The following is a 144179-nucleotide window of genomic DNA, read 5'->3' as shown; positions in this document are numbered from 1 at the left end:
GGCAGGATATTGTTCATAGCTATTAAGTAAATTAAGTCAGAAAAATAAATAAGCCTTTTAAACAGGAGCTCTGCCTGAGGAAAGGCTACATAAACAGAATCTAAGTAAGCTTGAAAGATGATCTCAGCTGATATAACCTAGCATGGATTTACTGATTGAGCAGTGCCACTCCAATTAACTGTTGTTGAAGTTCTGGCACAGGGTGTTTAGTTTACAGAATATGGTCTCATCTTTGCAATTTAGAAACAAAACATGCCTTATTTGAAACAAGACTTGAATGGGGATCCTTCTAGGGTTTATTCTGTTAGTATCAAGAATGCTGAATGACCCCAGTTCTAGGATAAGTCATTACCTGTGATTTCCTAAACTCATAGTTTAGGTGGAATATAAAGGGCCATTATGAATTGTGCTGTTTGGCCTCATGTTTAGCATATGTCAGAGAATTATGGCAGCTGAAATACAGTGATGAGCAATTACTGTTGCTCTCTATTTAAATGTTTGTGATGCTTGAGCAGCTGAAGACTACAGATACCAAGGCATAAGAGAAGACACACTGAGGGTGCAGAGTATAATTTCTAGGATCTTCGTTTTCTACTGCAGTACAACAGAATTACAATGGATTTGCTGTAAGACTGCATCTCCTGGGCAAAAGAAAAGGAATAATTTCTTCTGTTTATCTCCCCAGAGTCTTTATTAAAACACATATTTGGAAGACATTATGTTATTAGCTGATTAGTAATGCAGAAATAGTTTCCAACGTGAACTTGATTTTCACATATGCCAGTGATGAGCATTCATTATTCACTCCTTATGGTTTTGTTTTGTCTTTTTAGACAGTCACTTGACAGCAGTAATGTTTTCCTTTTGAGAAATTCTGACAATTTCTTTTGAAGAACTTTTCTGTAAGAAGCTGCTGTGCAGGGAGTCAAAGCAATGATGCGTTACAGAAAGAGAAATCATCCTACTGACTCTGGGGGCTGCACACACCTCATGCACAAAAAGTCACCTTCTTGCCAACAGCGCTACTGGGCATGTCTGAGTTCTCTGATGATGAAGCTAATCTCCATATTAACACTTACTGCTGTCAGGCCAAAGAGGGTGACCAGTGTAAAGGGAATACAGACAGCATTGCCCAACATGAAGCTGGTTGCCAGCTGCTGTTTCAGCCCTGAAGGACACATGTAACTTGAGTAATTTGGAGCAACTTTTTTAGACAGACCTGAACAACACAGGTACAGCTTTGAGAGAGGAACACTGGCAAAACAAACCTCTTGTGCTGCTAGAGCACTAACTTGTGTCAGGTTGGTTCGTCTTCCTTTGCTTTAGAGAAATATTTCCTAACTGATACCTATAGGGAAAGCATTGCTTCTATAGTAGATTTTCACCAACGGTTCTTTATACTCATTCCTAGAGCAACATTCAATTATTCAGATTAATTTTGGATCATTGTACTGATGTGGTTTAGCCCGACTGGCAGCCAAACACCACACAGCCGTTCGCTCACCCTCCCCCCTCCCTCTCCGGGATGAGGGAGAGAAACGGGAAAGTGAAGTCTTTGAGTTGAGATAAAGACAGTTTATTAAGACAGGGAAAAGAATAACAATAATAATAATAACAATAACAATAATAATAATAATAATAGTAATAATGTGTACGAAATAAGTGATGCACAATGCAATTGCTCACCACCCGTTGACCGATGCCCAGCCTATCCCCGAGCAGCCGGCCCCCCCCTCCACCCCGGCTAGCCACCCCTATATATTGTTCAGCATGACGTCAGATGGTATGGAATACCCCTGTGGCCAGTTTGGGTCAGCTGTCCTGGGTCTGTCCCCTCCCAGCTCCTGCTGCATCCCTAGCCTGCTCGCTAGCAGGACAGAGCGAGAAGCTGAAAAGTCCTTGGCTTGGTGTAAGCACTGCTCTACAACAATTAAAACATCAGCATGTTATCAGCGCTCTTCTCATCCTAATCCAAAACATAGCACCCTGCCAGCTACTAGGAGGAAAATTAACTCTGTCCTACCTCAAACCAGGACAGTACTTATTGTATGTAATCATTCTATGAATTCTTAACTCCAAATTTTTCAATTATTTGTAAAGATTTCTCTCAGTGTGTTCATCCAATTTCACTCTGCTATTTCTCTGTAAAAATAATGAGGTATATAACTGTCTTTGAATCATATAGGAATATATAAAAAGCCTTTTGGGAGAATTGCAAGCAAATGCTATGTACATGATTTTTCCCATTGAATGATGGGCAGATCTACTGAAATTACAGTAGTAGTTTTTCTGTCTCTTGTTGCCATGTAAGAGCTGCAACAGGACCCACTTCAATGGGTACTGAGTTTGAAGCCAGACCAGTACTGGCAAGCTAACAGATAGTGGTAGCTAAGCCTATGCTTCTTCTTCAGGTATGTGGATATACATACATAGAGGCAGTTGTATCACCTTCTGATATATACATAATCATCTGCATTCATTGTAAATGATGACTAAATATTTCAGGTATTTTTTATTCTTGAATAAATGAAGTGTGTTTTTTGTTTGTTTGTTTTTAATTATTTTTTCTTTACAGATATTTAAGCATAAAAAGTATTCTAAAAAGAACTACTCCTGGAAAGACATCACACATAATATAAAATAAGTACAAAAAATGCTAAGGAAAATTATTGGAACAAATGATGTAAGCTGAAGTCATGCCAGGTTTCATATCACAGAGTTGATCTCCTTCACATGTCACGCAGCATGGATAGTTCCATTAATGCTAAGAAATTAATCTGACATAAAGAAACTGTGAAACCTATGTCTTGCCCAAGTGAAAATATGATCTCTAATTTCATTCATGCTTTAGGTTTACTATTTGCAGTGCCTTCACTTCAGTGTAATAAAATAAATTGGAAAGATGGTTTAAAACCTACCACTTTAGAAATTAGATTTTCTTTTATATTTCACAATTATGAAGTAATTATACATTGAATATTTAGAAATTTTCTCGTGGGACACAAAACTGCATTTATGAATAATGCTTCAGGATGTGTTTCTTAGACATGTAACATAAATGTGCAAACTGTTCCTCCTTTCTGTTTCTTTCTGTTTAAAACTTGCCTTGAAGTGCTCTATTCATCACTTAACACATGAATATTTGATCACAGATTAGTGATGTTTCTAGGAAACAGCTCATTGATTCATAATTTTGAAAAGTGAATAGTGATAGAATATCAAATTCTAGATTAAGATGATAAAGATTTGATTTTCACAGAATTTATTCTTAAGTTTGGTGAAAGCTAGGCTGTTTATTACTAGCAGTTCTACATCTGCTTATTATATTTATAGTAAATTAAAGCTGTGATTTGTAGAATTAATTTTCATGAGAAAGATTATCAAAAGCATTGGAAAAAAATTAAAACAACTTTCTGCATTTCCTTCATTTTACAAATCAAACTATCTATAGCTATTTACTAGCTATTTACTCCTTCAATAGTTATATGGAATGTAAATTGCAGATTACCATTCCACTTTTCTAATTGGTTCACATCATGAAAAGATTGTAGCTCAGAAGTTTCAAATGGCATATTACATATGACAGAGAAAACATTGTCTGGATGTCTTAAGTATAATTGTTTAAAATAATAATAATAAAAATAATGATAAAATGCTCCCTAACCTGTACTTCTGCTCTGAATTATCACCTAAATGTAGATCCTTGCACCTGTCTTTAGTAAGTGTAGCTTGTCATCCATGAGATTATCTGTAAATTTACTCCCACTTATTTATAAGTAATAAAAGTAGTTCTCATTAAATAAAATATCAGCAAGTATATCTCCAGGACTGAAACCTGTTGAAGGTTGATCCAATTCATAGATTATTGTGTCATGAACCACTGGTAATATTTCTTGTTGTGATCATCAAGCTAACTATGAACTCACCTCTAAGCAGCTTGTTCAGACTATCCTCATCATTATAAGTCTTGTCATGTGGATTTTTATTTATTTATTTATTTTTTTAATGTCAGGAAATGCAGTGCAAATAAATTTATAAGAATTTAAATACTGATTTTGCTCCTATTTTTCCACTATCCACTGAAGATGTTGCCCTGTCACAGAACAGTTGCTCAGCAACAAGTTGTCCCAAAACAGTGCTGGCTCTTAATTATCTCATACTTGTCTACGAGCTTGCAAACGTTTGATCATTTTCCACTATTTTTCCATGACTGGTTTACAGTTTTCCGATCTTCCTTTCCCCCTTTTTAAAATAAATTAAATATATTTCTCTTTCCCAGCCTTCAAAATGTTACTCATCTCTTTGTTCTGCAAAAGTAATCAGTATTATCTCTGAGATTATTTCAGACAGTTTTCTGCAATTTTGAGATTAATTTTATCTGAGTTCTGATCTCTAGACCATTTGTTGCCTGTTCTAGATGGAAATTTTATCCTTTTGATTTATTTTTATTTGAATAGCCTCTTCATTATAATCAATCTAACTTTACTGAAGACTGATTCAAGAAAAGCACAAAGGTCTTTGACCTCATTATCTACACTCCATTATGTCCATTTTGAATTTTCCTTCTGTTTGTATTATTCTTTTATGCTTCTCCTTACTGTTTGAGATTGCAGTCAATGAAAAATTTGTGACTCAACTTCTCATTAATAAATTGATCTCTCTATTAAACTCTTATATTTTCCTTGTATTGAAATATTGGTTGCCAGGTAAATAATTTTAAAAAGATTTTCATGAAGCTTTATGAGACTTATTTCAGTTCTGTTTTGAAAATCAGATATTCTGAATTGGACACTAAAAACCATTAGAAATTTTGCACTCAGCTGAAAACCGGAGATAACGGATTTCTGACTGAAACTCAGATGCAGATTCATCCCAAATAAGTCTGTTTTGGTGAGATTTTTTTTTTAATTCCATCTCTTTTTAAAAACAAAATGTGCTTAGCAAACTAAGACAGTGCAAATCAAAATTCACCGTATTACTTAATTTTGATAAAGTTCATTACTGTTTATTTTATCTTTTCAGATGTTTCACAAAGCTCTGTGATATGTTCTAATTAAAATTTTACAGAGCAAACAGAAAAAAAAAACTATATGTTTAACATGTTTTCTGAAAATCAAAAATATCTTGGTAATCCTCAAAAACAAACATTACAGTTTAAGTGGGCAATTTTTAAGGTATTTTATAATTGAAGAAGTCAAAGAAAGACACATTACTACATTTAACATACTATGTACCTCCACTTTTCAGTTTCGGCTCATGAGTTTTCGTGACTATTTCATTTTCTCTTCTCATCCTGTATCAGTCATTTCAAGCATTGAAGTCAATTAATTGTATGATAAAACTGATATTACCTTTTAGTTTCTAATCTTAACAGGAATAAAGTCATCAAGAAAGGTATTGAAGACTGCATTAGCAGGGGATTAGCTGTATAAAACAAACACTGCTATCACAGTTCAAAAAGCTTGATAATGTCCATCAGGATCAGCGTGCACAGCACTGATAACCATCCCATAGGAAGGAAGTTACCTCAGAGAAGGTGAGGTATACGGAAACAAAATACAATATCCCAGAAACCTGCTTTGACCTTCCCAGCGTTGGTGTTGGGTTTTCAGAATGCAGAAGTATTCTTCAGAGTGATACAAAAGAAAATAAATATTTGAGTGACTTGTACATATTTGCTTATTCATCCATTCCAGTAAGAATAAAAGCACATGCTGTATTAGTAAAGTGCAAGATAGGAGTGGGGTCCCTGATGATCCCATTAAAAAAATTCAGAATTTTTCATATGAGCCAGGAAGCAAAACAGAAGTTGTTTGAAAAGATGACTAACAAACTTTTTTAGAGCATGCTGCAGCTTAGTAGGAATAATTACCTTAAACTATATACACTAATTTATAAATATATATTTTTTTGTTCATGATAAGGTCTAGTGCATTGTGTGGGTAAACTCTCCTTGTGAGGTTTTAAGTCAGTATTGCCAGCCACAGGCACTCAAAAGTTATTTTAGCACCACACCTGGTGCCCACCCCACCCAAACAATGAGATTTGGAAAAGAGCACCAGGAGGAGTTACTGAGTTTGTTTATTTTTGTACCTCATTGTGAATATTTATCCTCCAACTAATCTTAAGTCTGGAAGGCTAGAAACTTTTTTGTTTTTAAAAGAAAGCTGAGGTTTCTTAGGTAATAGTATGTTTTCAGTAGTTCAAGTTTCAAACAAGAAAACAGAGAAGACAAAACCAGAAAAGAAAAACCCCATCTATCATACAACTGATGAGAAAATACTCTTATATCGCAACATTTGCTGACAATACTGATGTTTCCCATACATGAAATGAATAGTGAAAACACATGGAAATATGTGGCCAAATAGTTTTCAGTATTTGTATTATCCCTCTGTGCTAAGAAAACGATGATCTATGTAACAAGTGTAATACTGTCACATAATACAGAATCTTGGCAACTTATTTATTACATTTTGAAAATAAAAGGTCACCACCATTAGAATGATGATAATTGGAAGCAGCACCATTTTTCACAGATCTTTCAGTTTTCCCACATTAGCTAGACAGTGAAATGGATAACCCATTAGAACCTTTTCCAACTCTAGCACATGGGATTTCAAATTATGTATGAAGTGCATGGCTAGGTCTATAAAATAATCACCATTGTAGGTAACTTAATATCAAGTTATGACTTGTGGGTGGGTAGGCACCTTATGTGTAATTTGTACCAGAGTTAAGAGCTTCAGAAAGGGATTCTCAAAAGTCAAGAGGCAGAACAAGGTTGTCTTAAATACCATTCATCCCTCTTTTCTTTGCTGCTCAGTATATAGCAGAGTCCTCCTGGGTTGTCAGAAGTCAATATGAAGCACAACATTCATTTCAAGTAGATAAAACTGGTACAAAGCCCTAACGCTCATACTTGTTTTCTCTCTGGATTTTCAAAGAACTGTGTGGCTTGTTTACTGAGTTCTAACACAAGGGTAATTCATATGTGGCAAAGTCCTATAAGCAGAAGACTACACAGAGTTTATTTATTTATTTATTTATTTACTCTATATCATAACACTGAGACAGTAATGTTGATAGGCTTAAGGTTTATAATGTCTGGAGAAAACAGGTCTAGTTGGGGTTGGACGATCTGACAACCAGAGGTCCCTTCCAACCTTAACAATATTGTGATGATAATACTATGGTGTCATTCAGAATAACACTAACTTCTGTTGTCCTACTGTTAAGCTTATATTCAGCATAAAAGGAAAATAGGAGTGAAGTCAACTATTCTAGCCACTGAAACTCAAACATAAGTATTTGCTTGAGTGCAAGCAGGTTCAGGTCCATATTTTTTATGTTTTTATTGATCTCTTAAACTGTTTTTTTTCTCCCTTGCTGATGTAACTTGACATATTAATTTGATTCAGGGCACTATTTTAACCTGCTACCCTGATCTCTGGCTACATATTTGTAATTGAGCTCTTGACACCTCTGCAGCAGAAGCGGCATAACATAGAAACCCTTGTCTTGTGTAAAGAAGGAACACAGGCAGCCAAGGTTGCAGTATCCACCCTCTGTATTAGCAGTGCTACCAAAAGCTTGTGGGGCTAGGTATAAGCTCCGTTAAGAGGCAGTTGTCCTCTGTCTCTGTTGGCCTGAAGACACCTGCACTTCCCTAAACACAGAGCAATGCAAACAGCTGTGGAGCAGGAATTGAATCAGCCTGCTTTTGCTTCAGCCCTCACCTACTGTTTAGTGCAAAGGTGTAAATGAAAAGAGCCCTTTGAGTGAGTTGTGGTATGCAATAGTTTTAATGTGCTTTACCTGTAGGGGCATATATGTTAACATCTAATAGATAGCTTGATGATGCACCTTTGCTGCTGAGGGCAAAATAATCTTTCATTCAACAGAAGTGCAATTGGTTTGTTCTATAAATCTATAAATCTATAAATCCTTTTCTGCCCTAAAAGAGCTGTGTTTTTACAGAAATTCAAAGATTGTAAACCATGCTCATTCCTGGGTTAAAAAAAAAAAAAAAGGAAAAAAAAAAAGAAGAGACAGAGAGACAGAGAGCCTCAGAAATGTACGGCTGATACTTTAGAGATGGGCAAGGGCAAAACAATATCTGTAAACCTGAAAATTCTGTTCTGATAAATAGTCAGACTGGCCCATTCTCATGTACAGACTCTTCATAGTTAGCCTGGAAAATATATCAAGATAGAAACAGTCTGATAGACTGAATGCGTCAGAATGATACCTGATCCAAAATACTTTTCTAATGAAGATGTTCTTTAATTTTTCTCTATATTAATAGTGAAACTCTGAAGATTGCACAATATGAGCAGTCAACGTTTAATGTCCCAAAATTACAAGCATAAAAAGAAGAAACTGGAGACGGCTGCTGCTTGTTTTGTTTGTTTTGCTTTGTTTTACTTGTCTTCAAAATGCTTGCTGCTCTCTTAAATTTCCTCCAGCAATATTCAAGGAGAGAAGCTTTCAATGTTCAGATATTACCATGTGTGTATCCATATTCTAATCCATTTTTTCTTCTCTTTTTCATATGTATCCAAGATTATGTACATTGCTGCATAAGCTTGAAGTAGTTTGGAAGGTATTTTGGAAAAAAAGAAAGTTTATGTCCGGTGGAAGAAGGGGCAGGCAACTTGGGGAGAGTACAAGGAAGTTACCAGCATATGCAGAGAAAAAATAAAGAAGGCCAAAGTCCAGTGCGAGCTCAACCTGGCCACTATGGTTAAGGATAACAAAAATGTTTTTAGAAATATATTAATGGTAAGAGGAGGGCCAAGGAGAATCTCCATTCTTTACTGGATGCAGAGGGAAACATGACTACTGAGGATAAGGAAAAGGCTGAGGTTCTTAATGCCTTCTTTGCATCTGTCTTCAATAGTCAGACCACTTATCCTTGGGGTATTCAGCCTCCTGACCTGAAAGTCTGGGGCGAGGAGCAGAAAAAATACCCCACAGTTCAGGTGGAAACAGTTAGAGGCCAGCTGCTCCACCTGGACTGTCACAAGTCCATGGGGCCAGATGGGATCCACCCGAGGGTGCTGAGGGAGTTGGCAGATGTGATTGCTGAGCCACTTTACATCATCTATCAGCGGTCATGGTCACCCATAGAGGTCCCGGATGACTGGAGACTTGCTAATGTGACACCCATCTATAAGAAGGGTCGTAAGGGAAGACCTACAGACCTGTCAGCTTGACCTCGGTGCCAGGAAAGGTGATGGAACAGGTCATTTTGAATGCAATCACGCAGCATATGCAGGACAAACGGAGGATCAGGCCCAGCCAGCATGGGTTCATGAAAGGCAAGTCGTGCCTGACCAACCTCATCTCCTTCTATGTCTGGGTGACCCACCTGGTGGATGAGGGAAAGGCTGTTGACGTAGTCTACCTAGACTTCAGCGTGGTCTTTGACAGAGTCTCCCACAGTGGAGAAACTGGCATGGAGAAGCTGGCAGCCCACGCTTTGCTGGGTTAAAAACTGGCTGGATGGCTGAGCCCAGAGAGTAGTGGTGAACATAGTGAAATCCAGGTGATGACCAGTCACAAGTGGTGTTCCCCAGGGGTCAGTGTTGGGGCCCATCCTCTTCAATATCTTTGTTGATGATTTTGATGAGGGAATGGAGTGCACCCTCAGTAAGTTTGCAGAAGACACCAAGCTGGGGGGAGGTGTCGATCTGCTGGAAGGTAGGAAGGCCCTGCAGAGGGATCTGGACAGGATGGGTGGATGGGCAGAGGCCAATAGGATGAGGTTCAACATGGCTAAGTGGAGGGTCCTGCACTTCAGCCACGAGAACCCCATGCAGTGCTTCAGGCTTGGGGGAGAGTGGCTCAAAAGCTGTGCAGAGGAAAAAGATCTGGGAGTGCTGATTTATGCTCCCCTGAATATGAATGAGCAGTATGCCCAGGTGGCCAAGAAGGCCAACCGCATCCTGGCTTGTATCAGGAATAGCATAGCCAGCAGGACCAGGGAGGTGATTGTCCGCTTGTATTCTGCTCTGGTGAGGCCACACCTCAAGTACTGTGTTCAGTTTTGGGCCCCTCATTATAAGAAGGACATTGAGGCCCTGGATTGTGTCCAGAGAAGGGCTACGAAACTGGTGAAGGGCCTGGAACACAAGTGCTATGACGAGTGGCTGAGGGAACTGGGGTTGTTTAGTCTGGAGGAGACTCAGGGGAGACCTTATTGCTCTCTCCAACTACCTGAAAGGAAGTTGTGGGGAGCTGGGGGTCGGCCTCTTCTCACAGATAAGTAGTGATAGGATGAGAGGGAATGGCCTCAAGTTGTGCCAGGGGAGGTTTAGGTTGGAAATTAGGAGAGATTTCTTCTTAGAAAGAGTAGTCAGGCATTGGAATGGGGTGCCCAGGGAAGTGGCGGAGTCACTGTCCCGGGGAGTGTTTAAGGAAAGGTGGACGTGGTGCTTAGGAACATGGTTCAGTGGGTGACATTGGTAGTAGAGTGATGGTTGGACCAGATGATCTTTGAGATCTTTTCCAACCTCAATGATTCTATGATTCTATGAACTTCATCCAGCAGTTCCCTTAGGACCTGCAAATGCATCTCATCACGTCCCACAGACTTGTCCACATTCAGGTTCTCTAGACACAGGGGAAGACAGAGCTTCTTGACCACAGGAACGCTGAAAACAAAGACACCAAGCATTCAAGTTGTTAAATATTAGCCACCTTTAAGTTGTTTTCAACATTTGGAAACATTTTCAACATTTGGACACATTTTCAACATTTGGACGTTTCTTCTCAGAAAGAGTAGTCAGGCATTGGAACGGGTTTCCCAAGGAGGTGGTGGAGATGCTGTCCCTGGCGGTGTTTAAGGAGAGGTTGGACCTGGTGCTTGGGGTTTAGTGTGTAACATTAGTAGTAGGGTGATGGTTGGACCAGATGATCTTGGAGGTCTTTTCCAATTTTCATGTTTTCTATGACTCTATGATCAAAACAGAGAGTATAGTGGGGACTAATATCACCCTTCCAAACACAGGGAAGAGTGAAAGAATTTAAGACTAAGCAAAACTAGAAATTTATGCTGAAATTTTTATTTGAGCATAACACTATATGTCATATTGACTTCATGTTCCTTATTTTTATTATTATTATTATTTTAATAAGGATTTGATATTTTTTCTCTTAAGTAGTACATTATTTTTGTAATTTATTCCAATTGCAAATTTTTTTTTTCATTGTAAATAAGAAATCTCTTTTATTATTTCTTTTCTATTAACTTCAACACAGCTTTGAAAGTCCTTCAAGATTGCCCCAAAAGAGAGTTTTGAAAAATATTTTATACAACAACATCTCTGTTTCTGAAAAATATCTCTGTATATATCACTCAGAAAGTTCATCTAACCTTCCTGGATTCAAAATATATTCTTCCAACTTCCACTTGAGTAGCAAATTTCTCTGTTCATGTAAGTATATACTCCCATTACCCAACGCCTATTTCAGTTATACCAGGATAGAGTTATTATGTCAACAACGTGAAACAATCTAATTGATTAAATGGGTTTTCATGCAACAGGGGTTTGTCTTTTTGTAAATTAATATAAAATTTATATTAGATATATAAGATTTGGGTTTCTATCAAAGAATTCTATGTAATTCAAATCATATGTGCAATTGTAAAGAGTTCAAGAGAAATAGATCACTCTGCATAATGTAAATGTCAGGGTAATGTAAATGTCTATGGTAAAGAGATATTTAAAAGAAAGAATAAAACACACTAGGACCAATAAAGTGCAAGTCACATTCCATGTTTTCTCAAGATCAGGAAGCAAATGGCAGTGGTGAGCTGGTTTTATTTCTATTTCTAACATCACAACAAAACAGATCCAAATATATTCTGAATTGAGGAAATTTTCATTAAGTTTCCATAGGTTTCTATACCAACACATTATTTCTGGCACATTGTTTATTATGACTACATCACTTACAATGGATAAAAGACAAAGTAAATGTATGTATAGCACACATACATTAAATTCACACCAGCTTAAATAACACTTCACCTTCTCACCCTCTGAGATCCTAAGAGACCATTTTCTTACCTCTGTAAATTGGTTAAGCACCACAAAGAGACAGCAACAAACATTTAAATCCATCTTCTTCAGATGTGCTTACATGTACATGGACAAGGGAGGACTGGAATTTCATATTTCTTGTTCCATTATGAAGAAAAGCATAGATATTTTGTTTAATTCTATTTAGTGAATATCGTATTTGCACCTTATTACCAGAAAAAAAAAATAATAATTATAAATAGAATAAAAGTAGGCATTTTCATAAGTTCTTTGAAGAAACTTATGTTTACCTTAAAATTACCACTTAGAAAATGTACTTACATTTCTGAAAATATACAAGTAGGGGTGTGTGTGCAGCTGAAGACAGGTAACTTGCTTTCAAGTCATTTTATGTATTTAAGAAGAAAACTTCAGAGTTCTACTCTAGGGCAATACTGTGAAGTTCTGAAGATTCACATTTTTTGCTTGAGCATATAAAAAGTTTATTCTTCCATTCTTCATTTTAAACAAATCTTGGAAGTGTTTCCTACAGTTCTTTTTTTTTTTTTTTTTTTTAACTGCTGTCAGAATAACTGAGAATAATGGTATGAAACTAAGAAAAAGTAAATATAGGCTGAGCATCAGAACAAACGAATGGTGAGGAAATAACCAGAACTCCCAGCTGGAGAGGGTAAAGCACTTTCATCTGAGTAATTTAGAACTTGGAAAATCACTTCAGAGAAAAATCTTGCACTGGGCAAAGAATGATGCAGATGAATATTGGCTGCTTAAATTCTTGACTGAAGCTGACTGTATGATTCTTATGATAGATTATCATTCTATTGGTTTACTTCTTATTGCCACTTTATGATAATGTAGTTGGTATCATATAACACCAGATTCATCTCTGCAACATTTTTACAGAGCTGCTCAGGCAGAGAGTTTCTAATAGAGCCACAGTCTCACCTGAAAAAAAAAAAAAAAAAAAAAAGTGACCATTGCTCAAACTGTAAAAGGAATCTATGAATTATTTATATGGGTTTGGGTAAACTCTTAATATATACATCTATAAGAATGGACAATTATCTTGTACAATAAATAACATATATTGATTATATGTATTATATATATGCTACATATATATGGTGGTATATATATTTAATATCACTATAATAATTAAGAATATGGCTAAAGTTAAAATTGTATTATACATCTTTCTCCTTTTCATTTTTGTATAGTGATATTACATCTATTTGTTTTCTACTGAAATAATCTGTAATGAAAATGAGCATTCCACACATGTAGACGCACATCAAGCAAGCGTTCAGAAAATTTGTGTGTTATTCAGACATTCTCAAGTCATACTGAACATCAAATTCTTTGAAATTGTTCAGAGCATCTAAGATTCTGCTTTGGCTACATATTTTTGAGGATAACACACACACACTCATAAATGCACACCACACAGACACACATACTTTGTCTAAACATTTTGTAATATTCTTTTATCCATCAAAAGATGGTATAAAGACCAAAACTTAAAGTTCATAAAGAGATGAAATATTTTCCAGAGCAGTTGGGATGTGACTACAGAAATCTGGTGTTCAGCAGTAAGAGTTCTGGCCATTTGCTGCAGTGCAGGATTATTGGTTATCTCAGGAATTCCACTTCCTCCAGTGCTCACTAACATCATTTCAGATTCCTTAATAAGAGCTCCATCTTTCCCTCTCTACCAATAGGCAACTCTCTAGCCAGCTGAAACTATCAAGGAAATCCATGAAACTGAGAAATAAGCCACAGTATAATACAGTTGCCTTTCCAAAACGAAAACTAAACAAAACAAACAAACAACAAAACAAAACTAAACAACAACAACAAAAAAACACTTTCAAACAGAAGAATGTTTGATTGTTTGTGGTTTTGTTTTAATATTAAAGTATTATTTCTTTCTGCCAAGAAGCTATATCAGATTAATAACCACAGCTGTAATGCCTCATGCTAATTCATGCTAATCTTTCCCAGAATTTTTCCCTTGGATAAGTCAGTCAGGACTCCACAGCATTCAATAAAATATTATCCAACTGCACAGCAGCAGCAGAAAATTTCCAGAACCTTGACAATATAAGTTTAGTCATCTGATGATCTTTCCAAATTTATAATTTTGGCTTGGCATATCTAGAACATTGAAGAAAGAAAATATGACGTAAACAAAGAGTAATTTGCAAATGTCATTCTCCTTCACACCCAATGAACAAAGATGGAAAAAAACATGATTGTGACTGAATCCTTTTGGACCCAGTGACAATCAGGATTACCAAATATTCTCTCAGTTAAAATAGATCAATAAGTCATTTCTTCAGGCATCAGTAACAGATGGGAACGGAATAAACTGCGTTCTTATTTACACACTTCTGTGAAATTTAAAATTTTGAATCAATAGATTTTTCTCATGATTCCTGTATTCTCTTGAATATGTTTTTCCACACCATTTCATGCTATGACTTCGTAACAGTACTTAACACTGATGAAGAAATAGATGCTTTAAAGAATAATCTTGTTCACCTTAATTTCAAAGCCCTTGACTCATTTTTCTCAGAACACCTCCAGAATTAGAGGATTATTAATGCAAACCTGTGGCTTAGACACAGATTTTCATCTCATGCTGATCTCTTTCACACTACTTTAATTTCACATGTATTATTCTCCAATTATTTTAGTATGACTGATTAATCTTTATAATATGGACATTGATATACATACACCAATTTTCCAGTATCATATTACAATTGGATATAGTAAAGTATGACTGTGGCAAAAAATATCTATATTCATCTTTACTTTAAATTCAGCCGAATAATAACAATAATAAATGTTCTTTGGTCTGACAGATTACTAGCTTTTTCACTAAACTGTTCCTGAACATAGTGCTTTCATAAAATATTAATGGGTAATGTGTACAAATGGAAATGGATTAGCAATGACATGTTAGTAGAACTTCAATTCTTTTTATAAATTTTATTTCAATAACATAATATTTCTGTAAACATTAATGTTAAAAAACTAACAGTGTTTCTAATCTCATTCATCTTTTGACTCTGTTTGGAAACCAAAAAGGATGCTTTTCTGTCCCTTTGAACTATTCACTGGATAAATAATGCAATATTGAAGAGGGAGCAAACAATTGGAATCGGTGAGTTGTAACCATAGATATAGCTATTCAGTAATGTGGTTCTTGAGTACTCTTTTTTACCGGAAAATCTGTATTAGATACACTTTCAATGTTTTAGAGCACCATCAGGCTTTCTATACCTTGATGAAATCCTTCAGAACAGTAATATATTTTGCATGGTGGCAACCTATTTCCCTGCTGAGTCTTTTGCACTAAAGGTTAGGAACGTCAAGACAAGAATAAAGGATGTATTTCAGACTAGCCACAATCTCTAAGGCTTTTTTTCAGACTCATTGCAGGAGAAAAATGTCTGACTGCCCTGTGGATGTTTTCACAATAAAATTATCTTAAAAACTCTCAAACAGGCAAAGAATAATGACATTTCTCTCAGAACACTTATGCCTCGTTTCAAGGTGGATGATGCATTGACAATGCCAGAAAGAGCAGTGAGAAAGAAATTAAAAACAAACAGAAAACAACAACAAAACAAACAAACAAAACCCCACCACCACTGCCAACAACAAAATAAAAAGAGAAAGACCAGTGAGAAGCAAAGAAAAAGGCAGTAGGGATCGCTTCAAGTAGATTTCCATAAGTTTTCATATTTGTCCTTGAGATTGTGTGGGTTGCTCTGCACTTTCCAGAACTTTATATCTTATTTCTGAAAGCTGCAGATTATGAGAAGCTGCTCTGATGTCCTTCTTCTTAGGCCATTAACTTAGATTCCGAGGCTTGTTTGACCTGTTGCTGTTGGATTTTGGAGATGAGTACAATATGACGGTCATCATTGTACAGCATGCTGCCTATGGCAGGCACCAGCATGCCATCAAAATGTGTTAAGCTCCAAAGCCATTGTTTCAACATGAAATTCAATTTTCTTGAAGTAACCAGCCAAACAAAATCAAAAGTTAACCTACCTCTCTGGCTATTTTTCTATGAAAGATACACACACTAATTTAACTACATTTAATAAATAGGAAAAAATCAGATCTGCTGAATGGAGCAACATTGAAGACTTGAAACAATTCACACACACACACACCTTCCCTCTCTCTCCTTCCATCTGCAGCTACTATGTCTTTGTCCTTTTTACAGTTAAACTTCTTTTAGTCATGTCTAATGTTTGCTGCAACACCTTTTTGAAGAGGCCTTTCATACTAGAGGATCCTTCCTTGCTATGTCTCTCTATTTTCGCCTGCATTGCAGAATTTTTTCCTGTCAGAGTATACTTGTTTCTCAGAGACAGAGTAGTTTATCCCTATCTCCGTGAGTCTCTGCATTGCCCACCCACATCCAGAACGCATAATCTGGCATCTGCCTGGCAGCACCATCTTAAAAAAGACATTTGGGAAATGGTACATATACCCTGGACTAAGAAGAAATAGATTTAACATTTCTTCTTTCACTTAGTTCACACACTCCTTTTACCTTACTTGCCGGATCTGGTCTTATGCTGATGACTAACAGTCCTAGGTTCTGGGATAGATTTTCAATATGAAATAATATTGGAAGATTCCTTGTTTACTTGTTTTCTATCCACTTTACTGATTTAAATAACAGATTTTAAAAGTCTGGGAGATGATAGTGTGTCTGAGTGGATTTCCAGAGTAAAATAAATAGTTTGAGAGATGAAGACACTGGGCACTGTGCATCATTGTTGAACGAAATGAGATCAACATTTAGCTGTTTAAAAAAAAAAAAAAGTCTAAATGATTTATTTTTTTTTTCTATTGTATTTTATCACTTCACTGCAACTGAAACATAAATAAAATTACCCTCAGGAATGTTTGACTTCACTTCAGAATTTTTGGAGGTTGTTAATGAAGGTGGTTGACTATTTCTAACTTCACTTTGGAAAATTTTAAGATATTTTTTAAAAAATTCAGAATATTTAAATAATATATGGGCACTTTCCCAAATATCATAGATACCTGCTTGCCTCTGATTAGGACTGATTTTTGCCAACTGCTAATACACTTACTATGATATCATATTACCACACAGAAGAAAAAAAGAAAAAAAAAAAAAAAGAGAGGAAAAAAGGACTGTCTACAGGAAGTAAAATGTAATACCTAATTAAAAGCATATGGAACATATTGTGGAAACAAATTTGGTAAAATATAGGATTTTATCAAAGCAGAAATATTTTGCAGGCATGCATCTATTCCAACAAAGTTTTAATGAGAAAACTCTAGGTTTGCAACACATCCAGAAATTGAAGAAGTGATGTTTGCTTTCCCAGTATCTCTGCATGTAAGCTAACTTCTACCCACGAACACATAGAATGTGACTGACACATGTATTTTAATATTTTCGTATGGATGGGCTAATTGTCTTATGCTGCACATCATAGGAAAAGCAATTATTTTAGAGGAATGCAATTAGTTTTAGAAATATTTTCATTGCATCAGTATTTAGATTTCAATTACACCTAAGCATGTTGTTATGTTTTAAGCAGAAAAATATTTTTCCCAATTTAGTTTCAATGTGTCCCAAATAGCCTGGCACCTTCCATAATTATTCAGTTAATGACTGCAATTAAATGGATATATTTGTATGATCTGAAGTTGTAAGGTTTTTTTTGTTTTGTTTTGTTTTTTAATCTTCTTTTAAATTCAATCCTCGTTTTCAGTTTCATTTAAGCCACATTAGAGGGTATTTTAAATTATGCTGGAGGAAGCAGCTTATTCCAAAACTGGTGCCCTCCTGGAAAGATATGTTTTTATACCTCAAGCAGCTGAACAGTTTGGAATAATTTTACTACTTTAACTTTACTGGAAGTATTGGAGATTCTGGAGATTAAGTTCAGTTTCTGTTACATTCCATTCCTTTCACTGTGGACAAGTAATTAAATTTCTCCTTCCAGTTTACCCCATCTAAAACATTTAAAAGTATATTTAACTTTCGCTTCTTGTCTAGTTGTCTTGGAAACTATCACAGGACAGAACTGGCTCTAATTTTCAACATATATTTTGCTATTCAGAATTCTCTAGTTTCGATATCAAGTGATTATTGAACACATAAAAGAATAAAGTACTTACTGACAGGCCAAAAAAAGAGTTTAGCTAAGGGTCTTTTGTAAGTTTGCTAATGAAAAGAACCTCCAGTCCAAAGGAAGAAATAAAGAATCAAAAGAAAATTTGGTTATGTTAAGTTAAAAAGTGAGTACAATAGTTATATAAATGGGTATGAATTGGAATGTCTGATTTTGATATTTTAGGGCAGATTTAATTAGTAATGCTAATTAGTTAAATTAAATGAGATTCTCAAGATCAAAATGGGGAAGCTTCATAATCAAATTTTCATTAAAGTGTAAGCTTCTGAAAAGTTACAGTCTGGTATTTTTGTTTAGCATATGTTTGTTCCAATTTAAAAAGCACAAATGTTTGCTTTTGTAAACAAAAATTAAAATATGGTCAAAATTCAAATCAGCTACTAAACTGTTCATTCCCATGTTCTTTGATTACCTAGTGAGGTAGCACAAATTGTAAAATGATGCACAATTTAACATTTTGCTATCTATTCTAGTGTCTCCATCTCACGCCTGTCAGCAAATTTGGCAAGTTTACTAGCACGAAGGATAAATAATTAGCTACAATTGGTTTATTTCATTTAATTATGCTTGATGCTACAGTTAAAAGTAATTGGTGACTAATATCACTAAAATTAATCTTTTTTTTTCAGAAAAGATTGCAAGGAAAAAAATCATTGTTGATCATCTTTCTAAAGGTTGGGTTAGTGAGATGATAAAAGAAAATGAAAGTTGGAGATGAAACTGAATGACACCAGTAAATATGCCTGCAGTCTCTGCCCAGCCTGAATATTTTAAATATTCTACAGAGTGAAGTAGATAAATATAGGAAAGAGTGACAGATGTATATTATGATTACTCTATGAAAAGACAGGAATAGATCTTGAATGCCATTATTTTTCCTGACAGTACAGATTTTCAAATTTTATCACAGTGACTTAGCTCTTTTTTTATGTAATCACAGCTTCTGCTCCTTTTCTAAACTCCAGAATTTCACACCTCTTAAAATCCATTGTAAATTTGGGCAATGCACAGATATTCTTTTGGAAAGCATACAAACAAATCTACAAACACCTGCAGAATCACCTTCCTGATGACTGAGGCATGGGTAATCCAGCTCATGACATAAAAGAGTAGAGCATGGAAGTGATAGCTATGAAAGTGCTTCAGACAACTTAAGGTAGAACAACGAACAAATGAGATCAAAAGCAGCAGTCTCATATTCCAAAAGAAACCAACTAGATGCACAGAAAGTACATGCTAGTACCAAACTAGTACAGTAGAATGTAACATTTGAAGTCTGTTATTTAACAAAATACATTAGGATATTCAGGATTTAAAAAAATAATAATAATAATAATAATAAAATCAGTTTTAACTTATGTTAAATACTTGAATTTTCTTATAAAAGTAATAGACACATAATGTCAACAACCATTTCCCTTTGTAGTTTTTAATCAGGACAATCTAATGTCAAAATTTTGTTACATATATTGTCCTACATATTTACACTGTGCTAACATGAGCAGATACATACAAAAGTGACAGTTATTGGAAGAGAGTAGAAATCAAACACATTCCAAGTCTGGAGCATAAGTGAGGTGTGACCTGACAGTATGGAAAATTAGCTTTAGGAGAACTTTAATTTTCTTTTTTTTTTTTTTTTTTTTTTATATATAAGAGCAAGAAATAGAAAAAAAACGGAAAGACTGTAACCCCTCTGGTGAACAACAAACAGTTTTTTTAAGTTTACTACATATTTTCTGTAGTTTATCTGGAAATTCACTGACCATGAAAGAAAGACACTCAGTAGCCTTACTCAGTGCCATATGATACATCAACAGGCATTTTGCAGTATTCCCATCTCAGTTTTAAAACATTTTGAATCTTAAAATGTTTATTATTTCCATTTGTGTCATTTTTCTTGTAAGGAAAATAATTAAATGTTTGGCCATTTCTGGGGCACAAAGAACCATGGAATAATATAGGCAATCATATTCTACCTACTTAAATTTTCACACTGGCTTTCAGCCATTAGCTTTTTGTAACCAGGTTACTTGCACTAACTAGTAATAACATTACTTAGACATTAGCCTGGACAGTTCACAGACAGTCCTAGCTTGAAATGTTAAATATATAAAAGGGGTGGGAAAAGAAGCATAGATAGTACAGCTGTGTCCTTGAGAGTGTTACAGTAGGCTAGCTGAAGAACTAACAGTAAAAGGTGGTACACCTGAACCCTAATTCAAAACCTGGTATCTATCAGACCAGAATCACAGAAGTGTTGACGTTGGAAGGGACCTCTGGAGGTCATCTTGTCCAAGCCCCCTGCTCAAGAAGGGATGCCTAGGGTCAGTTGCTCAGGACCACATTTGGACAGCTTTTGAGTATCTCCAAGGACGGAGACTTCACAACCTCTCTGGACTACCAGTTCCACTTCTCGGTCATCCTCGCAGCATAAAAGTGTTTCCTAAGCCCAGACGCTCTCGATCTGTGTGCACTATGCATGCTGTGTGCACTGGCTAGCAGGCTACCAGTGTGGCAAGAGAGCCCAGTGCGAAATGGGAGGAGGCAGCTGAGCGCATGGCCAGTTCAAATGTCAGGAAGCTGTGTGTAGCCTGTCCCCAGGGAGTGCTGTGACCAGGGCAGATGCAGACAGGGATAGGGACAGAGACAAGACTGTTTGTGTAGCAGTTGTCATTGAAGGGCATGCAAAAAGGATGGCACACTCTTGTCAATGGGCGGCCTAGTTTGCTTGCCTGCTCTGCCCACCGTCAGGGCTGCAGCCCTGATGGCCTCCCCAGCCAACTGCGATGCATTACACAATACTCTGTCAGGTGTGTGGCAGTGAGGAGGCACAGACATGGTAACCACTCGACAGGAAGCCATGCCCTCCGCTTCTGTTCCCCCAGCACCCAGGAGAACAGTCAGCCAGACAAAGCTCCAGTCAGTTCATTTGACCACCCAGCTCTCAGGCTGTGGGGTGTGCCTGCTGCTACCTGAGATTGAGGGCAAGAGCAAGCACACCTGTGTGAGGTGTGCCCAAATAGATGAGCTGCTCAGTCTGGTGGCCAAGCTTCAGGAAGAGGTGGGGAGCCTGAGAAGCATCTGGGAGTCTAAAAAGATGATAGATCAGTGGAGCCATACTCTGCCTTTTCAGGTATTCACTTGCCAGCCTGTCATGGCCACTAGTGAAGCAGGCCTGGCATCTGGTCTGCATCAGAATAAAGGCAGCAACTTGAAGGACTCTGAGGAATGGAAGCATGGTGCTAAAAGAGGACCGCGTCTGCCTGCTCAGCTTCCACTACTTAATAGGTAAAAGGCCCAGGCTGTGGCTGGTGAGAAATATGAAAAGAGGGAAGAAGAACCATATATGCAAGTTCTCTGTCCAAGACCAGATCAACGAAGGCTTTGTAGCAAGTACAACGTCAAGACAAGCACTGTGAAGAAACAGCATTGAGTTGTATTCAGAGGTGATTCCTTCCTCAAGGGAACGGAGGCTCCCATCTGTAAACCAGACCATCTTCACAGGGAAGTTTGCTTGCCTTCCTGGGGCTCAGATCAGGGATGTTACCAGGAAGCTTTTGAGCATATTACAGCCTTCAGATTATTACTGTATTGGGTTTACATGGCAAGGTTTTGGTAGCGGGGAGCTGCACAGGTAGCTTCTGTGAGAAGAATCCAGAAGCTGTCCCATGTTAAATAAGGGATAGTTTCAGCCACCTTATAAGGGACCTGCCACTGACCAGAGCTGAGCCAATAAGCGATGTTATTTGCATCTCTGTGAAAGCATATTTAAGAAAAGTAAAACAAACAAACAAACAAAACCTGCTGTGCAACAGCAGCTGGGAGAGCGAGGATTAAGAAACAGCCCTGCAGACCCCAAGGTCAGTGTAGAATGAGGGTAGGAGGTGCTCCAGGTGCCGCAGCAGAAGTTCCCCTGTGGCCTGTGGAGAGGCCCATGGTGAAGCAGGCTGTCGCCCTGCAGCCCATGGTGTACCACGGTGGAGCAGGTTTCCATGCTGCAACCCATGGAGAAGCCCACAGTGGAGCAGGTGGATCTTACCTGAAGGAGGCTGCGGCCTACGGAGAACCCCTTCTGAAACAGACTTCAGGCCAGACCTGTTGCCTGTGGGGAGGAGCCCATTCAGTAGCAGGTGATGTGGCAGCAGCCACTGCCTGTGGTAAGGACCATATTTGGAGCAGTTCCTGAAGAGCTGCTGCATGTGGGAAATCCACTCAGGATCAGTTCTGGAAGGACTGTACCCCATGGGAGGGACCCCATGTTGGAGCAGGGGAAGAGAGTGATTGTGAAGGAGTGGTGAAGACAAAGTGCTACAGACTGGCTGCAACTCCCATTCCTCCATTCCCTTGCGCCACTCAGGGGGAAGAGGTGGATAAGAGTGGATAGGGGGAAGGTGTTTTTAGTTTTTAGTTTGTTTGTTGTTTGTTTCTCACTTCTCTAGCTTGTTAGTGATAGGTAACAAATTTCTCTAATCTCCCTACACTGAGTCTGTTTTGCCCATGACGATAATTATTGAGTGATCTCCCTGCCCTTATCTCAACCCTTGAGTCCTTTTCATCATGTTTTCTCCCCCTTTGTGGATGGAGACTGAGAGAGTGGTTGTGGTGGAGCGTGGCTGCCCAGCTGGGTAAAACTACTACAGTTACACACTCCTTTTTCAAGTAAGTGCCAACAACATAGCTACAAGAAACCTGGGGTCTATCAGAAGAGATTTCAGCATCCTGGAGAGACATCTAAAGGACTCTGAAACAGAGACAGTGTTTTCCTCAATCCTTCCAGTAATGGGGATAGACAGGGAAAGAAACAGGTGACACCAGGTCATCAGTGCCTGGCCCAAGACTGGTGCCTCTGCCAGAATTTGGGGGTTTATAGTCATAGAAACATCTTTGAGATGAGAGGCCTATTGGGGACTGATGGGACCAACCTTCTTGATGGAGGAAATATTTCTAGGCCCGTAACCTGTCAAGACTGAGAAGACTTTAAACTAGCATTGACGAGGGGTGGGGGGGTACCATTAGGAACACTGACATTATGCCAAAGCATGGTGTGGCACCATCTGAGAGTGGCAAGGCAAATGGAAGCATCTATCGTGGTCCAGGGAGTACTGCATGTTCAGGAGCACATCTGAAATATTTGTATACCAAAGCACACAGTATAAGGAAAAAACAGGACAAGCTGGAAGCTTTGGTCCTTTCCCAGAGCTATGGTATCATTGGTATTAGATTGGTGGGATTAGACTCATGATTGGATTCTGGGATGGAGGACTACAATCTGTTCAGGAGAGATAGGCAGGGCAGGTGAGGTGGAGGTATTACGCTGTACGTAAGGGAAAGATGATGCAGTAGAGAGTCTGTGGGTGAGGGTTAAGGGGACAGATAGCCAAACAGATGTTGTCATGGACATCAACTATTGACCACCCACCCAGGATGATGGCACGGATGAACTATTCTATAGGCAACTGGGGGAAATCTTGGGATCAGTTGCCCTCGTCTTTATTGGAGACTTCAATTTCCCAGATGTAAACTGGGGATACCATTCTGTCATAACAAGTAAGGCTGAGAAATTCCTAAAGCAGTTTGAAGTTAACTTCCTGTGACAAGTACTGCATGAGCCAACTAGGAAAGGAGCCCTCCTGTGTCTGTTGTTTGAGAATAGGGAAGGCCTTGTGGGAGAGGTAATAGCAGGTGGTTGTCTTGGTTGCAGTGATCATGAATTAGTTGAGTTCAAAATTATTGGTTTAAAGAGATAAAAGGTCAACACAGTTGACAGCATAGATTTTAAGAGAGAAGACTTTAAGCTTCTAGGGGAGCTAGTTAGCAGTGTCCCCCAGAAATCTGCTCTAGAGATTTTGGAGATCCATGAGAGCTGGTTGCTTTTCAAGAACCACCTTTTAAAAGCTCAGGAGCAGGCAATCCCACTGTGCTGCAAGTCAAGCAAGTGAGGTGGAAGACTGGCCTGCCTGAACAGGGAATTCCACCTGGAACGAAGGCAGAAAAAGAAAATATGTGACCTCTGGAAGCAAGGTCTGATTTCACAAGGGGAGTACAGAGCTGCAGTTTGCATCTGCAGGGAGAAAATGAGAAAAGCCAAAGTCCTAGTTGAATCGACACTGTAGTGTCAGACAACAAAAGAAATGCTTTTTTCATTTACCTCAGTGGAAAGAGGAGGTCAAAGGAAAACATCAGACTGGTACTTGGATTGCATGGTTACCTGAAAAGTATGAAGGAGGAACAAGTGGAAGCTTTTTTTTTTTTTTCCCCTCAGTGTTTAATAGTAATGACAGATCTTGGACTATCTGGACCTCAGAACTGGAGGACCATGACTGGGGGAACAGTGACTTTCCACCTGTGGTCAACAAAACTGTAAGCGAACAGTTGTATCAGCTCAAAATTAGTAAGTCCCTGGGTCCAGAACAGATACACCCCAGAATGCTGAAGGAATTAGTGGATGTTATAGCTAGATACCTCTCAGCAATTTACCAAAGCTCATGGGAGTCTGTGGAGGTCCCCGCTAACTGGAAACTAGCCAATGTTATACCCATCTATGAAAAGGGCATGAGAGAAGACCAGGAAACTATAGAACTACTAGTCTAACCTCCGTCTTTGGAAAAGTTATGGAGAAGATTGTCCTGAAGTTCTCCTTGTTGAGCTTGATAAGGTTACTGTCAGGCCATTAGGCCATTTCTCCAGCCTGTGCAGGTCCCCGTGGATGATATCATGACCTTCTGGCTTATCAGCTACTCCTTGCAGTTTTGTATCATACGCAAACTTGCTGAGGGTGCCCTCTGTCCCATGATCTAGATCATTAATGAAGATGTTTACTGTTTAACCCCAGTGTTGACTTCTGGGGTACACTGCTAATTACAGGCCTCTAATTAGACCACAGATCACCACTCTCTGGGCCTGGCCATTCAGCCAGTTTTCAATCCACTTCACTCTCTGCTTATCCAGCCCATACTTCATCAGCTTGTTTACAAGTATCTTATGTGAGACAGTGTTGAAAACCTTACCGAAGTCAAGGTAGACAATATCCACTGCTCTCCCCTTGTCTATCAAGCCAGTCATCTAATTATAGAGGGTCACCAAGTTGGTCAGACATTATATAAGAATATTTCTTAATAAATTCACCACAATTCTCTTGTAAGTTATAATGCTTATTTTAAGTCTCAGAAGCTAAAAAAAAGAATAACAAAGAGAACATAGTTTCTTAAGTTTCAAAGATAGCAAGTAAACACAACTGCAATATCGAAAACTGAAAAAAAATATCCTTTTTTATCATTAATTACTGAAAATGAGAGAAAAGGTTTTATTGATATCACTAAAGAAAATATCATGACTAGAGCCTGATTCTGATGTACTTAGAGTTTTCAGATTTGTGAGTTCTGTGAGTACATCACTAACCTCAAGCCTTTATACGTCAGGTATTCCAAGTATAGGATTTTCTTTTATTGTTTTCTTAATTCCCTCCCAATGATTCACCAATTGGTCTCCAATGTTCTACAACAAACATATTCTTAGGCTTGTATGATACTGCTTGATATAAAAGTAAAATATTTTTTGTGCACTTTCATGTCTACACTTAAAGCAATTGACTTTCTTTTCCCAGATACCATTTCAGGTTTGAACAATCCTTTGATCAATAGGATTCCCATCTACAGCACTATAAGTTCAAAGCACAAATTCAGTAATGGAGAAATGAAGTACAGTTGCCCTGGTAAGATTACAGACAATGGGATGGAAATGGAGAAAAGAGGGGTGCAAAACAAAAGAACTCACAGATGTACTTAATGTTTCTGTGCTACACTGTTCTATACTTCTAAAGTATGGCAGGGTATCCATCTGGTAATTAATTGTTGGATTTAACTTGTAGTGGAGCAATATACATGAATATCGGATTTCTATTATCAGGGAAGATTTGCATATGAAGCAGTGAAAGATAGTTGTGTTTTGTTTACGGTCTATGATTTATCTATTTGGCTTTATCACATATCATATATATATTTTTGGAAAATGAGTCAGTCCTTGCAATTGCCCCAAATTCACTCTTTCATTCATTCATTTCAATCTTGTGTACTCTATGTTATCGTAATAAATGTTTTTTCAGTGTATTTTATGTTCCCTTCATCATAATCAAATCAGTAAAGTGACAATCCAGATGACTCCTACTTAGGAGAGTGGTTTTAATTTCTCAGAACTTATGTAATTAGTAGATGTCAGGCTGTGAGGCTGCAGGCATTAGTACATATTCTGTATGTTTAATTATTTTTGATATTGTAAGTAGTGATACTACTTTTTTTCTATAATTTCCAAACATGTTCTCTACTTGTTTTCATTACTGTACTTAAGTTTGTAACTGTTTTATACATAGGGAAGAAGCATGGCTGAAAACAGAGTTTTACTGAGAACTTGTAAGAAAGCAGGAAATCAAGCCTGTCTCCAGGTCTTAGGCCAAGATCCCAGCAACTGGGCTACCTCCCCTCCATTCTTGTCACTTATATTTATTTAAAAATAAATAAATAATAATAAAAAAAACACTCAAGATTCTGTCTTTTCGATGAATTAATTATGTTACCTATTCCCAAATGGTGTTATAATAAATATATAGTTAGTGTTACTATATATTGGTGTTTCTTTATTTTAGATTATCAAAGCAATAATACTCAAGTAACCTTGAAAGAGATGAAGTGTGCATGGTACAGCCCCTCAGACATGGAGATACTGTCTCAGCCATTCTTTCTAGGAAAAACTAAATATTCTTTGCTTGAGACATCTTTCTAACTCTGGAAAGTTAGAACTAACTCTTTCTACTTTGGAAAGTAAAACCTTTCCAGAGTGGAATGTTTCATTCCCTGTGACAGCTATTTCCAACATACTTCAGCTCATCTTGTAATTTAGAGGGTTCATTTCATCTCTTCTAACCACCATTGAAACCTTTCATTACATGTCTGAAGTTTTGAGGTCAACACTATTTTTCTTTAATTTGCACAGCAGCATTGCTATTAGTGGTGATTAATAAAGTCAACAACAGTAAAAATGTTTTGGACTACTTTCTCAACTCTCTTCATTTAATATCGCTTTTCATTGGAGAAGTGTTTTAAAGAGCTTTTTAAAGAGTTTTTTAAACAGCGTATAGCAGACATCTGTTTCTGTTTATCTGCAAATAATGAAAACCTCCTTCAGCCACAACCAACAAAGTGTTCTAGGGATTTTGTATTTTGACCAATTAAGTCACCTCAAATGGCTTGCTTTACCTTCAGCAAGTACTTCGGGTATTCCCACCAGATATTTTGGGAGATAATTCCTGTAAAGAATGTCTGCAGGAAAATTCCAAACTAGATAGGTAGCAGCTGAAAGGAGGATAAAATCAACTCTAAACGCTACTGAAAAGTTCAGCGATAAGGGCTGGAGGCAACAAAATGGAAAATTCTCTACTAACAAGCTAAGTCCTTCATATGAAGAGGGGATATATAAAAGACACAAACCTGAGGCATAAGCAACTTTTTTCTTTTTTTTTTTCCTTTTTTTTTTTTGTCACTTCATCTCCTTCACATGGAACTCAGAAAATATATATATATATATACATATATATGTTTTCTTTTTCTGAAATAATAGTTTACTTTTCATACCTTTTAGAACTAATATACCAGATTTTCTCTTGGGTTGAAATTGGTCAGTGCTGCAGTTCACCAACTTGCATGGGCAGATCTGTAATTAAATTATGGCTGATTTCACTCTGTCTGCAAATGTGTTCTTAAGTCATAAAATAAGTTAGTCAAAATCCAGTCAAATTGTATTATCATGTGTTTTCCACAGGCTAAAAGGATACCCACAATCAGATATTTTGACTTGGTTTATGCGTGATAACATGTACATTATTCACACCGAGTTAATAAAAATAAAATATTAAAGCTCCATTTGATGGGTCTGGAAACTACTTTAGGTACTTCTACATATTAAGACTCTACAATATCAGCAGAGCCATTTGCTTCTGACACTCTTAACATATTGCTGAAAAGCTATGGAGAGGAAAAAGGGTCTGGGGGTGTTGTTTGACACTTGCCTGAACATGAGCCAGCAGTGTTCCTAAGTGGCCAAGAAGGCCAACAGCATCCTGTTTTGTATCAAGAATAGTGTAGCCACCGGGACCAGGGGTGTGATCTTCCCCCTGTACTCAGCTCGGGTGAGGCTGCACCTCGAGTACTGTATTCAGTTTTGAGCCCCTCACTACAAGAAAGACATCAAGGCCCTGGAGCATTTCCAGAGAAGGGCTATGAAGCTGGAACACAAGTCTTATGAGGAACAGCTGAGGGAACTGGGGTTGTTTATTCTGGAGAAGAGGAGGCTCAGGGGAGACCTTACTGCTCTCTCCAACTACCTGAAAGGAAGTTGTGGGGAGCTGGGAGTCAGCCGCTTCTTGCAGATAAATAGTGATAGGACAAAAGAGAATGGCCTCAAGTTGCACCAGGGAAGGTTTAGGTTGGAAATTAGGAGAAATTTCTTCTCAGAAAGAGTGGTCAGCCATCAGAATGTGTTGCCCAGGGAAGTGGTGGAGTCACTGTCCTTGGGTGTGTTTAAGGGCAGGTTGGATGTGGTACTTAGAGACATGGTTTAGTGTGTAATATTGCTGGTAGGGGGATAGCTGGACTGGATAATCTTGGAGGTCTTTTCCAACCGTAATGATTCTATGATTCTATGAAGATGCAAAATCTGAAAGAAAAGAATGAAATCCAGAGTCCTACATTGGAAATTTCACATTTACATACAGTAAGTGGAAAATCAAGTGCTTTAGAATGGAATATGAAATTCTCAGGCCATGAAGAGTGGGCAAAGAGGGAATATAAGTTAGCTTCTTTCAACTGGGATCACCAAAAACCCTTGCATTACTTAAATCTACATTTGTATGTAGGAGTGGTGGAGATGTTTTGAGATGTCTCTTTATTCTCAGGAACATCAGGCTGAAAGTTTGTCTTTCAAAAAGACAAGGCACCTCAAGGCACCTCAACACAGTGTCTCAAGGCACAGTGTGCTTAGATAGTGGGAGATGTAGAAGCTATTTTTGGGAATGTTTCTAGCACAAGAAAATATTGTTACTTAGAATAGCCACAGCCTTCCCAGATGAATGTTCCCAACACAAAAACATACAGCCTGGTCGTAAAGCTACTCCTGAAAAAGGGAGAGGTGTAGCCTTAAAATCCCTCAGGAGAAGGAAGTCATTGAACTTAACTCTGTATACCTTATGCAGGTCCTCCAGTCCTCTACAGATACTGTAATTTTAACAAATAAAACAATATTCTCTGGCTAATGTGGATTATCTAATCAGGCTGGGGCTTTTTACTAGTAATGTTTAAAATAATATGACGCCACGAAATCTGTGGGTAGGTAAGATACAGGCACCTCAACGTCAGTATTTGGACAGTGAGATGGTGGACCACAAAGCTTGCCATGCTTTACATAGTTCTCTGTTCTACTTTCCACCAAACAGTGACCTGCTAAGGAGCTTGGATGTGCGCAAGTCGATGGGGCCAGATGGGATGCACCCAAGGGTACTGAAAGAACTGGCGGAGGAGCTGGCCGAGCCGCTTTCCGTCATTTATTGGCAGTCCTGGCTATCGGGGGAGGTCCCAGTTGACTGGCGGCTAGCCAATGTGACGCCCATCTACAAGAACGGCCGGAGGGCAGACCCGGGGAACTATAGGCCTGTCAGTTTGACCTCAGTGCCAGGAAAGCTCATGGAGCAGATTATCTTGAGGGTCATCACGCGGCACTTGCAGGGCAAGCAGGCGATCAGGCCCAGTCAGCATGGGTTTATGAAAGGCAGGTCCTACTTGACGAACCTGATCTCCTTCTATGACAAAGTGACGCGCTTGGTGGATGAGGGAAGGGCTGTGGATGTGGTTTACCTTGACCTCAGTAAGGCTTTTGACACCGTTTCCCACAACATTCTCCTCAAGAAACTGGCTGCTCGGGGCTTGGACTGGCGTACGCTTCGCTGGGTTAGAAACTGGCTGGATGGCCGGGCCCAGAGAGTTGTGGTGAATGGAGTCAAATCTGGTTGGAGGCTGGTCACAAGTGGTGTCCCCCAGGGCTCGGTACTGGGGCCGGTCCTCTTTAATATCTTTATCGATGATCTGGATGAGGGCGTCCAGTGCACCCTCAGTAAGTTTGCAGATGACACCAAGCTAAGTGCGTGTGTCGATCTGCTTGAGGGCAGGAAGGCTCTGCAGGAGGATCTGGATAGGCTGGAGCGATGGGCTGAGGTCAACTGTATGAAGTTCAACAAGGCCAAGTGCCGGGTCCTGCACCTGGGGCGCAACAACCCCAAGCAGAGCTACAGGCTGGGAGATGAGTGGTTGGAAAGCTGCCTGGCCGAGAAGGACCTGGGAGTACTGGTTGATAGTCAGCTGAATATGAGCCAGCAGTGTGCTCAGGTGGCCAAGAAGGCCAACAGCATCCTGGCCTGTATAAGAAGCAGTGTGGCCAGCAGGTCTAGGGAAGTGATTGTGCCCCTGTACTCGGCTCTGGTGAGGCCGCACCTTGAGTACTGTGTTCAGTTTTGGGCCCCTCGCTACAGGAAGGACATGGACGTGCTCGAGCGAGTCCAGAGAAGGGCAACCAAGCTGGTGAGGGGTCTGGAGAACAAGTCTTACGAGGAGCGGCTGAGGGAGCTGGGCTTGTTCAGCCTGGAGAAGAGGAGGCTCAGGGGCGACCTTATCGCTCTCTACAGTTACCTTAAAGGAGGCTGTAGCGAGGTGGGGGTTGGTCTGTTCTCCCACGTGCCTGGTGACAGGACGAGGGGGAATGGGCGAAAGTTGCGACAGGGGAGTTTTAGGTTGGATGTTAGGAAGTACTTCTTTACCGAAAGGGTTATTAAGCATTGGAACGGGCTGCCCAGGGAGGTGGTGGAGTCACCATCCCTGGAGGTCTTTAAAAGACGTTTAGATGTAGAGCTTAGCGATATGGTTTAGTGGAGTACTTAGTGTTAGGTCGGAGGTTGGACTCGATGATCTTGAGGTCTCTTCCAACCTAGAAATCTGTGTCTGTGTCTATTTAAATAATGAGGAAAGAACATTAGTGTTATTCAGTATTTAAAGTGTTAATCATGAAAGATATCACAAAGACCTTTCATTAATATATGAGTCACCACACTGCACTGCCCACTTTATAACTGATTTGCAAGCATCTTGTTCAAGAAACACAAGCAACTCCTCCTGTTTTAAATGTCAATCAAGCAATGTTAACATATGGTCTTTCATAGATAAATCTTCCAACATTATCATGGACACTAGAAATTATTGTTTTGGAGATAACTCCCCTTCAGTTTTTATACTCAATTCAAATCTCTTCCACAGCATATTCATCTATCCCAGTTTCTGGCATTAGTTTGATTACATGAATAGCAATCATATAGAACTGTACCAGTTTTTCAGCATGACTAATTTTCTCAAGCAGGCAGAGAGAGACAGCCACACCAACAACACACCCACCATCATTTTGCATAATGTGTACTTTATACTTGCCAATCTGTTCACATATAGGGATTTTTTTTGAGCTGTTGTAACCAAGAACTTTAAAAAGAGAACCAACAGCTTTAAAAAGAGAACATTTAAAGAGATAACATGAAAAGTCTGGCAGTAAGAAAAAGCTGGACCAAATTTAATTCAGCAAACATGGTAAGCCCAACTTCCATCATTTCAGAGCTATTGAAACATTAATCAGAAAGGGTGTAGACACTTCACACATTTTTGCATTTCCTGACTATATCCATTTTAAGATATACTGAACCATGTACCATGAGTAAACTAGAGAGGATAAACTCCAAATAGGATAGCCTGGAATTTTCACAGGTAATTTTATAATATATCCCACTCCATAAATACATGAATATGTTAAGAATTTTTTGTTAGGCTGAATTAGCACCTGGACTTCATCAGGATCATCAGTACGCATTGTCTGTCCTGTTCTTACAATTCAGCACCAAGCAATAGAAATTATATTCACCAGTTATACACATCCTCCATTGGAGCAGAAGCTGTGCTGGAACCTGGAGAGATCCACAGAACGGAGGTGTTGCTTTGTACAACATGCCAAGGAAGAGGTCAGCATCTAATGATTCCAGGTACTTACGATCCCTAAAGGACAGTGATTCTGTGGGACTGCAAAGAGCAGGCAGAGAGTCACAAATGGTTTCTGAATATCACAGAACTTCTTTGAACTTTAGTCTTTAGTTCCAGCTACTTTTATTTCCTCATTAATGGACAGGATCAGAGGGAACCTGGTCAGTGATATAATTAAGTGTATATGAAGTTTAGCCAAGTTTAATTTGGACAGCATTTACTCAACTTCTCATTGCTTGTCCTGGAGTACCAGGAAGATAAATTTACCCACTCATCTTATTTATCATATTCCCATTGTACCCTTCGTTTCACGGTCAGTAAATTAAATTACAGAAAGACAAAATCTTTTTGGATTTATCTCAAGCTGAGAAATTTGAAATTTATTTAAAGCATTTCCCTTCTTCAGCCAGCCAGCCAGCATTGTACATAAGAAAACAGTGACGAAAGAGTAAATTATATATTTATATGTGCGTATATACTCTGCTGTGCTCTACCACTGAAACTCTACCTCTGAAACTCTACCAGAGTTGCCTGTCTGTGATCTGATTCCTAGAGAGGAGGGAGAAAGCTGTGCTAAACATGCGAGTGTGCATCATTATAATTCAGACCCAAGGCAGATCCACTTGCAGCAGTACACTGCTGCCACAAATCTGTGCTTCGGCCAGGTGAGGTCAGCTGTCATTTATTGCCCATTCTCCACTAATGGCAGCTGAGGTTGCCTTTCTGGATGTGCAGATTGCATGCGACTTGAAAAATGTAGGAGACGTTGTTTGAAAGTCAGAACAGGAAACTTACTGAGAGAGGTGACTGAGGTCTCTCTATTTAAGTGCCTATTCCCTTCTGAGCTTTTGTGCTGAACAGAGATAACCATCTGTGCTCAATTGCTGCTTATGGTTTTGTAACATCAGCATCTGCTGATAAAGAAAATATGGGAGTCTGTGCCCACAATAACTGAAGCCTCATTTACCACATCAAAACTCACTTCCTAATTGTTCAGTTTTATTTTAGTTGGAGTACAGGTGCTGTCACTCCTTCTGACATCTGAAATTATTTTGAGTAAGATTCACCCATAGAATTCTGTGTTGGCTTTTTTAAATAATAATATAATAATAATAATAATAATAATAGATTTTTATACATGGATAAAAAGTAAAAGTAAAAATAAAATGTTCTTCATGTTTCTCAAATAAATTAAAAGAAAAAATATGCTTTCTAAGGGTTGTTTTTCTGTGTAACCAAATGCTCTCAATCTAAAATGATAGTTTTAGACTAAGGGGAAATAAAAGTGAAATCTCCTCAAAGATCATAGAACATATGTCTCTTTTGTGCCAGCTGTAAAAGATTAGCCAAGAATGTCTGCCTGTCTGCTACTGACAATTCTCGACAAATTTTCATGTTGCAGCACATGAAATGTTAAATCATAAAAAAATAGTCTTACAATTGGCACAAAGCCACAGACCAGCAGCAAGCACGGTGTGTACCCATACCATTTTCATATGACATATCAATTTGATGTGGAGTGTTGTATTTCAGATTGTCAAAATCCCTGTTAGTTTTGAAGACAGCAGCGTGAAAGCTGTGGATGACTTAACAGAGGAAGCTGGTATATATTGTTAGTGCCTGAAGTGGGAGCTTCTCTATCTCACATCAAGGGAACTTCTGTGCCACTGGAACTGCAATCAGAGTATTTGTATGGCTGTGGAGAGTGAGGCTGGGTCTGGTGGGCTTGCGAGCTGTAGCTCATACCTAGCTATGACAGACTGGAGATGGTTACATGTAGAGCAATTCAGTTGTCTCTCTATTGTGCTTACAGTAGCCACAGTAATTGAAATACTATGTGAAAAGACCTAAATGGGCTTCTATAAGACTTACCTTGAGCTCCACCTGGCAGGCAAGCATCTGCATTTCTTCAGGGTTGAAGTAGTCATCAAATTATCCACACTTGTGCAACATTACCTGACTGTCTACAAGCAGCTGTACCCAGGCAGGAAGCATACAAAAGTATCTCCAGCCTCTGCACACACATCACAACTAATCTGAAACTGAGTAAATCTTTAACAGTTAATTGGGCTTATGTAACAGATATTCTAAAATGAAATAAAGATAGATTTTACATCAATAGGAAGCTGAATTTCAAGAAGGAGCTGGAGTTATGACCAAAGATTGTCTCTACAGCAGAGGGACTTCATTTCTGTTTGACAAAACAAATAAAAACTAAATAAGAATTGAATTACTTTGTGCATAGACACACAGCTTCAGTAAAAAGACAAGGAACAAGCCCCTCTCTGAGAGATTAAGTGCAGGCAGTGTTCTGCGATGTCTGAGTTTTCAAGGTCAGTTGCTGGAGTTGTGAGGTAGGGACCCCTTCTGAGTGCTTCAGGAAGTACCAGGCTACTTTTGCCACAATAAGTAAGCCTTTGTGTGAAGGTTTTGGTTCACTTTCTATGTGGACCTTTCCTCGAAAGTTGGGAGTCTAAACTGATTCATATTACAACGTTCAGCAGCCTAGAGGGTGTGAATCCTGCCCTTCTTCAAGACGTACTGGATCTGAGCCATGTGCAAAAACCTTTCCTTGCAAGATGATGAGAAGAATCATGAAACCATTAGAAAGTAAATGGTGGTTTTACTGTTGCTGGAAGCAAGGAGATTGTTTCTTCATTAAGCAAATAATTATGTTTGCGTCCTCTGCCTAATACATATCTGTATTTGCTAAGTTGTATGAAATCAACAACACCTGTATACTTTTGTTTAACCAAAATACCAAAATGTTCTATGCTGTTAACGTGGTAAGTTTGTATTGCAGGTATTATGAAAATTTGTTCAAGATAAACTTATCACTGATACAATTATTGTTCAAGTAAAAAAATGACGATTTTGAAAATAATCATTGAATGTGACCTGTAATCAGATTTGTTTTTTGTAACTTAATCCCCCAATAAATTATTTAGCTTTGAGCATCAATTCAATGACCTAGAAAGGTTCAGAGGTGACACTTGCCAATACTGACTTATGGACAAATACAGACCTAATTCTGACTGTCTGGAAATTTTACATTTTAATTTTATGTGTGTTATTACTCTGTATGTGCCTCCAAAATAATTGCAGTGTTATGGTATAACCAAATATTTACACTAAACAAAATAAGAGAGAAATGCCAATCAACTCACCTGGAAAAACAGGAATAAACCTCCTTAATTATATGTAACAGTCGCTAAGCAACAAGTCAGGTCAGACTGTAAGCTTAATTTAATTTTCTTTGATATATATATAACACTACAATGAATGAAATATATTTTTTTGGGGGAGGGGTCCTTTTCTAAAGGCGAGGGGAGGGGTGGGAAGGAAAGGAAAGGAAAGGAAAGGAAAGGAAAGGAAAGGAAAGGAAAGGAAAGGAAAGGAAAGGAAAGGAAAGGAAAGGAAAGGAAAGGAAAGGAAAGGAAAGGAAAGGAGAAATCTCAAAATTCCATCTGCAGTTGTTCTCAGATAAAATTTTCTTTTTCACTTGGGAAGCTGGAGAAAAATAAACATACTGAATCGATGTTGAGGATTGCTAACTATTTAAATTTTGGATCTTAATTTCTAAGAATAGGAACTGTGATCACTATTTCAGCTCAATAGAAATGTTGCTTTGCTTTCGACTTACATGTTATGTTTCTGCAAACAGCCCCTACTAAGAACTGTTAACAACCAGACCAACTATATACCATGTACTGTTGTCATGTAATTTTTTTAAAGTAAAATTACTATGTAGTAATAGTTTCCTTCGTGGTAATGGCAAAAACTCGTGTTTATTTTATTATTATTATTATATTTTATATGAATACAGGGCTTAGTTTTGTTCCTAGAAATAGGACTCTGAGTTCTGACTGGAAAAAAAAAAAAAAGAGAATAATTCTTTATAAATTATAGTTATTGTAGTTACTATAAAGCAAAAGTCATTATAAATATCTTTGTCTATATGGTCATTTGGTAATTAATCCTAATTTCACTTATTCACTAAATTGTAAAAAACTACTTCTCAATTTTAATAATACTTGTCTGTTCACAAACTGATCAGCTCAAATATTTGGCACTTGATTTTGCATAATAATAATAATAATTAATAATTATTGATTTTCCATAATAATTCATTTACACCATTCAATACACCATTACTTGTATTATTAAATTTGCATTTGTAATGTTTTAAATAGGAACTTGCTGAATAACACAATTAGCATAATCATTTATATTTGCAATACTTTAACTGGAGACTCAACTAAAGTTTGTACACCAGAGTATACCAGACTAAAATTTATGGGCAAAAAGGATTCTTTACAACTCCTTTTATTTATTAAAAAAAAAAAAAAAAAAGGCATGCTTTTGACAAAGGTAAGGTAAATGGGAGAACTTTGAATCAAGTTTGTTTTTTAACTTACTACTGCAGCTAGGGAAGGAAAGACAACCTTGGGATTGTTGGGGTTTCTTTTCTCTGGAAAATAAATAAATATATATATTAATTAATTAATAATAAAAAGTCAAAACCATTATTTTCTACTTCACTGCAATTTTATTTTTAAGTGTTTAGTTTTTGTTTGATGAAAAGACAAAACAGTACTGAAGGTGATTTGCCAAAGTGGCAGATTTTGTTCTAAAAGTTTGATTAAAATTATTTTAGCCATCAGTAGTAATACAAATATGTCAAAGGTGAAAGAATGTGTGAAGTTACTGTATTGCTCTAGTAATATCTTGCTACTATAGGTAATAAAAGATGAATGTTTTAGATATTTTATCAGAAAGGTTTAGATTGGGGGTGATCAAATACCTTAACTCAAAGTGAAACAGCTTCAAACATATTTCAGCATACGCAGATCTGAGAATTAAGAATGTTTTTACAAGATATAATTAAGCAGGTCTTGGGCTTTTTATATAGTACTTGGCCTAGTTTTCCCCATCTTTTTAATTTCCTCAGAAGTATGGCATGCCCACAAAATGTTCTTGTTAAACATTGATACATATCATCTGCAACCACAATATACAGTATACTTGCAAATGAAAACGACAAAAGCAAAACTGTACTTCTCTCTATAATTTGCCTTGGGACATACTTACAGGATTCTGGAGTTCAAACTTTATCAGAAAACATTTCAGTGAAGCTGAGGAACAAGCATTAGTATTAATGGTAGCATTTTTGTGTATCGCTATATCACCTCTGCTGATTTCACCAACAAACACAGGCCCACATAAAGAACTGCATAAAAGAACTGAGCACACAGGTGTATCAACTTTATGATACTAAGTGCCAAAATATCTAACAGTTTGACAGACATATAAAAGAGTGAGATCATAAATATCCAGATCCTGAACCATGTTATATGCACAGGAAAAGCACACTGACATATGTCCTGTAAGAGAAAACTTGGGGCTCTGAGGCTGCCACAGCTCCAAAAAGATGATTGGCCTTTGGGTATCAAAAGACCAAGATCCCTGTAGGGAGCTTGCCACTCTCAGCTACCCTGGTTCTGCAATCAGTCTGAATTTGGTGCATATATAGGAAATATGAATATAAAGTGCTTGGATTCAGGTACCTTAGAAAATGCTGAAATATTAAATTGTAACAATTAGTGCTTTCCTCTGACTATATTTGTAATAAATTTTCTAGTAATTTATATTTAGTTTTGTTTTGTTTTTTGTTTGTTTGTTTGTTGTTTAAAAAAAGTATAGCTCTTCAAATATTATGGGGAAATCACCTACGAAGGAGATGGGAGTTAAAACTCTTAATGCGTTTATTCACCATAATTCAATAATGTAACCTGGTAATCTAATTATTGAATCTCGCTTTCCTTTTTTTTTAGTCTAAAGTTCATATTTGCAATCAACAGAAAGTAAAAGCAAATGATACGTAAAAAGTACAGTTCTGCAGTGTTCAGTGTAAATGAATTCCAGACTCACTCATGTCTGCAGTATTGAGTCTAGAGTAAATACCAACAACTCCAAGGTTAAACACTACTTTGATAGCAGGCCTGTTCGACTCTATTCCTCTCCTTTCAAGACACCGATATTACATCAGTTTTCCTTGTACATATAATTCACCAGTGCATTGGACAACTTCTTGCTTCTTGGCTTCCATCTATCAAACAGATATAAAGACCAAATCAAAAATATCAATCCCTCTAGTGATTCCTTGAGTGTGAAAAGGAAGACATGGTGACCAAGCTGGAACAGAACTGCAACTTCCTCAAAATCCCACAGCAGACATTGTTTTTCGAATCTTTCGACTGTGAAAAAATCACTGTGAAGACTTTGAAAATATATTCGCCTCTGCCAGGGATCTTTTTGTAAATAATTGGTCTTAATTTGTCCATTTGTTGGAGAGGAACTCTCTTTGGCTTTCTACAACCCAAGAGAAAGTTATGATCATCATGCAATAGCTATGATCATTGTGCAACAGATCAACAGATTTTTTATTTTTTATTTTTTGGTCTGTCTGGAACATTTAATAATTCAATATTTCTATGACAGCTATAATTAAAGGTGAGAGATAGCCACCAGAATGCTGAAGAGGTTGTATAAATTAAGTAATGTGGACTTCTGAATCAGGATTTCACTTATGGACTCACAGTAAGCATTTGGAAATGTACTAGCAAAGATGTTTGTACTGTGTCTGCTTTGTTTGCAAGGCTTAGTCCAACAGGAACCTTCTGAAACAGCTTTATAATTGGATGAGATGGAAAGGAGAACACATAATTAGTGGAACAAACATATAATTTATAGAACACAGAGAGAGAGAGTATATCAGAAAACAGCATGCACAAATAATATATCTAACAGCAAAAGGGATCACAGAGTGATAAAGTTTACAAAGTTTTGCCAGATGTAACAGCCGGTAAAGTTTTAATTACTTTTAAAGAGTCAGCACACCTATATGCTGGGGAAAAAAAAAAAAAAAAAAAGGAAAAAGAAAAAAAAAAAGAGTAATCTTACACACCTGAGTTTTAAAGCTTTTAGTTTAGTACTTCTCAATAACAGGCTCAGCCTATGCTAATCTCATTTTGTTAGTTAAATGCCTCAGGCTTTCACTTAGTCTAAAATTCCAATTAATCTAAAATACCACAAGATAACATCAGGGTGGGAAAAGTTTGGCAAGGATCTAGTTTAACGTACAAGCTGCACACAGTAATGAGTCAGTGGCAATCTTACCAGCTAGATAAAACATGTAAGACTGACAGGCAGACAAATGGAAAATGAGTTGTGGATCTCCTCTTTAGTGCAGTATTACAAATTGCTGATTTAGCTCAGAAAATGGCCAAAACATTTTGCAAATCAGAGAAAAACAGTAACATGCATGGCAATATTTTCAACAAAGAAAAGTGATGATTGTTAATGCGGATATTGGAAGGATACTTGTGGGTGTCTTCTCTTCTTTCCTCCCTGCCCCTCTTTCCCATATGTATGCTTCTCCCTGAGCTTCTTAGGTGATGTGGAGTCTGGAGGTTGTGGTGAGATTGAGCAGGCCTCTTCAGAAGAAAGTCAAGAAGGCCAGGCCCAGCAGCAAATGGTCGTGGGAATCTGCAGCCAAAGAGAGGACAGGAAAGCCTCCTCCTGTGTTTCCAGTTTGATCAGAATAATCACAGTGGTTCCTGAAATAGAGTGGCTTCCCATAGTCGTCACTTCTACTTTCATCTCCAAAGTCGGTGCTGTTTGGACTCACTAGTGACCTCCATTATGAGTCACTTTCCCTTTTCACAATTTTATACTGCTCTTAGGTACATTTCTGTTGGAGGTGCACCATCTCCTCTTACTTGTGGGCTTGCTTATGTTGGCTTCAAAACTTCTTTTGCAGTTGAAGCTGCTTCAGCTTTGTCAGGTAACATAACAGGATGCTTTCTGTGTAAAAATTCCCATTTGTTCATTGTTTCAGAATCCTATTTAGTTTGCAGGGAAGATGGTAGGTTGCAAGGAAGGTCAGAAGCTCTCCACATAGTTTGTGGAGTCATAGACAGAAAGCACAACATTTTCTAAAGAGCTGTAGAAGGCTACAGAATAGCATATCTATAGCCATCTTCACTCTGAAATCAACGGCCAGCATTTTCCATTGTATAATAACATGCATAGGCTAGAAGTACAGATGTTGTCAAAGTATGACTTCTAATAAAACAATTTTGGAGCAAAGGTCCCACAAGTAACCTGGAAGTCTACCTAAACCTTTGAAAAATGATGGGATCTTGAAGTTAGCTGCCGTGACATGTTTAATTCTACAATAATCTGCACTTGAGATTTCAGCAAAAGCTGTTTGACAAGTACAGATAAGCAGGTGAAGGACAGAGACAGAGTCATCCTTTCTGGGTTTTTGTAACCATCTCTAACTGGTGATTAAGAATGTTACAGTGCTTAAAGTACCTTTATAAAGAAGATGAGATTTGTGAAAGTGGCTGCACCATCCACTAATGCCCATCCTAACTGAGAAGTGATCTAGCCTAGTATGTAACTGGAAATGTTTTGATATGAGAGAAATATCCAAGAGGATTTGGGGGGATTTTTTTTTTTTTTTTTTACCAATGTAAGGCAAGATAAATAGCTTTTCTTCTTGCTGTAGCTGTTCTCTGTAATGGAAGGAATTTTTAGTTTGAGCATTTACAGAACTGCTTTTGCTCCATATCATATAATCTGTTTCCTGTGGGAATAATGGCGGGGGTTGCTAGGACCAGTTTTCTTTGGCAGCTGTGGCTGCAGGAAAGGTGCACCACAACTATGCCTATTGGTCTCTGTTGGAGGGAAGCAGAGCAGTTACGTTATCGTTGTTGTGCAGCAGCATTGCCTGGCTGGAGCTGAGCTATCAGGGAATAAATTTTGGAAAGCTGCCAGTTAAAGGGACTTTTCCTCCTGCTGATTGCAGATAGCACTAACATGGAGAAGCAAGGCAAGACAACTGAAAGAGCAGCAGGTTGGCATAAGGTGCTGATTGACACACAGTCTTATTCTTAAATCATAGCCTGTGTCCCTTTCCTGGAAATATGTCCTTGGGTGGTGAAACAGGAATCATCACTATAAGATGCTCACCAGGACTCCCTTTGGGTCACAGAGCCTAGAATTTTGTGGAAGCTGTGGCCAGGGAAAAATGCTGAAGGATGGCCTACCAAGCATTTTATCAGTCTCAACCTCAGAAAATTATACTGAAAAAAGAATCCTAATTTTCATCTATTTCTGCTAGGATTCACGTTACAATGAGCCTATATTCACATGATATCAACAGATATTAACATGGTATCAAAGAAGAGTCCAAATCATGGCATTCCTCTGGCAAAAACATTGATTCAACGTGGCATACTGTGAACACACCGGATAAACTGGACAGCTTTTAGCTTTCGTATCGGTAACTTTCATTTTAAACTCAAATTTGTCCAGGCCCTGTTTTAGCTATCAGAAGCATGCCACACATCAACCTCCTGATCGAGTTGGTTGGAAATTTTTCAAACAGCAAAATACTATTTTCTCTCTTAGTATAGCTAGTTCAAAACAATGGAGTTCTCTGCTCCTGAGGTCATCCATCTGTATTGCAATTTCCTTACCCTCCTGATGGAAAGAAATGGTAAAACACACAAAAGAAAAGGTCCAAAAAACTCTGGAAGGACTACTTTACAAAATGTGAGATTGAGGCCTTTATAGTAGTTCTTGTGAAATGTAAGATTTTTTCAGGCATTGGTTCTTTAGGAGGTGTACTGGGAAATGTTAGGGTGACTTCCATGAGTCAGTAGGAAGGGAATATATCAGTCATAGTACACATCCACATCACCTCCAGGACAACTGCAAAGAATAAATTTTCAACAGTAAAATAATGTTGATTAAAGAGTGTTGTTTTGTCTGTTAGAAACTTTATTTTTTTGACTCCAGACAGTTGAATAGTATTCAGCACAAGGTTCCAAATACCAGGCAGTGCCACACCATTGGGGACCTGGCTCATATTTCATCCTGGTTTTAGCTATCTCAGCTGACTACATAGTTCTGAATTGATTTAAGTAATTCATTTTGCAAACTTTTTCAAAGGATACGTTTCATTTCACCAGCTACGATAAAATAATCCATTATTTTTTCTTCTGTGTACAATGTCACAGGAATGCTCCCCTGCTTCACTAAACAGTTGTATTTGCATAACTGAAATTTGCAAATGAGGCCTCTTGAGATTTTAATAATAGGAACATGATCTAAAAGTAGATGCCATCACATTCTTTAGGTAAAGACATATTTTGAGTCACAATTTCAGATGGAACAGTTGTTTGTTTGTTTGTTTGTTTTCTAATAACTTTCATTTAGTCTAAAGGTCTAAAGTCCTTTTAAAAAAAAATATATATATATATACTTTCTTATAATTCATCATGAATATCAAAAAGCTACCACATTTTCTATGACAAGTATACTATCTGAAATGTTCTACTGATCTATGCTGATCCTCTGTTCTTCATAAATTAAATAAAAATTTTTAATTCCTTTTATCACATCCCAGAGAGACAATTGAACTGCTATTAAATTTATTGTCTAAACCTGAAAATTAGGCTTTTAGACAAAAGTCTTTTCTTTATTTTCACTGATATGGAAAACAAGAATTATTTAAGAATTCAAAAATTATTTAAGACTTTTATGTCATCTTTACTTTGTAAATAATGTACTGATAATGAAAAACAAGTTTAGATTTTAAATTATATTGAAAGCTAATGACTCAAAGAAACATAAAGTAATTAGTATAATCTTTCAAAGGTTATAAAGAAGCACTGCTGTCAGATGGATTTTGTTTGTTAGAACTTGGTTACTTCTAAATGCTTTATTTTAACTGCATAAGTAAAATTTCTTTTTAGACAAGGCAAGTCCTGAAGTACTAATCTACCTGCAGTGTAAGTACTTTTTCATTTTCTATGGTATGAAGAAGATACATCAGACAGTACGAAAAGCTAGTTAGATTAGGTCTAAATTAAGACGAGTCATGCCAAGAGAGGATGTCTTCTGTGTTTACATTCTTGCCTCACAGTGACTTGGCTGAGGAACAAGGGCATGTCAGACTGGGAAAGGGAAATGTAACATGTTCAGTTGTGTTATATGCATTTTTCAGTGGCAGCAACCACTGAGAACTTCCTACTTCCTTTTCTGGGGAACCTCCTAAGCAACCACATTGCACTGGTCCTGCAAATGGACCAGATGCCAAGAAGGTGGCCAGAACATGGTGGCTCTGGACCAGTTGAAATCACACTGAAGAACTATCTGAAAAGAACCCCAAGTAGCCACTCTTTTGAGGCCTGTACAGCCTCCATGGATGATTAAGGATGGAGGTCACAGTACAGCACTATCCTTTATGCCATGAAATCCCCAAATGAGAATGCCATGTTAGGGGCACAGTATGCCTAGATATCTGTTTGAGTTTGCTGTACAGATAGGGATGAAGTTACAGCAATGCCCACATCAAAGAACAAGATCTGGCAGTGTATCCTTCTGGTACTCTTTCTACAACTCAAGCTGACCTTATCACCCCCGTGCCTTTATAATCTCCTGATTATCCTGGATGTCAAAGAAAAGAACATCTTTTAAAAAAAAAAATTTAAACCTGAGAATTCTGATTAAATTTTCTGCTCCTCAGGAGTTTCTCAACTAGTCTATCTCTAAATTCAAAGCTAGCTCAGTCTTCTACTTCAATTTCACTTTGAGAAAGCTCTTAGTTTCTGCTGTGTTCTGGTGCAGACTAATGGCCTTTCTAAGCTTTCACTGGAGATAAGATTTTCAGACAAAGCTAGACCTCCTCCCACAATAATAAAAAGTGAAGGTTTTGTCCTAAAATCACCAATGCAAGGTTGAAACAGTAGCATGGCTTGCAAACAAATGGCAAAAGTCCTGGGGGGGTTCAAAATATATTTTTAGAAGAAACATATGCTAATCGAGATATGCTCTATAGAGCCGAAACATCACGATTCACAAGGGAACCCTACTAGACCCAGTTCTGAGTATTGTTACAACTCCTGAGAAATCAAATAAAGTAGGTGATTTTTTTTTTTTTTTTTAATCGCTTTTGCCTATTTAAGTCCTATGGGCTTCCAGGAATATTTTTTAGTTCTGTTCCTTTCCATTGCTACTTTGCTGTCACAGAAGATAGATTACCATCTCAGAAAAGAGCAGCAGTACTCTCCTCTCTGCCTTCAATGGACAGGCAGATCATTAATGCTATACTACAGACTGCCTATGTCCTGCCTTCTGCAAACTAGACAGGCAACTCATCATCTGAAGGTGACTAGACAGGTACGGTCATAAAATACAACTGAATGACAAACCCAAAGGATTTAATGGAATAAAATTAGGTGTTAGTTTGCAGATAATTTGGAGTATCATGCATCAAACTCAATAAAATAACGTCTACCATCTCTGAACAATGATAACTAAAAAAAAAGTGTAGAAGTAGAATATTAGGATTCATTTTGTTCAGACTCCATTTCAAAAAGATGAATGATTGATAATTTAGTAATGCAACAGCTATTGTATTCCAGTTTATCCAACTTGTGACTGATATATATATATATTATTTATTAAGAGGATATTTGTAGAAAATGGAAATACAACAGAAGGGAAAAACAGACAGAAAATGTTAGCATTCTGCCAGGCTCTGTACAGACTGTGAGTTTTGTCTTGAACAGAGAAGCCAGGGGGCAAAAGGAACTGCTGTCAACTTGCACGCTGCATTTAAATCCTAGATCAGCCTCTGTGACAGGAACAAATTCTGAGACACCAAAGCAAATTCACTCTTGGCAAAGTTTCAGAGAACAGCCTCAGGGCACCAGCAGTGATTCACGCCTGCACCTGAACTGTGGATAAGGACATGTGAAAGCTATTAAGGAACAGCTGGGAGTAGGGCGAAGTCAACATGTCTTCACTGTCCGGGGTGAGATCGAACTGACTAACTATCCCTTCCCCATTTACCCTGCAGAGCTCTCTAAGCCCAAACTGAAGCACATTTATGGCTACTGGTGTTCTCTGTTGCACTGCAGCAGAGAGGGTTTGGTTTGAATGTGCTTCCTGTGGCAGGAGGTAGGTAGAGCTGGGCCCTGCTGGCTCGCTGGGCCTCAGGCCAGGAGCACCCAGCTCAGGAATGTGAGTGCTGAGGCCTATGTGGCCTCTGGCAGCGGGAATTTATCATGTACCCATGGACCATTAATCTCATTAATCCAATTCTCTTTAGCACAAACTGAAGAATTCCTCTGTTCTCAGACAGTAAGGTAGCTTTTCTGTACTTGTATGAGGGAATTAACAAGGCCTTCCCCTTTAGAATGATTAGTAAGACATACCTGAAGTATTTTAAGTTTCCACATGGCTACCTCTTCAAATCTATGTGGGCATTTTTCCATGAAAATAGTCCACAACTGGAATCCAAACTGAAATCTATTTGCTAATGCTAGCTACATCTTTTCCTGTGGTTCTCCACATGCTGTGTGTATTGTATCTTTCAATCTAAATCTCATTTAGATTATAATTTGTATTTATTCTATTTATTTTTGAAAATGTGGACCATAAAGCTTTTTTTTTTTTTCCAACCCAAATAGTGCAGAATAAAACCTCTCTTGTTCATTTTGCTTACTGAGTGTAGAAATTAATAGTTTGCACCTTCCATTGCTGTTCACTTGAGAAGTATGTTACAGTGTTATACAAATGCTCCATTTTTCAGTTACTCCAAACAATTTCTCACCAGCATCGATATTGACCTGTGTTGTATTTCATGAGTCTTTGACCTCTTGTTCCTACTAGTTTTCACCTCTTATTACCATCTTCTCAGTGCCATTTCTTAGTAGTGTGGATTTCAAAGGGATTATTTCTCTAGTAACTGTCAAAAATAAATATTACATGTTAAACCCACTATAAAATGGACCCTGCAATAGTAACATGCTGTAAATATACTAAATTTTCTCTACCCTTTATACTGGTTATTTATCTAATTTGGAGATATTTCGATACAACATATTATTAATAAAATAGCTATTTAAAATAGTTTTAATTAAGTTTTCCCATTAAAAATCAATTTAGGTTATATTGCTAATGAAAGCTAATGACAAAAGCATTTAGCTTACGCACTTACTAAGACTATAGCACCTAGAAATGATGTTTTCTACTTCATACTGCATTGAAACTTGAAAAAGAACTTGGATGGGAAACCATAAAACTTGGTGAAATACAACCATATCACAGTGTGTAAGAGCCTTCTGGTTTGGAAAACTTTTCACAAGAATTGGGGGTATAGAAAAGCTACAGTTTGTAAGAAGAAAATATCTTTAAAAACAAATACTTCACAAAATGAAATTAATCATAGAATCATAGAATATCCCGAGTTGGAAGGGACCCATAAGGATCATCAAGTCCAACTCCTGGCACCGCACAGGTCTACCCAAAAGTTTAGACCATGTGATTACGTGCACAGTCCAAACGCTTCTTAAATTCAGACCGGCTTGGTGCAGTGACTTCTTCACTGGGGAGCCTGTTCCAGTGTGCAACCACCCTCTCGGTGAAGAACTTCTTCCTGATGTCCAGCCTAAACTTCCTGTGCCTCAGCTTAACACCGTTCCCGCGGGTCCTATCACTGGTGATTACGGAGAATAGGTCACCTGCCTCTCCACTCCCTCTCGCGAGGAAGTTGTAGACTGTGATGAGGTCCCCCCTCAGCCTCCTCTTCTCCAGGCTGAACAGGCCCAGTGACCTCAGCTGCTCCTCATATGTCTTCCCCTCTAGGCCCTTCACCATCTTTGTCACCCTCCTCTGGACACTCTCCAACAGTTTCATGTCCTTTTTGTACTGTGGTGCCCAGAGCTGCACACAGTACTCGAGGTGAGGCTGCACCAGCGCAGAGTAGAGCAGGACAATCACTTCCCTCGACCGACTAGCGATTCCATGCTTGATGCATCCCAGGATACGGTTGGCCGTCCTGGCTGCCAGGGCACACTGCTGGCTCATATTCAACTTGCTGTTGACCACAACCCCCAGATCCCTCTCCTCGGGGCTGCTCTCCAGCGTCTTGTTGCCCAGCCTGTACGTAGAGCCAGGGTTGCCCCATCCCAGGTGCAGGACCTGGCACTTGCTCTTGTTAAACTTCATGTGGTTGGTGATCGCCTAGCTCTCTGTAATAAACACAACTAGTCCACTGAGTATAATTTCTAAACACTCGTGTTTATAGAGGTCAAAATAATTGTAAAACAGGGCAGAATTCAGCTTTTTTTTTTTTTTTTGGTTGAATTTTATAGTGTTCTAACAGTACTGTTTTCCTTACTACTGCTGAGTGTTTGAAGATTTCTGTGGAAGATTTTAGTTACAATACTGTTGAAAGCAAGTTAGCACCATGAGTTGCAGATAACAGAAACTGCTTCCCTGTTTACATGTACATTGAGATAAAGGATGTAGTTTCCTGCTTTAGATTACGTAAAATCCAGTCATTGTTAATCAAAGGAAACTTCTTTCCCTTGTATCTCAGATGAAATCTGATCAAAATATTTCAGAGAGCCATTAAGGTTGGACACAGGTTTTGTGACAGTCATTTTGAGAGATTTCCTCAGGGATTCCTGGGAATGTTAGTCTTCAAGAAGTGTCTGCAAAGGCTGTAGAGCTCAGGGCTGGCTGGGCACCTCCTTGCAGCTCCCCACCCCTGGGCATTTTCCCTGAGCTCCCTCATCTCTCCCTCTCTCTCTCTCTCTCAAGTAGTAAAATAAAGTAAATGCTCTATTAAGAAACTGCATGTTCTACTTCCCACTCTTATACTGGAACGTCACAGGAAGGGTGAAACACTTCCAGAGTGGTCTGAATATAATCTGACTGACTTTCCAGGAAGTCTTCCACTTGATACAGATGAAAACACAATTCTAAAAACTTTTCTTTCTTCCTTTCTTTTTCTTTCTTTCTTTCTTTCTTTCTTTCTTTCTTTCTTTCTTTCTTTCTTTCTTTTCTTTTTGATTTGGTTACTGCAATCAGAACTTAAATTTGTGGCCATAACAACCTAGGAAAAAAAATCACATGACACTGGTTTTAAGTAGATAATGCATACTTTATGGAACCACAAAATTTCTATGAACCTCAGATAAGAAATGTTATGTACAAGCAGTATAATTATTCACATCCAATACTACAGTCAAACAAGAAATAATGAACTGTGAGGGTAATTCAAAGATATATATATATTATGAAAAATATCTGTAAGACTGTGGATTGTTTTGGCCAATGAGATAGCTATTGAACAATTTAAATGCATACTACCATTTCCAATTTTATTATAAATAATTTTGCAAGAATTCATTTCATATAGAATTCTGTTTTCATTTTGTAATAGTTTTCTTCCTAATTCAGCTTTTTCTTCATTTTACTGCTCTGTTAGCAAATATGAATTCATGACATTTTATTTAATATATTCCTCTCCCTTTCAACTTCAGAAATTGCACCGCACCAGCAAAATGTAACATGCAGGGCTGGTGAAATACTATATATATTGACATGAAATAAATAACTTGATTCAAACTAGCAGAATTTCATTGCTGACTTTTTTTTTTTTTTTAATTAAATGAAAGGATCAATGGTTTTATTTGTTTTTTATCTGACACCGTAATGGCAGGCTTATAGAACATTAAAAAAACAATCAAGCAAGCAAACAAGCAAACAAAACAACAACAACAACAAAACAATTAGGGCCTGCAACAGGAAGCAGCACAAGGGATCTGCAGGAAGAAAATAATTACTGACGACAGAATATAACTGTAAATTGTTCACCTTTTCTTAACAAAGAATTTTAAACTTGCTTATTTTTTCCTTGCCTTGCTTTTCTGCCCATGTTACCCCTTCACCACCAAAAATATTCTGTTTGTTATATATTTGTTCTTCAGTTTCTATTCCTTTTTTTTTTTTTTTCCTGAGAAATAACCAAGATCAGTCAGGCTTCCAAAAAGAATTTTGAACCCCTCTCCACATGGTGCAATTTCAGAGTGATATTATTAAAGTAGCTTCCCAATTTACAAAGTTAAAGTTAAAAAATATATTAAATCTCAGATAACTGATGGAAATGGGTTCTTTTGTTTGTTTGACTTTTTTTCTCTCTTTTTTTTTTTTTTTTTTGTGTGTGTGAGTCTTTTTCCCCCACCAGAAAGCATCTCCAACAAGGAAAGTGTTCAAGCACATGTTGAAATCTAAACACATATTGACTTCCCATAGAGAAAAATTGAAAATATTCAGATATAACTCTAGGTTAACAATTTCAGGAGATGGGCCATAAACACTTGAAAAATTTTATCTTTCACTGATGCCTTAAAAGTCTCAGCTGCATGATTTTGCTGTGATCTGTAAAATTCCCTCAAGTTTCCTGTGCTCACAAGCAATAAATACTCTATATTTTTAGTAGGTTTTACTGTGTATAGTAATTTAGTGGAAAATTTATATGGCATTCGTTTCTCTTTTAGAATTTCTAATAATTTCTAATTTCTAATAATTTCTATTTTCTCTTTCAGCTGTCTGTGTGCATGATGCTGGGCCGGCTTTTGTTCATAGAGAAGTGAATTTCAGAACCCTGCTTGGCATCATCCAGCTACAGCAGTCCTCTATTAATGTTTAAGCACAGCAGGCCAAACGGAAGATGTCTCTCCAGTATGCGTGACAGATCATGTACTCTCTACTTAATGGCAGTGCAATAAATGTCCTGCAAATTAGAATGACTAGCAAGTGAGATACATTCCTATATGCTTGCATGTGGTTTTATTAAATGTGTTTTCCATGCTATGTTGTTAGAATACGACATAATTAAGGATGTTCCACTTACAAGAGGTATGAGAATTAATCTTCCAGATTTATTTGTTACTTAGCAGGGCTTTCCATAAAAGGTATAAGCCACATTTATGATTTCCCCACATGCTGTACTGCAGAGAAGAACAGTATCTGTTTTCATTATGAATCACTGAATCAGAAGTCAACATCATCCCTGCAACATAAAAGCATAAGATAGGAGTTCTCTTGCTATGTAGGAAGAGATAGTTGCAGGATCCTGGCAGTATGTAAAGATAGTGATGTCTGGGAAAAAGCTTTTAGGCAAAAGAATTGGGAGGAGAGAGGAGGGAGGGAACAACCTGAGGATCAACTTATAGAAGTGAACTGGCATGGCTCTAGGTTATTTGAACTATTCCATTCTATTGCAGAAGCAAATGACGACTGTAAAATCATCCCCAAAAAAGGCACTGCTGTCTCAACAGTGGTAGCACTGTTGGGAACTATTTTGAAAGTTAACACTTCTGAATTTCAATAGGGCATTTCCATAGAAGAAAATATAGTCTTGCACATTGTATAAGTTTTGGACCTTATGACAAAAGCTACTACACAGCTAGGAAAATATTCTAAATAGAACAAGAGACCAACTATGAAAGTGCTGGCAATGAAAAAACAGATCATGGCCTTTAAACAGGAGGCCAGCGTAAAATACAAGAGTCCTTTAAAAAAGCAACACGGAAATTTGTGTATCCTAAAGAAATATGTGGAAACATCAGAAATTATCTGGGCAATTTATAGAAGGTAAGTGGTGATTCAATTTGTATCCTGATGCGTCAGAATCTAGTGTGAGAAGATCAATTCATAATTTGTCTAATGTAAGTAGGTCAACGTAACCTGGAAACAATTTTATTTGGCAGAAAGAAATCAACCAACATTGTACTGGGGAGAGTTCTGGAGGGGATTGTGTTCTGATTAATGAGAAACTGAGACACTAAAACAAACAGAAAATGCTTTGGACCCTGTTCTGGTTTTAATTGCACCAATGTGAATAAGACTAACCTTACTAATGAGTTTTCAGATGTGTCATGGTTTAGTCTGGGAAAGAGTTAATTTTCTTTGTAGAGGCTCATACAATGCTGTGTTTTGGATTTTTGATGAAAACTGGTGATAACACCACCAATGTTTTTAGTTGTTGCTCAGCAGTGCTTGCACAGAGCCAAGGACTTTTCTGCTTCTTGTGCTGCCCTGTCAGTGAGGAGGCTAGGGGTGCACCAGGAGCTGGGGGTGCACCAGGAGCTGGGACTGGACACAGCCACAACAGCTGGCCCAAACTGACCGAGGGAATGTCCCATAAAACATGGCATCATGCTCAGCAAAAAAACTGGGGTAAAGAAGGAGGAAGGGGAGGACGCTGAGAGTGATGCTGTTTGTCTTCTCAAGAAACCGATACATGTCATGAGCACTGCTTTCCTGCAAGTGGCTGAACGCCTGCCTTCTGATGGGAAGTAGCAAATGGATTTCTTGATTTGCTTTGCTTGCATGCATGGCTTTTGCTTTACCTAGTGAACTGTCTTAATCTCAACCCATGAGTTCTTGCACTTTTACCTGTCTGGTTCTCTCCCTCATTCCACCTTGGGAGAGTGAGAGAGCACTGTGAGAGAGTGTGGTGCTGAGATGTCTGCTGCATTAAACCACAACAAAATGTAACAGTCAGGTCACAAACAAGACATTCAAACTTCGAATTCATCCTGGAAGAGAGCAGGAGTGAGTAGTTAAAAAAAAAAAAAAAAAAAAAGACATGATATTCAGAAAAGTCACTGTGGAATTTGGAATTAAAAATAAAGACAGTTTATCGTACCCAAAGGGCATCAGTGAAAGTGAGTTTCCTAACAGGGGGAAAAAAAAAAAAGAAAAAAAAAAAAGTTAGATACTATTTTTGCTATTTCCATGCCCACATAATTTATTTCTCACAATGACCTTGTTTATGGCATATTAACTTACAAACATAAAAAAGTGAAAACTAACGTAAATGTGATTGTAAAGCAAAATTCATTTTATTTATTTATTTATTTATTTATTTAACGCTGGAAAGTACTAAAACAGCCTAAAGCAATATAGCTCACAGGATGCTTTTTTTAGGCAAAGGTAGCTCAAAATCCAGACAGCACAGCTAGAGATTTCATCACTGTACTAAAAAGAGGGAAATTTTGATTGTTATTTTCTGTGGACTCTGAGTTACAGATTGGGAAATAGGATGTGTACAGAGGGTTGTAGGACTTGAGAGGCTTTGCAGTGCAATCTCAAAAAGGACACTCTCCATCTACATAATCCACACAACCCACACAAATCTACCTTTAGTTTTGTGAACTCTGAACAGCCTGTGTGTCACAATCTTGCAGTGTGTTGCCACCATCTACTTCTTCTCCAGCTTCATCAATTATTTTTTTTCATATTTGTTATTTCTGTGAGGTCTTGTATCCTGGTCATATTGCCAAAGGCTACTACACTATAACTTACCCTGTATGAGAATTTCAAAGCATTGTACTCCATAGAAAAGCATGAAAGGGTTCTTCACAATTTTTGGATTAACAAATCAAAACAAAGGTAAAGGATCATGTTCCTCTCTCCCATGCTACTTGAGCATATGCTTAAAATGCTTACAAATTGAAATACTGCTACCCAATACAACCACAACAAAGAACAGTGCTTTTAAAAGTATAGTAGAAAGCCATATAGAGTGTTATGTACATAAACAACCACTTTTTCAATTTTCTTCATTTTCCACAATATTGGAAGTCCAGCACATGTGACCAAAGAGAAATTTCAAAAAGAAATTTCATACATTTCATGGTGTACATTCTTAAAATGGAAGTCAAAGTAGTAAATGCATATAGTATATTCATGTTCATTGTAACTAGAGGTATATTCTCATTTGTAATTGTCATCCAATCCACAAAAGCATTTTTAGCATGTGCATGCTTGCTTACTATATTACAAAGTTTTAACATTAATGGTCCCATTGGGACTTTTACCATTGACTTCAAAGGGAACCAGATTAGGATTTATAAAAATTTGGCTAGTACCACTGCTTATTATTAAATACTTTCTTTTATGTTACATAAAACTTTGCCAGACTTTAACCATTTAGGCTGGAATTCCATCTGCTTCATAGCTGCCTCAGGCTGAACTCTTCTGGAAAACTCCAAACAAAACAATTCAGCTCTTTTTGAGAGCAAGGACTGACTAGGCAAGAAGTCTAGGATAGGGAAACCAGGAAATGTGAGTGGGACCGGGATCATCTGGAATAGGAAATTTGGCCTGGCATTGGCAGTAGTAATCTAGGACAAGGAAAACCTATGACAGAGAATCTAGAGATACATGTTAGAAAAGGACCAAGCTGAGAAACTGGGCATAGGTCATTACGGAGAGAACAGCATGACTAGGACAAGAAACCATGAGTGGGAAAGATGCAGAACTGGGATATGGGCAATAAGTTAGAGAAACTGGAACAGGAGGCTATAATGCTGGAACAGCTGGCGCTATTGCAGCATCATCTTCTTTGGAGCTCAGAGCAGAGCCCTGAGCTCTATAACCTCATTGTTCATTCCTCCTGTGGGCAAATAGCCATAAAAGCCACCAGCAAAATTGCTCATTTTCCTCTACTGCTTGTCCATGCAGAGGATAAAAATTTGCTAATCTTTCCCTTGACTTCATTAGTTTACATAATCATAAATCCTCTCTTTCATTCTATTGTCTTAAATGAGGGATATAAATATTCCAACTTCAATGACCTATACAGGTGTCAATATGAAACCACATCACAGAATTTCATTTTTCCCCATTTCTTCTTTCAAAAAAAATTCTCACATGCCTTCTAAATTCTCTGATTAAATGGGTATTCATTCACCTGGGGAGTGTCAGATTTAGGGTCAGATCTAAGCAATTGTCCGTTTCTGACTACAGTATTCCTGCTGCTCACTAAACGTTTCTGTAGAGGAACAGTAGTTATGTACTTAAGAGAGAGCACTGCTACCACCGTCACTGTAAATAACAACAAAAATTATTTGCAAACCAAACAGGAGACCTCAAGAAATTAATAGAGAACTTAAATCTGGGGTTATAGCCAGAAAATCCTACATAACTGTGAAAAATATGTGTCTGATTTATTTGCTTATGACTTGCATGCTATGTTCCCTCTTAGAGAGTGAGAGGGTCAGGTCAATTCTTCAAGAAGGTAAGAGACTCCTTCTTCCCTTGGGAAAGAGATCATATACATGGGGGAAAGTCTCACAAAGACTTTTAGAGAAGGACAGAGGAAAAAAAGAAGAGGAATGACAGCAAAAAACTGGGAACACATATCACTATAAAGATAAAGGAATGGACAAACATACCTCTAAGACAATGGGAAGAGAAAATCCCTAGGGACCAACATGGACTATGTCATTTTTTTGCATGACTGACTGGCAGCAGGCTAGAAGCTGCCTTCAGGAACATGGTGGAAAAGGAAATGTGGCCTTTTTATTTCTGTTCATTTTCTATTTCTGTTTTCATTAAGTAAATAAATAAATAAATAAATAAAAATCTAATTTGTAATCACAGCAATCCCTAGTAATCCCAAAAATACTTAGAGATTTGTTGGGGTAGCATTGAAGTTTGATTTGGTTGGATAAGTAATATTATTTCTGTTTACTTCAAAAGCCTTGGGGAGCTCAAAATAAGCAAAAGATCTAGGCAGAGTTGCCTGAAAGATCAAAGATCCTAATGTGGGGTTAGGACATGATAATGAAATGAACTTTTCAAGGACAACTACTGATTTTGCACTCATTGCTATCTAAACAGACAGATTCCATAAGAAGAAAACTGATAGGTCTACTCTCATCCTGGCAAACAGTGTCATCCCACCTAGTCCCTAGAGTTTGTGCTAGGTATCACATGCTGTGTTTTCAATGGTGTAGCTGCATTGCTCTTATCCCAGTCCAGCAGGAGCTCTTCTTCATCTGAGAACTGGAGATCTAATTTAGAGGCATCCTGAGGACTCAGTGAAGAGCAAACAAAATCAATGAAAGCCAGGATTTTGGACTTGTACCTGTCATTCTGTCATTGAGGGCTGTATAATCATAGCATGAGTGAAGTTTTAAAGAACTCTTGTTAAACACGCAATTTTAACAGGTATGTTTGACCTTAATCTCTTTCTGCTTCAGCTTCTCCTCTTGCCAGAGTGGTTTGAACATAAAATTTGTGAGTCTTTGTGAATCTTTTGCGAGTCTTTGATTCCATAGATGCATCCCACAGTGAACTCCAGGAGGGAATTATTAAGTCTTTTTAATGTCTGAATACTGTGCAATGCACAGAGCAGAAACCATACAGGGAACAAGAAGAGAATAATACCTGAACCAGTGGTCCATTATGTAATAAGTATTTTTCCTGCACTGAACAAAGGAAGGTCCTGCTGAAAAATAGCATATGTAAATGTGATTGGTGCCTCCACATTATAATGCCTGAAGTCAGAGGAAGTGAATTCATTTTGTGAAAATAAACTAACCCTTATATTTGAGTACTTGATATTGAAGTTAAATAATATGCTTTTAAAGCAATTTTCTTGGAGAAAAAAAAAAAAAAAAAAAAAAAAGCAGCTTCTGTAAAATCCATGTAGAAATGTTCTTTGTATTACTAACACAAATGAAAAAAAAGGAAGCTATTTAAATACTCCGGATGTTGATGACTGAAGAAATATTTCCATTATACAAGTGAAGATGTCTCTGAAAGTTACAAATTTGTTTCCATATATTGCACCTGCATATGGACAGACGGAAAATGAAACACTGTATTTTATTTTTCATATAAGTGCTATATATTAAAATTTAACATAAGTTTTCTGCTGAAAATGCACAATAAAATTTAATTAAAAAAAAAAAAAGTGAAACATTTATGTCTGAAGTTCTGGGTTTCTGTAGAGATTACATATTATTTTATATAATCCTGGAAATCCCAGACAAGTTTTGTTGCCCTATTTGCCATTTTCTGTGTCTCTAGATTAGAATGTAAAAGTCATATAGGAAAAAAGGCAAACTTAAAAACCTCTAGTGCTAACAATAACTACTACTCTGGATCTTTTCACTCACTTGAATAGGAACTAGTACAAAATCATGGATAGAGAATGATTTTAGGACTCGGTGATCTCATTAAAAATCCCAACTTGGCCATTGATTGACAGGCTTAGTGATGTTGGCCAACTCCATTACCTTCTTCTGCCTTGCTTCACCTTGAAAATAGTGTTATTAATGTATTTCATAAGGTGTTGTAAGACCTCATGATAAAAAATATTATAACAGCTTTGCTTTCCTAAAAGTTACTATTGAAATGATCAGCTGTAGTTAAATTGCTGCTGCATGTTATATTGAAATGTGGGCATTCTGATATTTACCTATTTACCTTTTTTTCTCATCCCTCCTCCCCAACATATACCTACACATCATTTTGGCACATATAAAAATATGTTCATGAATCTATCCCCACACTCCTGCAGGTCAAATGCTTCCCCAATACATAACTACAAAAGAATCAGCTGTCTTAGCAGATGCTTGAACAATGTGGCTTTTTCAGTTCACATGATACATGAGAAGGAAAACTTTCAAAATACATTCCCTAGCGTCACCATTTAATAGAGCCAAGTCACAGATACAAATGGCAGTGACACTAACACTGGTAGTTTTGTCTCTTGCTTTTGCTTTGAAACTATTTCAAGACATGATCCTATGGAGATAAAAAAGCCATGAGAAACTATTATACTTGGAAGTGGTGGCAGACCCTATGTCATTTGTTGCCACAGCAGGAAACTCCTGAGTATGCCCAAGATGAGGTATCATAACACAGACAATTCAAAGTGAGTCCTACGTGATATTTGTAACTCACATACACAGCACGTCTTTTGCAGCATGAAACTAAGCCATTTCACAAATATAACAGAGGCTGTTGCATAACTTTCACACACTTGGTAAAAAGCCAGCTACTATTTTTGGAAAATGACTGTTGGTAAAAACTTTGTGCAATAACGTCTTTGGCATGAGGAAGCAATGATCATCATTTCACTTCATACATAACTGATATTCAGTGCACAACTTTCCCGGGGCCTGTGGTAAGCCACAGTTCAGATACTGGACTCCATGCATAGAGAAATGCTAGCTTGAGGCCTAGGAAAAAACAAACAAACAAACAAAACTGCATGGGAGTGTCTCTTCTTCCTTTGACTCATGGACACTCTTAGCTATCATGCACAGAAGCCTCTGTCACTGTCTCCCAGCCTCCTGTGAGCTGAGGGAGCCCATTTTAAAATAAATAAATCCATGTGCAACACATTAATTCACCTTTCCTCTCCCACACCCTCTTGGTAGCAGGAGAGGATGGAAGGAACTTCATCACTGATGGACACATCTTCCCATGCCTCTCCTTCACATTTCTTCTTTGCTGTTCAAAATCCGTTACTGACCAGAGTCAAACAGAGGTCTGTTTTGCTGGATGCCTGGATAATAACTGGTCTAGGTTTTGTAATCTTTGCACACTACTGCAATGGGTGTCAATGTGCTCTTGCTTCTGAAATTAACAGTTATATCCTTGTAAATCCTCTGGTTTGTTAATTGGAGAGAATAGCCAAAGAAGGATCTTGGCATATGAGGTGCAGGTGAAGCAATATGAATTACAGTAGATGCTAACCCAAGCAATTTAATTAATTTATTAGTTAACTTAATGATTTCATTCAGACATGGCTTAAAAAAGATAAAAAATAAAAATGGCTTTAAAAAAAATTGACATTGTAATTCTCTACTGAGAGTTACAATGCTTCTTAGTAATGTGGCCTTAGGATCTGAGCAAGCAGGCAGTGGAAACTGTAGCCAGTCATCTGTATACAGATAGTGGATTGCAAAATCTTGATGTACTAATTGGTATCTTGGCTAATATGAAAATATGAAAACAGCATGATTTTCTCTCTTTTGTAGCTTGACAGCAACAATAAGATTGTGATAATTCTGATAGCACAGCTTGTCATATGTGAAGTATTTATTAGACGTTTTCATTCTACACAATGAGTATTTCTAAGTGAGTAGTAACTGATCAGGAAGCCATTAAACTATGAATAAGTATTTGTCAGCATCCAAGTTACTGTTTTTACTTCTTTCCCTTCTGTAAAACCTTTTTTCTTAGAAGTCTGCATGCCATAACCACTTCTGAATATCTATTCCTGGTTCTGTTTTCTCTCTAGCACTTCCTCCCATTGATGTATTTATAAAACACCTTATGTTCCTTAATTCTTTTGCCTGGCAGGAATATTTGGCTATGAATGACTTCACTGTCACATTCCTGCAAAGTTTTACACTTCTAAGTCAAATGCAAATATCTGACATTTATTAGAAAAATCTATACAAATACAGGGAACTCACTATTAACAACAACAACAACAGAAGTAAGAAGAAAAAAGTTACCAGAGTTTTTCATTTGTAGGAAACCCAAAGCATCGACCTATCAATGACACAACAATCTCACAAATTACTTGTTTTGGATTATTAGCATCCTGACCTGGGACAGCATTGTGTTGTACACTGCAAAACACATGAAACCTCCACAAAGAATAACAAAAGAATTGCTTTTTGATGCTTGTAACATATTACATTCATCATCACTGTATTTGCTGCAACAGCTCTGAAATTGCTTTAGGATGCAGCATAATCTTTGCTGAAGATTCAGCCCTACCTATCTGAGAACTAAGTGTACCAAGTTCCTTGCCAATTATGTGAAGTCATATTACTATTTCTGCCTTCCCAACCCTTAAACAATTCTTCCCATTTTTTAATGCTTCAAGTCTTTTGCAGGCCTCACCGTACAGCCATACAGTTGGATTTTGAAGTACATCAAGGCTTTGAGAGACTATCAAAACAGTAATTCCAGTCCTCTTTTTTTTTTTTTTTTTTCCCCTCTACTTGTCTGTTCCCAAGAACATTGTATCATTTGCCAAGTTAGCTGAGGAAAGGTGCACTTAACTTACTAGAAAGGAAAGTCATGCAACTCCATGTGAAATAGTTATTCTTTTAAGGGATAAATTGAGTCTAAATTGCAGATGTTCTTATGCTTTCACATGTAATTTGCTGCTCAGCATGAGTGTGTATATTCAGATATCAACACAGTTTTGCAGGGAAACAGGCTGTTTTCAAATAACTTTATTTAATAAAAGGCTATTTGAAAAATTACTTTCCAGAGGCTGCTATCAGAAAAGCACATTTGCACCAATAGCCTGTCAACTTTGTTGTATTGTAAATTATCCAATTCCCATTAGAACAGATGGAGTGTGGCAATTAGATGATGCCTCATATAGGACCATCTGAATTTTATTAACTGATGCCTTTGCTGAAACTAAAAGCTGGAGAATGCACTGAAGCATTTCTGCTTAGTTTGATCACTCATGATCACTCAATGAGATCTTTCATCTTAGTTTTGTCATTCAGGGTAAATGCAATTATACTGAATATTTATTTTAATGAACTGCCATTATATTGAATAACTCAAGTGTTGAAACTTCTGTCATAGAATACAACATTTTTGTAAAGATTTTGAAAGAAAGATTGACCCTTCATAGTCTGTTCTTTTTAGTGACTATGTGGCATCGCCCATAGCCCCATCAGGGATCTTAAAGCATGTGGTATTAAAGCATTTTAACATGGGGTGTTACAGTTTCATGGTTCTGTGAAGGGACTTTATCAGACACTCCAGATTTCTTATCCTCTACCATTTTTCCAGGTTTTCAGCCTCACCCAGACGTTAGTTCAGATATCCTACCTATTAAGGTTTCTGATCTGTCATTTTGTTTATCAAGGATCCATTTTCAGAGGCTTTTCTTCTGAAATGTACCTTAGATAGCTTTTCAGGCATAACCAGCTTGTAATGCAGAGATAGCTGGAAGGAAAGTAGTGTAGAGCAACAGAGCAAGAAATGGAGAATAGACGGAAGAACTCTTTTTCTACAGTTTTCTAGGGTGGGTTCATCAGAAGGGTCCATTGCATATAAAGTTCTGGAAGTATTCTGAAAAAGATGAAAACCCCTTTTTTCCTTGCTGACACAAGGTGTTAGATTTTTGTTGGTGGTGTTTGTGTTTTTCTTTGTTTTGTCTGGTTTGGTTTGCTTGCTTGCTTTTTATTTTATTTTATTTTCCTGTGCAAGCATCTGAGAGCACATCAATAGCTTGTGACTTAAAAGAATATATATCAAGGCCTATGACACTGTGTTCTCATGTTTTTGACATTTGTTCAAAGTACATGTAATGTACATCTTAGTCTTCAGTCTTACACACCACTCCTGAGAATTTACTAAGCTATTTAACTGGTAGTATAAGACTAACATAATTACAGTACTTCTATTACAGTGCTTCATGATTTATATTGAATACATAAAGGAAAAAAATGCAGAAGTCATTTTTGCAGGTATAGTTTTATAGCAGTAAGTTAAAGAGAATTGAGTGCATCTACATGACAGAAAGTTTAAATAGCAAAAAACAGCTCAGATTCTAACCCTAATAAAATAAGACCAGAACTGATTTTTAGACTTTTACTTCATATTGCCACATGAAGCAAAACTGTCCCAAACCTTTAGAGAAATAGTGGATAGAAAATTAACAATTAAATTTGAAGCAGTTTGGAAATTTATAATGCATCCTTAAAAGGGATGTGGCATTTAGCTAAACACTAAAGACAGAAGTAATACCTTTGTGCTACGGTATTTCAATTCTTTTGCACTGGTAAAGAAAAAAGTTGAAACTTACTCCGTCTTTTTTTGTTTTGTTTTGTTTTGTTTAATATGGTGATTTATCTTCCCTTTGCATTCATCCATTTTCCCCATCTTCTTCTCACCGTTTGTCAGACGTCACACACACAGCATTTTGACCCTTTTAGCCCTGTGGTAGTATTACAATTTCAGCAGGAGGAAGTAGGAATGATTTACTGTGTGCAGATTTAGACTAGCTCCTCAGAACCTTCCTGCTTCTCTTACAAAGGTAAAGTGTTCCAGGATGGGAGAATCTAGATAGGAAGGAAAGCTGTAACATTGCTATCTAGATAGATCCAAAACCTAATTTTGTTTATTTCGTGGCTCTGACAGAAGTTTCACAACTTTGAATGACTCAGTCATTATGAGCCTAGTTTCTCACTTGTAAGAGACTGTTTCTTTGACTGTTTGTCATTGTGCTGACAGTTGAATCTCTGCATGTCTTGACATCAGAGATGTACATTGTGTAGGAGTGTAGGCAATACTTCTTTTAACTGCCAGATGGGAAAGCAGTAAAGAACTCCCAGCTTGTGGGTTGTTTTTTGTTTTGTTTTGATGTAGTTTTGTTTGTTTGTTTGTTTGTTTTCAGGTGTGGTGGGGGTGGCTCTTTTTCAAGTTTCCTGTGTGTGTGTGTAAGAAGTTTTCAGTTAGGCTGAAATATATACAAAGTCCAGGGACATAAAAATTCCAGAACAAGTAGATTTGCCACTTCTGGAAACAGTGGTACTTTTATTACAAGGAAAATATTTTAGGCCATTGTTTCGGGCCTCCTCTTTCTCTTCATCATTTTTTGATATATATATATATATTTAATTTGTATATATATTTTTTTCTGAGAAGCTGTAAATTTTAAGGGCCTATTTTAAGACATAATGATAATCTGGTTTGGTCTTTGCCTAACACAGGTCATAAAAAACTGCCAATAATTCTTGTAGTGGAACATATCATTTTCCCCTCCTATGTAAGTGAATGCTGTCAAGCTCAATAATTTGTACTTTACTAGAGCATAAAAACATCCTGTCTCAATTTAAGGAGTCCTGGAGATGATGAGTTTCCTTCTCCTTGGCAATGTATGATTACTATCACTGCATAACAGGTGTTTCTAATTTTTATTTTCAACCAGAAACAAATCTGGGCTTGTCATATGATATGGATGACTATGGCCTAAGATTTTGTCACACCCACAACAAGGGACAAAATATTCTACGTTATATCTGTGTGTACGCCTTTGCTCTGCTGGCTTTTATAAATTTGTGTGTTTTGTTGTTGTTGTTGTTTTGTTTTGTTTTTAATGGTTGGCTCCACTTCAACTCTTACTTTACTTTTATCCAATTTCATGGTAAACCACACTTAAATTCATCCCTTTCTCAGACCTCTCAAAAACTGTCCCAGGACACAGAAAAAAATAAGGCAGAAATTATCTAATATGTCTGTGATGTAACAGCCAATTGTGTGTTGATGTTGTTTCCTACTCATATAAGAGTATGTGTTAGGAGAAAAATTATGGCAGCACAGTTCATTCTGAGATTCATGATTATCTGCCTTGTGAGCTAAGCATCTGCCAAGCATAAACTACCCACCTCTGCAAAACTCACACTGGGACCTCAACTACCAGATGCAACTGGTCATATCTAAGTCTGCCTTGACAGCATTAGGCACATGGGATCATGGAGTAGGAGAGTCTCAGCACATTAAATGCCAGAAATATTAGTGCTGTAGCAAGGAAACTTGAAATGGGAGAAAGACACATACAAATGCATGAGTCATAACAAGCCCATTTTCAGTACATTTCAATACTTTGGTGTGTAAAAAAATAAAATAGCAACCTCTCCCACAAAATAATAAAATAAAATAAAAATAAAATCCTACAGACGAAGTTTCCCTATACTCTTTATTAGTTGGTGGTTTTCCATTCTCAGTGACAATCTTTTCTGTAATTCATAAAATCATGCATTTTTCATAAATCCATTTCGGAAAGTATTGATAAAAAATCTGTCTCAGTACTGTAGTAGCTGTATTAATAAACTGAATCTGTGTTATAGCTGTTTGCGCTGATTGTGAGTCAAAATGCTACTTGGGGAGTGTCATAGCCTAAAAACAAAACAGAACAAAATGAAACAAAACTATAAAAAACTACACTATCACTAAAAAAAAAAAGGAAGTAATGTAGACTGTTAAAAAAATGGAAAATTAGCTGGGAATCAGAACAAAATATTTTACTTTTATGCAGAAAATAAGGAATATAAGGATATTAATCTACTCACTTGATGGACACATTTCTTGCATACTACTCTGCAGTTCTGTTGTCATTCAGTAAATTCAGATGTGAAGAGTTTTTTGAGGCCAATCCGTGATTTAAAACTACAGCATTACCAACCCAATAACTAAAAGACTTTAACAAGACCTCTTCACCATGACATTAGCTTAAAGATCATAAAAAGTTATTGGTTCTGAACTAGCTTTTCATGTTTGAAAAAAAAAAAGGGGGGGGGGGGTGTCTTTTTCAGGCAGTTCTGCAAAATCAAGAAATTTATTCCCTTCCTCACTCCTGAAAGTAGAGAGTCCCATGTAATCACAAAACTCAAGAAGTTAGATTATCAGAAGATTACATTTCATAACACATTCTCTTGCCATCCTCACCAAGGTATTGTTGAAGAACACTCATTTTACAGCAGAAGCTGTGAAATGGCTTTGCTTCCCCTCCATAGTCATATATAAGCAATCTCTCTTCCCTGAAACTCATGGAATTTTACAGCAATGAAACAGTTACACAAGCACAGGACTTGGCCTTTCCCTAAATGCCTATGTTGCATAGCTCAAATATTGACTTAACTACAAACACTCTTGGCCTGTAATTTTAGACATTGAAACCAAATACACGAAATATGTCTTGGAAAAGAATGCTGAAAACAGCAATGATATAAAAGTGGTTAATCGTTATAGAAAAGAATTGTACAATTTTTCTTCAAAACACTTGAGCTAAAATTTATTTATATCACCGGACTTTTGTTAAGAAATGAAAAACAACCGAATAGCTGCTTGTTAATACAAAGTCCTCCCAACGAAAGGGAGTGTTCGAATTTACAGAACAAAATTGTTTGCATAGTAAAATAATAATCCAGATGGCAAAAATATGCAGCCCTCAAAATGGTCAATGTTACAAGGAAAGTTCTGCTTCTTGGGGTCATCATCAGTAACAGCTTCATGACTATTTCAAGCTCTCACCTTTACACATATTGAACAGCTTAGTGAACATTAGCAAATCCATGTATTGCTAATCTACTGTTCTAGAAATGTGTGACTGTGCAGTACAGCCCTGGGTTTATGATTGAGCTGGCTCTTTTTGACATGAAAAGACCAGAAAAGAAATAGTACCAGATCATAATTTTGTTGGCAGAATTTGGTGCAACTATAAATAATTTAAGAAATACTTCAATTAAGACTTATGTTACATAAAAGCACCTTCTGATCCACTTAAACTTTTTTATACATAAAGCAGAGTGAAGGTAAGGGCAATTTACTGTATGCAAACTATTATACTAAAAGACTTGGTGAACTAGGATTTAACCTCCTCTCCAAGAAAGCCTATATACCTGTTTTATGAATATTTGAGCAAAATAAAATATGAAGTAACTGCAGTGTAGCTACTTATCTGCAGTTTAAAACAAATACATGCACTCAGAAGTCAGAAATAAAGCAGATCTGATGCAAAATAAGAATGAACATAAAATAAAAGCACGATATTTTATGTTGGAAAAATTCTAAAAAAATCTGATCTAACCAACTGAATAACTCAAAAAAACAAAAAGTACAGATATGAACATAATGGAAATTGCACAGAGCTGCAAAAAAGATAAGACTGATATTTAGGTAAAGTATGAAGATGAGTGGAATCAGAAATGGGGAAAATGGCAAAACAAGCTTTATGTTCACATAGTCTGTGACGACCTGCAAAAGAATTTAAATTACAGTGAACACTGCATATACATATATATATATATATATATATATTTTTTTTTGTCACTAGAGTCTAATACAAAAGGAGTATGTACTACTTGTAGGTCATGAGTGACAAAAGCTCTCTAAATCAAAAGGTCCCTGTCTAATATTATGCCTAACTACTTTCTCATGCAAATAACTCCTTTTCCCTATAATCTGTAAGAGTTACTGACATATTATTCTCAGGACTGCACGGGTAAAGTGCTCAGATGCCCTTGTGTACTCTTCTACTTGTATGCATTGTGGAATGAAAAAAAAATTATCATAGAAAATAATTGAAGTAACTGCTTGACTTTCTTCAGTTAATATTATAAGCTCCCTCCAACCTTCATAGGATCAAATGAAGCTTCTGGCTGCCAGCAAACCTTTTGTACCAACTGGCCTTTTTGCCTTTATTCTTTCTTAACTGGATCCTAACAAGAGTTATTCTTAACAAAGTAATCTCCCTCTCCCCCCCAAAAAAAATATTATTTCCTGAAAAATGCTTGCCAATGAATGAAGATCACAAATTAAGTTTTCAAATATTTACATGAATTAAAATCTCAACCAACAGGCTAGTCAAGCAAAATATGCATACAGTTATTGCATAAACCAAAACCTGCATTACATGTAGAAAGACTACATTTCCCACCTTTACCGGGGATTCAGCTGACAAAGCTAGCACAGTCAAGAGTTTCCGTCATTCTTACAGTAAATGTTTTTGAAAATGGAATGATAATTTGGTTTATGAATGAATCACTGATATGAAAAACTTCAAATTCCAGTCGAATAAGATAGAAAACTAGTATGAATACTAATCAGATTTGAAGTTCGAGATTTTTTTTTTCTGATAAACAAATGTATCATAAAATGTAAGCACTTAATTCATAATTCAGAAAAAGCAAAATACTGCTGAAACCTATCTACATGTTTTTATTTAGAAATGTTTCCTAGGTGAAACCTGAAGGCTAGTAAAACATTACAAAGAGCTCTCATGAAAAAAAAAAAAAAAAAAAAAAAAAAAAAAGAGTGACTGGATTCCAGTTGGACCTGATCTATTGGACATGAAAGGCAGCCGTGAATTTGATTCCAGAAATTCAGTCTGCAAGCATCTCTCTGAAAATCTCTGTTTGATGTAGGGCATATAAATGAAATATTATACTCTGTTAAGTATTAGAAAGAAACTACTTCTGTGTGTATTTTCTATCCCAGCAAACCATTCTTTGTAAGACAATCATTTCAGTCATGGAAAGTTCTGTTTGAGAATGGACTATAAGACTTTGTTATAGTGTAACATACTCTGGGTTTCTTGTTAAAATAAAAAAATTTAAAAAATGACAACAAAATAACTTTGGAATGAGACTATTACATTTTACGAAATGTTGTATCACAAACAAAATAGAATCTTAAAAAATAAACTACATTCATTTGAACACATTTCAGATTTTATAAAATGTCAAATAATTTAGATGCTTTTGAAATACCGTAGTAAAATACCCAGAAGGATAAACACCACAGCTCTAGGAAAAGAAAATATTATGCATATAATCACGCTGAGCATGCAACTGCAAGCTTACTTAACTTGCAAGACCAGAAAAGATGGTCTAAGGTAGGTTTAGAAAAAAGTCCTTTGGATTAGAGACTTGTGTTCTTATGTGCATGTACCACTTTCACTATTAATGAACATATTCATCATTAGAAAAGATATTTTATTAAAAAAAAAAAAGTTTAATGAGATGAAAATGGAAAAAAAATATATGTATATTTAAACAGAATGAACAGTTGAGAATATTAAAAAGTTAGCAAGGAATGCTCACATATTACTAAAGAAATTACAACATGCATCACACATAAAATAATTCAAGTTACTATTTGCTTAAAGCTAAATACATCAGTACATTGCTGAATTAGGTTCATAAATCTAGATTTTTGTCTCTCCAAAGCAATGAACACAATTAGGCAATCAGAAGTAGAAATGATATGATTTTGTAATAATGATTTGTTACGTCTGTTTATGTCTTTGCACAGTTGGAAATATGCAAAAACTAACAAATGATGATTCTGGGCATGTAGAGAAATGAAAAGCCTACTAATCTTAGCAGCCCAAAGCTGCAAGTTGAAATTCACAGACATGAGAGCTTCAATCTGTCAGTATCATATAATAGAATATCCTTTGTCAGCAATCTGTATGTATATATGGAACATAAGGCAGCTGGTAGAAGAATCCCTGAATGTACAATCTGAAGATAAAGATATTATCTATTAGTCTGAAGTAATAGAATTTCTTGGGGATTGCTCAGTTTTCCAGGGGAAAAAATAAAATAAAATGTAATAACACTGTAATTTTTAAGCATATAAGTGGATATTAAATACTGTAAATTTATGTATAATAAAATGATAATTGTATTTTATATTTGCCTTGTAAATGAAAGAGTCATCATCAAGGAACTTAAGTAGGTAATTAAATTGACTCATTTGCTTTCATCAAATTTGTAAAAGTATATAGTAAGTTGTGCAGAAACATGAGATTGGGGTATATACTTTGTTCCACGGAAATTTTCATAGTTATATTGGTTACAAATATATATGTGTTACTATTTAGGTATGTAGGAGCCAGTGCACTTTGTATTAGCCAAGTGTCAGTACTGTTTCATTTCAGTATTGTTAGCTCAGATGACAGTCACTGAAGATATCTGCCTAGATTCATATCAGCAACTAACCTATCCCACCCCAAAACAATCAGGCTGAGTCTGACCCTACTCACTTTTTTATTCCTCTCACTCTGAAATAAATATTTATTTTTCTTTCAAAACCCATTGTACAGATGAGTGTAAAGTACTGAATTTCCTTTCATTACACTTTGATGTTTCCTGTTTTCTCTCCCTGCGTAGAATTTTTATTTCCTCTTATGTAAGACTTTTTTGAACTTTGTCCATAAGTATAACATACTCCGTGGAATTTTTTTATAAAATAAACCTCAAATGTTAAGATGGAAAGAGAATTGGCTTAAAAGAATGTCAGAAAATGAGACAAAATATTTGGGTTTGCATTTCCTTCTGGGAATAATTAAAAAAAAATATATATAGACAGTTATGGCAAAGTAAAAATGGTTAAGTAAGGAGCATAAAGGATGATAAATTCTACTATTAGCAACCTAAAAACAGGTTAAACAAGTGCATGAAAAGTGTATAAGCAGATAAATAGCAGAGAGTGCATACAGTATTTCATTATCCTGTACATTCATTTAAATTCAGAAAGAAATAAGTTTTTATGAAATATCAAATTATAAGCTTCAAAACATTGTGAATTGTGTTATTTTATTTTATTAAGAAATACTCTCTCAACCTATTTTTCCTATTTTCTTTTAAAACACAATAATACTCTTAAGATCTACACATTGCAGGGGATGTACAATCAAGCACATATTGTGGATAAAGATCACATCCAAAAACCAGTACAAGTTCCTATGCGTAAACTAACTCTGGTAGAGTGTGAGTGGAAATTATTTCCCACACAGGTCTTGTACTGGCCTGCATAGGTATGAATATTATTCTGCTTGAATTTTTATCCCCTAAGTATTTATTAAAAAAAAAAAAAAAAGACTCAGTAGAAATAACTATTACCTACATTCACAAGAACTCAGAGAATACATTAGCCTACTCTCAACGTTCAGAGCTCTGCACTTTCTACCTGTCAGAGCAATACCACAGATTTCAAAAGATGCTGACTTGCATTAATAAATTATTACAGAGATATTTGATATATTTCCATCAGGAGCTGATGAGTCTACGTATGACATATTATTACTGAAGTATTCAAATAACATTGTATGATAAAAACACAACACAAAATATATTAAGGTAACTAGCACATATTCCTGGAATAAAAACTCTATAATATCCAGGATTCAAAAATCTTTTTTTTTAAAAAGAAACATGAAAACTGACTTTTTAGACTTTTTTTTTTCCTGTATCAAATATGTGTTAATCAGCAGTCCTAGCACTTCCGTCATTTTAGAATACAGATGGTTGACAGACATTTAAGAGAAGAAAAATATAGGAAAGGAAAGCAGTGCTCCTGAAAGTATATTTATTCCATCTAGGTATTGTTCTTTCATTTACTTTGAAGGCTTTTAATTCCAGTATCTGTTTGAACTTTGTTGGAGTTAAACTTCATTTAGAAATGCTGTAACTCTTTCTCCATTCAATTCAGTTAATTAGATTTACATTATGTTTTCAAGAGCCTTAAACAGATTGATCTGCAAAACAGAAACATGGCAACCCTCAGTGTGCAACCCAGAAATTACTCATGTTCTCTCTGTTAGCAAAGTCTCTAGCTCAGAGTTAGAAATCTTGTTCGGTAACTGGGGAGACATATACTTCAATTCTGAATTTACAAGTGATCTTAATGACTACTTCCTAAGTGAAATAATTTGACACTCTCCTCTCCCTCCCTCACGGCCCAATATTTAAATTGGAACAGTTTTAGTTGTATCCTAAAGTTCTCACCAAGGAGATAACATAAGGGCCGTATTGCTGCTCCAAATCAGTACTGGACAGGATTGGACAACCTATCTGCTGTTTGAGAAGAGTAACTACCTGGCTCTTGGGAACCAGTAGCCAGAGCCAAAAATGTCTGGCCCCTGTCTGTCTCTTGGTTTATGTTTGATTTGGTAGTCATGATTTGAGGAGGCCCAAGACATTGGATCTTACTGGTGAGATAAGCAGAAGAAAGCCTTCCTGAAAATGCCCCTGGGGCTAGGTGTGAGCTTGGGATTTGATCAGCTCACAGAAACAGGAGGTAGGCAGTTCTGACATGCCCGCTGGCAAAACTATATGCCCATATAGCATCACCATGGCAACTGCAGGGTAACAGCAGAGGAGCAGGAGTTTTAAAGATCTTAGTAGCAGTTAGACGTGCTGAAAGACAATGGAAATTAACTACCTATGTGTGTAAGGTCATTTTTAAATTGGGACATAGGTGGTTTTGAACCTACCATCCTGTTAACTCAGCACTAAGTTTAAATATATAGCATAAATACAATTGCATTTTTTTGTCTTACAGCATCATAAAAGCTAATTTTTAACAGACTACATGCTTGATTATATTATATGCCAGGGAAATTCCAGCTGAATAAAGCTTATGTAACAGAGTAGAAAATCAATCTCTCCATTTAGTTGGGTCTAATCTCTAATTCACATTCCTTAATAGTTAGGGAGATGTAGATGTGAAATCAAAGGTTGTGGGATATCAAAACTCCAGGCGTTTGGTTCAAGCTAGTCAGAATGCTGCTGTTTCACTGAGTATCAATATTACAAGGTCTAAACAGTATGTCCTGATTTAGCAAAGCCAACAACTTTGCACCTGTTAGCAGTGAACCCATGAGACTGCCTGTGCATTTAACCACAAGTATACTTTTAAGCACATAGACACTGTTTACTTTGCTAGAGGGGTGCCACAGTTGTAACATCTTAAGAGGCTGAACTCTCAAGACAATAAAGTCTACCTATTCTTCTATGTATCCCTCAAAATATAACTTTTCAAAAATGCATGACTGTTTTCAACTATGTTGATAACAGTACCATGTCCCCAGAAGTTATTTCAGAGTCCTGACTGTGTGTAGAGCTGATTCCAGTGTCAGAGTCTGTATCATTTATGTCCAGATTAGTCACTCTGTGAACAAAGTCAGGAACTGCAATGCTGTTACTGGAGTTGCCACTGCCCTTGGGTGGCTCTTCATTCAATGGAAGCCTAGTTTCGATGTTGTCTTTAATATGTAGTAAATTAAATTCTTCTGTAAGAAGTTCATACTCTTTTTCCTTCTTTTGAAGCAATGAGTCCCTGTAGGTAAGCTCTTTCTGAATGCAGCTCAGGTATGAATTGATTCTCAGACCATCTTTCATACTTTTTTCCAGCTCATACTTTACACTTTCCAAATTTGAGTTTTCTACTTGAGCATTAGAAGCTCCTTCTGTGCGAATATCATCTCCTTTTTTTCTGAACATATACCATATACTTCTTTTTCAATTTCAGCACACAGCTTCTCTATTAATTGTTTGTGATGTTTCAGTCTCTCTTCGACCTGTAAAATTCCCTCACTTTTGCTGAAATATTCGTGCATCTCTTTTTGATCATCTGGCCTACTCCCTTGCTGCTCAGCCTCACTTGGATTGATCATTAAATAGGAGTCCTGCACATAATTTTCTCCATCATTGGCTACACGGTCTAAATGGAATTGTGCTTCACATTTTTCAATTTCCATATCTAGTTCCTTCATTCTAAGGACTTGCTGATGAATGGTATGATCTTGAGATATGATCAGATGAATCAGTGTCTCCATATTATCTCTGTCTTGCTGAACGCTGTCCTGTTTAAGTTTGGCCAGTTTCCGGAAAGTCTTCCTGACAATTTTCTTTTGCTTGTCTATTGGCAACATCTTCATGTAATTGGCTGGGCTGAGTTCCCACTGCTTTTCTACATTTTGTACTACCTTAGCTTCAGCTGTTTTCCACAATGGAAATGAGAGGAAAGCATCAGACTTTACCAACACAAAGTGCAAATTGGGCTGCTCTTCCCCCCAGGCCTTCCAAAGTCTCAGAATCTTTGTCAATGGAGGAAGGACTCGCTCAGAGCCTCTCCATTTTTCTACAATACAATAATCACTAGGTTTTCCAAAGAGGACCTTTTTCTCTCCGAATGTTGCTTGATGTTCCTCAAGTAGTGCTTGAATCACTTCTGCACAAGTTGTGCGTTTTGTCAGGCCACATACAATCTTCTCTTCCTGGCAAACCCACACCACAATCTCTCTTTCATTTGAAGCCATCTCCTTGCTGGGAGATCTAAAAAAACAAAAAAAAACAAAAAAAAAAAAAAGAGAGACGAAATTTAAATAGAATTTAATTTTGTTACGGTTTAACCCAGCAGGCAGCTAAGCACCACACCACCATTCACTCCCTCCACTCCCTCCATGGAAAATATCTAAAAATATTGGATAAAATTAATGGGCTGAGGTAAAGACAGTTTAATAGGACAGCAAAGGAAGAAAAAATAATAATTTTATATATATATATAAACAAATAAAGCACAATACAATTGCTCTCAGAATCACAGAATCACAGGGGTTGGAAGGGACCTCGAAAGATCATTGTGTCCAACGCCCCTGCCAAAGCAGGTTCCCTAGAGCAGGTTGCCCAAGTAGGTGTCCAGACAGGCCTTGAATATCTCCAGAGAAAGAGACTCTACAACCTCCCTGGGCAGCCTGTTCCAGTGCTCTATCACCCTCACCGTGAAGAAGTTCTTTCACATGTTGATGTGGAACTTCCTGTGCTCCATTTTTTGACCATTGTCCCTTGTCCTAACCCAACAAACCACTGAAAAGAGGTTGGCCAAATCCCACTGTCTCCCACACTTAAGATCTTTGTAAACATTGATAAGATCCCCTCTGTCTTCTCTTCTCAAGGCTGAACAGACCCAGGTCTCTCAGTCTTTCCTCATAAGGAAGATGTTCCAGGCCCCGTATCAGCTTTGTGGCCCTCCGTTGGACTCTTTCCAGAAGATCCCTGTCTTTTTTTGTACTGGGGAGCCCAGAACTGGACACAGTACTCCAGGTGAGGCCTGACCAGGGCAGAGTAAAGGGGGAGGATCACCTCCCTTGACCTGCTGGCCACGCTCCATTTTATGCTCACAAACTGCTGACCAGTCCCCAGCCCCTCTCTGAGCAGCTGTCCCATACCTGGCCAACCATCCCAGTTTTATAGTTCAGCAGGACACCATATGGTACGGGACGTCTCTCTTTGGCCAGTTTGAGTCAGATGTCCTGGCTGTGTTCTCTCTCAGTTCCTTGTGCGACCACAGTCTCCTCACTGGCAGGCCAGCACAAGAAACTGAAAAGAACTTGACTTATTGTAAGCACTGCTTGGCAACAACTAAAACATCAGTGTGTTATCAGCGTTATTCTCATCCTAAAACCCAAACTCAGCACATACCCCTATGAAAAAACAAACAAACAAACAAAAAAACTCTATCCCAACCCAAACCAGGTCAAAATGGCAGAGACCATATGAATAACAGCTATAATCCTGATATGCCTACAACATTGAAAAACTCCTATTTTCCTGTACAACACAATACACTTTTTTAAATTACATGAAGAAATACTTTTGGAATCAGTAACAGAAAAATACGCCTATTTCAGCTTCTTCTCTAATATTAATACTAGCCCAGGTAAATGTGCATCTCCCACAAAAATGTATTTCATCATATTTATTTTTTGTACACTTAACAAGTGTTAACTACCAATAAGTATCAAAGTGTGGCAATCTGCATTAAATTTCCAGACTGTCCTAGAGTAACATACAGATCTACAGCAGAGTAACTTTCAGATCTGCATATCTGTTCTCATCACACAAACATTGCACAATTTAGGAGCTCTTAATATCACGCAGGGAATAGGGGAAGAATCATGCTTCCAAATAAATACTGAGCATAAGTGGACTTTGAAATACTGCTGAAAATGAGAAAATATAATAGAGCTTGATGGTAAGATAGATCTGCAGTTCTTCTGCCACATCTGCATTTTCAAGCAATACAGAAATACAGAAATTTTTCAAAATATAACTTATATGAATGCAAGAAATGAATGAATTGAATGAAAAAGAAATGAATGCTTTAAGATACATTCTATTTATGAATTCCAATGAATGTGGTATTAATCTGACCTTACCAATTGGTACCACATTACAGATACAGACATCTAAATTAAAATATCTAAGATCCCATTATAATTGTTGTAGTTGTCTAATCAATATAATCAGCAGAGCCTAGAGTGTGATTCAGATGACAAAATGCAGAAATTTTACTTTATAGCTAACTTTTATGTTTGGACTGCCATAGGCTGTTCAATGACACAAGGCCACTGCCAATGTAAGAGATGTAGCTGAAAGGAGAGGAGAGTGTGATGTCCAGGATATTCTTATCTTCTAGCCTCCACATGCATAATTTTCGCTTGCCCAGACCTGGTGATTTGGATTCTTGCCTAAAATGATAAAACAATAAATTCTCTGAGCAAAAATGCATATCTTTAGATTTTCTGGTATCAATTCCAATTCATTTTAATGAATGGGATTTAACCCAGTCTGATGGGGAAAGCCTGAAAATGATAATGACAATTTTGACAGCATTCTAAGGGCTCAATACCACATTTTTTTTCTACCTATGATTAAATATTCACAAGAGATTTCTATTTTTTTTTGAGACTTAGGAGTTTTACTTGGGTTAATTAGGGCTATACCCTATGATTATTAAAGCAATCCAACTTTTTTCTTTTTCTTGTTTATTACACAACACGGGAGAAAAACTGTAATCCAAAAAATTGAACCATGATTGACTCAGTTCTAGGTGCCACTCTGACCACAAGGCAAGAATCCTCAAAAGACTGCAGACTGCAAATAAATACAAATAAAACATACAAAAGTGACTTTTTTATTACTACCACACAGCAGAGCTCTGTCCAATTGCTCCAGGCCTTGGAACATCCTTCCATAAAATTTGTGTTTTGCTAGATTACTCTGAGTGATGACATCATTTTCCCACTTCAATAGCTCCTTCTTACAGGCCAGCATTTTACCACAATTAGTTTTTAAAACTGGTGTTCAGAAGATTAATAGATTTTTCCTAGACTACGAAAATAAGAATATGTCACAGACATAGAAAATGGCAAAATGCATCAAGAAACAACTATTTGAGTTATAATATCAGATTAAATAGCATTACTGTTAGGTATGTCACATGATAAAAAGTCAATATCTGTAAATTCTTTCAGGTTCACGGTATACAGGATGCTATAGAAATATTTTTGTCTGTTGAGAGATTAGTAGTTAAATGAAACATATAAATAGACAATTGCAATTTAAGTCAGCGGTGACTGTCAAGTAGCTCAGTATTTGTTTTACACTATAGATATAAAGAAAAAAGAAACTACGGTTACATTATACATTAAGAATAAAATAATGGAAAATGAATTATCAAAAGTAAGTGTCTCAAAAAATGCTCACCATTTATACATAAACAACAGACATAGAAGTAAAAGTATACTAGCAGTCATTGAATTTCAACTTATAAAAGTGCTGCCAGAAAAAAATAAAAATGAAATAGATGTAAAAATGTAAGAAATACTAGGCTGGGACTTTGAGGCAGTAAGTTCAGAACAGGTATTTCCCATTGCTTTTCATAATCAATACATACATTTTAGAGAATGTGTGTCATCTCAGTCTTTGAGCACTCTTCTGAGAGACTTATGTAATGTGTTTGCACATGGAAATTCGTCCTGTTTTTCTCATTCTTGTTTTTGCCTGACTGAAGTATCATCTCCTACTCAGTATTTTCAGTGCGCAAGAGCTCATTTGAGTTATGCAGAAGCTTACTTTCTCTTTTAGATATTAGTAAACCTTCAGAAAAAAAACATAACTCCTTAGATACTCCATTGCATTTGTGTACTGATAAGTACTTATGTTATACGTGTTTTTACATGGACTTCCCACTGACTATTTTTTTCAGTTACATTGCACTTGTCTACTCAGACTTTACATTGAGTTTTCTTGGGAAGGATTTTTCTCTGCTGGTCTATTTAACATGCTAAAGTCCACAACTCGTAGTAGTGCTGCAGGAATGGAAAATGCATACACATGAAGGTACACAAAGAACTCAAGTAGCGTCTACATACATATATATACTTTTACATATATATGTGTGTGTGAATGTATAAGTATATATAATATACATCTAATTATATTGTCACCTTTTGGAGAAAAGAAGAGAAGAAAAAACATTCTGTAATTCTTGAATCAAAACAGATCTGTAAAGTGCATTTTTTTTCCATGTGTTTGTCACAACCTATATTATCCTCTTTTTTATTCAGTAGCCTTACTATATTTTTTGCTTTTGCTTTTTAATTCAAAAAGAATTAACGAATCACTTATAATCTTATTCATAGAGTACCATGGAATTCTAAAATCTTAAAAAAAAAAATGTTCTAAGTGTTCTTTATTATCTTCCACTATAAAGAGGTAAACTGATGTGGCCTACCATGGACCTTTTAAGTAAAATTTATTCTCTAATTCTTTAATGGTAGTTGATCCAAGTTATGCCAAACAAAAACGAGACTTTAGCTTGTCAGGGACACCATAACAATTATTAAAGACCTGCTTTCAGGATGCAAGGAGATGCTAATACTAGGAACCATCCTTCATTAAGTAGTGCTTTCTTTATAGAAATAGGAGACCAGATTCTGCATATAAGTGGAATTCATCACACTTAGACATCTGGAAGTTAAGATTTCAGTATATATTTATCATCAAAGCTCCTCCTTAACATGAGAGGAGAGTAGATCTCCAAGAAGAAAGTCTCCATATTCTAAATCGTTTATGATCTTTTGGATGAAACCTCAAATGAAGCTATTCCTCTCTTTCACTGACTACAAGAAATTTGTCACCTTCAACTAAACACCTCGTTTTCAGATAGCTAAATACAGGTGAGAGTAATCCAATCACATTCTGGTTTATTGTCCAAGAGAAAGGTAACAGGAATGGTTCGGATAGTATTAGACTTACTACAGATAACTTAAACATGAGACCTAAAAAATTGCTGTTTAACATGTTAATGTCATTTATAAGGAAATCCAGGAAGTAATTTCAATAGTAAGGAAGAGGTAATCCAGTTTGTCACTCCTTAAATTGAATAAATGTTGGTCATGGAAAGCGACTTTTTTTTCCTCTGCTATGTAATAGAAATGACAATATTCAACAAGATCTAGTTTTAGATGGTCATTTAAACAAAGGGGCAAGCTTCTCATATTTACTGATTCCTTGGTCTTTGCATCCTGCATTTTTTTAACGAAAGCAAAAGAACTGTTATTTTTGAATAACACATCAATTAATGCGTCTGTAGCAGCTAAGATGTTTTTCCAGTTTAAATATTTGGCTTTCTTGAAAAACACTTTCAGAAACATCTTCTAGTAGCTTCAAAACTAGCTGGGCAACTTCTCTTTTTAAAAAAAAGTTTATTGGTGTTGACGTAAACAATCTTTAAAGCTTTCAGTTCTGGTTTGAATTCTATTTCTTTGAATTGATCACTGAAATGTTCTATCTATCTAACCATGATTTTAAAGCCTTGATGATAACAGTACCATGCATGTCTTTTTTTTTTTTTCTTTTTTTCTTTTTCTTCCAAAGTCACTTGTTGTTCTGGAAAAGATGAGCATTTAAACTTAAGAACGGTCAAAAGTCCTTCCTTTTCTAAGTCCTTCCTTTCCTAAGAATGGTCAAAAGTCCAATCCTTTTTGTTTGTTTTGATTTCTAGTTTCATGCCTTCTATATTTTGTTTCTCTTCATTATCACCCCCCAAAAAACATATTAATCATATCACAGACCTCACACAAAGCCTTGATTGTGTCAGCACAAGCTGATTGTTGCATATCAGATATACGCTTCATTAATTTATTATTCAGGCCTAGGGGAAGAAAGGTAATACATTCCAGCAATGTATAGACAAAACAAAAACACATACTTATGTTGCACAAAGTCAAAATATGAGACAGCTTGAAAACAACACTTCTAATATTGACTAATGTAAGGAGTGACTGGTTTGTGCTATGGTCTTCTGCACCCTTACGTGCTTCCTCCATGTGCAAGATGACAGAGAGCACATACCTTGTTTAGGCACTCAATAATAAACCTTGTTACCTCTGTGCCTCAGTTCCAAGCCATAACTAACTTATCAAAACAATCTGATGGCTTTTAATTATATTTACTTTTTGGAAGTATGGAGAGGCCAATATTACAGGGACACATCTTTGATACAAACAACTGCAGATACCTCATGTCTTCATATTATAGGGCATGCTGTACTTGTCATTTGAGAACTTCTCTCAAAGGTTATATAAGAGCTAAGTAGTTTATCAGTTTATATTTAGAAATTATAATATAATATTGCTTTTATTATTCATTTTTCAAAATATCAGCATATTATCATATATGTAGAAAACATACTTGAAGCAATGGACAATCACTTAGAAGAAAAATAAAATATATTTTGTCTCTGTGGGACTTTTGTCTGTGAGATTTGCAACAAGTAAAAGCCCTGCTTGTCTGAAACTCTAACAATTTGATCAAAAGGGATATTTGACTGTGTAAGTTTATACACTAAAGCTGTAGAGAATACACAGCCCATATGAAAAATGAGTTCAAGAGTCTTTCAACCTCTTGGGGAACAAACGGATAGTATTAAAAGTTCACACTAAGTTTAATCAGACCATCCACATTTAATCTAACTTTTTACTCAACTTTGTATCACCTTCTGAAGAGTTATTCAGAAACTAATGAAGGTCAAATCCTACACTCAGTATGCCTCCTGTCTAAGTAGATTACATGCTTCTGAGTTTCCTAATGGAGCAATGAGGAAGTATCTACTCTCTCACCACCCATTGAAGCTGGAAATATTCCAGATCCTTAGGGATTCAAGACAGTCTGTTAACTAACTACATTCCCATTCCCCTTCACCTATCCATAAAAAAAAATAAAATAAAACAAATGCATTCATTTCAGAAATATTAATTTAATGTTACACAGTTAATGTCCATAGCATGTAGGGGATACAAATTCCATATATGAGGTGCCAGATTCTTGCTCTTTATTCTCTTTTGCATCACACAAAAGTAAGGGCAATGTCTAGCTAAGAAGTATTTTGGCAAGACAGTGCTTTAACTATGACAATAAAAAACATATATATAATCAGATTATTCCTGATGCTGCAGGAACATTTGGAAAGAACACCATACAACTTGTGAAAACAAAATAATTCTTTCAAAATAAATAACTTAAATTTCTCTTTACCATCTGTTTCTGTACCCATTTAATTTTGTTCTATGACATAGCTTCCTCCTTTACAGAAATCCACATAGGCATTTATTAAAAATAAAAGAGAAAATTAGGCATCTAGATATTCATGTGACATTTTTCAAACACGTGCATATACAAGATAATTTGGATGTTCTAACTGAAATATTTCAGATATTTAAAATAAGAAAATTATTTAAACAAAAGTTATTTAAAACAGCTAGCTTTGTACAACACGTTTCTCTTATTATCAGTTTATGTATATTTTGCAATTCCCTTTTAAATGTGTTAAGTTTTAATTCAGCAAGATTTCCATACTGTCAGGAAGTCTTTATGAAACATTTTAATTAGCAACAGCTGTTGAGAATTATGGCTTATATCAATTATCATTTTTGCACTTAAAAGTATAACTAGTTCCTTGGCCCCTCCTCCAGAGGAATGCCATCACCTCAATTTGCTACTGAATGCTACAAAATTGCATTCATTATAATGATCTATGGTTAGAGTACTGATTCTACCAATGACCTATGGTAGAAATTTCTGTTTGCTCAGTCATTTTACACTATATTAGTGCTCTACGACAATTTTATAAAATACCTTTGAATTGGTACGGGATAGTACTTTTCTGTCATAGATAAATAACATGACATTTATGATGATTTAAAAAAAATCTGTAAGATTTTTTTTTTTATTGTGAATAAGTCATTCAAAACAGAATTCTTGTTGACTTTAAATGCCAAACTTCAGTGAAAATCCCATGGGAAACTGTGTGTTTTTTCTAATAGCTGTACCACTTGGGACACAGGTACCTAAACAAGGACAAATATTTAAGAAAAATAAAAAGAGAGAAACCCAATCCAACCAAAATAAATATTTAAATAAATAAAAAATCACCCCATAATACTTAAATCAGACATAAAGGAATAAAAGCAACTCACAAGAAGGACCAACAAGAACTGAAAGTAATAATTATATCATCTGATAAGTGGATGGATAGCAGAGTTTATATAACATAAAAATGTAAGCCAAGAAAAATGCACTAAATCAGAAAGTTGCACTAATAATAGACATAGAGAAATAAAAAATAATTTATTGTGAGAGGAATTATCCACCTTACTCACTAGATAAAAGCAATAGTTATAGCAGATTATCCAGAAAAAAAAAAAAAAAAAAAAAAAAAGACATTCTCTGTCATAGCACCAGTGGCAGATCATGTTTTGCAAAATCTCCTTTGCAAATTCCAAGTACAGATTTTCATCGGAGTTGACCAAAAGCTACTATGTACTCCCCTTTGCTTATTAGCTCTGCCCTATACCATGTTTACACTTGCAATAACTTCAGCTATAGGCAAGTGAAACGGCTGCAGTCTCCATTCAGATGAAGACTGCATCTGCCCCTGCCTTTTTCTACTGTCTTACCTCTGAAATTATTTCCCTCTCCTGGAGGTATACATTCCCTATAAACTACATCCACACTTTAAATCTTCCTTCCTGTCAGACAGATCATCCTTTCTCCATTGTATATTCAAAGTCATAAGGTTGTTAGTGGATATTATGCAAAAAAATGTTTGGAATTTCAGTGAGTAACATTAGCAAATTTGCCGTATACACAAAATGCCATGACAGACAACATGCACATCATATCAGGTCTGTATTTGTGATGGCCTGACACAGTGAAGGTTTGAGAAGAAAAGAGAGCTAGGTGTCTGCCAAAATATTTTCCAAGATGAGCAACAATAACAATTTGCTTTACTGGGAAAACATGCTTTGATGTGTATATTGCAACTGCTACTGAGGAAGCAGCTGTGATACAGGAATGGCAGATCCATGAAGAATTGCACAGCCAAAACAAACACTGACATATCCAGTGGTAGGTATTCTTTAGACCACGATATGGGAAATAGGAAGATAGGCATTTTCAAATTCCTCAATGTTAGTAAGCCACATGCAAAGTTTAGGAATATCAGTATAGTAAATGCTACATCTCGATTTTGAGCAGTGGCTAGTTCTCACTATATGAGAAGTGAAGATGCCACTGGTTTTTTTAGCTAGCACAAAAATTTTGCTACATTGCAAAAATATAATTCTCTGTAGAGCTCCTATATGTATTTAAGTGTTTGTGCTTATTTAAGCATTGGTTATACTATACAAAATCTATGGGGCTCCTACTAATAATGTACAGAATGTATCTAAAATTCCATCACTTGAAATAATACAGACGAATCAGAATTATGTATAGCTCATTTAAAATGTAGGCTTCAAAATGGCAAAATTAGATGTGTTATTACAACTAATAGAAATTTAGTTTATCTAACTTCTCCCATCAGAATTTTTGTAACCGTCTTTTAGAAGCACCCTGGTTATTTATGAGCTTTCAACATTAAAAGAATTGAGGGGAATTCCATGGGTTGTAGGTACTATTTTTGTTGTTGTTCTATGAATTTCTGTTCAGCTCTTGTTGAAAGGCCAATGTATACTTTTTCCCTCCTCTGGGTTTGTTGATATCTTGCTATGTGAAGAAATAAACACAAAGCATTCTGAGGCTGGGTCTGGGCTGCCAGAACATGAACAAAGTGCACTATACTTAGACCAGTGATAATAAGGTAAGTTGAATAAAGGGAACAAGATGCAGACAAGTAAATGATAAGATTAGCAGTGTGCGCTTGCAGCCCAGAAGACCAACTGCATCCTGGGCTGCATCAAGAGAGGTGTAACCAGCAGGTCGAGGAAGGGGATTGTCCCCCTCTACTCCACCTTTTTGAGACCCCACCTGGAGTACCACATCCAGATTTGGGGTCCCCAGCACAAGAAAAATATGGACCTGTTAGAGAGAGTCCAGAGGAGGGCCACAAAGATGATCAGAGGGCTGGAGCACCTTTCCTATTAAGAAAGGCTGAGAGAGCTAGGGATGTTCAGCCTCGAGAAGATAAGGCTCCAGGGAAACTTTAATGTGGCCTTTCAATACTTAAAAAGGTCTTATAAAAACAACGGAGAAGGACTCTTTACTCGGGTAGATAATAATAAGACAAGGAGAAATGGTCTTAGACTAAAAGAGGATAGATTTAGACTAGACATTAGGAAGAAATTCTTCACTGTAAGGGCAGTGAGGCACTGGAACAGATTGCCAAGAGAAGTTGTGGATGCTCCATCTCTGGAGGCATTCAAGGCCAGGCTGGATGGGGCCTTGACCAATGCAATCTAGTGGATGGCATCCCTGCCTATGGCAGCGGGTTTTAACTTAGATAATCTTTAGGAGGTCCCTTCCAACCTGAGCCATTCTATGATTCTATGATTTCATGCTACCTTTCCGATACTCCCTGGGCTAAAGAAGACTGTTATGATTACCTCCCTGTGAACTTTTAAACGCAGAGCATGGCTCAAACAATTCTACACTTGATAGCACCATACGGGACATATGCAAACCTCATTTGCACTGAAAGAAAAAAAGTCCAGATGGACTTGATTTCTCTTCATCAATTCCCCAAGTTGAACTGAGGCTCAGCAAAGAACCTCTTCTGTTCCTTACAGTCTGTTCTTTATGACTACCTATTGTCATCACTGCTCTAACTGCTCTAGCACCAGCCTGTGGCATATTTCAGATCATGGACACTGTACTCTATGATTCTGAAAATGAACATCGAAGGAATCACTATTTTTATCTACTGTTTTTAAAACACCCCTACGCCTCCAAGCTCATCCCCCAAATTACAAAATTGCTTACATCTACCTTAGGCAAATTATGATCCTGAATACTATTTTTACAGCTAAATCCAGCTTTATAGGTTAGCAACTACAAAACTTACAAAAACTAGGAATTCATGAAGTGAAATATTTACATATATAAGTATATTTGAGTATTGCTCCCTCAATGATACACGATAGGTCATGTGATGTCGGGTGAGAATGAATGCGAATGCAAAGATGACTGAAAGTGGCAAGGAGTCAGGAACGGAGGCTTAGAAATGCCCTTTCTGAAAATGCAAGCCTTTGGATCTGCCCAGTCATCCCATTAAACACTATCCTTAAAGCTCCCCTTTATTATTTCAAATCTCTCCTATTGTGTATTGTAAAATTAAAGAAACCACATATCATTTTTTTTCAAAAGATCCAAAGCCTAATCACATCAGCATCCCCAAATCCAGCATTTGCTATCTTTGCTTTCTTAATTTTTGTCATTTAATAATCTTTCAAAACAGTTTATATATATGTATATAAAGATACATTTCTTATATAAATAGACATACAAATATCACGTGTATTATATGATACACATATATATGATAAGCTACATATCATATCATATATACGTGTATATACATACATACATACATATATATATATATAAATAAAACCTAGTTTGAGTCTCTCTTTACAGTTTGCCAGGAGTGAGAATGGCAAGATGAGCTTCAATTTTCTTCTGTATTTATTTCAATAAATTTTGCAGACTATGGAACTGCTGTTAAAGTATTCTGTGTGATCTTCCCTATTTAGTTTGCTTTCATTAAAGTATATTGAAGGTGTCTCCTCAAAAGGGGTTCTATCAAGACCTCATTTACAATCATTTTTTCTTCCTTTTTTTTTTTTCAGATTTCTCTCTTGAACTTGCTGAAACTTAACTCAATGACAAATGTGTTCCATTACTTACAATATTTGAAGAGCTGAAAGGAAAAAAAGGATGAGATGATGAAGTGGACTTACAGAAATCTCTAAAGAGCTAAATTGAGTAGTAGATACATAATTATGCTAACAAGAAAAGTGGCCAAAGCTTTTTCAAAAAGAAACTTGAAGCATTTTACTATCCATTAACAATCTGGGAGACTTGTGCAGCTTCTGCTTTCAAGTAATTTTCTAAAATTGCCTATCAATGAATGCTTCAATATGTGCTTAGTCAGGGACAGGTTGATGGGGTCTCTGAAATATCACCGCATCCTCTCTGAAGAAGCTACTGAAAAAAATGAAATAAATTGTTAACCTTACCGGTTGGGCTCTGACCTAGCCAATGATCTGCTAAAGATGGCACAAGAGTTTACAAAACTAGTTCTAGACAGCTGAACAATAGAGATGGGGAAGGCAAAAAGGGAAGAACTCTTGTCTGGAAGCAAGGTCAATGCTGGATCATAAAGATCAAGAGGAATGGGAAATTCTCTGGATTAGTGTAAAGAAGAAACTAGATGTGAGAGACAGAGAGAAGAAGGAAGCTGATTGCAGAGGGAAAATATTCCATGACTCATAAAAGCTATGTGAACAAAATATTCAAACTTAATCATGACCTAAGCCCAAAGTCTCTTCCAGAACCATGAGAAAACAGATAATGAGTAAAAAAAAAAAAATCATAATCTGTTTTTCAACTTTTTTTCATATGTTCAGTTTTTCTTTTCCTTAGCTAAAATTTTTTGAATCCTCTTAGGAATATCTCTTCTGTATCCAGCTGGGGCCATCTCACTCTAAACCATGAGTCAAGATGAATTATGTCATAAAGATAAAGGCCTTGGAAAACTGTCTGAGATAACACCCCTGAATTTGACTGAACACTTTAGGAAAAATACATTTAAAAATTTCATGCAGCTGAAAAGATGTCACACAGACATCACAGAGTCACACTTTGTCTGTGGCCAAAGACTAAGGCAGGTCCAAGAAATCATGAGGCTAGTTTTACAAGACGCATCTCCAGCGGGATACTGATTGTCCCAAGAGGGCTGCGACTCCAGAAAGACACCACAAACTACGTGTTGTCTTCAGTTCACAAAAAGGCAGACGTGAGTCAACATTCAAATTAATCTGATGTTTCTTTACTTCATGTATCCAAATGTCTTTGCAGCTAGGGATCCTTTCAACATATGAGCAATGTGGATGACTTTATAGTTTAGGGAGGATAAAAAGACAGTTTAATTCTAATAAGACACTTCATAAGCTGAAGGGATACAGCAGTGACAGCTAAATGAAGGCATTCTTCCTTCTGCCATGAGAACAATTCTGTCGTGTTTGGAGAAACATACATATTTAGAAGTTTTCCATGACACGTTCACATTCTGTTTAGCACTTCTGCCTTTAAAAGGACTCCTGTAGGTACTCAGTTTAGTAATATGTAGACGTATTTGAATGCAATCTACAGAAATGTCTATTTCTGTACATATTATTTATATGTATATGATGAGTTGGGATTAGTAATATATTTTATTTAACATTAGATATAGATGATACAGGTTAAATCTGTAATAATGTACGTGACAGCATATTTTATTAGCTAAACATATGCATTACAAGATCATATATAACACAAATTGTCGTATGTGCATTTGTGCACTAAACACGGGCCTACCATGCACCTTAATAAAAAGAAATATGCTCAAGAGGCAGTCAAGCACTCAGAAACTTTAAGCATCACAGTTAAAGTTTTCCATGCTACTTAGTTTAACCAACACAAATTAAATTCAGCATATCCATAGTTAGGTGCCTTCTCTCCCTTACATCAGAGCCCATCTCCTGAATGTGTACAACAAATACTCAGTTTTGCCAGAGTCACAGAACGTACTGAGGCCTTACTGGCACTGAGTGTTACAACTTTCAGGTGCTTTCCCTGTTGCTGACGTTCATAATCCCCTCTTGAGCACCTGAACTTCCACAAAAAGTGACACAGAACAGTTCAACACCTAACAGAATTTGACAGCAGCAAGTTCAGGAGGAACTGACGTGGCATAGGCAGAAACATAAATTGAAGGGTAGAACTTAAATATTTACTGTTAGTCTACATTCAGATGTTCACTGCATAACACATTACAAAGTTAATTAGAACAACAATCAACAGTCTGATCACCTTCTCCCAGTAAAGCCTTCAACACAAAGCTTTGTCTTTCTCTGAGCTACTGTAAGGAACTTGTGCAAGCCAAGACAAAATGGAACAGCTTCGACAAGAAATACCAAGAGAATTCATTTTAGAAAACTTGACAGGACTTCCCTGACAAATACATGTTGAATATGCCAGTATGGGTTTTTTACAGGGGTGTTCTGGACACTGGGTCCAGTTTGTGTGCCATCACACATGCTCTGAACAGGGCTCTTAGGTGGTAACTCATAGCTGAAAAAAGTGAAAGACTAATCTTTTCTTAATTTTTTAAGGGTGTGAAGGAGGTACATAACTACAGTTCTCAGGATGGATGTGAGACCTGATGGTAGTACAGGTAGCTGGAGAATGCTGACAGTTAAAATGTTACTACTGAGGGTTTTAATCATAATTTAATGGACTCCAAAATTTTTAAAGCTAGTCTTAAGTGACCACAATGGCATCTAGGTATCAAAGCCTCTTTCATAAATTTAACCTTAATAACTTACTTTTGTTCAGTATGTGTCCACTTTATATCTTCTCTTTTATGTATGGTACTATGCTTTACAGAAGAAAAAAATTCACTTTTTTATTACTATTTTTTTTACTATGCCTTTTATCACTAGATATTCAACTGCTTCATAAACTAACAAATTACTTAATTTATCTTCACATACTCTTCTATTGATAGAAGAACCCAAAGCTCAGAAAGAATTAAGCCAAACCATTCACCTGTTTCAGCTCCCAATATGGTTAAACTGAACTGATATCTATAGAGGTATCCAAAGGAGGACATCCGAAAATTTCCTCTGCTCAGCCCTTGTGCAAAACAGATTACAGGACATAGAATTATAAAATGAGTAACATGCAATGAGTAACCACTTCTGTAAACTGTGTTTTTTGTGACTTGACTAGCGTCACGTAGGAATTTTGTGGCGGGGCAGGGAATAGCATCCCTTCTATTAGGATGGTTCTCCCTTAATCATACATTACCCATCTATAATTCACCTCTCCATTCACTATTCCCTTTTTAATTACTAAAATGAATGGTGCAAAAGATGGTTAAATAGGTGTGCTACAAGGTCTGAGCATGCTCTATGAAGATCTTCCCTTTGAAAATGATTGGGGTGGAGCTCAGCTCATCTACCTTTAGCTATTTAAAATGTAGAGGTATAGTTAAAGATAATTTTCTGACCTTCCTCTGTAATCAGTGGCATAAGATAGGTACCTCCAAAGGGTTGACTAATCCCATACTAAAATGGATGTCTCAGCCTGAATGAATTACCCTCTGGAAAAGTTTAGACGTATCCATTAACTGCAAAGAGCACTTAGATGAATAGATACCTAAATAGATACCTAAATGTTCTAAAATTGACTAATATGAAATTCACCTTTTGTGCTTTACTGTGTACCTGAATCTTATGAACAGTCTGAGAGTCAGTAAAACTAAGAACTGTTACCATCCACAACTGCAGTTCCAAAAATAACTCAGGTCTTTGTCTGACACCTGTAATGGCCTTCAAGAGTAAATAAACATGATTAGTTATCTACCCAGACCTTAAAGTATGAGAACCAGAAGTATGATAAAGTGCAGGAAAGTCAGTATCAATCCTAAATTTTTGTTAGGAGACTGGACTTGTTAAAACAGGATACTGTCAACAAAGTGGCCCTGAGAGATACAGGCAATAATCAAGTTAAACAAGCACACTTAGTACTTCAGCAATCAGTACAGAGGAAGTCTGTCAACAGGTAATGTCCAAGTGAAACAACAGTTCAGCACACCAATTTGCCAATTCTTAAGCCAACAGAAACAAGAGTAGCTGAAAATCAGCATATGATCCTGCATTTATAAATATCACTAATCAACACTTTGATCAGCAAGCAGAATCCAAATCCGATAACTTCCAAATGAGGCATAAAATGTCATCAAAACAGTGCCTTGACTGTTACTCTGATTTTTGTTGCTGTTATTGTTGTTGTTGTTTAAAGAGTTTTAACAGTGGAAGCTACTCTCGAAATAATTAATCTTATTTTGAATTTGGAGGAGGCTGGGGAAAACAAACTAAGATGTTCCCTATGGATGAAGGAATCTATTAACACAGAGTAAATTGCAGGTTCAAGACCCAAGGGCAGACTGTCTTAAAAATGAGTAGTCTTCACTCAAGTACATTATTCCACTGAAGTCATTCATCCTTACAAGTTAAATTAAGGTAAACATATTTATACCTTAACAAAACCAAAACTTGTTGTATTAGTTTATTACATTTCTATAAACTTGACTTTTCCCCTGAACAAGAGGATGTTATGCCTTTTCATATTTAATTTAATCCTTACCAGTTCTGTATTATTAAAATAAGGGTAAAATCAATATCTTTTGCTTATCTAGAGAGCTAACTGTATTCTCCATTATGATGGGAAATTCATAACTCATAATTCTTTACAGTAATGAATGAGAACAGATGGGGTGGGGAATAAAGAAAACAAATTAATCACATTGACAGGTTTTACCCTCTTTCATAGCAAATACCTACCTCTATATAAATATATCTTCTTCCTTTTGCTACTCAGCAGCTGAATAACAAATGTGGAAAAAAAAAAAAAAAGAAAAAAAAGAATCTGAGGAAAACAGAAGTTTACATCATCTACAAGTTTACAACATAGGTTGATAGCCTATTTGATATGGGCTGTATAGGTTGATAGTACCTCACTTCTAATACTAATGTTCAAAAATGTATGTCTAGCAACCACACAAGCACCTAAAACTTTGTAGTTTGAAGTGGCTCAAACTAGCAGATGCAAATGTACTCAGACAAACAAGTATGAGAATCAAAGTCAGCGAAAGAGAAACACATTTTTAAATAGCACACGTTTGAGACGTCTGCCAAACTTACAGTGGAAAATTTTCTTTCAGGTGTAGTGTCTTTTATTCCTCTCCATGTGATAACAGAACTTAAGTTTCATAGAATTAAAAATATACTCACAGGACAACTTTATTATCTTTACCAGTGAAGACTTTCCATTCTGATTTGGGGTTTTAAAAGTTGCCTTTCTTTCCCCTTGTTCACCTCACAAAACCACCTCACTCCCCACAAGGCATATTTAAAATTATGAAAAACTTTAGACAGTTGAAAATTCCTCAGTGAATTATGCGAAAATCAAACCTAAACAATCCACTATGTATTCTCATTTCTTTGCGCAGCAGCCAGCTCTAGTGAACTGTACAAGGATTAGAAACAAGGAACTCCCAGATTTTATTCATACCTCTCCTGCTAACTTGCTTTCACACTCTGCACTTCCATAGAATTTTTCACTGTCTAGTCATGCCATACTTATTCTCCTGAGGCATGTAAATATTATCACCTAAATTACAGCTAAGGAAAGCTAAGTGTGCTTATCAGTTTTCTGAAGTCACAAACAAGTCAGTATCATTATCGCTATTACAACATGTGCTCCCTAAGTGCACATTTCTGGATAGGCCAAGACAGGAAAAGGAGACCACTTGGTGATTCCAGGCACTCTTTGAGGTTCTAGAAAGGTTCTCAATACTTTCAAAAATTGTTTTCTTTTGGATAAGGGTCTCCAAAATGTGTAAATTCAAAAATCATTGCTTGGCTCTTGGCTTTTACATTTATGTGTAACATATGTGCTTGAAAAATATCTCATTTTTATTGTAAGAATTTTGCAGTTCCGTGGAAAATTTACAGTCCTTGGGAGATAAAATGGCATCACCAGAATCTGCATGACAACTATACTGCACTCAATTCTAACTAATTTTTGTTAATGGGAGACATAGGCATGGAATAAATGATAAAAATGAGATGACACAAACTAATGACAGAAACATTCAGAGAATTCTGTGTGATGCTTGTCTGTAACATAGTGTTTTAGCTACCTGAGAATTACACTGAACTGTATTTGATCAGTACCTACATTCTGTACAGGACCTTGGTTCAACAAATTAATTTAGTCATCTATTTTTCCTTCTAATTCCATTTACTTTCTCACTCTTTCTTTATGTTCATCATCCTGAGCCCATTTTACTCTGTTTTGTTCTATGTGATGCTTGTGAAACTGCTAGCATAATAACATTGCAGAACACAGCAGAAAGTTACCATCTTTAGAGTATCATAACACATAAAAGAAACAATAGAAGCAACAATGATAACTCAGTTACGTATGCATACAACTGGGTACCAACATGTCCAACATTCAATTCCAGGCTTCACTACACGCGAATATGGTTTTAAGCAAAAAAATCTATCTCGTATCACCCTTTTTGTCACCATTAATTTTTATCTACATATTAAATACAGAAGTTGGAGGAACTGATTCATGTTTGTACAGCACTTGTGCTGTCAATGCTTGCAAACAATAATGTTTAAGATCATAATTTTAAGTTATTATTCATCATATGAAAGCAAGAAAAATTAAGATTTTCTGAGCCTTAACATCTACCTTTGTAGGTTAATCAAGAGGTTCTAGTATGTGACTATTTTTTCTTAAAGTTATTAGAATTTTAAAGAAGTAATTCCCCGTCTCTGAAAACCTACATCTTTCTACTGAAATCATTACACTTAGCAACATATCTGAGTTTTTCTCCCTGCATGGAAAATATTCACTTTTTATTAGTAAAACAGAAAATCACCACTGCCCAGCAAGATTTTTCTTCTGTATTACTAAAAACATTTTTCTTTTTCTGAGGTGTGCTTTCTCAGCCTGACTGACTGTACACTGTTTTACTGTTTCAGATTAGCTTCAACTTAACCTAAGTAATGTTCCTTCCTTAGATAGTGTAGTATTACATACATCTATTAGTCATTTTATTTACTCCACTGGAATGAAATTGCTGTCTGCCCTCCCAGAATAGTAGATAATTAACTCTTTAGAAATAAGGTTAGTGTTTTGCTAGACGAAAATCTCTTCCTGAAAGTGAAGTGAACAAATATGTACAAAGATTACTAGAAAATGTATGCAATCAGTTTGACCCTTGAGACAAAGCTGACAAGTCCAACCAGAAAATAAATTATAATGTATGAACTGCAGCTCAAAGAAGAACTTCTTTGATAGCTCACTAACATATCTCACATTCAAGGAAAAGTAAAAATAAGAAGTGTATGTTCCACTATTACCAAACATACACCATATTTTCAAGTTAAAAATTGAACACAGATAACTCCACTGATACAAAATAAGCTTTTATCCCACACCCCGTTCACCCCTTCTCCTCCCTTCAACGTTCCCCCCCCACCCCCCTCCTTCCCCAACATACATACCAAATGCCTGGTAGTTTTGGATCAAAAAGCACCCTTACAGCTTCATATAGACTTTTCTTCAGGTATGCTCATCCAAGAAGAGTAGTATTAGACATCTCACATGATCCCTTACATGAGACTTACAGAGTGGGTCACACACAGTTCATTCAGATAAGCACCTGATCTCCAGTATAGTTTCCAGTCCCAACCTTAATGCTGAGCAATTTCAGTTTCACTTCACCAAGGCTTAAAAAGTACAGCATCATACTCAACTGTAGAGCAATAGAAGTGTTCTGAGTAATACTCAAATCACTGTGCTAACTAGGTACAATGCAAAACGACTAAAGGGAGGGAGGAAGGGAGGGAACATGGCAATGTTAGCTCAGTATCACATGGATGAAGTCTCTAATCTAATTCATTATCCTACAGTATAATCAAGATTCTGAGAGAATAATTGAATGTTACTCTCACTGAGGAGGGGCATCTGACTTTCAGGACAGGAAGAACTCCAGCTGTATCTATATGAATGATATATATGGTCTTTCTTTCTATGTCTGAACCAGAGATGAGATTAATGAGATGCAAACAAAAAGAGTAGGCAAAGTAAATGATTGTCTCCTATACAGACATACTATGCTAACTGCTGTGGCACTGAGAAATTCATGGTAAAAGGTGGAAAAAAATCCATAATGAAGAGAAGAACAATAAATACATTTAAATAACAGATTTATAATACAACTGCTTCATCATAAAATAGCACTGTGGGTTCAGATGTGTAGTATTGTCAACAGAGCATACATATATTTGTGATAAACTTAGGATCAGCATGAATTACACTGGCAAAAATATGTCTTAATCTATTTGTGCCTAACAGGATAGCCCTGAAGAATCAAGGACAACTATGTGAAGAGAAATTCTCTGTATGTTCTCCCTTTTGGATGGCTACTTTCCTGACCAACAGCTTGCATGGAACTGTAGGGCTTTGACAAATTTGGGTAAGGTTTTTGTGAAAAACCCAAGTGGCCACAATGAAAGAGAAGCAGCAATGGAATCAGCTATTGTTGTGAGATCACTGGGCAGGTTAGACAATGATAGATCCAGATATCCCTGATATGATGGGTAAAATTTGAAATATTTAAATGACTGATAAACCTAAAGACCCATTCCCAGAAGCGACCCAAATCTAGCACCCAAGTGTAGAGAAGTCCTAATCTGACAGAAAACTAATGGGACATAGATTCCTCTTCTACTTAACAAACAGGAAATTGTATACAATGTGAAACACTGGTATACAAACACAGTAAGCATTTATGTTTTGCATATGTTGCTCATAGTTGGATAGAGGGTTGTTTTGTCTCTGTGTAGTGTAATGTGTTAGATCAATACTAGACCTTATCTGCAAAGAACTCAGACTATGTACCTCAGCCTTTGGCTGAGCATTTCCTCAAATCACACACTTCCAATGAGTAGTGTTCTTAAGAGCTCTGTATAAAAATTTATCCTCTTGGGTTTATTCATGTTACTGAGGCCTAGTCCTGCAGGAAACTGTCCCTTTTCCTTTATTGCCTTAGAGGATACAGCTGTCCCTACTGAGCAGAGTTGGATTTGTAGGTGGGTGGGGCATAGCCTTGCTACCTTTTGGGCGCATTGTTCTCCAAGGGACAATGCCGACAAGCACACACATGCTCTAGGGACTATAATTATTTCTTGATGTCATAGGAGGTTGGAGAATAGCATAAAAACTTACAATTTTTGGAAAAAATATCAAGATATCACCCTCTGGCCAAGAAAAACATGCTGGCGTCACTTTCCTAGTGGCTGCTCCTCTGAAATCAAATCAGGGCTGACTTAAACCGAGGACTTGTGTTGTCTCTCTACTGAGCTAGAATTCAGCAACCCAAAAAGAGTAACACCAACAGATCATCCAAATACTGGAAACAGTTCAGCACAGGTTTTGTCTTTCTCTGAGGTTTAATCTCAGTTTCTTTCTGTAAAGGCTTATGACATCACAGCCAATATCCCCCGTTTCCTGCTCAAATACTTCACACATACAGGTAAAATTAGAGTAAACCCTTTTTTAAACTCTGAGTTCTTTGAGATAGAGACTGACATTTTATGACCTGGATGTGAAGAGTCTACTACAAAACAGGGCCCTGATCCTGTACTGGGACCTCTAGGCAATGCTGCAAGACGAGCACTAATTATAGAGGTGTCATCTTGTTATCTGAGCAAATGACTCTAACTCCATTTTCCTTCTGGCTCTTGTTCAAACTGCCTTTGCTGCCCTCACTAAGCCATTTAACTTAGTTTTATGTCCTCCTACTGTAAACAGAGAATTACTCCTCATTTGTTTATCTCCAGCAGTTATATTTGCACGTAGTTAATGGTCATTACATACTTTCAGAGAAAAAGCAACATGGGAAGAAGGGCAGGAGAAGAGCACTTGCTCCTCCTGTACTCCCTCTTTATGCAACATTTTTTTTCTGTTACAACTGATTTTCTCAAAGTGATGGACAAGCACTAGACCTAATAAACAAGTCAGTAGATTAAATATATACATATATATGTGTGTCTCTTTTTGGTTCCTCTGTACAGGTATGCAAACTAAGGCAAGAAAATGAGCCACAGGTTCTAACTCCCCAACTACTGCTTTTGATTTTAAGCTCACTTGACTTCCTTTTCAAGGTTTCAAATGAGTTGGCAAAGATAATATTATAATGAAAAAAGAATTATTTCACAGTTCTTCAGTCATACTACAGGATCCAATTAATAATTGCATAATCAAAGCTTCACTCTCAATATTCAGTATCATATGTTAGCTTTACATACACCAAAAATTAAATATTTGAATAGAAAATAGTTTCAAGAATTACGTATTTTGCTTTTTTCTTGATTTAATCCCCCTCAGCTCCCACCTTTTCTGTAGTCACAAGACTTTCAGACCCTTCTTATTCATACTGCCACAACATCTCTTTGCCAGTAAAGGCATTCATTCCACACACACACCTTTTCTTTTTTTTTTTTTTTTGGGGGGGGAGGAAAATGAGGAAAATGGGAAAATGAGGAAATGAGAAGAAAGTACTAGATGTTCACAGTAATGGTTCCTTTGGTATTTTAATTTTTATTGCCTCTTAAAAGCTTTGGATTATGACTTTCTTTTCCTGAGGAATAGAATGTCACATCAGCAAACACAGTGAGATTAAGGTAATTAGTCTGAAGATATTTTACAAGTCCAAAAGAGAAACAAATTCACTTGAACAGCATGGAAGTATGCTTTGTGATTTAACAGAGTTATTCAGGTAACTGATGGCAGTAGCAAATTTTCTATTTTAATGGGAACAAATTTTCAGGTTTATGTAAAAGCAATTTCATGTCAAAGTTCACATCCACCTTTCTAAATCTTCAAACATAGAGTGGATCCCAATTTGAAGTGCTTCAAAATATTTCTGTTTCTAGACCTATTATCAAAATATACTTGTTTATGCAGTAACCTATGATATCAATAATTCTAAAATGGTATCTTACTTTTTGAACCTCAACTGCTACAACCTTTCTGATTTATGTTCTGTATAATGTATTAATATTTTCACGTAATCCCACCCCAAGAATAACTTTCAGTATATAGAATGGGAAATCCAAAAGTTAAAACTTGCCCTTAGAAAAAAAGCAAGATATTTTTATGTGACTTTTTAGGGCCCAATTATATTCTCATAGGAAAAGATTTACCCCCATGTACTCTTAAATATGACCTAAATTTCAGTCGAAGCATCAGTCGAAGAATGAAGAGATGGAATGAAGATTGAAGGAGACGCATCACTTGAAGAACAAAGAGATTACAAATGAGTTTTGAGTTTCTCAGCAAGTCAAAATTTCAGTGCTGTTTCTGTTCAATTTTATCTAAAATGGGTTTAGCCACTGTAAATTCCATGGTGTCCAAACTAGCATATTCACTCCAAGCAAACTTTAAAAACTTTAGTGGCATCCTACCACTTAAAATGATTATATAACTCTGCTCTACGCTATTTTTTTTCTTTTTACAGTTCATGAGTGTGGCATGTAGAAGTATGCAAAATGTGAGGGTCAAAGTCCCTCTAAAGAAACTTCGCAGGAGCCAACCCAGAGACCATAGCTGTCACCCAGGACATTTTTCTAGGAAAAAAAAAAAGGGCAAAAAAAAAAAAAAAAAGGCACTCGAGTTCAGCTCAGTCTAAAGGCTAACAAAAAAAGCCTTCACCTTGCCCACACTGGCTCTCCTGCCGAGCGAGGTGACGAGGTTGGTGCTTAGGGGCTGCAGCTTTCACCCCAGTGAGGGAAAGGAAAACGAGACGCGGAGGGGCCTGGAGCCCGGCGCCCCGCAGCTCGCCCCGCCGCAGCCCTCCCGTGAGAAACTCGGGGAGTTTCTTCCCAGCGCGGGCGAGAGGCGCCAGGTCGCCCCGACCCTCACCGCCGGCAGGATCCGCACGGCAGGGCCGCCAGCCTCGCCTCCCAGCCCCGGCCGAGCCTTACCTTGTTAACACGGGGGGCTTCAGATGTTCGCGTTGGTTAACACGGGAGAGGTTCAAAGTCAGGAAAAGCTATGTTTCCCTCAATGGAAATAGTGCCCAGAAATCAAATGTGCCAGAGCCAAGAGGGGGAAGAGTCGGGGAGGAGGGGGGAGACTGGGAACAAGGGCCCCTTCCCCCGCACACGCCGACTTGGTGCCTCCGGCCCGACTCCCGCTCTCAGGTGAGCCCCGAAGTTACAGCTCCCGGCAGCTGCGTGGGACCGGAGCAACACATCCTTCCCCCAGAACCAAAAAAAAAAAAAAAAAAATGTAAAATCCATCCCTGAGCCTTTCCCTCCGCGTATGCACGCACTTTACCTGTTTTTATGCCGGGTTTTTAATAAATTCCTTCCAAAGGGAGCCATGATTCCAGCGGCAGAAGCATAACATCAGCGATCCCCAAACAATTCGAGGGTGTTCCCTTCTCCCCTGTTTTTTTCCCTGAGCTCCTTCCAGCTTGTTAATAGTCACTGAACGTAGCGATGAGCTGGAAGTTGTGCAATTTACTGCTAACTTTGAACTCCGGCTTGTTGCTGCTGCTGCTGCTGCACCTTTGGAGTCCTGCCCAGCTGCAATCTTGAAGGAGGCGTTTAGGAGCAGGAAAAAGAAAGGGGGGGTTGGGGGGTGCGGGGGGGGGGGGGGGGGGTGGAACACTTGCTTTTGTGATATGAAGTTATGCTCAGAACTTGCTAAACTTTCAGCCTCGTCACCCTCAGGGCACCAGCCAGCAAATGGGAGAGAAGGGGAACTCTGCAAAAACACACAACAAAAGGATTGAAAACTTTCCCCGGGAGGCTCCAGCCACTTCAGGTCAAGTCGTTCAGCTAAACACCGACGTTAATGAAGGGCAAGCAACAGTTGCCACACCAGTTCTCAGTACATAATAACCTTTCTTTCAAATCAAGGAGCAGTACCTCTTTAAAAGGTGTTGGACAAGTAATGGGAAGATGAAGGGAAAAAGCTAGACCTCTGTGGCCCCTCTGCCCTCCCTGGATTTTGAAGTAAATTATCTGTTTGCATGACAGCCTTTGCAGACCTTTGTGTGGCTAAAAGCACCTTAGTCAACTTCGTAAGCGTGGCCTAGCAGAGAGCAAAAGAGGCAGCAACACAAAAGATTCAGCTCGTACTGGGATGTTGCAGGTCCTTTTGTGTTATTCTTTTGAGCTGGCTTTGGCAGGAGGGAAATGAACACACACTACAGTTCCTGTCTGTTGGAACCCCATTGGAATGAGGGATTTGTAGTGAAGTTTCAGAAGGGAAAACTTTTTAAAGTTTCAGAAGAAAAATACTACCCCCCCCCCCCAGCAATTTGGAATGGAGCATGGGAAAGAGGATGCATTGCACCCCAAAGGTTGGTGGCTGAGGGTCCTGGGACAGGAAGGCTCCAGCACTCCCTCTCCCTCTCCCTCTCCCTCTCCCTCTCCTCTCCCCACATATTAAAGGGCAAATTCTTTATGTGGCTTACAGAATGTGCAACATAATAGGGAATTGTTTTGTTAACTTGGAGGGGTGGGGTATGACTGGACAGTAGTCTACAAGACTGAGTGCTTATCTGAAAAAAAAAAAAAAAAAAAAGACTTTTTCTAAATTCCCTTTTCCTCCCTTAGTCCAGATAGTCACTGCAGCCTGAAGAAAACAAAGCAAAGGCCCATTCCATGGGTTACCTATTACTGGCAGTGCTGGGAATGCCCCACATATTTTCAGTTCAGTCCCACGCCTCTAAATTCTCTGAGCTGTGACTACAAAGAGAGTGACTCGAGACTCTTAAAAGCCTTGTTGGTGTAATCATCCAAATAACACAAAAATAGGAAAGCAGAAATGAAACAACTTTCAGATTTCTCATCCTGCTGCCAGGGAAGATTTTAAGCAGTCTGTTTTTGGCATTATGAACGTAAGCCCAAACCCATTAAGTCTGTAGAAGTCTTTCCTTTTGCTTTCTCAGGTTATATGTGCCACGAAGAGGAGATTTTCTCATATTTAAAAGATAGTGGAAATTTTTCAGTCCCTAAGAGAAGTTCAAGGCATACTTGGCATAAAAATCAAATCAGTAAGACTTCCTGTAAAACAATTAATATTCAAATAGTTATTTTTATCAGCAGAGGCAAAATGAAATAGCATTATCTCCAGAATAATATTCACTTTTCTCATAATTACAAAAATAAATGGGAATCTAGCAATATATGTAGCTGTTTTTATTATTCATAAATAGTCACCTCACAGTTTTAAGTTATTGAAATATGAAAATATGATGTAAATTGTTCTTCTTTTACTATGAAATGCAAAATACTTTTAAACCAAACTTATGTAATGTGGGAACTGGATCCCTCTATGCAAGTAAATCGCAATGCTATGTTCATGTAGCTAAGCAAAGAATTGTAGAAAGACTCCGATACTAATAAGCAGACATCTTCCCCACAGCTGAGGGAGAAGAGAAGGTTCTCAGTCTATTCACTTTCACAATTAGGCTAACCAAAAGCAGGAAAACAGTGAGTGAGTATATGATAAAGTTTTAGAAAACAATAAAGGAGAGAATCCTGAGAAAAAGAACATTGCTGTTTGGAAAAAAAAAAAAAAAAAGACCGAAGACATTTAGTAAACCATAAAGAAGAGAATACATGCTGTCTCACTTGGTATACAATTAATCTATAGAACCCAAAATAAATGTATCATAGACAGCAAAAGGACTTAGTGACTTTATACAAACAAATATACAGAAACATAAGAAAATGCAATAGAAGGGACATGAACTTCCATTCTTCAGCACATAAACCAGATTCTCAACAGAGTGGAAATAGTAGCAAAACATGTCAGAGGGACAGGTTAATTTTGTAGGCAGTGTTGACACAACAGTTTAGTTAGCTTGCCCTTAAACTCCCAAAGTGCCTCAAACTACCCGCATTTGTATGTACATGTGCTTAGTTTTCTTTAAACTCCAGCTCTGATCTTCCAAGAATATCAGGCCAACATTCCAGACCTGGGCCCTTCCCAGCATGCCATAGGGGCACCAAAAACAACCACAGGTCAACTTTTGAGCACAATCACCTTCTAGTCATTCTCTGTTCGTGTGAAAACCTAAAATGCAAAATAGCTGGTAATATCCCATTTTTCACCCATGAGATGCTAGGCGTAGCCAAATCATTCTTCTATACAATATCTTCCCCCAACAAGAAATAATGAATGCAAGAGAGTTTCTAGGACTTGCTGTTTGTTTGTTTGCTTTTTTTTTTTTTTTTAAAAAAAAAAAGCTCCATAAAATGTGTATGTACTGAACTTAAAATCATCAGACAGACTAGTCAACAGTTCACTCTGGTATTTAAAGAAGAAAGAAAAGGAATTATAAATTTTAGAGTATCACTTCCCACCTGGATAAGCTTGATGAATAATAAATCTGGATGCAAATATTTGGTGCTTGATCAGAAAGGTTAAGATTAATAAATTTAAATGTTTCTTTTGTCATCTTCCAAAGCAACTCACATGGAATATTTTGCCCATCCCTTTGACAAAAATACTGCAGCATAGAGATGTGCAATCCAGCTTTAACCATAGCAGTCTATGGGTATAATTTCACAGAATGCAAAGAGCCAAATTAACTTTTTGCATGCAACAAGGAGCAGATGTGCTACTGTTCTCCCCTTCCGTTTCTTCCCTCATACCTACTGCTTGGTTCCAGCACCTATCTTACACAGTGTTTGGGGTCTCATGTGATCTCCTGGTAAGCAGGTAACTCACTCAAATTCCAACCCAGCAACAAAAGTTTGCTCCATCTGTTTTGGACTGATTGGTGAGGTGAGTTGGCTTACCTCGGGATCAGAAAAGACCATTCAGATGGTGTGATTTCCAAAGCTGGTGCAAGGGAGGAGTTGAACCAGAAGCAGGACTAAGAGAGTGAAAGAGAGGAAACACAGTGAAAAAAAGAATCAGAAACAGGGGCAAGGCACAAGACCTCCCCCTTTGGCTGTGTGGTAGGACAGCTTGGCAGCTCAGTGAAACCCTATGTTAAGAGTGGATTCACATTAAATGACTTCATCTAATGTAATGACTTGCTGTCCTCTTTCCTCTCCCACTGGGCAGACTCACGACCGTTTCCTTGTGCCAGGTCTGGTTGTCAACAGGCTTTGTGTTTACACCATTCGGCTTCTTAAATGGATGGAAAGTTGATGTGACACAGAAAAGTGAATAAACTTTTTTTCTTTTTCTTTCTTTCTTTTTTTTTTTTTTCTGGGCTAGCTAGTTAAATTGGCTTATTGGTGTGTCAAACAATTGGCAGGACTGGCAGGAGAGAAAAAGGACCATGCAGCCAAGAGATGTGGGAGGAGGACAGTCTGGGCAACCCTGAAAAGCTGGATTGACTCAGCCACATTGTGTAATTTCATTCTGACTGCAGCAGCGAGCAGCTCAGTGGAGGCAGCAAAGGCTCCCTTTGAAACAAGATAAATTACCAGTTCCTTGCTCTACATCACCATACGTAGTCTGATCCTAGTACACTAGCAACATCATTTTACAACATCGTAACTATTTCTGTCTGCTTTAAGTGCAGCCAAGTTTATGAGTATAAAACATGAGAGTAAATAGTCTAATAGGGTAAGAAGGAAAGCTCAGTGCTGGGACTGTAACTGGTTAAAACATAGGAAACTGAGAACTGAGTGATGTATCTTCAGAGAGGTTGTGGATTTGTGGTGTTAAGCTTCCTTGAGAGGATTTTCAAGAGGGGCTCAGAAGACTGGTGGGTGATGATAAACTGGCAGGTAAAGGTCATGTTGATGACCTCAGCTGAACTTTTTCTTTTTTTTTTTAAGTAGAAAGAAAAGGAGAGAGACAGTTAACAACTATTCAGAAAGGAATCCAGAATGAAGCTGAAAAGCTACTATAAACATTCATTCTGAGCCTACAGTTTGAATACCCCTGGTATCCCATATGAAAAATTATATAGCACCATGAAGGGACAGGGACAGCAAATGGCAGAGAGAACTTTTAGATAAAGAATAGCTTAATATACAATGAGAAAATAATTAGAGTTAAAACTTTTAAATCTGAAAAATAGTGAATATTTGATTACGATGAGAGAAATCTACGGTCATGTATATCATGGAGAAAAAAATAGAAAAAATGATTTATTACAGTGTAAGTACAAGGGCGTGCTGAAAGAAATAATCAGCAAGGTTAAAATGTATTTTTTAATAATTTGCATTTTTAATTAAATTACAGAATTGCCCTCTGACTTAAAAATGCCATGGAGAACAAAAATATGAATAAATTCAAAAAGAGGTTAGGCAAAACCATGGACTATATGGTCACTAGCAGTCACAAAAATCATTGTGTTCTTAGGTACTTATTGACTTGGTGCAGCTGTTTCCCAAACCTCTTTTTCTGTTACCCTCCTTCCCCCCTACAGTTCACTAGCCATTGGCATAGCCCTAAGCACAGGAAACCTTTGGGTTACTATTGAGTTGCAGATTGGATCCAGTTGAAACTTCACCTCAGCCACTGTGACCTTTGTAGAGGACTTCCATGTAAGAATTTTCCTACGCTGTAATACAGCAGTAAGCAAAACAGGCAGTTTGTCCCTCTAAGCAGGTTATTTCAGATACAGAACTATTTTTATATTCTACAAGCCCCAAGTGCTCCTAATCCCATATCTCATTCAGTCCCCCCAGATGTGGAGACAAATTCTTTGTCTCTGCATGACTTCCAGTCAGCACGTTCCTAATCCAGTCCCAAATCTTTCTGTCCTTGCTTTCATTAGGTACTGAGACAATGCCCTGTGATTGGATTTACCATTTTTCCATTTACAACACTATCCTCCCTTATGTGTTTCCACTTTTACTGTAATGGTGTAAATGTTTGTCATCAGTATCAGGGTATATGAAAGAAATTCTTTCTGTCCACTGTAGGGACTATTAAATATAATGGTCTAAACAAGCTTTCAGCTCAAAAAATACTTAAACTGCTGATTACCTGATGTGGGTAGTAAAAAAAAATACCTTGTATTTGACTTGGTTTTGCACTCTTCCCTAAACATCTGCCAGTGCAGGATGAGTATCAGAGGAAGGATGTGATGCCAGCAAAGCATTTGGTGTGATACAGTAAAGCAGCTCTTCTATTAATGATTGGATGTAACAAAACAATTACTCTTTTCCTTGTGTCTTTTCTCCACCAGTCTTGTAGATCCTTTTTCTTTACTTTGTAATTTTGATTAAAATGTGCTAAGAGACATGAATTAAATTCTCTACTCCTCCAGAACTGCAGGGTAATCATGGAAACATCAGGCAGGGCTAAATGATCCATCTAATACTCTGTTTTACTTTTTTTTTTTTTTTTTAGTTTATGTTATGAAACATATCATATAATTACTTTTCACAGCACTTCAAATGGCATGCTACAGTAATGTTTTGTGCTTATATTCTTTGGTTCAAGCATGTAAGTGTCTGACTTAGTAGTTGCTCTGACTATTGTGTCATCTACTTCAAATAGAGCAGTTTTGGTAAACTACTGTATCCTAAACTGCCATATCTGGGTTGATAAATGATGTAGAGGCCTTATCAGAAAGCCTAAAATGGATCTGAGCACAGAGCCATAGTTAAGATTGCATCCATCACAAAAGGTATGTTGGAAACACATCAGATACAAAAAATAAAAATAAAAAATAAATAAAAATCCTATTCCTGGAAGAGTTTACATTTTGAAGAGAAAAGACACATATACACACACAAAATATTTTTTCTTATTTAAATATATGCTAAAAATACTTTTTTTTTTGGGGGGGGGATGCAGATATAGAGTTATAAATGTATCTAAATAAAATTTTTCTATATAGCATTTTTTTCTTTCAATAGATATTTGTTAAATTTTCATAACATACTACAGCATACTCTCATGTTCTAAAAAAAGAAGGTTCATTATTATGCTGCCCACATCCAATGATGGGCAATGACACTCTTTGTAGCACTAAATGAGAAAAGATGAGCCTAGGATTTTTAGATAAGCAACAGACAGTACTACGTTCAGTGCTTGGAGGACTTTAAACATATATAAAGCAAAGGAATATGGGAAGAATCCATGAGAATGGTTCTCAGGACAGTCATAGTCATAGAATGGCTCATGTTGGAAGGGACCTTAAAGATCATCTAGTTCCAACCCCCCTGCCATGGGCAGGGATGCCACCCACTAGATCAGGTTTCTCAGGACCTCATCTAACCTGATCTTGAACACCTCCAGGGATGGGACATCCACAACCTCTCTGGACAACCTGTTCCAGTGCCTCACCACCCTCTGAGGGAAGGCCTCCTTACTTTAAACCTCCATTAATGATGATATAATTTGCACTTCTCTATGTGATTAATAAAGGTAGTATTAATTATATGCCTTTTGTTCTGCAACAGTTATGTCCCATTTATTTCATATTTAATGGTTTTCTGAGGTTTAAGTACAGTAAGAATTCTCCCAAGATATGTCTTTACACAACAGAATAAAAGCTTTCAAACCACAGTCTGTCGAACTTTACCGTCTCTCTTCCTTCCACCCCGATTTTTAACCATGTATGCTTTAAGAAGGACAAGGACCATGTATTCACCTGATCTCAAAGGTAAGGAATCCTCATGCCCTGACTATCTATAATTTACCTTGTATGAATGTTATATTTAATTTACTTTTATTATTATTTTTTGAACAGAGTGTAATATTCTCAGTGGAATTGAAGATAAAATCTTGACACGATCATGGCCAGGTTTGATTCCTCAAATACACACATATTCTAGGGTTATATATATATACATATACATTTTTTTTCTTGTGACATTTAAAAAACATTACTCAATTGAGCTGTAGCAGTTATTTCATTATTCAACTCAGGGGCATTATTTGATATCAGAAAGAGAAACTCATTTTTAGGTAATTTAAGTAAATTTTACAGTATTTAGAACTGATCTTTGCAATTGAAAACGTTTTTCAGAAAGAAACAAGCCTCTGAGTGTTCACTTGTCTGCTGAATGAAAACATTTTTTAGAGACAAACATCTGAAAAAAAAATGCTCCCTGGAGGTGTACACTACTTCAGTCATTACAGACGGAGTTATGTTCTTTAATGACAGTTCCTGAAATCCTGTCAGTACCTGCACCCATTAAGCCTATCACTTTTCAACTTTACACCAAAATCCTTGATATTGTTTTCCTGATGTACATTTCCAGCATGCCTGTTCTTGTCTCTGCACAGGGAGAAAGATCTCCTCCAGATGTCAGCTCACATGTGGGTCAGACACAAGCTTTCTCCCTTGCTAGATACCAGCCATACATGGAAAATACTTAAATAATAAAATACATCCATCCTTGTAGTCTATTCTCATGCAGGACAGAAACAAACATTTACACCTTCCAATCCTGTATCATCTAGGGGAGAATTGAAAATATCATTGATAATTCCACAGTGGCAAAAACCTGCTGTTTCACAATCCTATACTGGCACACTGCCAGTTCATGAATTACTTTTAAAGGAAATTAGTGTACCATGAAGAATAAGAAAGCTTCTAATAGACAACATATGAAAATTCTAGGCTAAAACAGCTTCTAAATCTTTCTCTCACTCAATTTCTAAGGAAAAAAAAATAAAAAGAAAAAAAAAGAAAAGAAAAAGATTTTTCAGTACATTTGGAATCTGCATATGATGTAATACTTGGAGACAACTAAATTCATACTAATAGGGTTGTTTTTTTTTAAGCTTCTGCATTGAAGCCAATGGGAGTTTTGTCTGATCAAGGCCTTCTTACACAAATGAACAACTGCAAATGTGTTAGTAGAGACTGGTCTCTGGGACAGTGAATAAAGCATGTTTTTCTCCTTTAAGAGGTAAAAAAAAAAAAAAGAAAATTTATGAGTCTGGTCAGAAATTCACATCCAAAAGAATTTCTTACTTTCATCCTAGCTAGAAAGCAGATTTATTAGATGAAACATCAACTTAAGAATCAACCTGGTGTTAAGTTTAAAATAAAGTAACACAAACAGGACCAATTAGGAAAGAAAAAAAGGAAGGGAAGGGAAGGGAAGGGAAGGGAAGGGAAGGGAAGGGAAGGGAAGGGAAGGGAAGGGAAGGGAAGGGAAGGGAAGGGAAGGGAAGGGAAGGGAAGGGAAGGGAAGGGAAGGGAAGGGAAGGGAAGGGAAGGGAAGGGAAGGGAAGGGAAGGGAAGGGAAGGGAAGGGAAGGGAAGGGAAGGGAAGGGAAGGGAAGGGAAGGGAAGAAGAGACTCTATTGAGACTACTCTCTGGAATGAGCAGAATAACTCGTATTGTATTTTCTAGGGCTTGGTCAATTTCTAATTTAATAACACAGAAAACTATCTAAGACCTTCACAACTTTAATCCATATTTGCTCTTTAACAGATTTAGCATTAGATCCAATAAGGAAAATAGATCTCTAAAGACAGGTTTAGGAAGATTTGACATGTCTGAATGTTTATGACCTAAATTCAAACTAAGAGATGGCATTGCAAACCAGCTAATACCAAGATTTTCAAATGGCACAAAGCCATGTGGGATTCATGTTTGCATCTGACAGACCAAAAGAAGCCCCAGGAGGAAAGAATTTACCTAGCAGAGATATGTATGTCAAGATATACATTTCCTGAAGATGTTACCATGGATTGAAACAGGGTAGAATTCCTCATAATGGAGCAGACTTGTCTCCTTGTAAACAGTCATTTCTGTGGAAATCTTCTGTGCTTCTTGGTCAAGTATAAAGTCACAGAATCACAGGATCACATAATCACAGAATCACAGAATGGTTGAGGTTGGAAGGGACCTTGGGAGATCATCTAGTCCAACCTCCCTGCTCAAGCAAAGTTTCGTACAGCGTATCACCCAGGATTGTGTGCAGATGGCTTTTGAATATCTTCAGGGAATGAGACTCCACAACCTCTCTGGTCAGCCTGTTCGAGTGCTCTGTCACCCTCACAGTAAAGAAGTTTTTCCCTATGTTCAGACAGAATATCCCATGTTTCACTTTGTGCCCATTACCTCTTTTCCTATTGGTGGCCACCACTGAGAAAAATTTAGCTGCATCCTCTTGACACCCACCCTTCAGATATTCAAACACATTGATCAGATCCCCCTGAGCCTTCTCTTCTTCAGACTGAACAGGCCCAGCTCCCTCAGCCTTTCCTCATATGAGAGATGTTCCAGGACCTTAATCATTTTAGTAGCCCTTCTCTGGACTTGCTCCAGGAGCTCCATGTCTCTCCTGTACTGGTGAGCCCAGAACTGGACAAGATACTCCAGGTGAGGCCTCACCAGAGCTGAGTAGAGAGGAAGGATCACCTCCCTCAACCTGCTGGCGATGCTCTTCCTAATACAACCCAGGATAACATTGACCATCTCGGAAACAAGAGCACATTGCTGTCTTGTGGTCAACTTGTTGTCCCCCAGGTCTTTCTCCACAGAGCTACTTCCTGACAGGTCAGCCCCCAGCCTGTACTGGTGCATGAGGTTATTCCTCCTCAGGTGCAGGACCCTGTACTTGCCTTTGTTGAAATTCAATAGGGTCCTCTCTGCCCAGCTCTCCAGCCTGTGGAGATCCTTCTAAATGGCAGCATAGCACTCTGGGGTTTCAGCAACTACTCCGAGTTTTGTGTCATCAGTGAACTTGCTGAGGAGGCACTCTGTCCCTTCATCCAGGTCACTGATGAATAACTTAAACCATACCTGACCCCGTATTGACCCCTGGGGGACACCACGAGCTACAGGTTGCCAACTAGTCTGTGTGCCACTGATCACAAAACTCTAAGATCCACCATTCATCCAGTTCTCAGTGCATCTCACTGTCCACTCATCCAGCCTGCACTTCCTGATCTTGCCTACGAGGATATCATGGGAGACAATGTCAAAAGGCTTGCTGAAGTCCAGGTTGACATAATCCAATGCTCTCCCCTTATCTATTTAGCTCATTTTTCCATCATAGAAAGCAATCTGGTTGGTTGAGCACAATTTCCCTTTGGTGAATCCATGCTGACTACTCCTGATTACCTTCTTGTCTTCCACGTGCTTAGAGATGGCCTTCAGAATGAGCTATTCTATCAGCTTTCCAGGGACTGAAGTGAGGCCAACTGGTCCGCAGTTCTCTGGGTCCTCCTTCTTGCCCTTTTTGAAGACTGGTGTGGCACTTTCTTCCAGTACTCAAGCTCCCCTCCTGATCACCATGATCTTCCAAAAATGATCAAGAGTGGCCTAGAAATTATATCTGCCAGCTCTCTCAGCACTCATGAATGTATCCCACCAGGGTCCATGAACCTGTGGATGTCAAGTTTCCCTAAATGATCTCTAACTGATACTCTTAAACAAAATGAAAGTATTCCTTTCTCATTTTCTCCCTCGTCTCCTGGGTCAGGGATTCCTGAGGGCTGGCGTTGGCTGTGAAGACTGAAGCAAAGAAAGCATTCAGTAACTCTGCCTTCTCTGTGTCCTCTGTCAGCAGGGTCCCTGCCCCATTCAGTAACAGGCACATATTTTCCCTAAATTTCCTTTTATTATTAATGTATTTGAAGAAGCCTTTCTTGTTGTCCTTGATGTCCCTAGCCAGATTTAATTCCAAATGGGCTTGTCTGTTCTCCTTGCATTTCTGCTTGCTCTGACAACATCCCTATGTTCATCCCAAGTAGCCTGTCCCTGCTTCCACCTCCTGTACAACTGCTGCTTATGTCTGCGTTTTTTCAGGAGTTCCTTTTTTTATCCATGCAGATATCCTGCTCCCTCTGCTTGATTTCTTGCTCATAGGGATGCACTGTTCTTGAGTCTGGAAAAAGTGATCCCTGAATATTAACCAGCTTGCTTTCTTCTATGGTCAGTTCTCACGGGATTCTTCCAAGAAGATGCCTGAAGAGGCCAGTTAGCTCTCCCAAAGTCCAGAGTTGTGATCTTACTTATTGCCCTGCTTCCTCCTGACAGAATCCTGAACTCAATGAATTTGTGATCACTTTAGTGTGTATTTTCCCCAGCTAATTTATTAAATATTATTTCAGCAAGAAAACTGCTCAAGGCCCAGACACCTCACCTCTAGAGAATAAAAGGAATTAACTCCATTGACTTCTTCTCCAACCTGCTGGCAGCTAGCATCCTAAGTCCTGACAAGCATTATAAAAGGAATATATTTATCTAATAAAGAGGTATTGATGCTTTTGACTTAGCATTCCCTCAGGTCCAAATCCACAAAGTTGCTAAGATAATTAACTCCTACTACCATTGAAGCTTATATGCAAAGGTGCAAGTTCAGTGCTGCAAACATGAACGACATCTAGCACCGTTGTACTGTTACTCATGGCAGAGAAGTGTCCTCTCCTCTTATCTCCTGCATAGTGAAAATTATAGTCAGAACCATGTATTGAATCTATCTCTGGTACTAGGCCTCTATGCTGTGATGATGCTAGTGTCTGCACACTGCAAGCATTTCCAAACACAACTGCAAGCCCTATTCCACCTAAAAGAAAATATACAGAATAACCCAGCACTGACTACCTGATGAAGTCAGCTTTATATCTGAAATACTCATTATAAACATATACGTAAATAATGGCCAAATCATTACCCCTAATGTTTCTACTTCTGAGAAACTTCGGAGGTGATTTTTATAGTGGTAAACTTGGTCAGTGCTATCCTGTGTTCTCTACTAAGGTCAGTAAGAGTTGTACAGTTGAAAACCTATAGAAGGGGTTAGTCAAATGCATCTGGCATTTTGACTGAGGCCTCTATCCATGATACACATTCTCCTGTTGCAGCTTTGGACTGCAGATAGTAGGAACTACCTATAGTTGCTCTACCTGTATAAACCTGCCACAGATAAAATGCCACAGACGTTAAGTTTTTGAACTCCTTTACACTTTCTACATCCCCCTTAGCTCTATAGTGATGCTATCTAACATTATTCTTTCTGCATTAAGACTCAGATGTCTGTTCCCACAGCAGAGGGACCTTTTCTGTATAAACAAATCTTTTTCCTTTGATGATATTCATGGAAATAGGCACAGAGAGATTTACTTCTAACACCTTACATTGCTTGTAAAGGTATGGCCCTATGGAGTGAGACCATTGCAGGTACATCTCTGCAAAGCTGTGCTTGTTGGTCCTAACAGAGGCTATCAATCTGTGTCATCAGTTACCAGTAACTACAAGTATAGCACTTGTTCATCCAGGGGAGGCTGGGAACAATAACAAACAAAGGGAAAAGAAACTGAAATTTGCTGTTTTGCCCTAAATTTTTATTCACAATTTTCAAAAATTTTAGCTTTCCATAAACCAACATTGTGAAATATTACAATGGACCACCAGGTAGATATGATGCTCTTTAAACCTACTTTCAATGTTGTGCTGTTAATATATGTTCAGTTAATGCTTGAAGTATTTCAGAAGTATCTCGCCAAAATCAAGAAGTGCAATCCAGGCCTCACTGTTTAAATAAACAGTTCATGTTCCTCACTGTGAATACATGAAATTTACAGATACAGACAAGCTTATGTTTTAGCATTTGAGTCATGCTACTCATCTTAAAATTAGACATGTATGCAGGTGTCTGCAGGATTGGGGCTACATCATCTAGTGATTAGAAAACAGTCCCCTCTGGGTCTCAATTAAACATGGCTCCAGCAGCACTAATCAATGCACCAGGGGGTGGTTTGAAGCTGAGATCATGTCTGCAGCACAAGGTATGGCTGACATCACTGTGTTAATCTGGGGTGTGAGCACTCTGTGCTAGCTGAATTCCCTAGTTTACCTGCAGTGAAACAGCACAACTGTTCTTTTGCCAGTCTAACATCTTTCTGTTGAGAAGAGGGGGGAGAGTGAAAGAGGAATAACTAAACCAAGGCTTGATGCAGTTATGACATGGATCATGATTGCAGATGTGGAACTACTAACATGGCATCTGGCCAGAAGGATGCTCTTCTCTGGATGATTTTGATAAGGAATTGGGGTAAAGGTTGCAGCTCTTCAGAAGTCCCTGTGATAAGCCTTACCAGTACATACATGGCTGGTATACCCTGCTTCAGACAACAGACAACAAACCCTTTTTTTTTTTTTTTTCTTTTCCAGAGCAGTACATATACTTATAAACTGTATTCTAGTTTAGACATGGCTTTAGTTAATTAATGTTTGTAAAACACTGAGATTGAAAGGTGTTATGCAAATGCCAAATATTCTTCAGATGCAAAGGCTGATTTTATTTTTCAATAAGACTGCTTTCTTTCTTTGTCTGTTATGTTTTTGCGTGTTGTAAATGATTGGTTGTGTTTGCTGTTGTAACATGTCTTCTTATTACCATGTTGTCTTTCTTTATTAGGATGTCTGCTTTTCAATCTCCAAGAAATTTCTTAAATGTTTTATATGCAAATTTCAGTCCACAGATGTGCAAATTAGATGTTTTCCATCTCTCATAGGTAAAAGGGCTGGAAGTTGCGGAAGGGGTGTAGATTTGAAATGTGCATGCTTGCTTGCACAGTACTGAAAACAAAGGTCATTGAATTCATATTTTGGTTCTGAAGATAAGTCCTAAATCAAAGGCAATCAAATTTAGCAACATCTTTTAAATGGTCTACTCATAAATAGTGAAACCAAACAGCTTGTATATGAATAATAGATTTAAGTTAAAAAACAGTTCTTTTGCCCTGCTTAGTGAAATTTTCTGAAGAGAGAAGATAAGGAAAAGCAACAAATAAAAAAGGGAAACACTTCTATGAAATTATGCAGTGATTCTTAGTCTTTTTTCCTTCTAGTAGAGGAACTGTGGAAGACTGTCTATGACTCCTGAGACTTCCTTTTATAAAAACAGAAAGGTTACTTGTAGTTAGGGAACCTCTTATAGTCTCCTATGAAGAACCTGTACCTGGCCAGTTGAAGATCTCAGCATAATCTCACTGATTTACAGTAATAATAACACACTGCCTCTCTACTGTGCACAGAGGAAATATTCCTCAGTATTTTCAACACAAAATCTTTTCATGGCCATGTGATTTCTAAATAACTAGTTAAAGTGAAATTGACTCTTGGGTAAAGGAAATAGCACAATTATTTAAGAAATTTGTGAAGTTGGCAGGAAAGACAAAATAGAATGATTTCAAGAGTTTCACAGCACAGAGTCCAATTCCTACTGATGTGACATAATTGAAGCAGTGCAATATAGCAGTGTATACTGAATGGTTTTGGTTACCATGTTCCGGGGAAAACTGAAGAACAATTGCTGAGAAAATCTGAATATCATTCACCCTTCTGAATTCAGATCAATTTTATTTTGCTCTTTCAGGAATTGTAGACAATTAAAGCAATAATTTTGCACTTTGTAACTATTTTATCAGTTTAGAACAGAATTTTAAAGCATGATCACTCTGATGAACAGTGGATTTCATCAATATGCAATCCTCAACAAAATTATATTAGGCTTTTCACCCATATCCATTCTATATACTACATCCTGAAACTTAAATTAAAATATTCATAGCTCACTGGAGACAAATGAAAAATTGATTAACTTAGGTATTTGGAGAAAATATGTAATCAGAAAAATAAGAAATATGCAGTCTGTCCTGGGAATGCACTGCTGAGAGGTGAAAGTAAGCAGGAGGTGTCCAAAGCATAACTCCCATGACACACTGTGGTGGCACTTCTAAACTGCACTGTTTGCTAGGATTCTAGTAGGATTCTAGGATTGTTTATAAGGATACTAGTTAAAGAACAAAAAAAAAAAAAGAAAAGGAAAAAATAAAAGGGAAACTAGAAGTAGGAGGGAAGATAGTTTTCTTCTGGCTTATTTTATCCAAAATGAATTTTACTAAAACAATTATACAGCTACACATATATATGAGAAAGGTTCACAATTTTGTTTTAACTGAACTCTGTTTTAATTGTATATGTATATGTGTACATGCTGTATTTGCTTTACAATAATAGAAAGACAGACTCTATTTTGTCAGGAGAAGGGTTATGGAATCTCATTGTCCCCAAAATATAACAGCTTTAAAGAAAAAAAAAAGTATTCAAAAGAAAAAAATGGTACTTCAGATCATTCTGTTGAGAAGAAACTTAAAATATTCTGTGATTTGAGAATCATGATCGCCTGGGGTATATGCTTTGAAGAGTGAAAGCGTCAAGAAAAAAAGCCCTGCCAAACATGTAGTTCTCATCTGTAGAGGCTACATAGAATGCCACTTCCACACTTACAGGGTCCAGATCTTTAAATCATAAATACCTTCTTAGCCTTTAGAAGTCCAGGAAGTTTCCGCTGATTTGCAGCTCCTTGAAAATGTGCTATAGATTTGCTGCATATTATATATGTATATATATATTTGCTGCATATATATATGTATATATATATATATGAACATTGGATTCAGCTAATAATGTGGCTGCTTATGGCTTTTTTTAGTTTTCTACAACAGTAAATTCTTGAATATCATTCAGTTAGAGTTTCAAGTTTTCCTTAAAGTGTACAACCTTACAATTTTCAAAAATCATATCACAGAATGGCTAAAGGAGGTTGGGTTTAAAGTAGACAAAATGCTTAATGTTTTACTTACTTAGGAATGATTCACCATGTTAATCATCATTTTCCCTTACTTTTTGTTGTTGTTGGTTTTTTCCTGTTATCCTCAGCAACACAGATGGTCTCCAGGATTTTTAGGATTTTCAGCAGATGAACACAGCACCAATACTTGAGCATCACTGTTCTGACAAAAAACAAACAAACAAAAAAAACTAGATATATTTTGAGACAGAGAAAGAGGCATTGAGGACTCACAATATCTGAGAAATTCATCTGCAGCATCTGTTTTATACTTTAAATGTGTTTTGAATATGCTTCTGTCTGGCTGCTTTGCTTGAACTTATTGTCTTTTGAGCTGACATAACAAAAATTAGTGTCATCAGTTTTCTGTCAAGCATTAATAACCCGAAATGTTGATAAACAAACTGTTGTAGGGGCAAAGCAGCTTAAATCAACACAACTAAATTCAAAGTTGAGATTGTGAGTTAGCATCTTGAGCCAGTTTGCTGTTTGAAATATTGTCATGCTGACTTCCTTCAGAATCCTCCTTCTAGATCACATACTTTTATACAACTACAAGGTTTGGGTAAAAATAAATAAATAAATAAATAAAAATAAATCCCCCCCCCAAAAAAAAAAAATCTCAAATTAATATATTTAATGACAAAAATTGAACAGCTTGAATTGCACTTCATTCATTCTCACTTTTATTTCTGTTCCGAAGGCATAAGAATTCTAACCAGAACATTGACTGTTCCTTATTGTGTTCCAGTACCTTCTATTGCAGGATCATCATCAGAATGCTTTTCTCCTTCAGTTTGGTGATTATAGCTTTTGTGATAGGTGACATCCGTATGTTGAGATGGTAGTTTTATGTTTCAGTGTCAAGGTAAACAGAGATTTATGCATCTGTGCTTTCATGAATCTGCCATTTGCCTGACTGTTTCATTACCTTCAGATGCCTCACAGTTGTGAAAGGAAATGATTTATGGGCCTGGACAGGCTGTTTAAATCACATGTTGAGGGCAAGTAAAGATAAACTGAGATTCCCAAGCTGACTGACACTAATGAAGAGTTATAAATGTTTTCTCTAGTAGAGAAATATTTAAAAAGAAAGGTGGAGAGAAAGAGATTTGAGGGTTTTTTTCCTTATAAAAGTTTTTTTGAGGCACATTTGCAAGAGAAATCGTTCTCATCTGGGAAAATGTGGTATAATGATGACTTGGTGAAGTCAAGATGATTTAAGGAATTAATTCTTTAAATGGTTAAAAGTCCTAATATGCAAGTCTAAACAGAGAAGAAGCTACAGATGTAGGAAACAGGTACAAAAAGTAAGTAAGGGAATATCTGGAAAACAGAAGATAGTTCAGTTCTACTGACAGAAAAGAATAATAATAAAAAAAAAAGTCTGAACTCAGTTGTGCCTGATTCAGGGGATTTGAAGATAATATGTGAGAACATTCAATGTGGTAAGAAAGAAAAGAAGATTTTTAACAGTGAAGTTTCTGCTTTTACATTTCTCAGGAAAAAAAACACCACGAACAGCAACCAAACAGGTGAAAACAGAGCAATGATAAAAAAGATTGCAGCCCAAAACATACTATACATGCATCCCCTTGAAATCACTAATATTAGAATACCAAGATTAAAATAAATAAATAAATTAATAATAATAATAATAAAAGCAATTGGGTGGTCATCATTTTTAATGGCAGGGAAGCTGGCAATTACTCTCTTCCTGAGGAAAAAAATAAAATGTCATTCCTATAAATTCCAGTTACATAAGAATATGGGCAATTACACTATTGAAGAAATCTGTGACAGAGAGTAGGCACTAGAAAATATCTATGAAATATGATTCTCATTCACAGAGCCTTCTGAACTGCAGAACACCCACAGAGCAAAATCAGCTGCAGATTGGTCTTTCTACATCATGGAAATAATAGAAAATGGAACTGGAGGGGAGCATGAGTGGCCATCTAATCTAACCTCTGTGCTAACACAGATGAGTTATAGCTGAAATTCTGGCAGATTAACAGAGCCCATACACCATGATAAATGCATTCCCTTCCTTCCTTCCTTCCTTCCTTCCTTCCTTCCTTCCTTCCTTCCTTCCTTCCTTCCTTCCTTCCCTCCCTCCCTTTTCCTTTCCTCATTTCCTCTCTTCCCCATTTCAGTAGGGAAGAAAGATGTGTTCGCAGCAGTATGCAAAAGTCTGGGCTTAAAACAGCTAATACTACTAGAATACACTCGGCTGTATTTTTTGTACGTATTTATATGACCATAAAACAAAACAACCTCCAAATTTAAGTTTAGTTCTGCTGCAAAAGTTTATTCAGGAAAGAAGAAATTCAGTTAATTGAACTTTTCTCACCAGGTGTTCCGTGTATCACGGATTTGAAATTTCTGCAGGTTTTCTGTTTCTGCAGCATCTTTTCAGTGGCAGAGGCAGGCACAAAGGGTAGAGTAGGGCAGCAGCACCCATCACTGTTCTTTGTATTTTAAAGGAAGCTTTCTGCAGTGCAGAGAACATTCACTCTAGCAGAAATCTACCAGAGTGCGTTTCTGCTATGTGTGGCATGTGTATCCATCCTTAAAAGTATTCAGAGACCAAAATGTTCCACATTGTACTATCTGCATTCAACAGATGGAGCATTTGTCTGTATCCGAGAAAAATCACACTAAAAGCAGTAGCATGATGGAGGCTGACGCGAATCTTCAGCTTTACAGTTACACACTCACACCTTAAAGATTAGCCTGCCCTACCCTCTACTTCAGACGATTTCCGTGGGGATTTGCTTGTTTAGCTGCCGGGCCGCTGAGGTGCGGGGTACATCCCGTGACAGATGCCCGGCGCCAGCCGCCCTGCGCCCCCCGGCGCCGCCCGCTGCCACGGCGCCCCCTCCCGGGGCAGCGCCGCCAGCGCTCCGCGGCCGCGCTCCCTTCCGCGGAGCGCTTCCCGTCTCCTGCGTGCTTTAGGGGGCCGTCAGCTCCTTAGATGTCTTACCAGTATTTTACAATACTGGTATTTTACAATACTGGTAAGTATTTTACAATACTTCCTTCCAGTATTTTACAATATTGGTAAGACATCTGAGGAGTATTATAAAATTCAAGAAGAAAAAACGAACCAAAATTCAAGCACAAAAGTAAACCGTAGAAGAAATGTTTTGTAGGAGCGCTTACTCTCTCGAAACAATAGCTGTGGGCTTACTCTTCAGAAGGGATAGCGAGCCTCGCCGTGTAGGGCGAGACACGCGCATTTCCTGCGCATCTGTGAAAAAGCTGTAGCAAGTGACTTTCCCGTTATCTTTCTCTCTTGCTCACACATGGAATTCATGTTTCCTGTCGCCCGTGCCCACTGCTCTGCCGGGCGTGCGGGTCCCTCCCTCGCTTCGGGGAAAGCTAAAAGGGCTAAAACAGCGCACCAAACGCCGGCCGCACAAGGCTCAGCGCCCAGCGCGGGCGGGTGTCCGAGCAACTGCGGAAACTTTTTCTTTTCATTAATGATGAATATACATATACATGTGTCTGGGGGCTTTCCGAGCTCAGGGGACAGCTCGCAGCCGGGACGAGCCCGCTCGGGCGGCGCTGGGTGTGTGGGCGTTTGGGGGGGCTGCTGCGCGCCCTGCTGCGCGCCCCGCGGGGCTCCGCGTGCGTCAGGCGGCCACTGGCGTCAGAGCCGCCGGGCGCGGAGCGGCGGAGAGGGGGAAGCGGGAGCGGGGGGGGAAGGAGGGGGAGGAGGAGGAGGAAGAGGAGGAGGGAGGCGATGGCGGCACCGCCGTGACATCACCCCGCGGCTTATATAGTTGGGGAAGGGTCCGGGTCCCCTGTCTAGTGCCTGCGGCCGCCCGTCAGCACGCTGCCGAGGGCGCGGAGCGGCTCTCTCTGTGTGTCTGTCTGTCTCTCTCTCCGTCTCTCCCCAGGATTTATGGACTTTACTTTCTAGAAGGTGGCGCGGCAAGGATGAGAGCCCAGCTGGTGTGCGTGGTGCTGCTGGCCTTGGCCTCCTGCAGCCTCTGCTCAGGTAAGCCCCCGCCGTGCCCTGCGCCCCGCCGCGCCGGCACACGGAGCCTCCCTGGCCCCTGGCAGCAGCCGGCCCCCGGGCGCTCCTGCCCCCTCCAGCGGGACTGGACGCAACGAGGTGGACGAACTTCAGGCGCCAAGGAGCTGCCCCGGTAACAGGCTCTGGCCAGCATCGTATTCTCTGATACTCTCCTAACTTTCTCCTTTCCTGTAAGCCGTTGCGCCCCACAGCATCGCTGCCGTGGTTGTTAGTGTAGAGTAGTCATTGAGAAACACACATCGGTGTAGACTGTCCACTTAATTATGCTGCCTCATTTGAGGTTTGCTGAATACCATGTATTTCCAAACCATCATATATACTGTATTTTCTGCAACATGTATGAATATCTCCCGTAGTCCAAATCAACATGACTACATATGCATTGTAGTCACTTCTTAGTAGCTGAAGTAAAATTTTAGTATTCTGGAGGGGAAAAAAAAAAAAAAAAAAGAAAAAGCTAGTAACTGTACCAAAATGATGACAAAAACTGCTGGTCACAAAGATGCTGATCACACAACAGGAAGTTAAATGTAAGTGCATTTCTTTTCCACGATCAATTACTTTGGAAACACAAAAAAGAGGGCCATATATGAAAATGCACTGCCTTCTCATTTGGAAAATGACATAGCTGTGTCACTTAGGTCATCAGCTTTTGAGAAAAACAAAACAACAACAAAAAACAGGTGTACAGCCACAGACATGGAGCAGAATAGGCTTTAAAATCCACTCTAACTTGCAAATGACTGTAATCTGTAACTTCACAAAATTTAAGGAGTAAATTTACAAATGGCTTTATTTTTGTGCTTTAGTATTCAGGAAGACTCAGAATTCCCCTCTTTGGATGCAAGTTACCAATTTTCATTTCCCCAGAGAAGAAAAATGTAACACGCTTAATATCTGTATTTTGTCACAACTTAACCATTATTGTTTTGTGTGTTTTAGAGAATTGGTGATCTCAGTGACAGGACTTAATATTTATTATTTTCTCCCCATAAATCTAAAGCTTTTTAAGCAAAGGCATGAATAGTATTTTCAGTTAGGCAGTATCGAATTCATAAGCCCACTAAAGCCGAAGATTTCAGTGGAAATTATAAGAGGTGCATACAAGAACAAATGAAATCGTATATGTAACTAACATGATGGTTCATTTGCTGGAAATTTTGAAATTATATTTAAAAGAGAAATGTCATAGAGAAGTTTGCATGGAAAGGCCAAATCAGTTTTTACTAATACGGACAATTATGTCACAAAGAAAATGATCTTTAGTTTAATTTCCCTTTGAAAATATCTGCCATCGGGGGAAAGTATGTTCCTGTAGAAGGTAACTAGTTCTACAGAATGTAGATACATGAATAGAAGCTATAACAATTATAAACAAATCATTAAAAAGACAACAAAGTGTGTGGATCTTCCTTAGATTTGGACAATAACATGTAATGTGATTTTTTTATTCTTTGCTCTGAGTGATCTTTTAATGCTTTTACTCCTCATCTGTCTCTTTCACTCCTGAATTATCTGTGTGCACTCCCTTTTCCTCCTCCAAGCTTTGTTTCATTTTTCACTCTAGCAATGATCTCCTAAATAACGTCCTCCAAAGTTCTTTTCTCTTATCAAAATGTTTAATACCTATCTATTCAGTGCAACCTTCCACTTATGCATCTGTCTTCTACCCCTGACAGTGTGGAAACAATCTTTTATTCTATATGGCCTTTAAAAGCCAGGGTGCTGACCAGATGCAAGTTATTTTATTGCTCCCAGCTGATAGAACACAACAAATCACAATGCTGTCACACCTGTACTGTTCACACACTTGTAGGAGCTGCTGCTATCATTAGTAGAAATTCAGCTGTGGTGTCTTTTGCTTCCAGCAGAAAGACCTTCAGCTACAGGTGAAGCTGTTAAAAGATCAGGTAACAATGACAATACGTTGTGCTGTAGGGTATTAGGCTAGAGAGGAGTTGCTAGTGAGTTGCTGCAGTACTGCTGACCAGTCTTACTCAATACTTTTGATAACAACTTCAATGCAAAATGAAGGAAAGGATGAATGAATGAATGCATTGAACTAGTAACACAAAGGTGAATATGAGCATCACTACAGAGGAAGACTGTTATAATGCATAGGAGTTTTTGATGACCTGAATAATAAAAATGGGAAGAAGTACTGCTGTGCAAAGTGTAATAGATTAGGAAATAATAAGTTTCTATTACAAACTCCTTTTAACAGAACCATGGCTCTTGGAAATGTGTGAGGAGACATAGGACTTGGTCATGCTATCTGACCTTACTCTTATTACAAGATAATAAGGTTTTTCAGCCATGAAAGACAATAAAAATCCAAAAATGTGTCTGAAAGCTACTTCTTTAGCACCTGGAAAACATTAAGGCAGTTAAGTAGTAGGACCTCTGATCTAGTTTGTGCCGTGCTGTGTTGAGATCACATCAGGCACGGGGGAGGGTCACTGATGACTTAAGGAACAGGTGGCTATTACGTAGATCAGAGACAGTGTAATAGCTATGAGCATAGCCTTTCAGTAAAGTGTCTGTGGTGTTTCCAGGGGAATGGCTTATGTCTGAAACTCTAAAGTAGAGGCACAGTGACCTTGCATTTGTTTGATGGTCACCATATAAAAATACCTTGAAGATCTAAGTAAGGAAGTGTTGTGATTATTCTCAAAACCCACATGAGTTGGATAAATGTTAAAAATAGAGAGGCAGCATATATAGTGAAGGAGGTTATATGTGAGCTGTGAATAAAATTTTAATTGGAAATAAATTAGGCTTGAAATTAGAAGAATGTGAATAACCTTTGATAGTTTGGAAGAATTTCCCGAAGAAGAAATGTGGTGGGGTGTGGGTGATCTTGTTACAAAAACTGATCATGATCGATTTTTAAGAGTATTGTAATAGTAGACTTCCTGTGCTAGCAGAAATCTATCACAGACAAGCACACACACACATAAAAGTTTTCTTATGGTCCTATGTTCTGTAGACAGAATTAGAGTATTAAGATAATGTGGTGATGATCCCTGAAATTCAGACATAAGTAGAATCTATCCACAGATTCTGTGGTAGGGTATTACATGCTGATAACATGTATCATTTTAATAAAACTGAGGTATGGTTTATATTAATATGGAATAAATATCTGTGTAGTTTGGTTTTAAATCTATGTAATTGTATTGTTTGGCTTAGGACTGCTAGTAATCTGTGGAACCTAAAAGCCATGTGGAAATTTGTTTCACTAGATTTCTGTATACATCTCATATTTGAGCTGTAATTGCTGTTTCATTTTCAAGGTGACAGTTCTTCCTTGTGGTTCTGTAGAGCACAAAGCAGAAAAGTTTTTGACTGTTTCTTCTTTCTACAGCAATGTTTACTCTTTTGACCAAACCAAGTCTTGCAAGCCCACTGAGCTATTAAAAGTCAATTACATTAGTAAAGAAAATCCTAAGAATTTTGGTTAGAATACTTTCATTTGGAGTATGCATTTTCAGAAGAGCTTGTATCACAAACGCTTGTCTTGCTCAATTCCCTCATATCAGTAAAAATACTCTTAATTTAACTAAGAATAATTGAGACTAAATTTTGTCAAGTAGCTCAATTGCCATTGATCTAAATTCTTATTTGCTACTTAAGGAAATATTCTTTGAAAATAAATATCCAAAATCTTCCAAGGTTAGGAGAGGTGACAAACAGTGATTATGAAAATCATACTCATTTTGAATGAAGATATAGCAGTGGTTTTGTTTACTGGAATGGCTGTTGACCAGTGAACTGAGATTAATGAATTAACGAATCCTTTCATTAATAATCCTTTCATTTTCACCTCAATAAGCTTGATTCTGCTTTAAAATGTTTTGAGTATCCATTTCAAAATAATATTACTCTTACCTAAAGGCTCATCACAGTCCATTTAGATCACTTTGCTGTACTTCTATTACAGTTTTTTTTTTTCTTCTTCCAAAACTAATTGAAATATCTAAATACTGTTTGCTGAATTCAGATGTCCGTGATTTATAATGAAATAATCAACATATGTTACTGATTTATTCCCAGATTCAGAAGAGGAAATGAAAGCATTAGAAGCAGATTTATTGACCAATATGTATACATCAAAGGTAATTATTTTTCCTCTTTTAGTTGATGGGTAGGGAGCAAATGAATTCTCATTACAAACCTATAAGTCTTTACACAAAGTAATAACTTATGGTCTAGACCTAAAAGTTTAGTGCTAGACATCACTTTGGTGCAAGATTTTCTCAGTTCAAAGGAAATTTGAAGGTGTTGATGTGACACAAAAAGTGTTCCTCAGTTTTAGCACTGTTACTTTCATTAAACTGTCAAAAGTGCGTTATGTGTAGAGACATAAATTTATAAGAGGAAATGTGTTTCCAATAAGATTATGTCTGCTGAAAGCTAAATTAACCTTTAGTCAAATCTGTGAGATTTTTTTATGCAGAACTTTTTTTCTATATGCACATAAAATTAAGACAGTCATGAAGCAAAAGCTGTTAATGCATATGGTGATCTTAGTTTAGGAATTTCATCGTAGTGTTAGTACAAGAACATGGGGAGATGACTATGAAACTATTAATCTGGTAAATGACATTTCCTTGACAAGTGGCCAGACTGTGAGTGATGTACATGTTATTTAATACAAATAGAAAAAAGTTCTGATCCAAGCTCATACTGACCTAGGTGAAGCAGCAAGTGTTGCACATATGTACTGAATGGGCTGATAGACAAGCACTTTTGCAACACTGTTACTTTCCACGAATGATTTAAAAAATATAGATGTCTAATATTTCTTCAGCAACATATTGAAGAACAAACTCTGAAATGAGTGTTATAGGCTTAAGGTTGAGTGATTTAACTCTTGTTTCTCATGAAGTTCAAGTGCAGCTTGATTTCAGTGAAAATGAAGAGATTTTCATGAAAATTTTCAAATAAGGATTCATAAGCTAATGACTAGTTGAATGTTAAGGACAAAGCCTGCCTGCAATACAGTATTTACTGTGTTTGGTTATGTGTGAGATTTTTCACAGTAGTCTTTGAATATGCCAGGATGAGAAATGAGGCTAGAAAATAGATTGTTCTGATCTGGTCTAGCAATTCTTAGGTTCCCAAGTTCTTTATTGGCATGGTCGATTCCAAACAAACCTGTTTGTCACTTGCTTCTCTAAGGTAAAGAAAGATTTAATACAGATTATTTTTCAGAGACAAATTTAAATGTAGGAGGCTGACAAAAATAGTTCTTTCTCTGTGTGCCAAACCATAATGTGTCCTGGGAGAAAACCCTGCAGTTGTTGGTATTTCTGTTACTGGTTGTAGTGGAATTGTGATCCTAACTTTCACTTCCATCTTCTCTTCTCTCTCAGCATAGAGTACAATCTCAAGTAACTAAAAATGCCCGAATATAGTACACCAGTTTATAATATGAAGATGTATGTCATACACTATTACATGTTGTTTTACATCATGTAGCTTGCTATTTGATCTCCTCATGGTATATATAACATATAAGACAAGTGACACGTGAAGTAGACAGAAACAATAGACATATATCAGAGACATCATTTTAATTCTAGATTATACCATTTAAATCATCATTTAAAACTAATTCATTTAATATGTATTGTCCTTTGACATCAAAGTAAGGCATGGTAGAACCACTAAAATGTATATAAAACTTCTCCTACAAGGGATAGACCACCCCATTCAATAGTAAAATGACAAATATATATATTTTTTCCTGTCGGCTTCTGCTAGGTTTGGTCTACAACAGAGGTATGGCTCTAATGTGAAAGACAAATTTTATGATGGTATATATGATAACTGACTTGGTTTTTGCTTGAGATCAAGTTCCAGTTGAGGGCAATTACTATTGAATTGTATTAATCATCTTTGACACTGACTTGGTTAGCAACAGCAAGGGAAATTCAGACAACTTAAATAGACTTAATGGTTCTCAGCACTAACATGGAGGGGAAAATAACAATAAATAAATTAAAAAAAAAAAGTGTTTATGAAAACCCAGATATAAAAATGCAGTAAAGTGGATTAGCACTTATAGTTCTAGTATTTCACAGAAAAGTTCTTCCTAAGTAGGTACTTGTGAAGTATGCTATTAAGACTAATAGTCTCTCTGAAACTATGGAAATAAGCTTTTTACCACATGGTTTTGACTTCGCAGACTGTTGTCCAGTGTCTGCTGGCCTTTTTGGCCATTCATCCATATGCTAAATACCTCTACAACATTTTTTTTTTTTAAAAGCAAGTACATACATGCTTATTTTGAACTGTCTTCAACATTTAATACAGTCTGTCTTCCTCTGCTGTTACACCTCAAAGAAGATAAAGGGATCAAACAAGTCCCTAAAATGCTTTATGTATCTTTCTTCTAAGATAAAATCCAAAGAGCCCTTTGCAAGATTTAGTAAGACTACACAACCTGCGGTGTCACAGGTATGAAATTACCTGCTGACTGTTTTTTGTATCAAAAAGATAGCTCTATTCCTCCTCCTTAAATGTTCAGATGAAACCACCATTTACACGAAGAATGTCCTTAACTCAAGATTGAGATGGTATCAGTTCAATAAAAAGAAAGGAACAAAAGTGTTTCTTTGAATAGCTTATCACTCGAATATAATGTTGTGATACCCACTTACATTAATTTTTTGAAATCTTGGACACTCTGAGCTTCTTACTGTTCTTGGATGCCTATTCCTGACAGTATATGCCAGAAAGTTTAACCTTTTTGTCAGAGGCAGATGAGGCTACAGCTGCCTAGGAGTTGTTGACTTCCTGACTTAGACATTGCTTACAACCCTTTACATTTAAAGGCATTAGTGTATATCATGGAAGAACTTTGGCTGTAATGGAACTCAATAACTTATTTACTTAAAGAAAGAGAACATTTTTATTATAATTTCTATTGATACATTCTGAACAAAATTCAACTACTATTCTGAAGAGGAACCCTTGAAGCACCTATGTAGACAGTGCAGACCTGTTGAGCCAATACGGTTTATACTACTGATACTTTTGCATGACTTCAGCAGCATGCTGAGATATCTGCACACTCTTTCATTAATGTTGATGAAAAACAAGTGAAATTCCTGCTTTGCTCTATGTAGAGGAATTCATGAAACAAAACTAACAACAAGGAAGTGTACCAGAAAAAGAAGGCTGCTAGAAGGTCTCCCTGGAGAAGGGAAGGCTCCAGGGAGACCTTATAGCAGCCTTTCAGTACTTAAAGGGAGCTTTCAGGAAAGCAGGAGAGGGACTCTTTGTCAGGGAGTGTAGTGATAGGACAAGGGGTAATATTTTTCAACTAAAAGAAAGTAGGTTTAGATTAGATATTAGGAAGAAATTCTTTACTCAGAGGGTGGCGAGGCATTGGAACAGGTTACCTGAAGAAACTGTGGATGCCCCATCCCTGGAAATGTTCAAGGCCAGGTTGGGCAACCTGGTCTAATGGAAGCCCATGGCAGGGGGTTGGAACTAGATGATCTTTAAGGTCCCTTCCAACCCAAACCAGGCTATGATCCTATGATTCTATGAAAAAGCACCAGAAAAAGCCTTCCGTTCTCTGCCTTATAATACTTCAGGAATTCTGTAAGCTAAGTCCAAGTTCTTTTTTTATATTTTTGGTGTCTTGAGGTTTATTTGGTTACGAATCTGTTTTTCACCTCCTTTCACCAGATGAAGGCAAGAATATATATATAAAAAAAAAAAGAACTTTATTATTAGTTAACATTTGGGAGGTATTAATTACAAAACAGCAACAATAAGTTATATTAAATAAATTTTATTGGGTCATCATTCAACCAGAAATGGAAAGAAAAATATATCAGATGTATTATAACTTGGGATTCTCTGAAGTTTTTCATAGGAAAGGACTGTTGTCAAGAAGAAAATATTCTCAAGCTCATTTCAGTTACTTAGTCAATTTTAACTTCTCTTTTCACTTCTCAAGATGTAAAAAGGTGTGGGAAACCATATATCTGAGTCATATTTCAGACGCATGTTCAACAATGGAAATGTGTATATAATATTCACTTCATGAATTCTTTAGCATTAATAATTTTTAAATACTGATTCATCCAGCAGTCTCTTTTGTTCAATCAGATCCCTCCCTGATTTTTTTTCAAGTTAATCTTCAAAAAAATGTGTTCCTTCTTGACAGGTATGAGTTCTTTGATCTCTCGTGGAGGTGTTATAGCAAAACATATCTTGAGCAACTGTAGTTGGTATTGCTTAGACCTGTGTGGAAAATATATCACGCACTGGAAGTGTACCTGAACATCTGTGTTACAGTCATCTAAAACTATTTTTGCCTTTCTTTTCTTTTTCTCCAGAATACCCACCTCAGAGATTTTCCATACAAACAAAGCTGTGTGGTTGTAATGCTTGCTGTAATAGTGAAGTGTATTAGAAAAGTAACACGACTGCTTTGTTCAGTGAGTGGACATGACCTAGAGAGCTTCATGTTCAGTTAAAAAAAAAAAAAAAAAAAGTTCTTAATGCTTTATAGTATCGTTGTGTGAGTCCACAGGAGTGTAAGTCAGAAGCATGTGTACTCAAGTAAAAAAATATTTTGAAGTGATATATGCAAGGTATTAATGAGAATTAGACTCTTTTGACTGACAAAGTATGGTTGCAGACAGAACTGCAAGACTATTTTCCCCTAACCTCATAAGTAGCAGCTAAGACAAATTGCACCTAATGGAGGCTGCAATTTAAGTATTTTACTAATAGAGAGTAGCATTCCTTTAAACAAAGACGTGCATCAAGGTAACATAAAATAGAATCTTGTGATCAAAAGTTATTAAAAATTATTCAAGAAGGCATAACATATTTCCCCATTTTTTTTCTTTTCCAGTCCCATCCACTGGACTTGGTTTCAACTTACAGTTCTCACTTGCTCACATAGCACTGTCCCTAGATTTAATTCTTCATTGCAATTTAACTAGTTCATATTTCTTTCATATACCCAAGAGAAAGAATTGTATTGGAAAAGTCACCTCATTTAGTATGAAAAGCTCCATGGTTTTGCATTTCACAAATATTTTTGAAAAGACCAAAGATTTTGAAATCGCGTGCACACTTGCTCTTTTTGCTAATTTAACTTTTCTTAATTAAATTAGGCATTCTTTAAAGAGGTTAAGTTTGTTTTGAACCTGCCACATCTTTTCAAATAATTAAACTGACTAATTTCCGGAATGGAGCACCTGAATGGGACAGCAGATGAGCCGAAACAATGCAGAACCTTCTGAATAAAATTTGGGAATTTTCTTCTTAGCCTCAGAACAAAATACTACGTGTTTTCTGAGCCCTGTCAGGAAGCTAAGAACACAGCAGTTGTATCAAAGGACTAAATTACTCTCATTCTGAAATGCATGCATATATCAGATATATACTGAAGTAATGATTAAAGACAAAAGGGCATTTCTTTCAACTAGTGATATTAGTGATGAGAGCCTTTCTTGTTTCTTGTTCACATCTCTCCATTTTCTTTCTTTTCCCTCAAAAAATTGTAGCAAATATGCACAAATCTTACATACAATACCTCTTTGTTAGGAAATCGCTTTGAAGAAACTACAGGTTGTGTGATTACCAAATGTTCAACTAGGTAAGAACTGCATTCACACTCTCAGTTAATGCTGTTGGTTAGTAAAAGGCAATGTCTGTATTAATGCAATAATCGTATTTAATTTGGTACATCCAGGAAAAGAAACTACGTTTTAGTTCATTAGTAGAGTGTAATTCTAATGCATTCAGCAAGGAAACCCTTGCCATTAATAAACAGAAATTTATTCTGTGGCTTTTGATTGGAGATTGCTACATCACCAGTTCCAGTTGAAGGAAACTAGTTTCAGTAAGTAGTAAACTAATACCCATCAATAAGAGGAATACAATTTGGAAGAAATAATTGATAGTGTGAGAAAGAAAGTGGCAAAGAAAACAGAGCAGTGAATGAGGTAGGAATTATTTTTTTCACTTCATTTTTTTTCCATGGATAATCAAAGCTAAAGAAAACTATTACCACAGTTGCTTGAAAAAAATACTAATAAAAAGTAAAAATGTTTTTTCTCATGTATTTTTAAAGGTTTTAAAAGATAAATAGCTCTTAAATAATGTAAGGTATTGGATTAAGCAAAAATTGTCACAGACCATGGTGAAATTTCTGTTTATTTTTGTCTTTCTATAACAACCCTGAGATAGTTCATTACGGACCACCCAAAAACAGTTGGTCTCAGTTTTTCAGTCCAGCCACAAAATCAGGAAGACTTCGTTTGCACAACTCTATTTCATCTTTGCTCCACCTTTATCCAAGTCCCTAGACCTTCTATACACATCTCTCATGTTCATGACTCTCCAGTATCCAAAAATCCTGGGGCTTACAAATTCCATAACATCAGATCCAGCCTCATCAGACAGCTTTCCCTGAAGCAGGGACTCTGTCCTTTTCTTGGGGAATTTTGAAATGACTGGTATTTGTTCTGAACTGGGGAGGAGTTTCTAGTTAACCACAAGCATCCAGCTTGGAATCTGGCACTGGGAATTTATCCAGTGGTCCTGACTCATTGTCCTGACTTACACCTATGAATTTATATTAATTTCCATTTGTGTTTTTGTTTGCACCTGTGTAGAATGACTATGAAATGCTACCATTCTGGTTTGGTAGCAGTTTACTTTAACATCGCATATATCTACCTTGAGGGTAAGGCAGTGGGGAAACAGACTTCGTGTTTTTAATAAAGGAGTTGTCCTAATTTCTGCACTCTCTAATTATTGTATTAAAGTTGGGCAGATGAAAAAGACTTTAAACAAGCAAACTTGTTCCTACCAAAATGCTTGAATGTCACACATTATTACTCAAAACAAACCAAAAATTGCAATACATTAAGTAGAGGACATTTGTATTTTCAGATTAACAGAGCAAAACTTCCTTACTGGAAAACGACCCTGTTAAATGTCTGCAATCTTGTCAACAACATGAACAACCAAGTGGGGGAAACAGTAGAGGCAGATGAAGAGGATCTCATTTCAGGAAGACAGTTCCCTGCTGGTCTGGATGGCTTCAGCTTGGAAGCAATGCTGACAGTATATCAACTCCAGAAAGTTTGCCACAGTAGAGCCTTTCAGCATTGGGAGGTAAAGTGTCACAAATGCAAGTTTCAATGACTATTACGCTTTTGTGATCCCTTTGTCTTCACGGTGATCTTATAAAATCCATACCCTATGTATTCCAAGCTTTGTGTGTTCTTGGTTTAAATCACTCCTGTTATATTGTCTAAACTTTCCTTACCTTTTTGATATTCTGTAATACCTAATACCTCTAATATGGCTGTTAGTGAAAGGGTTGTGAATTAATGTAGTTTTTCAAGAGCTGAATGCCTGTTTTGGATAAAGATGCATGCACATATGTGAAGTATTCTTAACTACATAATTTCTCCACTCTTCATAGCCATTCCAGGAAACCAAACAAGCATGTGGCAGTGAACCAGAGTACAAAATTAAAATCTGCTTAACACACATGAAATTACTGTATATTTATTCAGGCATAACTAACTGTAGGCAGAGTTTCTGTAAAACCTTTCAAGGCCCTAAGACAAACTGGATTCAAAATACATGGACACATGCCCATGTATACATGTAATTTTACCAGGTACTCTGGATTTACCATTGCTAGGAAACCAGAATCAAGGGAATCCTGCTTGCCTGTTCTCCCACACCTGAAGACTGCTAATCCTAAATAGTGATTGTTTTTAGTCCACCTATCATATGTACCTTAGTGCAATGATCACATGAAGAGCACTTAACAGAATCCGTTTACACTGATATGTATTACATTAAAAGTTGCTTTGTGTAGTAGCACTACCCGCTTTCCAGCAAAATCACATTTCTTCAGCTGTTACAGATACATGGGCAGTCTGGCTGAGTCCTAATACCCTTTTGCTTGCTGAATCACAGCTCTATATTTGCTTATTCTCAATCTTTCATACCAGCTAGGATGGCCCATGCAAAAGTCTGCAACGTCTCTGAGAACCAGTTTTCTGATGACTCCATTGTTACATTTATTGCTGAAAAAGAGCTACCATAGCATTGACCACATGCAATAGCCTGCAACTTAATCACAGCTCCTGCAATTACAATTGCATCACTTTTTGTGGTGGTTGGGAAGCACCACTCCTAACCATACTCCACGTGAAATTAAAAAAGGGTATTTCTCTCTCAGCTTAGGAACATTGTTAAGCAGCACAAAAAATTTTAAGGCATAATAGAAAAAGAAGGGATAGAGACAGAGGGAGCAGGCTTGAAATAAACAGTTTATGCAATGAAACAAGTTCTTATGATCTTACTCGTCCAGGATTGATTCCAAAGTCTGTTGAAACCATAAGAGCTTTTCCATTGATATCAACAGAATTTAGATGAGCTCTTATTTATTAAGGAATTAAGTGAGTAACAGAGTTTGATTGTTTAGGGAAATATTGAGGTGGGTCTAAAAATATTTTTAGTTTAATTCCTTTCAGCCACAATCAGCTAAAATCAGTAGGATTGTACTTGACCATGGAAGAATGTTATAAGAAAATGGATGAAATCCTAATAGATCCAGCAAGAATTAATCTGAAGAAAACACTTAAAAAACTCCAAGTAAAACACAGTTATATAACATATTTGATTGATAAAAATTTAGCTTTATTTCATTTCTTACTTACTCATCATAAATTTTGATTTTTTAGTTGTAGGAATTTGGAGATAAAAATATTCCTCAAAAGCTGAAAACAGCAAGGAGTGGGTGTTTTAGGAGGTCTTTCGGTTAAATTATAAAGTGACAATCATTAGGAAGCTTTAAGTCAAATTTAGTCGAAGAAGGGCATATCAGCTTTTCTCTAGTCAAAACCAATGATCTCATTAGTTTCAGCAGAATTTAAATATCACTTCCATAGGATTCAGCAAATTTGTAGCCTGATATTAGGTTAGGTCTGAGTTTGGGGCTTATAAAGCTCTCTAGGAATTGATAATTTTCATTACCAAAAAACCCTGATACCATTCTGTGTCTTCTGACATCCTACAGTTACTTCAGCAAGATGCTTATGATCTAGAGAACTCAAGCCAAGAAAAGGAAATAATGAAAAGAAAAAATCCCTATATTCTGAAGAGACAACTACATGTGAACAAAGCTAGAAGACCATACATACTCAAGAGAAGTTCATATTACTGATGCAGCAGAGGAAAACAATGTGTACTTAGTTTATAGGTAACTGTGTGTTATGGTTATCTTATTTAGATCTAAAATCATACTTGTGTGAAAATATACTATGGAAAAACATCAAGATGACAACATAACTGTCTTTTTTGTTGTTTGCAATGGCTGTTTCTTGTTTGTGATTATTTTCCTACTTGAAATTAATTGGATCAATACATTTGCAAATAAATCTACTTTCTAAGCGTGATGTATTGCACACTACTGAGATTTCAACATATTTCCAACAATACAGTATTTTTCCTATTTTCACACACTGACATACATCAAGGAAATTGATATTGTCTTGACTGAGAATCTTAACAATTTCTTGTTATGGAAACTTGTTCTTGGAACACCTCAAACATATATATTCTTGCAAGTTTTTATATAATACAGTATTCAGAACTGCTGCAATATTTTATAGATTGGCCAATTTAAATTATTAGGGATTAGGTCTAAGTAAGTAAGGAAATATGGTCAAATACTTATTGGCAATTTCAAAATTTGTATTTAAAACAGCCTGCTTGTAAGTGAATTTAAATTCTTGATTCCTGACTTACCACTTGCCATAATTTAAGAAAATGCATTAATGAGACTTTAACAAAGTATGCTACTGAGAACACAGCCAGATATGCTTCATAACCTCATGTAACATTGACTAAATAAGGAAAAGAGTTTATTAAATCAGTAAAATAATTTATGGTGTTTACCTAATTTATGAGTGCTCAGGAAAAAAAAAATTAAAACAAAAAAAAAAAAGATGATTCATTCTCCTGTGGTGTTACTGGAAAAGTCACTATACTAATCCAGTTATATGAGAAATTTGGGAAAAAATATTTAAAAGAGGAATTAAAGTTAGAACATCTTACATTTACTATTGAAAGCTATTTCCCTCTACAAAGCTCCCTCCCTCTACAAATCTGTAATAACAACAGGTAGTTTTGGGAGCTGAAGATAGTCTTGGAAGTCCACCAAAGGGGAAGCTCCCATCATGGAAAAAAAAAAAAAAAAAAAAAAAAGTGTATTTTCAAGTGGTAAGTTCTCAAGTACCACCTGAAACTCACACACTCTCCAGCTCCATGTGTCTAATCCCTACATCAGATGTGGGATCTCAGTGCTCCTGGATTCCAGTCTGGAAGAAAACCATTTGAACTGGGGGAAACAACAACAGTTAAAATAGAGAGTCTGTGACCCATGAAGACTTGATGCTCAGACCAGGAGACAAAAAGTGGGAATAGACATTGCTTTTGAAGCCTACCTGTTTTCTGTTTGAGGTATTTCTTCAAAATGTTTGAAAAAATGGCAAAAACCCCACAGAGAATTACCAAATCATCTCATAGGTCATATTTTCTGTCAATTATTATTAAACATATAGAGGGATAAGTAGCATGGAAAAATACACCGCTACCAATGGTTATACCAACTTTGTTACATGGGGAAGAATTTTATTTATTTTTTATCTTTTTACTGTAAAATGTATTTTCACTACACTACAGCTATTTCTATTTCCTTTTCTCACTGCAAATGTTATCAGTTTATATATTAAATAGCCATTAAATGCATGCATTCACAAGATATAACTGAGCATGCACTAATTACTATAATCATTATAATTTGAATAGAGCAAAGTAATTAAGCACATTTGGTCTCAATGGTTTAAATGCTTAATGTGTTTAAGAGTTTCATTTAAATATGGTTCTAGTAGATTAATTTCTTTTGTTTGTTTGTTTTTGTGAAACAGTTGTAGAATTTGACTGGAGACAGTGTGCTCTTAAGTGAGAAACACCTCTCTTTCCAAAAACCTACAAGCTCTGTCCTATTATGGATACCTTAAATTCTAAATTAGCTGTTGATCTGAAATAACAGAGCAGAATGGAGTTTGACGGAGTTTGTTCAAAAATTCAGTGCAAGTAATATATGGGGAAAAAAAAGGAAAGAAAGAGACTTCAGATCACTATTTTAATCACTATTTTGTAGAGAACACACAAACATGCATAGGAAAAAAAAAAGGAAAAAGGAAAAAAAAAAGAAATATCTTGCCATGGTACTTTTCTCTGTGTATTCATTTTAAGAGTGTAAGAGTTTAAAAAAATTATAATGTTGTCATCTGAGAGAAAAAAGCACACACCTGTGTTTCATTTGAGGATCTCAAACAATGTTGGTTAAAGGATTCCACTCTTAACTAGTACCCTACCTTCAAGTGGAAGTTACACTCTGACTCTGAGCTTGCTCTTTGCAAGGCACAGATTAGCTAGATTGACTGTCTGAAAATGGCTTAAAATAACCCATTTACTTTCAGCACAGTGTGAATCCACACATGGTCAGCTATTGTGTGTCACCAGAGGAGGTAGATCTTATAGTGTGACAGGAGGTAGCTCATTAAAATGTTCCCTAGCATTTGATGGAGGTGTTCAGGGATCTGTCAGAGCAATGTCATCCAGAGTGAAAGGAAGTCCTAACTAAATGAGGAAACAATATTCATAACTGTTCAGTAAAGTCAATGCTGGCATTTCAGGTTGTTGGTCACTGGTGAAAAGCAAATGTAACAGCATTAAAATGTTAGAAAACACACTGAAAACACATTATTAAGCCAGATAAACAGAGCTGTAAAAGGATGTTTTAATGTCCGGGGGCCCCTTATTTTCTTGAAATCTCATTTGACATCTAACTGTTCCTGTTTCCTGCTAATCTCACTCTTATGGAATTTCAATCTTCCTTTAGCCCTCCATTTCAGATGACACAAGCTTAAAAAATATAATAATAATAATAATAATAATAAATAGGCAGGCAGGCATATTTGTCTCTATTTTGCCCATTCTTTAAGTGGGATCCTTGGCCCTAGTTGTGCACTGCCTGTGAAGAACATGCTGTATTTGCAGCAACAGTGAGCACTGAAAGAACTTCAAGACAGAAGAGACCCTCACAATATGCAAAGATTTGTAAATTCAGACAGCTTTTTTCCCACTGTACCTCAAAATTGGTTTAAGTTTAAAAATGTTGGTTTGAAGACATTAACTCAGATTGTCACCTTGGCTTAAATTCCTCTTGATATGTACAGTTGTGTTTTACAAAGGTAATTACTGAGAGATGTGTTCTTTGTCTCCACAGAGAACATTTTTTCCTACATAGTCCATCATCATGTTTATATGAAGTTTATAGATGAATAATTATACCAGTTATTCAGAAACTTTATTATTTCTTGTACTCCTCAGATATTGGGCATTGTCATGTGGACCAACTGCATAAACCTCTCAGCTATTTCTAATGTAGAATTTAAATTAACTAAAATTTAGCCTGATGTGACATATGTTTGAATAGCTATCATCTGTAGTCTCAAAAATGTCCTAAATAAGAAAAGTTAAGCATAGAGAAGCTCATAATTTATCATCTCTAAATCATATATTTCTTAGCTATTCTTTAGAAGAAACAACATTAAAAAGTAATTGTTACTCTTCTCAAGGTTAAATTTGTGGTGATAAAATAGCTTTCTTGAGTCATACTTGTGGTATATTATAAAACCTGTTGTTTTCTGACTGTCATGAGTGTAAGCTTAGTTTTAGGTTTCAGGTAAAAGTTCAATGGCTGTGTTGTGAACAGAGTGGATGAAATTTGGAGTTTCCATATGAAAATAGATGATTTAATTTTAAGATGTGTGATTGTAGCTGTGTATCACACTCTACTCTTAACTAACAAACAACACAGTCATGATAATTTGGCCTTGTTCTTTAGTCTTTTCCCCAAGATTAGTTATCAGTTTGCACTGTGCAGTATCAAACTGAAGATGCAAGCTACTACTATAATACTTGAAAGTAGGAGTGCACAACCAGAAGCAGGTTTTCCTGAAATTCTCCAGGGTACCAGACCAATCATTGATGTTCTCCACATCCCAAATATTAGGCTGACTACAGGCAGTCATAAAACAACAGTTGCAGAAAACCTGCAGAACTTGTACCTTGCTGTCCAGATAGCAAAGGAAGTGGAGGGAGCCGCTGATCTCCAGTAAGAACCTGGGAAATGAGATTTTAATACTACAAAACTCAATAAATAAATAAATAAAATAAAATAAAAAGCCATGAATGAGGCTGCAAAATCTGCAAAGTTGAATAAAGGATCCTGACATATAAATAAAGTAATAAATAGATTTCCAATTATTTTTATTTCCCTCCCTTTACTGCACTGCCAGGGTGCATCTGAATCATGTTTTTAAGCTTTGAGAACAAGAAGAGCTAAAAGATATTTGATTGCCTTTTCTCATTGCTACTGAAATTTGAAATTTTCATCCAATCTCTTGAATCTAACAGGTGGCACTTTAAGACATGCACACAAAATAAAATGTCTATCATCAGTTTTGATGTGCCAGGTTCAGGATACCTGGATGGGTCTGAGAGACCTAGTAATCAACAAATGGACTGGAAAAAGCTTTGTGGTACCTCATTGGCAGGCAACCTCCAGTTGGCTAAAATTAATGACTCCTTTGAAGTAGCAATATGGTGAAACAGCATGGAAGCACTCAGGAGGTTTTGGAGAGAGGTCAGATATTAAGAAACATAAAGCCTTCAGAACCTGCTAATTGCCCAACTAAGACTTGCTGTTTCCAAGTAGATGAGAGTGCACGTGTATAGCTGTTGTCTCGGGAGACTCCTCAGATCCCATCTTACAGAGGGAAAAGGTAGGACTACAGATAATTGCATTTGAATTACGAAGGAATAGCAGTTGTTTGTTTGAGCTCCTAGCATACCAGGCTGTTTTGAGTCAAAAGATGCAATGCAGTATTAAACTAGCACTGTTTTCAAGCCACTAAGATCAACTGAGAGAAATGAAAGTTAATAAGAATCCTCTTAACCGTTTTACTCTTGAAATTCAGTTGTAGGAGTGCTTTGCAGGATATGATTCTCTTATGTCTACATAAGGTGCTCCTTGGATAGTCTACACATTTCTTCTATGAATGCTTGTCAACAGCCTGATGTAGTATCTAAGCTGCTTAGCAAAGCATTAATAGTATGTGAATGAAAAACTGATGTTACTTTTATGCTAGCAAATTTGATCTTGAGGGTAGATTGGAGATTAAAAAACAAACAAACAAACAAACAAACAAAACACTATTGCAGGTTTTACTGATTCATCATTTAAAAAAATCCAAGCTGCATAACAGATAATATAATGTTATATTTTATAATTTAATATATTTATTATTTATTTCCAAGAAGTATTTAACTCAAGGCCTAAAATAAACGTGTGCACACACACACACACAAAGCAATGTATTGTGAATTATTTTCTTAATGAAAGCTGTCCATAGAGCAATATGACTTGGGAATCATTTTGTCTGAACTGAATGGTGTGGTTCCTCCATTTATTTTCAAAACCATAATATTTTTATAAATGTAAAGACAACTGTTGTAGAACATAATATTGTAAAGCCTTTTATTGGAAAGTAAAAACAATTTAGTTAATTAAATGAGTAATCCTTATGGCTAAAAAACAATTATCCTTCTCCAAAAAATGGAGATTAAATATATCCAATTTTATAGCAGTTATAGAGAAGATAGTAGAAACAGTTTACTTAATGGTTCTTGCATGAATTAAATAACTTGGTTATTTTTGAGTGCTACCAAACCCATAGGGAAGTTGTATAACCTGTATACTGCAGTTGTTGTGTTTTCATATCTTATTTACTGATCTTTTAAATAAAGAGCTGTTTGGAACAGGCAACATGCCTTTTGTTCTGTGAAAAAAGTAGGAATGAAAAGAATAATAACAAGAGGAGCAAAGGTATATGTGTATGTAGTCATGAATAGATGATGATTAAAATTATTCTGAAATTTGCAGCGAAGAGAGTATAACTTATGGGGATATGTAACTGCATAATAGTAAGGTACATTGATAGTCTTTGAGTTTGCCACAGAAATAGGCAATGATGACATAAATTTCCGAATGATTGTCTTTAATATGCAGAAGACACCGAAGTACTAAGATTGCAACTGCTTTTGAAGCTGAAATACTTGGTGAATACTTAACTGCCATTTTCCTCAAACTTTTCCACTTACTGAAGGCAACTTTTCAGTGTAGTGAAGTTGAGAGTTAATATTCCAAGATCCTGCCTGTGGAGACTGTGGGAATTATGAACATTATATATATATATATACCTTTGTGATTTTTTAGATTTCTCTGTTAGATACTTCTACTGAAACGATCTGTAAGGAAACAAGCAAGTGGGAAATAAAATGCAGACAAAGAAGGGTCTTAATGGGAAAATGTGGGAAGATGTTACCTGGGTATTCTTTCTGTCTGGCTCTGTTGTGGCTGAAGACCAGTAGGCAGCCAAACACCACCCAGTCACTCTCTTAACTCCCCCTCATCAACAGAACAGGGGGAGAAAATACAATGGAAATCTGCATGGGGTGAGATAAGGACAGGGAGAATGCTCACCTATTACCTTCACAGGCAAAACAGACTCAACTTGGGGAACATTAATTTATTGCCAACTAATAAGAGTAGAGAGTAGTGAGAACCAAAAGTAAACTAAAAACACCTTCCCCTCCATCTACCTTCTTTTACCTCCTCCTCCTGAGTGGCACAGGGGAATGAAGAATGGGGGTTGTGGTCACTCCATAACACTTCATCTCTACTGCTCCTCCTCCTCACTCTCTTCCCCTGCTCCAGCGTCCCTCCCATGGGATGCCATCCTTCCTGAACTGATCCTCTGTGGGCTTCCTACAGACAAATGTTTTCCAAGAACTGTTCCAACATGGCTCTGTACCATGGGGTCCTTCCGTCAGGAGGAAACTGCTCCAGCACAGGTCCCCCACAGCTGGCAGCTCCCCCCAGACCCCCTGCTCCTGCGTGGGCTCCTCTCCACGGGCTGCAGCTCCGGCTCAGGGCCTGCTCCTGCGGGGGCTCTCCATGGGCCGCAGCCTCCTCCGGGCCACATCCACCTGCTCCACTGGGGGCTCCTTCACGGGCTGCAGCGTGGAGATCTGCTCCATGTGGGACCCATAGGCTGCAGGGGGAGAGCCTGCTCCACCAGGGGCCTCTCCACAGGCTGCAGGGGAACTTTCTGTTCTGTGCCTGGAGCACCTCCTGCCCTCCTTCTGCACTGACCTTGGTGTCTGCAGAGTCTCTATGTTTTCTTTTTTTTTTTTTTTTTCTTTTTTTTTTCTTTTTTATTTGTTCTTCTCTCTCCCAGGTGCTGTTGTGCAGCAGTTTTCTTCCCTTTTCTAAATATGTTTTCCAGAGGCCCAACCAGCATTGTCCACTGGCTCAGCTTTGGCTAGTGGCAGGTCTCTTTTGAAAACCATCTGGAACTCACTCTTATCTGACATGAGGCAGCTTCTGGGCTCTTCCCCCAGATCCAACCCCTGCAGCCCCCGAGCTACCAAATCAGTATCATGTTAACCCAATACAGGCTCCAACCAAAACAGTAAGCATTTTTCTTCTGGGATATGCTCAAACCCAGACTCAAACCAATCTAACAATATCTAATGCTAGCATAGAGAAGATTATGCTTCAGGGAGAATTCACCTTTGTTTAGAGGGTCAAAACATGATCTGTGTTCCACTTTCTGCTTTACATTTAAATGAATAATTATTGCTGAAGAAAAATAAGGAAATTACTCTTTGAACAGGCTAAGAAATGTCTTTGTTAAATACTTATATAATACTCAGGGCAATGAAGAAATGAAGGGACTGTTGTAACACAAAGAAGGTCGATAATAAAAGCTAGACTGAATTGTTCCTGTATACAGACTAAGTTAACTCAAATGCTATAAATTTCATTTTTCATGATTTTATTTCTTTGGTATTTTTTATCATTTTCTCCTCATTTCCATTCTCAGACCTTCATATTCTGTTCATTCTAACAGGGCTCCCGTTTGTTGCTCTATTTCAAATAGGATGCTGTTATAATTTGAAGAACTAGAGATGGCCAAATGAGGCCGTGTGGTTGTGAAAAGCCCTTCATCTTCACATCAGTAAAATGTTCAAGTCTTTGGGGTTCCAACCAGGGTGATTTCTGCGTGGCCAGCACCCTAAAACGTGTTTTCTTTGACTGTTACTTATACAGCAAATGAATAGTAAAATATCTATTGAGAACCCACTCACTGTGTCCATAAACTGAAACAATACAGGGTTGCTGATACTTGAATTTATTAATAAAAATTGTGATGCTTCACTGCTGAACTGTATTTTCTCAAATTATTTGTGGCACAAAAATACCTGTGAGAAACATCTATTTCTATGAAAGTTTTCCTTCAGTGTATGAACATGGAGTGGCATTGAGAACTGTAGCTTCTGTAAGCCAGGCTTCAGCGATAGATGTTTAGAGATATAGTCCAGAAATTTATACTCTCTTAAAAAAAAAAAAAAAAAAAAAAAAGTCATCTGAAACTGGTCTTTGAATAAAGTAGATCTTCTTCAAGTATCTAGCACAATCATGGTACATCAGATAGCCTACTTCAATACATGGTTCTGTGACCTGGTTCCCAAATTCATGTTTCTCTGACGTGGATAATATAGATTATGAGCAAGATCTCTTCTGAGCATTCAACAAGGCAGAAGGCAAAAGAAGATATGCTGTGCTAAAACATTTTCGATGCCTTATTAGCAGCTTTCAGTAGTGTGTGAAGAAACAAAATGTACTATTTGCACCACTTCCCAAGGCATGCCTTAATGTGAAAGAAGGCTCTGACATTTCCTGTGAAAAGTAAAGTCTTTATTTAGATAGAGTGAGTGTTAAAATCTCTGAAGCATGGTGCTTGTAAACCTGATTTCTCTTCACTCAAGCACTTCAGTGCTTTTCTGTTAGAAATTAATGTGCCCCTTTGAGGATAAAGAAAAGCTCTCTGACTCATCTTCCTCAGCTAAACTTTTACCAAGAAAATGTGTTTGGCAACAGGTGTGAATGAGAACTGATATTTCAAATTCACCAGTACAGACATTCACTGAGACTGATAATGTAGAAAGCTGAAACTTGCTGAAACAGCACAGTTTTGTACAACCAGCTGAAAAGATTTGGGAAAACAGGGAAAGGTCAAATAAATGGACAATATTATGACTGATGTGTTACAATGGAAGATCATAGGCTCTTCAGAAAGGATAGGCAGAACAGGCAAGGTGAGGCAGTGGCGTCGTATATAATGGAGAGGTTGGACTGTATGGACCTTGCAATTGGTGATAACACCGTTGAGAGCCTCTGGGTAAGGATTAAGGGACAAGCAAATAAATTGGATATTTTTGTGGGAGTCTACTACAGACCACCCAGCCAGGAAGATGACATCAATGAATTATCTTTAATGAAGTAAGAGATACATATAGATTAGCTGCTCTTGTCCTTACGGGAGACTTCAACTAGTCAGACGTGAACTGGGAATACTACACAGCTGATACAGACAGGGCCAGGAGATTCCTAAAACACCTTGATGGTAACTTCTTTGTACTAAGATACTAAGGGAACTGATTAGGAAAGGTGCCCTCCTAGTTTTGTTGCTTGTAAATAGAGAAGGTCTTGTGGGTGAAGTGGCAATTGGTGGCTGTCTTGGCCATAGTAACCATGAAGTAGTTGAGTTTAGAATCTTTGGTGATAGGAGGAAAATTGCCACCAACACTTCAACCCTGGATGTGGGGAAAGCAGACTTCAGACTGCTCAGGGAACTAGTTGGTAAGGTCCCCTGGGAAACCGCTTTTGATGACATTTGTGTCCATCAGTGCTGGTCAGTCAAGTACCACCTCTTAAGAGCACAGGAACAGGCAATTCCAAAATGTCAGAATTCAAGCAGGCAGGGTGGAAGATCAGCTTGGCTGAGCAGGGTTCTTCTTCTAGATCTTCTAGATATCAGATGTGTACTGTTTCTTTAATTCTGTAACAAAAAGGGAGATCATACTGGGCTGGTGAATATTCTATTCAGAAGGAGAAGATAAGGAAAAAAAAAAAGACCAATAAAAAGTGAGAGAGACTCTAAGGATAATGCTCTTTTCCATGTTTTACAGCAAATGAGGAAGCAACACAGTGTCTTAGACCTTGTCATTGCAACCAAACACTACTTGACCTATTGTAAAGTAAGGAATCATTTTTTGTAATCAAGACTGCCTTTTAGAAAATGGTATTTTCTGCATACAGCCTTTTTTCAAACTATTTCAAGATGAGCACCAGAAAACTAAGCCAGCATGTAAACCATGAATTGTCATTTGAAAATAATTGGTATATTTGAAAGTTACTGCTTCATTTCCCCAATCTAACACTGTTTTGAGCCCACTTTAAATTGTAAACAAAACCATGAGTGAAATATAGAAGTTTCCATGGCTTTTATGCTCCACCAGTTTCCCAGCTGCTGGTGAGCACTTTTGACTTTAACAAAGACACGCATTTTATTTTTATGTTTCTTTCTGGGCAAGGTGGATTACTTCCGACTACAGATTTGAGGAGGCTATCAGCAATACAAGGTACTATTATAGAGCAAGCCACCCCTTCAGCATGTACAATGACAAGCTTATAAAGTTAGATCATTTCCAACCTTATGTGTCATATCAGCCAATTTGCAGCCCAGGGTAAGATTTGAGCTGCTGTTCATAATCAGTGGTCTTATGATCCATGTAATTAGCATGCAGGTGGCTGAAGAGTCAGCAGTCAACTTGGCAGAAAATAACAGCAGAGTATGGATGACAGAGCTGGGAGCCTGGTCTACTTCTTATTTGGGACCAAAAAGTAGAATATCTGCTTTAATTATGTTTAGCATCTGAGGCTTGACTTTCACATAAGCACAGGATAATTAAAAAAACAATGCTTCTCCAGGCCTGAAGCCTACTTTTCACAGCCATACAGGTTAGGGTGGAGTGTCAGGTCTTGTGCTGAGCGTCATATTCCCAGGGGCCCTGAGCTCAGCCTCTGGAACTTGAGGATTAGCAAATTGTACCCTTTTATTTGTGAATGCATATCAAGGCATTACCAGGAGAGACAAGTTGAACAAAACATAGACAACAGTATTATTTAAAATTTTAAGCTTTTCCCTTGTTAAAACCAGTAATATACAGCTTTAATTTTGTTCGGATTGTGAGATTGTTTCCCAACAGAAGACAATCATTGGCTTCTCAGATGAGAATACAAAGTTTGCAAGGGGGACCCCTTTGTATTTTTTTTTTCTTGTAAGCACTGAAACGACTGAAGATGTAGATTCTAATTCAATATTACAGTAGTTGAACATGAACATTAAGAGTATTAAAAAGCTAGACTAAAGCTTGAAACATTCCAAGTCACACCACTCCCTGCTGGCTCTTGCAATATAAGCCCTGTACAAGCTTTAAAATTTACTGTTTCTGCTGAGTTACTCAGTTCCAGAAGGTGCTGTGGATGTTGTGCACACAATTCTACATTTTAGCCCACATAATTCTGTCAGAATTAGCAGGAATCTTCCCATGTTAAAGCCAAGGCCCATCCTTAAGACAAAGCTAAGCCCTTTCTTGGGCTCATGTCAAATCATTCGTAACATTCTGGAGTTGTATCTCAATATCTAAATATAGTTTAAGTACTTATTTGGATTACCCATCAGAAATATGCACCAGTGTTACAGGGAGACACGGAGCAAAATACAGCTATTAGACTGCTAAAATGAGATAGGTGAAAGCAGTGCAGTCAGGAATCGTTGCGGAAATGGGATAAGAATGTATTAAAATATTTTATTTTTTAAAAAAATCCTTTGACTATTTCCATTTTCAATCCATTCAAAATAAAGCAAAGTGACATCTAAAACTATAATAAACAGATTTGAAGGAAAGTAATTTTACTAATGAAGTATTTCTCTTGCTTTTGGGGGAGTCGACAGACCTCACAAGTATGTTTTTTTTGCAATATACCACCATCTGGTGGAAGAAAACAAAAAGACAAAACTTTTCAGCAGTTATTTGTCATGATAACTGAGAAATTTTACAGTTAAAAATTACTTAGTGTTAACAGACTTCAGTGGGTCCTTAAGGCTTTGGTGTACCAAATAACTTAAAAATGTGAATTTTCTACACTGTTCTTATAGAAACCTTATTCAGCTTATTTGCTTCACACAGATATATAATTTTAAGAATTTTAAATTTTAAAGGGTTTGAGGATGCTCTTAAAGCTAAACATAAATGTCAGTATTAAAAATAACTGGTCTGTAAAACAAGACAGAATTTTGCACATGATACTTCAAAATATTTTGCTAATAAGCAATATTTATCATACAGACTACAGGGTATTACTATATATTCTCAGTAGTGCTGGAATTTGATTACTTTCTTTTTCAAAAACTCAGTGTCAAGATGAGTTTTGTTTTGCTATTATTTTTTTTTCCCCTCACATTTTGGTTAAAATCTTACAGGAGAAAGTCTGGTCACACTGCCCATGCCCTTTAGGACCACCGCTTTCTTTTGCATTGCACTGAATATGCATGTTTTCTTACAGTTCATGATATACATTGTTTGTTGGTTTGTTGGTTTTGTTTGTTTTCCTTAATCATTATTGTAGAACTAAATACTCTGCCGTGGAACTGTTCTCCAGAATCCTCAGTGAATGCCTTCACTACTTCTTTTTTTTTTTTTTTTTTTTTTTTTTTTGTCCCACATATCCACTAAACGTTTCTGTTGGATATTGAGGTATGATGCCAAAAGACATTGGAGAACTGTCTGCTAAGTGATCTAAGCAGTCTCAGAGCCAGGAAACTTAATCTTGGAAATCAGCAAGACAGCAAAAGCTTTCCAGGGTATTTAGGACTCCTGCTGAGCTGGGTCACATGGGCACAGCCAAGCAGTCAGCTCATCTGCCAGTTTCTGCTGGAGCTCTGGCAAGATCAGCCAGTTCACAGGAGTGTGCTAAAGCCAGTCAATTGTCATTTTACGATGGGGAAATGTTTTTTTACAGTAGTTTTATTAGACCTAGTGTCGAACAGTGGACAAAACTATGTAATTGGCTTTGTGAATATCATTACCCAGCCCCTCTCTTGATAAAAGGATACCCTCTGGTCACTGGAAAGGTGGAAGGAAATTCTGCTGGCATGAGAGGACCTTTGATGGTGTAAAGCTGCTGCTCCTTTACCAGTTTGCAAAGAAGGAAGAGATTTTACCATTGAGGGAAGGAAAATGTTGAACATGGGATATTTTCATAATTGCTGCCACATACTCGGTGGACAGGATCCTTTTCTTTTGCTTGTTATTTTAAGTGAGACTGTGTTCAAGATGACACACATCATAGCTGTACACAGAACATGTGAACACCTGCTTCCAAGCCTGGGTTCTGCCCACTGGAACATTCAGCCCATTTCAATACTTCTAAGAACAAGATATAGCTGGTAAATTTTTGTCAATATCCAGATTTAGATTATGTCTCTTTTCCTACTCACCGAAATCTGGAAGGGCTCAGACCTAATTTATAAATAATTAGTCCTATGCTTCTGTAAAATCATTAGAAAATTGTACCATTTTAATTCCACATATATTTATGAAAGCAAAAAATCTCACACTTATAATAATATTGAACAGCTTTGTTATAATAAATATTGCCAGTTTATTAAGCACTGCTCATTCCATTTCAATCACATGGCAATGAGTTTCACAAGTTAATCATGTCATGTATGACATACCATTTTTAGTTATGTATTAATTCTAAAATAATAGGCTGTTTTGTAATGAGTCCATTTCCTTTTTATAACTAAAGTGACATGGCTATATGACATTGCTCCACTACCTAAAGTTCTGTTGCACAAATAAGCAGCCAATTATTTGAAATTATTTTCTTCCTAAAAGAGTTTCTTGTATAGTCCATGGTCCGTGATTTTTTTTTTTTAATTATTGTTTGTCGTTTTCCGTTCTCTCCATGTTACTATTGGATATGACTGAAACTCTCAAAGGTGTCTGAATTACATACAGAACTGAAAGCAGTTTCATACTCAGTCTTCAATATAATAAAACCTTCTTCCAGAAAAAATATGAAACCTTCCACTTTGTTCTTTGCTTAAAGGAAGTACAGGATTAATCATCTGTTAATCTTCTCACCTCAAAGAAGGTGATTTTGTCCTTTTTTTCTTTTTTTCCAAAGGTTCAGTTTCCCCCTGCTCCCCTGCTTAAGGTGATAAAATTAGCAAACATGCCTTACCAATCTATCCTTCTTAAAGGAGAGTGAAAAAAAAAAAAAAAAAAAGCCTACTATACCCCCAATTCTGGATTTTCTACGTGGTTGTATGACTTGCAACAAGGTTACAAAATTTTGTTCTAACATTAACACTGTGACATTAACATTTAGTTAATTATTCATCAATGATTTTCTGCCTGGTCAGAATAGCCTCACCCCTTCTGATTTTCTGAAGCCAATGCCATAGGTCCTTTGGGTTTTGTCCTATCTGCAAGTGTGGCAGCCTAAATTGAACCAGATGTTTAGAAAAACAGGTCCTACATTAAATAATTAAATGTTTAAATATTAAATAGTGGCATTGTACAAGTGTTGATACTATTTTCCTTCTTCCATTATACGTCCTCTTCCATCCTCTATACATTCCTTCTTCCATTATACATTCTCTTTTCTTTTTAGACTTGTAGAAGGCAAAGGTCTGAGGTTTGCAGTTCAGCTAAATTGTTGCTCAAGTAATTTTTGTCATTGGATAGAGTTCAGAGAATCATAATTAATAAGTGAAGAATGAAAGATTGCATCATTGAGTTTGCCTTCTTCTATAAGGGAGATGAGAGAATTTAATCAAGGTTAAAGCTAATTTTCCAGTTCACATCTGCAGACTTCAAAAGACAAATAATCCACTCCCACCTTTGATAATCTTTTCCAAAAATTAATCATGCTAATCGCTGAAAATTATAAATAAACAGTATAAGTTAGAATTTGGCAAATGTTATTTTGTAGCCATTTGGTTGTTATGCTTTTTTACTTCCAGAATAAATATCAACCTTCATATTGGGTAATTTTTATCTTTGAAATACCATACAAATGTATTTAAAATTTAAAATACCTCTTGA

At 37.1% G+C, this 144179-nt stretch overlaps 2 protein-coding genes across 2 annotated transcripts; one reads left to right on the top strand and one right to left on the bottom strand.

Moving 5' to 3' along the window:
* Positions 1 to 66670: 66670 nt before the first annotated feature.
* RASSF9 (Ras association domain family member 9) lies at positions 66671 to 95848 on the bottom strand. The gene is given in 3 exon segments (XM_035551839.2): positions 66671 to 70862; positions 70865 to 71717; positions 95700 to 95848. Coding segments are annotated over 3 exon segments (1320 nt in total). The 5' UTR covers positions 95747 to 95848; the 3' UTR covers positions 66671 to 70442.
* Positions 95849 to 115614: 19766 nt separating this feature from the next.
* NTS (neurotensin) lies at positions 115615 to 129412 on the top strand. The gene is made up of 4 exons (XM_035551822.2): positions 115615 to 115910; positions 120006 to 120067; positions 126885 to 127109; positions 129034 to 129412. Exons 1-4 carry the CDS (start codon positions 115850 to 115852, stop codon positions 129178 to 129180), a joined length of 495 nt encoding a protein of 164 aa, XP_035407715.1. The 5' UTR covers positions 115615 to 115849; the 3' UTR covers positions 129181 to 129412.
* The last annotated feature ends 14767 nt before the right edge of the window (positions 129413 to 144179 follow it).

Source organism: Cygnus atratus, chromosome 1, assembly GCF_013377495.2.
Source record: "Cygnus atratus isolate AKBS03 ecotype Queensland, Australia chromosome 1, CAtr_DNAZoo_HiC_assembly, whole genome shotgun sequence".
Classification (NCBI taxonomy): Eukaryota; Metazoa; Chordata; class Aves; order Anseriformes; family Anatidae; genus Cygnus; species Cygnus atratus.
This window is presented reverse-complemented; position numbering and strand designations above follow the sequence as displayed.

Coding starts and splice junctions, on each gene's coding strand:
- NTS (XM_035551822.2), top strand. CDS start 115,850: ATGAGAGCCCAGCTGGTGTGCGTGGTGCTGCTGGCCTTGGCCTCCTGC. Junction 120,068..126,884: donor CCAATATGTATACATCAAAG/GTAATTATTTTT, acceptor TTGTATTTTCAG/ATTAACAGAGCAAAACTTCC. Junction 127,110..129,033: donor GAGCCTTTCAGCATTGGGAG/GTAAAGTGTCAC, acceptor GACATCCTACAG/TTACTTCAGCAAGATGCTTA.